The 144,179-nt window shown below is 40.6% G+C and overlaps 4 protein-coding genes and 2 long non-coding RNA genes across 9 annotated transcripts in view; 3 read left to right on the plus strand and 3 right to left on the minus strand.

The window, feature by feature from the left end:
• The first annotated feature begins 13,455 nt into the window (after positions 1–13,455).
• On the plus strand, positions 13,456–14,220 carry Taf13 (TATA-box binding protein associated factor 13). The gene is made up of 3 exons (XM_067765782.1): positions 13,456–13,611; positions 13,673–14,012; positions 14,077–14,220. Exons 1-3 carry the CDS (start codon positions 13,567–13,569, stop codon positions 14,097–14,099), a joined length of 408 nt encoding a protein of 135 aa, XP_067621883.1. The 5' UTR covers positions 13,456–13,566; the 3' UTR covers positions 14,100–14,220.
• Positions 14,120–15,686, minus strand: Pyroxd1 (pyridine nucleotide-disulfide oxidoreductase domain 1). The gene has a single exon (XM_067765775.1). It carries the CDS (start codon positions 15,684–15,686, stop codon positions 14,217–14,219), a length of 1,470 nt encoding a protein of 489 aa, XP_067621876.1. The 3' UTR covers positions 14,120–14,216.
• Positions 15,687–15,750: 64 nt separating this feature from the next.
• mRpS18B (mitochondrial ribosomal protein S18B) lies at positions 15,751–54,155 on the minus strand. 3 transcript variants are annotated; one of them, XM_067765780.1, is made up of 3 exons: positions 54,124–54,155; positions 16,143–16,325; positions 15,751–16,087 (listed from the first exon to the last, which is right to left on the minus strand). In XM_067765780.1, the coding sequence occupies exons 1-3, from the start codon at positions 54,138–54,140 to the stop codon at positions 15,751–15,753; spliced, it is 537 nt and encodes a 178-aa protein (XP_067621881.1). In that variant the 5' UTR covers positions 54,141–54,155. The 3 variants fall into 3 exon arrangements, with proteins under 3 accessions (XP_067621881.1, XP_067621882.1, XP_067621880.1); XM_067765781.1 differs by lacking the exon at positions 54,124–54,155 and adding an exon at positions 24,543–24,571; XM_067765779.1 differs by lacking the exon at positions 54,124–54,155 and having other exon boundaries at positions 16,143–16,495.
• A 1,711-nt stretch (positions 54,156–55,866) lies between these two features.
• LOC137242218 (uncharacterized) lies at positions 55,867–57,543 on the minus strand. Its single transcript, XR_010950133.1, has 4 exons — positions 57,343–57,543; positions 57,214–57,256; positions 56,885–57,068; positions 55,867–56,823 (listed from the first exon to the last, which is right to left on the minus strand). It is a non-coding gene; the product is annotated as an uncharacterized lncRNA (long non-coding RNA).
• A 44,033-nt stretch (positions 57,544–101,576) lies between these two features.
• The window catches only part of LOC137242220 (uncharacterized), an 88,816-nt gene continuing 46,213 nt past the window's right edge, over positions 101,577–144,179 (plus strand). Inside the window, exon 1 of the long non-coding RNA XR_010950134.1 lies at positions 101,577–101,764. This is a non-coding gene — a long non-coding RNA (uncharacterized lncRNA). The remainder of the gene's footprint in view (positions 101,765–144,179) is intronic.
• Positions 122,884–129,401, plus strand: ana3 (anastral spindle 3). 2 transcript variants are annotated; one of them, XM_067765773.1, is made up of 3 exons: positions 122,884–123,280; positions 123,338–128,132; positions 128,231–128,382. In XM_067765773.1, the coding sequence occupies exons 2-3, from the start codon at positions 123,354–123,356 to the stop codon at positions 128,240–128,242; spliced, it is 4,791 nt and encodes a 1,596-aa protein (XP_067621874.1). In that variant the 5' UTR covers positions 122,884–123,280; positions 123,338–123,353; the 3' UTR covers positions 128,243–128,382. The 2 variants fall into 2 exon arrangements, with proteins under 2 accessions (XP_067621874.1, XP_067621873.1); XM_067765772.1 differs by having other exon boundaries at positions 123,039–123,280; positions 123,338–129,401.

Here is a 144,179-nt window from a genome sequence, read left to right on the forward strand (position 1 = left end):
TACTTATCCCGATCGCGAAAATGTGTGTACGTATTTTTATTATTACAACCGGAACTGAAAGTTCCATGTGGTAATAGTATATTATAGTACAAAAGTACATGGAATAGGGTTTCTTTGCTCTTTATTTCTCTTTTCTTTCAGCTCCCGCTGCTACAGCCTTGCTACCTGGACTGCAGATGAGCGTGGGGAGATGAGTAAGTGAATGATTATATACATGTAATGAATGGTAATATTTATATATCATTATCGTAATCTCTCTTTTTTTATTGATTCTTTGCTTAACATGTTATCGTATGCACATATTTAGGTGAGCCTTTTAACTATTTCTTAATATAAGCAAGAAATAGAGATCTTAAGTAAAGGGTTTTCCTATCTGGGTTATTTTATTTTCTTGTTATCTATTTGATTTTTTTACTTTGAATGTTATATGCAGTAATTGCTGTATCCTTTTTTTGTTATTTTGATTGAGTTTAGATCAGGATAAGAAATAATAGAATTTAGAATTACCAATACAAATCACTAGATATAAGTAAACATAGAATTTGTGAAAATAAACTTGTATGAAGAGGAAATGAGTTACTTCGAATTTATTGGCTGAAATAGTGTCAGGAAAAATGCAGGCCCTCTAAGTTTTCTTTTGTGTTAGTGTGGGTGTTGCCCTTGTGGCAAACTAGGAATGAGTTAGGTGTTGCAACGATGATTTAGACCAGACCATTACAGACGGACGAACGTCAGGATAAGAGAACTCCACTCGGTTATCGGAGTCAAAGTGAAGTTCAAGGTTGTTCATGCCTCATGAACAAGGGGGGTGGGATGACTCCACCTGACACGGACGGTCTTCTATATAACGATTGTCCTTTTAAGTTTATTTTATTGTTTTCTACCTTTTTGCTAATGTAACTGCTTCGCCCGGGGCGAGAAGGGTGGCGGGTTGGCATGGTGGTAGCCCGGCTGAGGCTCGTCGGCGTTGAGGCGCGGTTCTTGCGACCTTACTCGACCCACAGTCACAAAAACAAAATTTTAGATATCATGCCTAGATGAGAAGAATATAGGGACCTGTGAAAGATAAAGAGAAAGAAAAGAAATAGTAAGCGGGAGAAGACCATCCGTGTCAGGTGGAGTCATCCCACCCCTCTTGTTCATGAGGCATGAACAACCTTGAACTCCACTTTGACTCCGATAACCGAGTGGAGTTCCCTTATCCTGACGTTCGTCCGTCTGTAATGGTCTGGTCTAAATCATCGTCCGTCAGTAAGTTGCAACACCTAACTCATTCCTAGTGTGCCACAAGGGCAACAGTCCGCTCTCTACTTTTGGGTCTTCTCACCACGGCCCTGCTGATGCAGCAATCCACACCAGCGACCGACTAAATATAACTCACCGCTAATTGTAGTTTGGATATGATATGATACAACGTGATGTGATGTGATATGTTGCGTGCTCTTGTTCGGAGTGGTGTGATGTGATGTGCAGTCCTCTCTTTGTGTGTTTTTAAGTTGTGTTTTGGAAAATAATCTTTCACCTGTTAATAGCGTGGGTTGTGTTTGTGCTTACCGTGTATTGCTTGTTGGATGTTGCTTTTACTATTTCCGTGTTTGTATGGTTTTGTATCGCCAAGTGCGTAGAAATATGTGGTCGTGGTGTTTTTAAGTGTTGCGTGGTTATTATTATTGTGGCACACTAGGAATGAGTTAGGTGTTTCAACTTACTGACGGACGATGATTTAGACCAGACCATTACAGACGGACGAACGTCAGGATAAGGGAACTCCACTCGGTTATCGGAGTCAAAGTGGAGTTCAAGGTTGTTCATGCCTCATGAACAAGAGGGGTGGATGACTCCACCTGACACGGAAGGTCTTCTCCCGCTTACTCTTTCTTTTCTTTCTCTGTATCTTTCACAGGTCCCTATATTCTTCTGATCTAGGCATGATATCTAAAATTTTGTTTTTGTGACTGAGGAGCCTCATCCGGGCTACCACCATGCCAACCCGCCACCCTTCTCGCCCCGGACCAAGCAATTGCATTACAGAGGTTAGTTAAAAGGGAAAAGGTTAGGATTCATCTTCACGCATGTCTGCCTGGGGTGGTTAAAACAAATTTTCGTTAATTTCGCGCGGGTGACATCGCCAAAGAATCCAATGGTGTGGGAAAATTCCCAATAACGGCAACCACCATGGCGTAACTATACAAGGTAACAACTGATTTGTAGTTTTTATACGATTTGACACATCAACTTTCAGCGCAGTACGATTTTGACATTAGTCCATCGGTTTAGAAAAACAAAGTATATGGAAATTTTATTGATGGCTGCAGGAATGTACCCGCGACTACTACCTTGTATGGTTCCAACATGGCAACCACAGTTAAATCATGCCATTTAACGGCGCTTTTCCATGGCGCAGTCGCAATAGGAGTGGACAATTTTCTTCCTAACGCCACGACGGCTTGGTGCTCCATTTGAAAAGATCAATATGTAAAGTGCGTTGAAAAGTGTCGGTTGTGTTCGCGTGGTGATCGTTCAATATTGATAAATTTAAAATTGTTTGCCATCGCGCATATAATCAGAATGAAATTAGTGTGTGCGGAATGTATTCATTTAAAATCTATTAAATTTGGAAAGTAATAGCAACGTTAAATATGTAAGTTGTGTTCTTATGTGTATTTAAGACTTATTGTCCATTTGTATAGCCTCAGTTTCTGTAGGAACATAGTTATATATATCGTCGGAGTTTGGTTTCCAATAAGCATACTAAAAGTGAATGTGAAGATTTCCGCGAATGTTGCATTAGAAAATGAGTTCGATAACTCTCGAAATGCGTAATTGGAGGGCTCTGCGCAGTTGTTTTAAATTGGTGTTAAAATTTACATATATTAGCAACAGAGATTACTGAGGTGCTGAAATACCACTTGAATTTAATAAAATATTTAGCAAGCAAATGAGAGACAGGGTTGCTTAATGGTTCCCTCCCCCCCTCACTTTCAGTCAAAAAAAAAAAAAATGGGAAAAAAATATCTCATAACCACGAAAATAATATTCCGAAATAAAATACAAAATCACAGAAACTATACCGTAAGAGAAACTCTAGTTCAAAACGGGTGCACTTCTATTGCATTCTGAACCGCTAACAGTTCGCCATCTATCTCTTTTACATTGCGATACCTTAGGATATGGAAGTTGTCCTCACCACTATACACAAACTTCCACTTTAGAACTAGTTCTTTATTTGCACTTTTGGATAGTTACGAACTAGTGTAGAATTTTATAGTTCCATTGAGGATAACTTACTATTATCATGTGCTTATATTCTTTGGTCATATCCCCCATATACTTCAGTTATGCGGTTAGTTATCTATTTTTCTAATTATCAATATTATACTTTTATTTATGAATCAATTTTAATTACCATTTTTTCAGTGCTATTTATTTTTGAATACATTTTAGCTGTCAAATTGTAAGTGTTAAATTTTTTTTAATCTTACACAAGTGCCTGAGCTTCATACGGGAGTGCTTTTCTTGGCACTGTCATAAGAAATTCGATCATTTTCATACGATTCAAAATTATATGTGAGGGCATATGCGAGCGCTAAGGAAATTTTTTTTATTAAAGTGCGAATTTGTATCTGTTCATATGATTCGGAGCAAATCAAAAGTGGTGCAAGTGTATAGGGGTTGAGCAGCCCTGTTCTTAACGAAAACGGATTATAGCCAAATTACCAAATAAAGCAATACATAATCCGTGTTATATGTTATACGTTTTTATCGCTTATAAAACATTAACAGCATTCTTTCTTATTTCATAGCTCCACCATCGCCAAACCGCGCGCCACCACCGCCGACAGCGCAACACCGCGCGCCAATACCACGTTCAAACGTACACCCCAACCCCGCATTACCATTATCAGCGCGCCGCACCGTGCAACAACAGAACAGTGACATCAAAAGGCAGAGGCCCGTCTAAACGGCCTCCTGCAGCACCAACAGTGTCAACAAAAAGGCAGAGGTCCATCTAAACGGCCTCCTGCACCACCAATAGTGACAACAAAAGGCAGAGGTCCGTCTAAACGGCCTCCTGCATCACCAATAGTGTCAACAAAAGGCAGATGCCCATCTAAACGGCCTCCTGCAGCACCAACAGTGTCAACAAAAAGGCAGAGGCCCATCTAAACGGCCTCCTGCACCACCAACAGTGTCAACAAAAAGGCAGAAGCCCATCTAAACGGCCTCCTGCACCACCAACAGTGTCAAAAAAAAGGCAGAGGTCCAGCTAAACGGCCTCCTGCAGCACCAACAGTGACAACAAAAAGGCAGAGTCCCTATAAACGGCCTCCTGCACCACCAACAGTGTCGACAAAAAGTCAAAGGCCCATTTAAACGGCCTCCTGCACTACCAACAGTGTCAACAAAAGGCAGAGGCCCATCTAAACGGCCTCATGCACCACCAACAGTGTCAACAAAAAGGCAGAGGCCCATCTAAACGGCCTCCTGCACCACCAAGAGTGTAAACGGCCTCCTGCACTACCAACAGTAACAACAAAAAGGCAGAGGCCCATCTAAACGGCCTCCTGCACTACCAACAGTGACAACAAAAAGGCAGGGGCCCACCTAAACGACCTCCTGCAGCACCGGCTACGAGAACGAGAACAACATCTAAAGCGGCAATTACCCACCGACGTGTGCCGTACGTACGGACGTTTGTCGTACGAAACACGTTTGACCGAACCCTCAAGCCCGTAGGAATCAATGTCTGCGTCTGTGTACATGTACATAACATATTTGTGTGTGTATTGTTTACAGATAAGCACTGTTGCCATTGACCAGTTTGCATGCATGCTTATGGAAACATCAACTTTTTCCAATTTAATTTTTGATGTTGTAAAAGGCTGGAATTAATATTAACTAAATATAAATAGATTACATATTTATAATCTGTACTTTTGCATAATTATTTCGAATTATTTTCACAATTTTTCAAACCTTAATTAGGTGTTTTTGCATAAAACTGCAAACGGTCAAAAATTAGCGCACAAAAGTTTACTAGGCAACCCTGTCTAGTGAGAGAGCGATCAGCTGACACGTTCTTATGGAAAAAATCAAAATTTTTTTGATTTCTACGTTCCGGGCTACGTACGTAAGGGCGTTGCACGTCGGTGAGTTTTCGTTTACATTGCACACTCATAAGATAGGTCGTGTCAGCTGACACGTTTTTGGTACGTACGTTCGTGAGTAACTGCCGCATAATGGGTGAGTTCGTTGCGTAATACGGACGGTTTAGGAATTTAAACTTTTTTTCTTTTTCTTTGAATTTAAATTTATAATTTAATTTAAATATATTTAAGCAAATAAGCTCCCTTAGGATGGCGCTGTAGAAGAAAAACGTTTTCATTAAGTTAACATCCAAATATTTAATAAGAATTACGCCTACTTTTATGTTACATTAGACGCAAAGCTTGAGGCGTACTTAATTGCTGCTCGCATTCAGCATAAGCGCTAATTTTTTACCTAAGGCTTAGGTTAAAATTTTTTTTTGCCAGCAAACAAACAAAATTTACTTCATTAATATTTCGGCTTCGATTGCATTTGTTTAATAAAATTCAATTTTATTATAATGTTGCTTTAGCATATTCTATCAGCCTATATATCTAATTATAGCTGCTTGTAGAATAAAACCACACATACAATTAGCATATCCATACCCAAATTTGCACGCAAGCCTGTCGTTGTTTACGACTCGCTGCGCTTATTTTGAATAGTAGCCGATATTGTTTTTTTTCCCCCCACATTCAAAAAAATAAAATAAAAAATATCCATATATATATATATATATACATACATATATGTGCATTTATGTGTACACACATGGGTAATTATAAAATGTTAGATATATACAAAATTTAAATAAAAAGAGAAAAAAATAATTTTTTTTAAATGATCCAAATCCCACTAAATTAGCTGAAAATCTAATTAAATTAAAATAACAATTAATTCAAAATAAATGCATCCTACTAATAGGAAGGAAGGAGAATGAACCCGATAAATAAATAAGAGGAATGAGTAAACTAAATACATAATAAAAAACGGGAAAAGGAAGAGTAGCTACAACAAATAAATTATAAAGCTTCATTCGGTAATTAGATATAACTCTACGTCCTACTATCACTTTAGCAACGAGGTTTAATGATAAAATAATATCAGTAAACTATCTGCTACTTGTGGTTGCGAAGATTAGGGTATGGCGTAGAATTTTTTTTTTAAAGGACACCGCCCTTATGCCTCATGTTATTTTGAAATATTGATCCACTTATGGGAACTTTTTCTTCCTTTTGGTTAGTTCTAAGCGGGTAGTTTAAGATAAATTTATTCTTCCATAGACAATCTACTTTATGTATAAAATAAGAGCATTAAAGGATAAACGTCCTAAATTCAGAGAAACTTTAAACCTTCCTTCAGTTATTCTCTTGTCAATCAACTTCCTTTTTGCTTTAAGTTGAGACTAATAGATAACGATTGCGCTTAATTATAAGGTACATTAGCCGTGTTTGTTTTTTACACGTGTATACGTTTCGTTTGCGCGTGAAAAAAAAAACGCCTATCCTCGCTTAGATAATGCTTAGGAGACCCATCTAGCGGCTGTGGTTAAACAACTAGCTACAGCAACAGGGTGTACCGAAAAGCGGAGATACAAGCCTCTGTTGTATTTCTGTGTATAGCATATAGTTGAATCAGTTGTGATAAATAGTGGATGCGCATAGAATGCATAGAATTAGTGCAGAGGGTCAAACATAGACACATATTTCAGTTACATCTGAGTATAATGCGTATTGGAATTTAGTAGTACTAATTTTGTACGTAGCATTTTCAGAGGTGTATTTAAAGTTTGTCGCTTAGCAGTCCATATAAAGTTTAAGCGTAAACGTATATAGATGAGAAAAAAAAACACAGCTATTAATAATGAATTGTGAATAAATTGTATTATAGAATGGGAATGCTGATGTCTCCGTTTATTTAGAAGGCACATAGGTAATGCAGGTAAGGGGCCACCAAAAATTAGGTGCGTCGGTGGGCATGGATTTTGAGGGTGGAATAATGCACCGGTCGTCGCAACAACACCCGCGGCGCCCCTATGTATATTCGACCCTTTTCACCTTTTTTTAACTTTCAGCTTTTTTCCATTTTGATTTTCCGCGTTTGGTAACCGGTCATCTCCGGTTCGGTTAATTTTTTTGCGTTAGATCTTTTTTTTTGAATTTCGTTTTGAATGTTTAACGGGGTATCCGTGGCATCCGGTTCAATCGGATGTCGTTCTCTTTTGAATTTTAAGCGTTTTGAATGAGTTCTGCGCTTTTTGACGATTTTTTTTTAAAGGCATGATATGACCTTTTTTCTGTTTATGGTGCAGGCCAGCAAGGTTGGCAAGAACACAGCCCAGCCGACATGACTAGCCACAGTCCACCACAATATCATGCCCACTGCCTTCCTTGCTGCTCCCATAGAAAATGCGTTTCCATAACACAGTCCATATAAAGTTTAAGCGCAAACGTCTATAGATGTAAAAAAACACAGCTAATCTATCATCAGCCTCGAATGAAAAAACATGTAAATTACAACTCTGATGTTTTTACCTGTTAATTGTACCATGGTAGAAATCAAATCGCAAGAGTAATTAATCTTAGTCTTAAACTCAATTGATTATCAATAGAATATTATTCTCCAACTAGGCCTCTGCTGATCCCTTCCATTGTACTGGTTTACAAATATGATATGTTTGAGAAAGAAACAATTCCTTTCTCTTTCTAACAAACTGTCCTTTGACACTTCGGTCAGTGTCAAACTAGCGTGGAACCCAGTGGAACCTGCGTGGAACATGAGTGACACTGAACGAATTGTCAAAATTACCGGGGTTGCTTCTTCCAAAGCGACACAGGGAAACGAAAAGAGGGCCGGAATATCAAATATGGGTTGCTGTGATGGTAAATTTTTTTGAACGAATTTAGTATGAAAATGTAAAGTGCACCTATATGGCTCCTACAGAAAATTATACAACAGTCTTCAATTGGGATATCTGAGGACGCGTAGTTATTCCAGCATTAAGAATACAAACGCGGGTGCTAAGTTTTTCTACCCGTTCAAAAGTTCTCCTGCAATAACCCGCGCAAAAATAGGGGAAGAGTTATGAAAAGACGCGTTTTGTCCTGGTATCAATAATCTAAAAGCGAAAAAGTCATCGAATTATTGGAAGCGAGGCAAAAGCGCGGCTAATAATACCCTCCCCTTCCTCCGGCGGTTTTGGTCGTGTTTTAGTAATCGTCCCTGGTAATAAAGTATAACAATTTTTTAACAAAAATGGTCCAAAACGTATGGGCGCATAGACATACTCAAAATAAAATACGTTTTAAATTTAGTTGCAGCTTTTTGACATAATTTTCTATGAGCTATCTGTCAGAAAAACTGAAACTAAATTTAAAACCTATTTTATTTTTACTTTGATTATGCGCCATGGATTTTAAAGAGATATGTAATTAAGTACTCGTTTGAAAATTAATAAGGGTGTTTCTTTGTAAACTTACAATTAAATTTCTACGAAGTTTTCGTTAGCGGCTACTACACTTTTTTTGTACCTATGAAGTACAACAGTGCCAAATCATGCCAAATAGCATTCACACAAAAAAGTAGAACAACAAGTATTTTTACCCTGCAAAAATTGTTGGATTACGTGTTCCATTTTCTTCATGTTGGAGTACTCTAACAATACTCATTTGCAATGCGTTTGCGGACCACCATCAGCCGATCATTGCTCGTTTTTTAACGACCGCGATCACGACACGATGACGATCGACCAGAGTTGCCAAAAGTAAAATATTGCATACAAATAACTGATAAAAAATGTTTACTATGGCAACTCTGATAAAATGCAACCGCGCACTGGTTTTATGTATACGTACTATAGCATTGTGAATGATAACTAAGTGTGATATATTATCTGTGAAATGCCGGACAGGATGCTCAATATGGCTACTTTTTAGCGTTTTGACAGGATGCTCAATATGGCGGCGCCTATCTTCAGCGGGTGATATAAAGAGATGCAGAATGAGACAGACGATAGTCAAATACAAATCAGGTGATCCAACCACTTTGGAATTTTGACGGCTATGCAGAAGATATCACACTTAGTTACCATTCACAATGTACCATAATATAGAGAAATATTAGTTTCTTTGTTCACGCAAATGCTAAATAACATAAGAATATTCGTAGTATAAAATATAAAAGTTGTATTGCCCCTCTTCATTTACTTTCATTTTAAATTAAATTCACTCCGGTAATTCTTTCCGACACAATTCTTCTATAGTAATTTGGCATATGATCCTCTGTGGGTGATCCATGAGGAAATACAGTGAAAGTACTTTGGAAAGTAGGTACTCTCACGTATATACTCTATGGAATACTCACAAACAAAGCGAGAGTGGGATCACCTACTCCTCTCCATCGCAATGTTAATTGGAGCACATTTTTTGTATGAATACAGTTTAGTTTTGGAACACTCCTATACTCCTAAAGGAGTATGCCTTACACTATTTATGGAGTACTCGCGTTTTTTGAAGGGTATCAGGTGAGCGTGGCTGTGTGTGTGCGTGCTGCTACATATCCTACTTGTAAACCACTACAATGATCCCTCCTGTCGTCTACTTCTTAGCGTGTCCTTCAACAAGCCAATTCCCTTGAAGCACAAAACCGTTCATCGGAACGCCTACATTATCTATTTTGAAATAATTGTCGATATGGGCATGTGGTAACCTGTAACTTTGGACTCAGGAACTGTCGAACAGAATTACACTTACGCCCCGATTCTGAGCGTTACCGGTAAAATAGCACCGAGAACCTTATGTAACCGAATATCGTTACCAGTTCTTTTATCCGCGATTCTGGCCCAAATGGGAACGCTGTCATCATCGAAAAACTCACCAGTGTCTGTGGAGAAATTTGAAAGGTACCCTGCAAAAATTGTTGGATTACGTGTTCATGTTGGAGTACTCTAACCATGCTCCTTTGCAATGCGTTTGACGATGACGATCGAACAGAGTTGCCAAAAGTACTACAGTGAAAGTACTTTGGAAAGTACTCTCACGTATGTACTATATGGAATACTCACAAACAAAGCGAGAGTGGGATCACCTACTCCTCTTTTAGGACATCGCAATTTTAATTGGAGCACATTTTTTGTATGAATACAGATTAGTTTTGGAATACTCCTATACTCCCAAAGGAGTATTCCTTACATTATTTATGGAGTACTCGCGTTTTTTGAAGGGTAGTTTTCTTCGCTTTCACGGTTGCCACTTCGGTCCAGTTGGACCAAAAATGGTCCTTCCAACCCCATTTGGTTCGCTGGTCCCTTTTCTTCAATTTTGGTCCTTTTTAGGCAGTAGCCACGATTGGTAATTTTCTTTCTTTTTCACTCAGGTAAAAATTCACAATATTGGCCACACTTTCGTTAGCCACCATATAATTTAGAATTTACTTCAATGGAACTCTCGCCATAAAAAAATTGCTCAGTCAATAAAATGTACCAGAACAATAACATTCACCTAGGATATAATTTATGCCAGGCATTAAAAATAAAAGTGTTGGCAAACACATTGTAGTTAATTGTTGATGAAATAACCGACTAATAAAAAAAAACTCTTGTTTTATAATAAAACTAATAACGGCAATTTTTGTTGTTGATGAAGGAATTTAGCAGTTCCCGAAATGGATCTATACAACGAGCTTTGGCAGTTGTCTAAATTTTTTCTTTCTTCTATTCTGATTTACAATTTTTTCAATTAAGAAAAAAAACAAAAATATATTATAACAATAATAATGATAAAATAATTATTGTTAGGCCTTGAGCTCGATATTAACTCGCGATATTACAAATCAGTAGGCCGATATAACAACAAAAATTGTTAATATATCCCAGAGCACGGGGAAAAAGTGTCAATAAAATATGACACTATGGCATCATCGCCATAAACAAAGTCCAATTTTCACAACAATTCTGTAACAGATGTCGCAGTGCTGTGAATATCTATTGGCAAGAACCAGAATTGAAGTAGGAATAATGAAGACAAACAAAAAACCGCTGTGATGGCTGAATGGTTATAGCAGCGGCGCCTAAACGTTGCCGATGAAGGAATTTAGCAGTTCCCGAAATGGATCTATACAACGAGCTTTGGCAGTTATCTAAATTATTTCTTTCTTCTATTCTGATTTAAAATTTTTTCAATTAAGAAAAAAAAAAATATATTATAACAATAATAATGATAAAATAATTATTGTTAGGCCTTGAGCTCGATATTAACTCGCGATATTACAAATCAGTAGGCCGATATAACAACAAAAATTGTTAATACATCCCAGAGCACGGGGAAAAAGTGTCAATAAAATATGAAATAAAATATGAAAATATGACACTAATTATTGTTAGGCCTTGAGCTCTATATTAACTCGCGATATTACAAATCAGTAGGCCGATCTAACAACAAAAATTGTTAATATATCCCAGAGCACGGGGAAAAAGTGTCAATAAAATATGACACTATGGCATCATCGCCATAAACAAAGTCCAATTTTCACAACAATTCTGTAACAGATGTCGCAGTGCTGTGAATATCTATTGGCAAGAACCAGAATTGAAGTAGGAATAATGAAGACAAACAAAAAACCGCTGTGATGGCTGAATGGTTATAGCAGCGGCGCCTAAACGTTGCCGATGAAGGAATTTAGCAGTTCCCGAAATGGATCTATACAACGAGCTTTGGCAGTTGTCTAAATTTTTTCTTTCTTCTATTCTGATTTACAATTTTTTCAATTAAGAAAAAATATATTATAACAATAATAATGATAAAATAATTATTGTTAGGCCTTGAGCTCGATATTAACTCGCGATATTACAAATCAGTAGGCCGATATAACAACAAAAATTGTTAATACATCCCAGAGCACAGGGAAAAAGTGTCAATAAAATATGACACTATGGCATCATCGCCATAAACAAAGTCCAATTTTCACAACAATTCTGTAACAGATGTCGCAGTGCTGTGAATATCTATTGGCAAGAACCAGAATTGAAGTAGGAATAATGAAGACAAACAAAAAACCGCTATGATGGCTGAATGGTTATAGCAGCGGCGCCTAAACGTTGCCGATGAAGGAATTTAGCAGTTCCCGAAATGGATCTATACAACGAGCTTTGGCAGTTGTCTAAATTTTTTCTTTCTTCTATTCTGATTTACAATTATTTCAATTAAGAAAAAATATATCATAACAATAATAATGATAAAATAATTATTGTTAGGCCTTGAGCTCGATATTAACTCGCGATATTAATAACGGCTAGATATTTCGATCGGTTATAAAACACTATGTAAAATATATGAAAATAAAAATTGCTTCTTGTCTAGCATAGCTTATAGCGAGCACTCTGCCGTGAGTCTAACACTTGCAAAACTTATACAAAGAAATTATATGCATCACTTCTCGTTTGGCACGATGATATTTAAATCTTTCTCACCCAGCTCAATGAGTTCAAGGAATTCCAGGACTATTGTGGTGTTACGCCACGCAATGTAATTGAAAACTAAGTATCTTGGCACAAGAAATATTTTAACTCGAAGACAGAGGGAAGCAAATGCAAAAGAGATTTGATTTCGGATGAAATGTTTTGTATAAAATTATTCCCGTAGGTGCTAGCAGAACCTGGGATCAAAACTCACACTTACTGAATCTAGGCTCTCATATGAAGTTTAAACGTTAAGGAAAAAAGTAAACATCTATAAAAATAGCACTAATAAAATTGCTTAGTTTCATTTATGATTTACTGTTTTACTGAGTTTTCCACATACATAGTTAGGCAACACCAGAACGCGAATTTTGAACCGTTTCATACTAAAACCTAACTGCACTATACATTTTATTTCATTACAATCAACAACATAATGCTAGAATTTTTCATAAAAAATTTGACAGTTCGTTTACGCACTAGATAAATTTATACGTTTACACACTTCATAAGGCAATTATAAGGTTACATAAGTCCCCCTATTGTAATTTATTCTGTAAAAGTACATAATGTAAACAAATATGTATAGCAAGAGGTAAAACTTTTTTACTATTATCTTTACTTATTTGCGCTTACAATTCTTTATTTTTCAGTTTTGCCTTTTTCTAAACAACAGCTGTTGTGTGGTTATTTCGGGGTAAAAAATTATCCGGCTACTTTCGCGGGTAGAATACAAAAGGTGTAAAAGTTGCCACATGATTTCGTAACCGTGGTGAAGAATGTTGTTACCACACTGGAATCTGGGCGCTAAAATCCCAACAAGTCGTGACGTCTTCGTGGTCTCACATTGCAAATTTAATTAAAGCACAGCCAGCGCCTAGGCGACGCTAAAGAGGATTGTGTTCTGGCCTTTATTCACAGCAGTTTTAATATAAATTATCGATATTCGTTGTGTCGATTCATTTGGTGCGTTAATAGCTGAAAAAGCTTGTAAATTGTTCGAAGTTGATAAACATTAAAAAAATATGACAACAACTACAAATATCGACGAAAATTTCGATGCTCCAGATGTATTTAAATAATAAACATATTTATTCTCTTGATTTACGTATATATTAATAACAATTGCAGTTTGATGAAGATGAATTAGGAGAAGACCAACTAGTTTCGACAACAGCAGGAAGGAAGAGACTATTTAGTAAAGAGCTTAGATGTATGATGTACGGTTTTGGGGACGATAAAAATCCATATACGGAGAGTGTAGATTTGTTGGAAGATCTGGTTATTGAATTCATAACAGAAATGACACATCGAGCAATGGAAATCGGCCGTACTGGCAGAGTTCAAGTAGAAGACATAATATTCCTGGTGCGTAAGGATGCTAGAAAGTATGCTCGTGTCAAGGATCTGTTGACTATGAACGAAGAGCTTAAGAAAGCTAGGAAAGCCTTTGATGAAATTAAATATGTGGGTGAGTATAGTAGAGGCAGCAAACTAACATTACAGTACAAATATGTAAATTTGTTTTCTTTCAGGAAACGAAGCAAAAATTAAATGACAAAAGGCCAAATAACCAACTTTGTTACATTTTATCTTTATGTAATTTATATTTTATGTATAAAATGTATTTAATAGGTTTTGAAGAGAATCAAAATATTTGATAACAATGACTTATCTAATCGAAGTAGTCGTCAATATCAATATCTGGATTAAGAATGTCATCTCCGTACGGTGTTAGGTCTATACCGTTTAAAATTAAATTTTCACATGTCTCTGCAAGTTCTGTATTTCCAATTAATACTGCACCTCGTAAACGCCCATTTTGTATGACAAACTTAATGTATTCCTTTTGTGGCGTTGTTCGTAGTAATATCTCGTAATTTGTACCTAATCCTTGACCATTGTATCTACCAAGCAACACGACTGAATAACCAAATAGCTGTGTTACATGACCGTAAAGTTCAAAACAGAAATCTTGATAAATTATTTCATTCATTAGTTTAGCACCCATACTACGACCAGCCATGCTGCCCATTTGACGCGCTTGTGTCCACAATCTCATCTGGAACCAGTTTTCACCAGGTTCCCAACTAGAGGTGCATACATCACCAGCAGCATAAATATCTTTTACGTTAGTTTCCATCATTTCATTTACAGCAAAACCACCGTCAGAGGCTATTGTTAACGAAAGCGAACAAGAATAGTCATGACGCGGCTCAACCCCAGTGGCAGATACAAGAAAATTGCATTTAATTTGTTCACCATTCGCAAGAGTCACAAGCAAACAACTATCTTTTTCTGTTAAATCTTGGACATATGTCTTGAAATGCATAACGGGAGACTCAAGGCTTGTAGAAGCATTTCCTTGAAGAGCAAATTTTATATGCCAATCTGGCCCCAAGGCAGCTCCATGCTTTATAGCTCCTTTAGATTGATCAACCAAAGATTCATCATATCTTAATCTTTTAAGGATTGATTTTGGTGAAGAACTTGTGCCTGATGTGCAGCCATCCTTTGACTTATGACGCCACGATTCTTGAAAGAAAAATGCAGCTCCAGGATCTACAAATGTAGAGGCTATATGACCGTCTTTCACAACCCAATGCACTTCAACTCCACGTAATTCGTAAGCAAGTTCACTCGCAATGCCACCATTGCCTAGTAATATAACAGTTGTTGCATCTTTCAACCGTTGCTGTAGATTTAGAACCGAATCTGTGTCCCGAATGCCAATAACTCTAGGGTTATCACCACGGATAAGTTGTGGCTTCGCTCCAGTGCACAGACAAATTGACTTATACAATATGATGCGGCCGTCTTTGGTAATAACGCGATTTTCTAGCGCTTCAATATGCTGAAGTTGGTCAACAATGGTTGTGATTGTAGGGGCGAGACCAATTGTTTCTGAATTTTTATCATTCAATGAATGCTCTTTTACGTCAAATTTATAAATGTAACGTGCCACTGGCTCCAAATTCGCTACAGTTTTTATAACATTTGATTCTGTTAGTAAAATAATCCGTTCTTCTTGGTGGTAAAGTGCGAGCGTTTCGGCACAACTTACTCCTGCAATGCCTCCACCGACGACTAAGAATGTTGTCGACTGCTCTTCGAGTTTTGTATTGTCATTGCTATTAAGATACATTACTTCGATTCGTTAAGAAAATATTATAGAAATTTACTAAATCAAATCTAACAGAAATCTTGGTTTATGACTTTGGTTCTTTCGTTGCACCTTTTTGGTAATATTCGTCAAGATCAAATTCACGGAAGGGGACATCAAAAGCTATTAAACCTAAATCCCATGCACGTTCCACAGCTACTACAAGCTCAAAATGTTTTTTCTGGCAAACGCCAGTTTTGGAATAACTAAGAATTTCGCCAGTATGTGGGGATATAAATTGTCGCAATAACTCAATATTACGGTGATCTAATACCAAATATTCATCCCTGCAAATAGGACATGGATTTCCTGTGGAAATTACACCCCCTCGTATGCAGGTCTTGCGAGTTTTTCTAGGAGCATACGCCCCTTTGTGGTTACGTCTGAAATTAGGATATTATTATACGAAATACAAATTGTAAGACATATTGTTCCCACCTATATTGCTCCCACACAAATGTATCACCATAAGTTTCTTTATAAGCGGAACTTTTAAGATAACGTATTGATGTATCAACCGGTATAACTTGTGTTCGATCCTTGTGTTGTTTCTTCAATAAATTCTCCGTGGTATGTTCTGTCTGGGGTTCCTCGATATTTTCCTCCGACTTGACGTCACACCTTAAAATAGCATTAGAATGAAAGCTTGTTATTCCTTTCGACCAAGAAACCTTATTAACACAAAATGCTGTATTGCTAAGTGTTCTGGATAGACCCCTCAATATGGTAATCATATTTCAAATGCAAATTAAATTCCGTTCGTCTCTAACCAATTAAAAAATTTGTTAAGAAAATACCTTAGAACACAGCGATATTAATCGAGGTAATACTAAAAATAGTAATAATCGAGCTCGTTGTAATCTTTCTCGATAAGAAATTCCAACCCTGAGAGTAATGGCCGTGCCACAATCCAATTTCTCAAGTTCATGAATTGGTACGTTCCAATGAAGCGTGATCCAGATACGGATACAAATTTAACAAACAAATGCAACAACAAATTGATCCATATGGGTCACATTGTTATTGCATGTTAAAGCTGCAGACATTGGTGTTTTATCGGTAACCGTATCGGTAACCTTATAACAGCTGATTCGACCACCTTATGGGAATCAATGCAATCGATTATTGGTGCCGCTAAAGTCGTAACCGTATCGTAGCCAACCAATTGGTTTTTTGTTTACCGTCGTAACGATAAACAGCTGATTACGTTAGTGATACGACTACAGCGATACGACATACGGCACCAATGACTCCCGCTTAAATCTCTATCCGTATCTAGATCACGTTTCATTAGAACACGAGGAATATTGATGCAAATGCGGACATTGTCACTAACATAAGATTTTTTTGATGCAGCATCTTGCGCTGACAGATGAGTAGATTACATGCACTTGCCACAAATAGCACATCACCAGCGCCACATGAAATGCAAAATTAGCCAACCTTGAACTTTTTTTTGCAAGCAACGTATAAGACGAATTTTACATATGTTTTGGCCATGAGAGCTATCAGAGAATGAAAGTGAAATCATTTTTCACACTCGTTGGTACTCTGTAGGTAGGTAGGTTGAACTGGCCGGTCCATGAGGACCTCACATAGACTGATTGAGTCCGTAGTGTTACCAGAAGTTTGTTTTAACGACCAAACTGAAAAACCCTATCAAAAACCGGGACCTATGTTATAAAATAACTCCGTCCTCTTGGCAAATACTAGAAGCTTCCTAGGACTTAAGCCACTTGCTGCTTCTAGATCTGACAGCTGTATCACTCCTAATAGCTGGAGTCTTAGCCTGGCAAGTGCAGGGCACGAGCACAGAACGTGCTCGATCGTTTCCTCCTCCAACCCGCACTTCCTACACCTGCTATCACTGACCAAGCCTAATTTAAAGGCATGTGACGCCAGAAGGCAGTGTCCAGTCAGAATACCCGTCATGAGTCTACAGTCCTCTCTTTTTAATGATAGAAGCAACTGTGTTAGTCTAAGGTTGTAAGACCTACACATAATCTTCGACACTTTACAGCCCCGCGCTTGAACCCACGCCTTTTCTGCTTGGTGGATCATGTGCACCTCTCGCCTTCGCTTAATCTCGCCAAATCTAATTGGGACGTCTACGGAGCAAGCTTCAAGGGATGCGCCCTTTTTAGCTAATTCGTCCGCTTTTTCATTCCCATCTATTCCCATATGCCCTGGGACCCAATATAGATGTATGCTTCTCCCTGTCCCGATTCTCTCCAGAGACTGCTTACACTCTAACACGCATTTAGATGCTGTGCTATGCGAGATTATTGCCTTAATTGCTGCTTGACTGTCAATATAAAAGTTAACACGGTTGCAGCTTAAGCTATTCTCTTCCAGGGTTTCTACTGCTTTGGTTACGGCTAATATTTCCGCTTGGAAAACGCTACAGTAATCCGGCAGCCTGTAGGATCTGCTTAATTCCGGATCAGCGCAGTATACCGCAGACCCTACTCCTTCCACTATTTTGGAACCATCGGTGTACACATGTATCGCCTCGTCCGCCATTTGCGCACCCTTGCGCCAACCGTCCACCTCTATTGTGGCCTTGAGATCTCCCTCAAAGTGCAGGTAGGGAATCATGTAGTCTGTTCGTCTTATGACTGAGGACGCTATACTACTATGGCCATATGGTCGGCGCTCAAGCTGCCCCGAAGCATCGAGCCTGGTTGCGGTCGTTAACGCTTTGTTCTTTGCTACCAGGTCTACAGGTGGAATGTGCAGAATGGCATACAGTGCAGCCGTCGGGGTTGTTTTCAGGGCTCCCGTAATGCAAAGCATCGATAGTCTGCATACCCCCTCTAATTTTTTGAGGTATGTTGTTTTTTGTGTGGCTTTCCACCAAACAAGAACTCCATAGTATAGAATAGGGCTTACAATCGCTGTAAAAACCCAATGAGAAAGAGAGGGCGATAGGCCCCACGAACACCCCAGCATTCTTTTACATGCATAGAGTGCCGTTGAGGCCTTCTTGACCCTCTCCTCCACGTTGAGCTTCCATGACAGCTTACTGTCTAGGATGATTCCTAGATATTTTGTGCAAGGTTTCTCCTGTAAGGACACCGCTCCTAACTTAGGCCTGGTCCAATTTGGGACCTTGTACCTCTTTGTAAACAAGACCATATCCGTCTTCTCCGCATTGACTTTCAGCCCGACATTACATGCCCAGGTATGAATATCCCGAAGCGCCCGATCCATCAAAGAACTAATCGTTGGAAGGCATTTTCCACTTATGACAATTGCAACGTCATCTGCGTAAGCCGTAAGTTTTACGGGTCCCTCATCGAATTGCCTGAGCAGTTGGTTGATGACCAGTGTCTACAGCAGAGGTGATAGCACCCCTCCCTGCGGCGTGCCCCTGTCCACTGATTTCGTGGCCTCGTACAATCCCCATTGTGATGTAATCTTTCTGCAATTTAACATGCAGCCGATCCATCTGATTAAGGCAGGATGTACTTTAATGTAATTAAGACCATCCATAATCGCCCATTTTGCAACATTATTTAAAGCCCCGGCAATGTCTAAGAAGACTCCTAGAGCATACTCCTTATATTCCAAGGATTTCTCTATGCTTATTACCACCCTATGCAATGCGGTGTCTACCGACTTGCCTTTGGTGTACGCATGCTGTGTTGTGGAGAGCAGCTTTTCATCCACGTTGGACTTTATGTACACAGTAGCCTCGCAAAGGTTTTGAGCAGAAATGATGTTAAGCTAATGGGTCTTTAGTCTTTGGGATACACGTGACCGATCTTCCCCGCCTTTGGTAGAAAAGCTACACGAGCAGTTCTCCAAGAGTGCGGTACATGATTCAGTCTTATGCACCCATCGAATATTATTTTAAGCCATTCCACGACCGCCCTACTTGAGACTTGTAGCATGGCCGGGAATATACCATCTGGGCCCGGCGATTTAAACTTAGAAAACGTCTTCACTGCCCACTCGATCTTGGTATCGGTCACCAAGCCCGGCACCACTAGCTCCGTGATCGAAGTGTGAGTGATGTCTGCTGGTTCTTCTAAACCGTCTCCCGATGGGAAATGTGTATCGAGAAGCACCTCAAGGGATTCCTCACTATCACGTGACCATTCCCCGTTCTCTTTCTTTATTAGTCCCTGGACTATGTTTCCCTTTGCTAGGACTTTTTTCAACCGTGCTGTTTCACTGGAGCATTCTATGTCCGTACAGAAACTTTTCCATGAGTTTCTCTTCGCCCTGGTAATTTCACGCTTGTAGATCCTCAGTAGATCCCTGTACTCGTCCCGACACGCTTCGCTTTCCGCGGTCTTTGCGAGTTTAAACATTTCTTTTACCTGTCTTCTTAGAAGACTCAGCTCATTGCCCCACCATGGCGGCTTTGCTTTTCCTCTGAATCTTCTTAGAGGGCAAGCTTTGTTATACGCAGTCATAAGCATCCTTGTTAGGAATTCATTCGACTCCTCCAGTTCCTCTACATTAGCAACCTCTTTGGGTTGTCCCAGTTTCGTTTCTACATGTTTCTGGAATTTAGTCCAATTCGTTGCCCTAGGGTTTCTAAAGGTTCCTCCCTTCTCTACCCTCTTTAGTGGGATGCTGAAGCTTATATACGCATGGTCGGAGAAGGATGGTCTATCGAGAACCATCCAATCATACCTTGATATATCACGCTCGGAGCTCAATGTAATATCCAGAACATTGCTGGATGTTGGACCAATGTATGTAGGAACATTTCCCCTGTTGGCTATCTGCAAATTGGTTTGCAGGATGTAACAAAATAGAGATTCGCCTCTCTCGTTCGTATCTGCTCCTCCCCACGCATTGTGGTGCGCATTTGCATCTGCGCCTATGACCAACCGCCCTTTGCGCCCTTCCTCCTGTACTAGCCTTTTGCACTCCATCGGTGGAACCTCCGCAGCATGGGCCATGTAGCAGGACGCCAGGATAAATGCCTGCTTATTCTTTTGCTCAACGGCCACCGCTACGAGATCCTCGGTGGTGTAATTAGGCAGCATATATGAATGCAGCTGTTTCCTTACCATTACTACAGCTCACACCCGTCCTTCCGTTTGTGCGTAGTAAACGCCAAACCCGCGCGCGCTAAGTCCAGAAACCTTTCCTCCCGATGAGAGCCACGGCTCCTGGATCAGCGCCACGTCAAACGAACCCTCCTCAAGGGTTAGGAGGAGTTCGCTCGACGCCACTTTACTGTGTTGGAGGTTTATCTGTAGGACTCGCAGCACCATTGGGCTGTTTGTCCCCCTCCAGCACCTTCGTCTTGACGTCGTCGTCCTCCTCTTTCCCTTTTGGTTTAGAGTATTCGAGGCACCCTTCATCCCCTCGTGAATGTTGTGCCGTGTGTTCCTCTGTGCGAGTCACAGCACCATTTAGCGGTTGGTCCTCTTCTAGCACGTTCGTGGTGACGTCGGGGACCTTCACCTGTCTTTTTTCCCTTAGGCTTCTGATGTCCTTTTCGACTTCGCCCACTTCCAGCGTGTTAGGATTTTTATCCTCGGGACTTCTTTTCCTGAGTCGCATGTAAATTTTGCCAGTGCCAAAGGACATTTTGCCAAGCTGCGTGTACAAAATATCCTCCGCCTGCTTGTTTATTTGGAAGATGTAGAACTGACCATCCTCGGTAGGCCGAGATACAGTAAGTACCTTCCAATCCTGTGTCGGTATGTTCGGATTCTGATTCTGCAGAAGTCGCAGTGTATCCTCCGACTTCATCACGCATGGTATCCATACCTTAACTTTTGGTACCGTGGGGATTTGCGCTTTATCCACCACCTCAAACCGCGCGTTCGTGCCTTGCCTTTGGAGGTTTGGAACGACTTCCTCCAGCCACCGCAAGCTCGCGATGTTGTCGCACGCTATCATCTTCACACCATTATACCATCCCCCCGAATCAAAGGTTGGAAGGGGCTTACTTGGTTGTTCCCGCATCATCTTAAGCATTAAGCTAATAAGCTCCCTTTCCACAGATCTCCACCTTTCAGTAGTCATTTGTCCGAACGGACTGCTACGATCAACCAGCGCCACAGTCAGTGACTGCTTTGCCACATCACTCATCTTCTCGGGAAAAGCAGGAGTCTTAGTGTTATCTCCCTTTGGAACCTCCGAGAACACCGGAGTCTTCGCGTTAACTCCCTTTAGCGCCTCCGAGAAAGCCGGAGTCTTAGCGTTATCTCCCTTTGGCTTATCTCCTACTTCCGTAGTTGGAACTTCCCTCTGACTGGCAGCTTTCGAGGTAGTTGCTACCTCGCTATTGGAACCCATCTGTCTTACAGCTTTGGGCCTACTTGTCTTGTCTATGCGACGGCCCTGCCTCGCGGCTCTAGGACTGGGTCCTTTCTGCCTCTTGAAAGCAGGCTTGTCTCCTTCTGCCGAACGTTGCCTCTTCATGCTGCCATTCGACGCTTCTTCCTTCTCGTACCGGTTGCAGAACCGAGGGTTTCTCGCAGCAAACCTTTTGAACTGTCTTCGACCTACTTCTACCGCTTCATGGGCCCATTCCAAGCGCTCGATCTCCATTTTTGTTGGGTCGACCACTGCTCCCAAGCGTTGTACAATTCTTAGTGCTGCACGGTACTGCGAGAGAGCTCTTTTACTTCCTCTGCTCCGTACCCTTCTCCACTCTTCTACTCCGTTTTCATTTGTGTGCTTCTCCAGCACGGAGTTCATTGAATCAGCACTACTCTCGCTCCCCGAGTCCGACGCATCACTTAATTCGTATTTGTCGTCCTTGGATTGCGACTCAGTCCTCCTCTTTACATCCTCCTTATTACATTCAGGTAATGAGTTGTTCATCTTGGTCGTACGACCACCTGCCCGACAAGGCGGGCTCAGCGGTCCAGTATTATATACGGGGAAATAACCGTCCGCCACAGCAGCGCCCCTTACTGCGGTAAGGCCCATAAATACTTCCCGAGATGGCCCGGTATCGGGAAGGCTCCGTTCGAATACAGCCGAATTTATCCCCTGGCTGCAAATCGTCCAATAGGCACGGTCCGCATAACACCCTGGATTAGGGGGTTGGCAGTTCTTGGTCACCGACATCCCGCCGCCCTCCTATGAGGCGAAACGGCGTAGATGTCAGTCCTAAACAGCTCCGCCTCATAGTCGGGCGCTATGGAGTTCGGCTAAGCCCTCACACCAACGACAAGGTGCCTACCCTAGTGAGGGTGGTACTCTGTACTTTTCTAAAATTTTTTATTATTTAAAATTGTCTTTTAGCAAATGGAGACAGAATCTGCTCACATATATTTTTTGAATTAATGAGTGAAATTTTAAAAATGTGACACAAAAGTCACAGGGTGAAAATTGCAACTCGTGCGTATGTTGGTTGTGTATTGTACGAGCAAACTCGCTTTGAGTGGGATGTATATATGTATTGAAACAAAAGCTACCAACGAAATAGAAATAGCGTCTGTATTTTTTGTATGTATGTATGTACATATATTCTAATGTTGTTGTTGTTGTAGCAGTGACATATATTCGAATCTTCGTGCACTAAGGAGATTTACGGCTGAATTCTGTATTTCAGTCTCATCTTAAGTTTCTAATTTGAGATCTTCCATTAGAGACAACTTTGTGACTTCAGATGATTTCGGTATTCAGTAAACGATATTTAGAAAAATAATTCCCCACATCAACAAAACTCACCGAAAGGAGAATTTACTCATACATTGTACAAACACTGTATTTTGGCAACTCAACATTTGGTTTTAGTGCTGAGCTCCAAAAGGCTCCGCTCTCATTTATGTATAGAAAATTCCAAAGTGTGTAGGTTCGAATCCCAGCGACGGCACATTGAACTCGATTTTTTAAAATATTATTTATTTATTAATTTTTTCTTTGCTGATTTTAAATTATAGAAATGAAACAAAAATTACACAAATTAGTGACTGCTTTTGTGAGACTGGAGACACCAGACAGTTTACAGAATAGCAAATTGTCTCTAAACTGATTTTCATCCCACATAGTCTCTAATAGTAACTGGAGACAGCTTACTGAATTCAGCTGGTAATCTATATTATATATATACATATATGTATTTCTTCTGCACGTGCGTTTGTCACCGAACTCCATCTAAACGACTGCACCGATTTTCAATAAATCTTATCAGTTAAAGCTCTAGGTGGAGATATGCTATTAGTTACATGTATTTGGTAATAGTCTAGTTGAGGCTGCTAATACTCTACCAAAAATATCGAGAGAGGTGTCAAACGAAGCGTCTTGACATCAGTATTAATATTGCGAAGGCGGACACCGGGGGTGGAATTCAGAGTACTTTTGCGCAGAACACCTTTCTGAATTGGCGGCCTTCTGCCGCGCTTATAAAAAATTACCCTGGGTGGGTCCAAGGCCGGTTTGGAGACCAAAACTATATCCGCGCAAAACACTATGTTCACAATTTTTTTTGTGGGTACAGAACATTACAACAGCCATATGAAAATCGCCAACTTCAAATGAAAATATCTCCGGACAGAGATACAATTTTCGGATTATTGTTGTCGATATTAATACGCGTCTTCTGGCATCTCTCTCCATATTTTGGTAGCGTATTAGCAGTCGACCCTCAACACGACTTTTACCATTTATAATTTATTTAATAATTTGGGAAAAATTCAACATAACATCAGGACGGACAAGGCGGCAGCTGTTTCGACTATACCTTGTAAATCTCTTCAAAGCATTTTCTCCCGCAAGAGTTTAATTTGAGTAATCTTTGATTTGAACCCGCACTTGTACGATGGTTGAAGTGTTACAAACGCATATAGATAACATAGGTTAATTCTTTCTAGTTCTATAAATAGAACAAAAGCAAAAATACAAGTTTCATACTTCCTCCATTCCATTCGCAAAACACAAATATGCAGATTTTAAAGATTGGCTAAAGAAATGTTTTTGATGTACAGTTGAGTCAACCTTACAGCTGAATCATCCTAGATGCATAGTGATATGCCGAAATTGCTCACAAATCACACAAGAAGATTGCGCATTGCGCATGTAAACATTAGATCAGCTGTTTCTTATGACGTATGAATTGACTCTTCCTTAGCTCTTTTTTTCTCGCTCTTTTTTTTAATCACTCAAGAGTGAACTATGACGTAGATGCGCAGAACGAAGCAATTTTGAACTCGTGAATGCGCAATCTGGGTAGGTGATTTGTGGAAATTGCTCACAAATCATACATAGAAGATTGCGCATTGAGCATGTAAACAAAAGATCAGTTTTTTCTCTCTTTCTTTCATTCGCTCAAGCAGTCAATGTGACGTAGGTGCGTCGCTTCCCAAGGCAAGTCGGCTCTATGTACCGGAGCGACTTGGGATTTTCCCCGATCAAGAAATGTCATTTCAGTGTAACCCCATTTAATTTGTTGCGTCCCTCCCACAAATTGCCATCCTCCCAGCAGCTCCTTGCAACGGGAATGCTCCATATTCACTTGCTCCGGGAAGGTATCGAACCCAATCCGGGTCCGTGCCCTGGCCCGGTCCTGAGAAATGGTTTTGCTGCATCTGCCGGAAAAGAATCTTCATATGGCGGTCATACTCTTGTCAGTGTGTCTCGTGTAAGGGATGGTTGAATCGGAAAGGTTGTTCTGGGCTAGATCCCAAAACCAGACGTTCACGTAGGCTAGGTTGAACTGGCCGGTCCATGAGGACCTCACATAGACTGTTTGAGTCCGTAGTTTGTTTTAACGACAAAACTGAAAAACCCTATCAAAAACCAGGACCTATGTTATAAAATAACTCCGCCCTCTTGAGAAATACTAGAAGCTTCCTAGGACTTAAGCCACTTGCTGCTTCTAGATCTGACAGCGTTATCACTCCTAATAGCTGGAGTCTTAGCCTGGAAAGTGCAGGGCACGAGCACAGAACGTGCTCGATCGTTTCCTCCTCCAACCCGCACTTCCTACATCTGCTATCACTGACCAAGCCTAATTTAAAGGCATGTGACGCCAGAAGGCAGTGTCCAGTCAGAATACCCGTCAGGGGTCTACAGTCCTCTCTTTTTAATGATAGAAGCAACTGTGCTAGTCTAAGGTTGTAAGACCTACACATAATCTTCGACACTTTACAGCCCCGCGCTTGAACCCACGCCATTCCCGCTTGGTCGATCATGTGCACCTCTCGCCTTCCCTTAATCTCGCCCAATCTAATTGGGACGTCTACGGAGCAAGCTTCAAGGGATGCACCCGTTTTAGCTATTTCGTCCGCTTTTTCATTCCTATCTATTCCCATATGCCCTGGGACCCAGTATAGATGTATGCTTCTCCCTGTCCCGATTCTCTCCAGAGACTGCTTACACTCTAACACGCATTTAGATGCTGTGCTATGCGAGATTATTGCCTTAATTGCTGCTTGAGTGTCAATATAAAAGTTAACACGGTTGCAGCTTAAGCTATTCTCTTCAAGGGTTTCTACTGCTTTGGTTACGGCTTATATTTCCGCTTGCAAAACGCTACAGTAATCCGGCAGCCTGTGGGATCTGCTAATTTCCGGACCAGCGCAGTATACCGCAGACCCTACTCCTTCCACTACTTTGGAACCATCGGTGTACACATGTATCGCCTCGTCCGCCATTTGCGCACCCTCGTTGGAAGGCATTTTCCACTTATGACAATTGCAACGTCATCTGCGTAAGCCGTAAGTTTTACGGGTCCCTCATCGAATTGCCTGAGCAGTTGGTTGATGACCAGTGTCCACAGCAGAGGTGATAGCACCCCTCCCTGCGGCGTGCCCCTGTCCACTGATTTCGTGGCCTCGTACAATCCCCATTGTGATGTAATCTTTCTGCAATTTAACATGCAGCCGATCCATCTGATTAAGGCAGGATGTACTTTAATGTAATTAAGACCATCCATAATCGCCCATTTTGCAACATTATTGAAAGCCCCGGCAATGTCCAAGAAGACTCCTAGAGCATACTCCTTATATTCCAAGGATTTCTCTATGCTTATTACCACCCTATGCAATGCGGTGTCTACCGACTTGCCTTTGGTGTACGCATGCTGTGTTGTGGAGAGCAGCTTTTCATCCACGTTGGACTTTATGTACACAGTAGCCTCTCAAAGGTTTTGAGCAGAAATGATGTTAAGCTAATGGGTCTATAGTCTTTGGGATACACGTGACCGATCTTCCCCGCCTTTGGTAGAAAAGCTACACGAGCAGTTCTCCAAGAGTGCGGTACATGATTCAGTCTTATGCACCCATCGAATATTATTTTAAGCCATTCCACGACCGCCCTACTTGAGACTTGTAGCATGGCCGGGAATATACCATCTGGGCCCGGCGATTTAAACTTAGAAAACGTCTTCACTGCCCACTCGATCTTGGTATCGGTCACCAAGCCCGGCACCACTAGCTCCGTGATCGAAGTGTGAGTGATGTCTGCTGGTTCTTCTAAACCGTCTCCCGATGGGAAATGTGTACCGAGAAGCACCTCAAGGGATTCCTCACTATCACGTGACCATTCCCCGTTCTCTTTCTTTATTAGTCCCTGGACTATGTTTCCCTTTGCTAGGACTTTTTTCAACCGTGCTGTTTCACTGGAGCATTCTATGTCCGTACAGAAACTTTTCCATGAGTTTCTCTTCGCCCTGGTAATTTCACGCTTGTAGATCCTCAGTAGATCCCTGTACTCGTCCCGACACGCTTTGCTTTCCGCGGTCTTTGCGAGTTTAAACATTTCTTTTACCTGTCTTCTTAGAAGACTCAGCTCATTGCTCCACCATGGCGGCTTTGCTTTTCCTCTGAATCTTCTTAGAGGGCAAGCTTTGTTATACGCAGTCATAAGCATCCTTGTTATGAATTCATTCGACTCCTCCAGTTCCTCTACATTAGCAACCTCTTTGGGTTGTCCCAGTTTCGTTTCTACATGTTTCTGGAATTTAGTCCAATTCGTTGCCCTAGGGTTTCTAAAGGTTCCTGCCTTCTCTACCCTCTTTAGTGGGATGCTGAAGCTTATATACGCATGGTCGGAGAAGGATGGTCTAACGAGAACCATCCAATCATACCTTGATATATCACGCTCGGAGCTCAATGTAATATCCAGAACATTGCTGGATGTTGGACCAATGTATGTAGGAACATTTCCCCTGTTGGCTATCTGCAAATTGGTTTGCAGGATGTAACAAAATAGAGATTCGCCTCTCTCGTTCGTATCTGCTCCTCCCAACGCATTGTGGTGCGCATTTGCATCTGCGCCTATGACCAACCGCCCTTTGCGCCCTTCCTCCTGTACTAGCCTTTTGCACTCCATCGGTGGAACCTCCGCAGCATGGGCCATGTAGCAGGACGCCAGGATAAATGCCTGCTTATTCTTTTGCTCAACGGCCACCGCTACGAGATCCTCAGTGGTGTAATTAGGTAGCATATATGAATGCAGCTGTTTCCTTACCATTACTACAGCTCGCACCCGTCCTTCCGTTTGTGCGTAGTAAACGCCAAACCCGCGCGCGCTAAGTCCAGAAACCTTTCCTCCCGATGAGAGCCACGGCTCCTGGATCAGCGCCACGTCAAACGAACCCTCCTCAAGGGTTAGGAGGAGTTCGCTCGACGCCACTTTACTGTGTTGGAGGTTTATCTGTAGGAATCGCAGCACCATTGGGCTGTTTGTCCCCCTCCAGCACCTTCGTCTTGACGTCGTCGTCCTCCTCTTGCCCTTTTGGTTTAGAGTATTCGAGGCACCCTTCATCCCCTCGTGAATGTTGTGCCGTGTGTTCCTCTGTGCGAGTCACAGCACCATTTAGCGGTTGGTCCTCTTCTAGCACGTTCGTGGTGACGTCGGGGACCTCCACCTGTCTTTTTTCCCTTAGGCTTCTGAGGTCCTTTTCGACTTCGCCCACTTCCAGCGTGTTAGGATTTTTATCCTCGGGACTTCTTTTCCTGAGTCGCATGTAAATTTTGCCAGTGCCAAAGGACATTTTGCCAAGCTGCGTGTACAAAATATCCTCCGCCTGCTTGTTTATTTGGAAGATGTAGAACTGACCATCCTCGGTAGGCCGAGATACAGTAAGTACCTTCCAATCCTGTGTCGGTATGTTCGGATTCTGATTCTGCAGAAGTCGCAGTGTATCCTCCGACTTCATCACGCATGGTATCCATACCTTAACTTTTGGTACCGTGGGGATTTGCGCTTTATCCACCACCTCAAACCGCGCGTTCGTGCCTTGCCTTTGGAGGTTTGGAACGACTTCCTCCAGCCACCGCAAGCTCGCGATGTTGTCGCACGCTATCATCTTCACACCATTATACCATCCCCCCGAATCAAAGGTTGGAAGGGGCTTACTTGGTTGTTCCCGCATCATCTTAAGCATTAAGCTAATAAGCTCCCTTTCCACAGATCTCCACCTTTCAGTAGTCATTTGTCCGAACGGACTGCTACGATCAACCAGCGCCACAGTCAGTGACTGCTTTGCCACATCACTCATCTTCTCGGGAAAAGCAGGAGTCTTAGTGTTATCTCCCTTTGGAACCTCCGAGAACACCGGAGTCTTCGCGTTAACTCCCTTTAGCGCCTCCGAGAAAGCCGGAGTCTTAGCGTTATCTCCCTTTGGCTTATCTCCTACTTCCGTAGTTGGAACTTCCCTCTGACTGGCAGCTTTCGAGGTAGTTGCTACCTCGCTATTGGAACCCATCTGTCTTACAGCTTTGGGCCTACTTGTCTTGTCTATGCGACTGCCCTGCCTCGCGGCTCTAGAACTGGGTCCTTTCTGCCTCTTGAAAGCAGGCTTGTCGCCTTCTGCCGAACGTTGCCTCTTCATTCTGCCATTCGACGCTTCTTCCTCCTCGTACCGGTTGCAGAACCGAGGGTTTCTCGCAGCAAACCTTTTGAACTGCCTTCGACCTACTTCTACCGCTTCATGGGCCCATTCCAAGCGCTCGATCTCCATTTCTGTTGGGTCGACCACTGCTCCCAAGCGTTGTACAATTCTTAGTGCTGCACGGTACTGCGAGAGAGCTCTTTTACTTCCTCTGCTTCGTACCCTTCTCCACTCTTCTACTCCGTTTTCATTTGTGTGCTTCTCCAGCACGGAGTTCATTGAATCAGCACTACTCTCGCTCCCCGAGTCCGACGCATCACTTAATTCGTATTTGTCGTCCTTGGATTGCGACTCAGTCCTCCTCTTTACATCCTCCTTATTACATTCAGGTAATGAGTTGTTCATCTTGGTCGTACGACCACCTGCCCGACAAGGCGGGCTCAGCGGTCCAGTATTATATACGGGGAAAGAACCGTCCGCCACAGCAGCGCCCCTTACTGCGGTAAGGCCCATAAATACTTCCCGAGATGGCCCGGTATCGGGAAGGCTCCGTTCGAATACAGCCGAATTTATCCCCTGGCTGCAAATCGTCCAATAGGCACGGTCCGCATAACACCCTGGATTAGGGGGTTGGCAGTTCTTGGTCACCGACATCCCGCCGCCCTCCTATGAGGCGAAACGGCGTAGATGTCAGTCCTAAACAGCTCCGCCTCATAGTCGGGCGCTATGGAGTTCGGCTAAGCCCTCACACCAACGACAAGGTGCCTACCCTAGTGAGGGTGGTACTCTGTACTTTTCTAAAATTTTTTATTATTTAAAATTGTCTTTTAGCAAATGGAGACAGAATCTGCTCACATATATTTTTTGAATTAATGAGTGAAATTTTAAAAATGTGACACAAAAGTCACAGGGTGAAAATTGCAACTCGTGCGTATGTTGGTTGTGTATTGTACGAGCAAACTCGCTTTGAGTGGGATGTATATATGTATTGAAACAAAAGCTACCAACGAAATAGAAATAGCGTCTGTATTTTTTGTATGTATGTATGTACATATATTCTAATGTTGTTGTTGTTGTAGCAGTGACATATATTCGAATCTTCGTGCACTAAGGAGATTTACGGCTGAATTCTGTATTTCAGTCTCATCTTAAGTTTCTAATTTGAGATCTTCCATTAGAGACAACTTTGTGACTTCAGATGATTTCGGTATTCAGTAAACGATATTTACAAAAATAATTCCCCACATCAACAAAACTCACCGAAAGGAGAATTTACTCATACATTGTACAAACACTGTATTTTGGCAACTCAACATTTGGTTTTAGTGCTGAGCTCCAAAAGGCTCCGCTCTCATTTATGTATAGAAAATTCCAAAGTGTGTAGGTTCGAATCCCAGTGACGGCACATTGAACTCGATTTTTTAAAATATTATTAATTTATTAATTTTTTCTTTGCTGATTTTAAATTATAGAAATGAAACACAATTTACACAAATTAGTGACTGCTTTTGTGAGACTGGAGACACCAGACAGCTTACAGAATAGCAAATTGTCTCTAAACTGATTTTCATCCCACATAGTCTCTAATAGTAACTGGAGACAGCTTACTGAATTCAGCTGGTAATCTATATTATATATATACATATATGTATTTCTTCTGCACGTGCGTTTGTCACCGAACTCCATCTAAACGACTGCACCGATTTTCAATAAATCTTATCAGTTAAAGCTCTAGGTGGAGATATACTATTAGTTACATGTATTTGGTAATAGTCTAGTTGAGGCTGCTAATACTCTACCAAAAATATCGAGAGAGGTGTCAAACGAAGCGTCTTGACATCAGTATTAATATTGCGAAGGCGGACACCGGGGGTGGAATTCAGAGTACTTTTGCGCAGAACACCTTTCTGAATTGGCGGCCTTCTGCCGCGCTTATAAAAAATTACCCTGGGTGGGTCCAAGGCCGGTTTGGAGACCAAAACTATATCCGCGCAAAACACTATGTTCACAATTTTTTTTGTGGGTACAGAACATTACAACAGCCATATGAAAATCGCCAACTTCAAATGAAAATATCTCCGGACAGAGATACAATTTTCGGATTATTGTTGTCGATATTAATACGCGTCTTCTGGCATCTCTCTCCATATTTTGGTAGCGTATTAGCAGTCGACCCTCAACTAGACTTTTACCATTTATAATTTATTTAATAATTTGGGAAAAATTCAACATAACATCAGGACGGACAAGGCGGCAGCTGTTTCGACTATACCTTGTAAATCTCTTCAAAGCATTTTCTCCCGCAAGAGTTTAATTTGAGTAATCTTTGATTTGAACCCGCACTTGTACGATGGTTGAAGTGTTACAAACGCATATAGATAACATAGGTTAATTCTTTCTAGTTCTATAAATAGAACAAAAGCAAAAATACAAGTTTCATACTTTCTCCATTCCATTCGCAAAACACAAATATGCAGATTTTAAAGATTGGCTAAAGAAATGTTTTTGATGTACAGTTGAGTCAACCTTACAGCTGAATCATCCTAGATGCATAGTGATATGCCGAAATTGCTCACAAATCACACAAGAAGATTGGGCATTGCGCATGTAAACATTAGATCAGCTGTTTCTTATGACGTATGAATTGACTCTTCCTTAGCTCTTTTTTTCTCGCTCTTTTTTTTAATCACTCAAGAGTGAACTATGACGTAGATGCGCAGAACGAAGCAATTTTGAACTCGTGAATGCGCAATCTGGGTAGGTGATTTGTGGAAATTGCTCACAAATCATACATAGAAGATTGCGCATTGAGCATGTAAACAAAAGATCAGTTTTTTCTCTCTTTCTTTCATTCGCTCAAGCAGTCAATGTGACGTAGGTGCGTCGCTTCCCAAGGCAAGTCGGCTCTATGTACCGGAGCGACTTGGGATTTTCCCCGATCAAGAAATGTCATTTCAGTGTAACCCCATTTAATTTGTTGCGTCCCTCCCACAAATTGCCATCCTCCCAGCAGCTCCTTGCAACGGGAATGCTCCATATTCACTTGCTCCGGGAAGGTATCGAACCCAATCCGGGTCCGTGCCCTGGCCCGATCCTGAGAAATGGTTTTGCTGCATCTGCCGGAAAAGAATCTTCTTATGGCGGTCATACTCTTGTCAGTGTGTCTCGTGTAAGGGATGGTTGAATCGGAAAGGTTGTTCTGGGCTAGATCCCAAAACCAGACGTTCAAGTAGGCTAGGTTGAACTGGCCGGTCCATGAGGACCTCACATAGACTGTTTGAGTCCGTAGTTTGTTTTAACGACAAAACTGAAAAACCCTATCAAAAACCAGGACCTATGTTATAAAATAACTCCGCCCTCTTGAGAAATACTAGAAGCTTCCTAGGACTTAAGCCACTTGCTGCTTCTAGATCTGACAGCGTTATCACTCCTAATAGCTGGAGTCTTAGCCTGGAAAGTGCAGGGCACGAGCACAGAACGTGCTCGATCGTTTCCTCCTCCAACCCGCACTTCCTACATCTGCTATCACTGACCAAGCCTAATTTAAAGGCATGTGACGCCAGAAGGCAGTGTCCAGTCAGAATACCCGTCATGGGTCTACAGTCCTCTCTTTTTAATGATAGAAGCAACTGTGCTAGTCTAAGGTTGTAAGACCTACACATAATCTTCGACACTTTACAGCCCCGCGCTTGAACCCACGCCATTCCCGCTTGGTCGATCATGTGCACCTCTCGCCTTCCCTTAATCTCGCCCAATCTAATTGGGACGTCTACGGAGCAAGCTTCAAGGGATGCACCCGTTTTAGCTATTTCGTCCGCTTTTTCATTCCTATCTATTCCCATATGCCCTGGGACCCAGTATAGATGTATGCTTCTCCCTGTCCCGATTCTCTCCAGAGACTGCTTACACTCTAACACGCATTTAGATGCTGTGCTATGCGAGATTATTGCCTTAATTGCTGCTTGAGTGTCAATATAAAAGTTAACACGGTTGCAGCTTAAGCTATTCTCTTCAAGGGTTTCTACTGCTTTGGTTACGGCTTATATTTCCGCTTGCAAAACGCTACAGTAATCCGGCAGCCTGTGGGATCTGCTAATTTCCGGACCAGCGCAGTATACCGCAGACCCTACTCCTTCCACTACTTTGGAACCATCGGTGTACACATGTATCGCCTCGTCCGCCATTTGCGCACCCTTGCGCCAACTGGCCACCTCTATTGTGGCCTTAAGATCTCCCTCGAAGCGCAGATAGGGAATCATGTAGTCTGTTCGTCTTGTGATTGATGACGCTATACTACTATGGCCATATGTTCGGCGCTCAAGCTGCCCCGAAGCACCGAGCCTGGTTGCGGTCATTAACGCTTTGTTCTTTGCTACCAGGTCTACAGATGGAATGTGTAGAATGGCATACAGCGGGGTTGTTTTCAGGGCTCCCGTAATGCTAAGCATCGATAGTCTGCATACCCCCTCTAATTTTTTGAGGTATGTTGTTTTTTGTGTGGCTTTCCACCAAACAAGAACTCCATAGTATAGAATAGGGCTTACAATCGCTGTAAAAACCCAATGAGAAGGAGAGGGCGATAGGCCGCACGTACACCCCAGCATTCTTTTACATGCATAGAGTGCCGTTGAGGCCTTCTTGACCTTCTCCTCCACGTTGAGCTTCCATGACAGCTTACTGTCTAGGATGATTCCTAGATATTTTGTGCAAGGTTTCTCCTGTAAGGTTATCCCTCCTAACTTAGGCCTGGTCCAATTTGGGACCTTGTACCTCTCTGTAAACAAGACCATATCCGTCTTCTCCGCATTGACTTTCAACCCGACATTAGATGTCCAGGTTGAATATCCCGAAGCGCCCAATCCATCAAAGAACTAATCGTTGGAAGGCACTTTCCACTTATGACAATTGCAACGTCATCTTCGTAAGCTGTAAGTTTTACGGGTCCCTCATCGAATTGCCTGAGCAGTTGGTTGATGACCAGCGTCCACAGCAGAGGTGATAGTACCCCTCCCTGCGGCGTGCCCCTGTCCACTGATTTCGTGGCCTCGTATAATCCCCATTGTGATGTAATCTTTCTGCAATTTAAAATGCAGCCGATCCATCTGATTAAGGCAGGATGTACTTTAATGTAATAAAGACCATCCATAATCGCCCATTTTGCAACATTATTGAAAGCCAAGGGACTTCTCTATGCTTATTACCACCCTATGCAATGCGGTGTCTACCGACTTGCCTTTGGTGTACGCATGCTGTGTTGTGGAGAGCAACTTTTCATCCACGTTGGACTTTACGTACACATCTATCAGCCTCTCAAAGGTTTTGAGCAGAAATGATGTTAAGCTAATGGGTCTATAGTCTTTGGGATACACGTGACCGATCTTCTCCGCCTTTGGTAGAAAAGCTACACGGGCAGTTCTACAAGAGTGCGGTACATGATTCAGTCTTATGCACCCATCGAATATTATTTTAAGCCATTCCACGACCGCCCTACTTGACACTTGTAGCATGGCCGGGAATATACCATCTGGGCCCGGCGATTTAAACTTAGAAAACGTCTTCACTGCCCACTCGATATTGGTATCGGCAACCAAGCCCGGCACTACTAGCTCCGTGATCGAAGCGTGAGTGAAGTCTGCTGGCTCTTCTAAACCGTCTCCCGATGGGAAACGTGTATCGAGAATCACCTCAAGGGATTCCTCACTATTACTTGACCATTCCCCGTTCTCTTTCTTTATTAGTCCCTGGACTATGTTTCCCTTTGCTAGGACTTTTTTCAACCGTGCTGTTTCGCTGGAGCACTCTATGTTCGTACAGAAACTTCTCCATGAGTTTCTCTCCGCCCTGGTAATTTCAGGCTTGTAGATCCTCAGTAGATCCCTGCGCTCGTCCCGACACGCTTCGCTTTCCGCGGTCTATGCGAGCTTAAACATTTCTTTTATCTGTCTTCTTAGAAGACTGAGCTCATTGCTCCACCATGGCGGCTTTGCTTTCCTCTGAATCTTCTTAGAGGGCAAGCTTTGTTATACGCAGTCATAAGCATCCTTGTTAGGAATTCATTCGACTCCTCCAGTTCCTCTACATTAGCAACCTCTTTGGGTTGTCCCAGTTTCGTTTCTACATGTTTCTGGAATTTAGTCCAATTCGTTGCCCTAGGGTTTCTAAAGGTTCCTCCCTTCTCTACCCTCTTTAGTGGGATGCTGAAGCTTATATACGCATGGTCGGAGAAGGATGGTCTATCGAGAACCATCCAATCATACCTTGATATATCACGCTCGGAGCTCAATGTAATATCCAGAACATTTCTGGATGTTGGACCAATGTATGTAGGGACATTTCCCCTGTTGGCTATCTGCAAATTGGTTTGCAGGATGTAAGAAAACAGAGATTCGCCTCTCTCGTTCTTATCTGCTCTTCCCCACGCATTGTGGTGCGCATTTGAATCTGCGCCTATGACCAACCGCCCTTTGCGCCCTTCTACCTGTACTAGCCTTTTGCACTCCATCGGTGGGACCTCCGCAGCATGGGCCATGTAGCAGGACGCCAGGATAAATGCCTGCTTATTCTTTTGCTCAACGGCCGCTACGAGATCCTCAGTGGTGTAATTAGGCAGCATATATGAATGGAGCTGTTTCCTTACCATTACTACAGCTCGTACCCGTCCTTCCGTCCACGGCTCCTGGATCAGTGCCACGTCAAACGAACCCTCCTCAAGGTTAGGAGGAGTTCGCTCGACGCCACTTTACTGTGTTAGAGGTTTATCTGTATGACTCGCAGCACCATTGGGCTGTTTGTCCCCCTCCAGCACCTTCGTCTTGACGTCGTCGTCCTCCCCTTGCCCTTTTGGTTTAGAGCATTCGAGGCCCCCTTCAGCCTATCGTGACTGTTGTGCCGTGTGTTCCTCTGTGCGAGTCACAGCACCATTTAGCGGTTGGTCCTCATCCAGCACGTTCGTGGTGACGTCGGGGACCTACACCTGTCTTTTTCCCCTTAGGCTTTTGAAGTCCTTTTCGACTTCGCCCACCTCTAGCATGTTAGGGTTTTTATCCTCGGAACTTCTTTTCCTGAGCCGCATGTAACTTTTTGCTAGTGACAAAGGACATTTTCCCAAGCTGCGTGTACAAAATATCCTCCGCCTGCTTGTTTATTTGGAAGATGTGGAACTGACCATCCTCGGTAGGCCGAGATACAGTAAGTACCTTCCAATCCTGTGTCGGTATGTTCGGGATTTACGCTTTATCCACCACCTCAAACCGCGCTCTCGTGCCTTGCCTTTGGAGGTTTGGAACCACCTCCTCCAGCCACCGCAAGCTCGCGGTGTTGTCGCACGCTATCATCTTCACACCATTATACCATCCCCCGAATCAAAGTTTGGAAGGGGCTTACTTGTTTGTTCCCGCATCATCTTAAGCATTAAGCTAATAAGCTCCCTTTCCACAGATCTCCACCTTTCAGTAGTCATTTGTCCGAAAGGACTGCTACGATCAACCAGCGCCACAGTCAGTGACTGCTTTGCCACATCACTCATCTTCTCGAGAAAAGCAGGATTCTTAGTGTTATCTACCTTTGGCACCTCCGAGAAAGCCGGAGTCTTAGCGTTATCTCCCTTTGGCTTATCTCCTACTTCCGTAGTTGGAACTTCCCTCTGACTCGCAGCTTTCGAGGTAGTTGCTACCTCGCTAATGGAGCCCATCTGTCTTACAGCTTTGGGCCTACTTGTCTTGTCTATGCGACTGCCCTGCCTCGCGCATCTAGGACTGGGTCCTTTCTGCCTCTTGAAAGCAGGCTTATCGCCTTCCGTCGAACGTTGCCTCTTCATTCTGCCATTCGACGCTTCTTCCTCCTCGTACCGGTTGCAAAACCGAGGGTTTCTCGCAGCAAACCTCTTGAACTGCCTTCGACCTACTTCTACCGCTTCATGGGCCCATTACAAGCGCTCGATCTCCACTTCTGTTGGGTCGACCACTGCTCCCAAGCGTTGTGCAATTCTTAGTGCTGCACGGTACTGCGAGAGAGCTCTTTTACTTCCTCTGCTCCGTACCCTTCTCCACTCTTCTACTCCGTTTTCATTTGTGTGCTTCTCCAACACGGAGTTCATTGAATGAGCACTACTCTCGCTCCCCGAGTCCGACGCATCGCTTAATTCCTATTTGTCGTCCTTGGATTGCGACTCAGTCCTCCTCTTTACATCGTCCTTATTACAATCAGGTAATGAGTCGTTCATCTTGGTCGTACGACCACCTGTCCGAAAAGGCAGACTCAGCGGTCCAGTATTATATACGGGGAAATAACGGTCCGCCACAGCAGCGCCCCTTACTGTGGTAAGGCCATCAATACTTCCCGAGGTGGCCCGGTATCGGGAAATCTCCGTTCGAATACAGCCGAATTTATCCCCTGGTTGCAAATCGTCCAATAGGCACGGTCCGTATAACACCCTGGATTAGGGGTTGGCAGTTCTTGGTCACCGACATCCCGCCGCCCTCCTATGAGGCGAAACGGCGTAGATGTCAGTCCTAAACAGCTCCGCCTCATAGTCGGGTGCTATGGAGTTCGGCTAAGCCCTCGCACCAACGACAAGGTGCCTACCCTAGTGAGGGAGACGTCCACGTAACTTCTATAAATCTTTTGTGGCTCCTTGCTGTTCACGCCGTAGGGCGTCACGTAGTCCACGCCTTAGCGGGGCGTGCTTTCTGCAAGGTCATTGAATCCGCCTCGGCGCGATTCATTCCCGCCGGGAAAATTCCCGAAATTCGGCCCCACTTCCCGGCAGAGGCCGCAAGTTTAGCGAGAGAACGTGACCTTATAAGACAGCTCGATCCCGGCGACCCCCAAATAAGGGATATAAACCAACGCATCAGATTGCTTGTGGATGAGCACAAGCGGGCGAAATGGGAGGAGCACTCAAGCGGTTGTAACCTTTCTGCCGGTGTAGGTAAACTTTGGCCTACCGAAAAGTCCCTATCGAATCCGTCTAAGCACAATGATAAAGTTTCCACCGCCTTTGGCGATAAAGTGCTGTCGGATCCGAAAAAAAGCGCGAGCGCTTTCTGCCGACAATATATAATGCATTCTACGGTCGACAAAGATAGACGGAGGGCCAACAGACACGCACATAAACATAAATACAGCGCTTCACCAATTACCATCACCGCCAAAAAGGTTGAAGATGCCATCGGTCTTGCTAAACCATCCAAAGCAGTGGGCCCAGACGGCATAGCCATGCTGATGCTTAAAAGCCTAGGGAAAGAGGGTTTCAAATATTTAGCACATGTCTTCAACCCGTCTCTTTCCACCTTTGTCATACCCGAAAAATGGAAAATGGCCAAGGTGGTCCCGCTACTAAAGCCTGGGAAACCAGCTAACATAGGATAGTCATATCGCCCGATATCTCTCCTATCGCCAGTAGCGAAGACGCTTGTGCCATTTTGCTCCCCTACTTCAAAGCAAATTTGCAGCTAGTCTGTCATCAGCATAGCAGATAAATTGCGGTTTAAATCAAAACCCCCACCATAGAACAGTACTCGTTGCGCCAGACCTATCAAAAGCTTTTGATACGGTCAACCATGGCACGTTACTGCAAGACCTGGAAGGGTCTACCCTTCCCCCATGTCTTAAAAGGTGGACCGCAAATTATCTGGGTGGTCGGCAGGTATCGGTGCAATTTAGAAACGAAATATCAAAACCAAGAAGAATTAATTAACGGGTGCCAAAGCGTGGTGTCCTATCCCCACTTTTGTTTAATTTCTACATATCTAAGATACCTTCGCCACCAGAAGGAGTTACTACCGTTTCCTACGCTGATGACTGCATAATAATGGCCACAGGCCCAGGCCCACAGATGGATGAGCTTTTCAACAGAATAAACGGCTACCTCCCTGATCTCTCCAGTTTTTTTGGCCTCGCGAAACCTAGCATTATCACCGACTAAATCCTCCACGACCTTATTTACAACATGGACGTCCCAAATGTCGACCATTTTGAACATCGACGTAGATGGCACTACGCTACCGACTGTCGTACACCCCAAAAGCTTGGGTGTGACGTTTGATCAGGATCTACATTTTGGTGAGCATGCAGCCGCAATTGTACCGAAAATCCAGAGCCGTAATAAAATCTTCTTGCTGGCAGTACTTGGGGAAAAGACAAAGAAACGCTCATTACAACATACAAAGCAATTGGCCAGCCGATTGCATGCTACGCGTCCCCTATATGGTCGACAAGCCTAAAAACTACTCACTGGAAAAAGCTACAGGCGTGCCAAAATACTGCTCTCAGAACCGCCACGGGCTGTCTTCTTATGTCCTCAGAACACCATCTACATAATGAGGCGAGAATACTTCCCATTAGGGAGAGAAATGAAGTGCTAATCAAACAGTTTATGTTGAATACCCAAAAACCTGGGCATCCCAACAGACATCTGATTGATGAGTCTATACCGCCCATGGGCTTATGGAGTAATCTCCGTAAGTATTATGAGGAAATGCGGCACCTGAGAACTCAGCCGTATGAAGCAAAAAAACACAAGCAGGTCCTTAGTGAACTCCACAAATAGGCGTCAGACCTTTATGCCAGGAATTGCCCGGTGAATCCAGTACTCAAAGAACAGTACCCAAAACTTGCGGAAGAGGAACGCATACTCCCCAGGGAAACGCAAGTCACTCGTAACAGGGACATAAAAAATGTATGCCCCGCTTGCAATGTGTCCGCACATGACACCAACCATCTCTTTAACTGTAATGTGGAACCAACGCCTCTAACACCCTTCTCATTGTGGTTGTTGTGGTAATTTTTTACGTTTTGTTACTCACGAGTGGACTGCATAAATTCAGAACTACGCCGGTTCAATGTTGGTTGAATACTTTTTTAAACTCGTCTTTTATTTCTTCTTTCTTACATTCTAAGAATACATTTTTACATATCTGTTGGCGTCTATTTTATGCAAGGTTGTATTGATGAGTATTATAACATAGTTAATTCATGTATACTTGATTAATTTCATATTAGATTAATTTGATGTACTATAAACAATGACGAATGCAAACATACCGGCCTCCTTGAAAGGGATCCACTTTCAAAGTTCCAAAAACAATGGACACAACTTTATTATAGGTCGCTTAAGTATACCCGTTGCCGTTTTTTACTGAAACAACTCTTACAAACCCTTCTTTTCCAGGATATGTTTCTACTACTTGCCCTATAGCCCATTTTGTTGGTGGAAGTGTTTCATCTTTTATAATGACCATATCACCTACTTTAATATTTTTAAGCTTTTGAGCCCATTTTGGCCTTTGTTGCGGTTGACTGATGTATTCTAAAGACCATTTTTTCCAAAATTGTTGTACTAATCGTTATATATACTGCCAGCGATTTAACATGTTTACCTTAGTTGAGGTAAAATCCGTATCCCCTTCAAATTTAAGGCAAATCCGTCGTGAGTTTAAATAACATTCTATCTGACATAATACAGTGTACATTTCTTCGAAAGTAACTGCACAATCTCCAAGAACTCGCCTTAAATGATGTTTAGTACTCTTCACTCCTGCTTCCCACATACCGCCGAAATGAGGACCACTAGGAGGTATAAAATGTCACTGGATTTGTTGTTCTGACATTGACTTATTAATTGCATTCCTAAAATACCCTTCTTGTAAAAAATTCCAAATCTCTTTTAATTGATGATTGCTACCTACAAAATTTGTCCCGGTATCTGAATATACATGTATGGGTTTTCCCCTTCTAGATAAAAATCTACGAAAAATTGCAAGAAATGTTGCAGTTGACAATTCGGAAACTAACTCTAAATGTATTGCCTTTGTCACAACACATACAAAAACTGCTATCCAACACCTATAGAGTTTACTACCTCTACCTCTCCAAGACTTCACCTGTACTGGACCTGCAAAATCCACGCCAGTATTAACAAATGCTGACGCTGGCTCAACCCGATATTTGGTAAACAACTCATCTGTTGCTGGAATGGTTTTGCTCTAAACCACATATATTGTACACATTGATAGATAGATACACTGCTTTATTATCTTTACGATACCTGGAATCCAATATTTCAAACCAAGTAAATATTGCATATGTCGACTACCTGCGTGTAAATACTTATTGTGATAATATCTAACCAAAAGTTTTGTAAAAAACACTTTCTTTACAAAGAATTAACGGATGTTTTTGATCATACGCTATATTCGCGTTTTGAACCCTACCACCTACGCGCAACAATTGATTTTGATCTACAAATGCTGTCAGAGCAAACAGCTTGTGTTTCACTGGAAGCGATTTACCCAGTGACAATGTTGAAATTTCTGCCGAAAATGTCTCCATTTGAGCCTTATTAACTAAAATATCATGCGCATTATTTAACTCAGCTACACCTAAATTCCCTGTTGTGCTCTTAGATGTAGATTGCTTGCAGTTTCCTACGAATCTTAGTATAGAAGCTGTAACAAACAGTAATTTACTAAAACTGGAATAACGCTCAAACAAATCGATATAATTTACTTCTGAAATATGACAGACTTCAACATATCTTTCTTCTAAATATGGTGTATTGATTGGGTTCATTACAGGTTGTTCAAGTTCGTCCCTCTTTCGTAATACATTGGGCCCTTGCCACCACAGATTGTTGTCAATCAATTGGGTTACATTAATACCTCGTGTTGCTAAATCAGCTGGGTTTTGCTGTGATGAAATATGATACCAAAATTGACCAGGTATGAGGTCAATAATATATGAAGTACGATTAGCTATAAAAGTTTTCCAACGCCGTGGAAAATCGCTTAGTCAAGCAAACAGAATAGTTGAATCTGTATAACCACACAGAGTAAGTTGGTCAACATCAAGAATTTATTTAATTTTGACAATGAGTTTTGTCATAAGTTGTGCAGCGCATAACTCAAGTCTAGGTAAAGAAATTTGCTTGATAGGTGCTACACGGTTGTTGGAAGCTATGAGATTCGTTGATATAGAGCCATCCGAATGATAAACCTTTAAATACACAGCTGTTAATATACTAACTCAGACGCATCAGCGAATCCGTGCAGCTCAATTAATGCGCCTTTATTATACTCCATCCATCTAGGAATGCGTATAATACAAATACCATGAATATTGAATCTTAACTCGCACCAATTTGTATATATGTCGTGAGGCAATTCATCATCCCATCCAATGGCTTTCAACCATAGCCTCTGCATAAAAAGTTTCAGCGAAATTACTACTGGAGACAACCATCCTAGCGGGTCAAATATCCTTGATATGTCTGACAATACTGTGCGTTTTGTTACGCGCGTTTGTAATTCATTTAAGGTAACACTATATCTAAAAGAATCACATTTTGTATCCCATAACAACCCTAATGTTTTTATTGTCTGAGTATCATCAATAATTGTCTCTTCTGATAATTCTCTATAAATTGGATTGCTGCTTGCCATAAATTGATCTGAGTTTGAACACCACTTGCGTAAATGAAAACCTGCTTGCATTAATAATCTGCAAATATCCTCCTTAATTGCAATAGCCGAATCTAGATCTTCTGCGCAAAACATGAAATCGTCTACATAAAAACAATTTATTATTGCTTGGCTCGCCCTTGGAAGCAAATCTGTATTTTCAATACCTATTTGCTTCAGAGTTCTAGTTGCTAGAAAAGATGCACAGGATGTACCATATTCAAATTGTATGCTTCTATTTCATTGTTAACATTATTCCTCCAAAATATGCGCTGATAACATCTATCATTTTCATGGACCAGTATTTGCCTATACATTTTTTCTATGTCACTAATAATTGAAATAAATCTTTTTGTAACGGATATCCTACCAGCAACTGATCATTAAGTGACTTGCCATTAGTTGATTTGCATGACGCATCAAACACTACTCTAATTTTGGTTGTTGTACTACTTGGTTTAAATACTGCATTATGTGGCAGATAATATTCATTTTGTATATCCGTTTCTGCAACTCTTTCCATATGATTCATCATAACATATTCATTCATGAATTGTTTGTAATCTTCCTCTATTTTACCATTCTTACGAAACCTTGATTCCATTAAACACAACCTCTTCAATGCTGCTGATTTCGAGTTACCAAACTCGATATTTGATTCTTTAAAAGGTAATCGAACTACGTACCTACCATTAGTTTCTCGTATAGTATTTTGTAAATAATAGGGGGACTCATGCAAGCATATAAACTTATAAGGTGTAAAATTATATCCATTTACACACGCTGTTATATGAACGCACCTAGTAATACTCTTGATAAACTTGATTGTTTATCAGCTGTATTATTGCCAAACAAAATTTTTTTGATTGTTATACAAATTAAAAAATGCCAAAATTAAGTGAAAAATCAAAACTAAAACGCCTTTACTTGCTGGTGTTGGAGATTTTTGATGAAAATGCCTGCTGTAATGTCTGCAAGGTTGCATTCCTTTGTGTTTACCGCGTTTACACAATAGGGGGACTCATGATAGCATATAAACTTATAAGGTGTAAAATTATATCCATTTACACACGCGGTTATATGAACGCACCTAGTAATACTCTTGATAAACTTGATTGTTTTTCAGCTGTATTATTGCCAAAAAAAATTTTTTGATTGTTATACAAATTAAAAAATACCAAGATTAAGTGAAAAATCAAAACTAAAACGCCTTTACTTGCTGATGTTGGAGATTTCTGATGAAAATGCCGGCTGTAATGTCTGCAAGGTTGCATACCTTTGAGTTTACCGCGTTTACACAATGAAATGTGCGCGTAAATTTATACAAATTGTGTAAATGATTTTTCATACAAAATTTGACAGCTCGTGCGTAAACTAGATAGATTTATACGTTTACACACTTTATAAGGCATTTATACGGTTACATGAGTCCCCCTAATGAAATTTGCGCGTACATTTATACAAATTGTGTAAATGATTTTTCATACAAAATTTGACAGTTCGTTTACGCACTAGATAAATTTATACGTTTACACACTTTATAAGGCATTTATACGGTTACATGAGTCCCCCTAATGATCTTCTGCCCGTTGTTCTTCACTTGTTAAAACCTGATTTGATGGCGGAGTTTCTTCAACTTCCCAGAATTTTTGCAATTCCTTGCCTAAATCAACAGATGCATGAGCAACAAATATTTTAAATGATTGACTTGATTCAACCGTTCCAAGCAAAACCTAACCAAATATTGTTTCGATTGCTGTAGGTGATCCGTTTGGATGAACTTCCTTACCCCTCAGAACACAATCTGCAAAAACATCTGAACCTAAAATAATGTCAACACTACCTAACCGGCGTTTGCTTAAATTTGTCACTTTGATATATGGCATGATTTTTTCCACATGGGATACATTGCCTAAATTGTGACGAATAAACTTTTGGCTGTGATTGCCGACGATAAATGAATCTTGTTTGCGTTTTATTTAAATTTGTTGTATGGCTACTTTCTAATTCAAAAATGCGCTGCTCTAAAAATTGCATTAGTTGCTTAAATGTTCCACCCTTTTCGGAACTCCTAAATCTGAACCAAAGAGTCAAAATGTCAGGGTCAAGTTTCTTTTCAAACAAATACAGCAGCATTGTATCCCATTGGTCAACTGCCTCTCCTAAAGCCTTCAACGCCATTGTACAGGTTTACAAGTATGATATGTATGAGAGGGAAACAATTTCTTTCCCTTTCTAACACACGGCAGTTTGACACTTCGGTCAGTGTCAAACTAGCGTGGAACCCAGTGGAACCTTCGTGGAACATGCGTTTTGACACTGAACGAAGTGTCAAAATTACCGGGGTTGCTTCGTCGAAAGCGACACAGGGAAGCAAAAAAGGGATCGGAATATTAGATATGGGTTGCTGTGATGGTAAATTTTTTGAACGAATTTAGTATGAAAATGTAGTGCGCCTATATGGGTCCTACAGAAAATTATACAAAAGTCTTGAATTGGGATATCTGAGGACGCGTAGTTATTCCAGTATTAAGAATACAAACACGGGTGCTAAGTTTTTCTACCCGTTTAAAAGTTCTCCGTGAAAAACAGTTTGAAACCGAGGTCGACTGCAATAACCCGTCCAAAAATGTGGAAAGAGAAATGAAAAGATGCGTTTTGTCCTGTTATCAATAGTCCAAAGGCAAAAAAGTATTCGAATTATTGGAAGCGAGGCAAAAACGCGTCTATTATAATATACTATATTATAATGTACTATAGTACCTCCCCCGACGGTTTTGGTCGTGTTTTAGCAATCGTCCCCGTAATAAAGTATCACAATTTGTTAATTAAAATTGTCCAAAACATATGGATTTTAAAGAGGGATGTAATTAAGTGCTCGTTTGAAAGCAAATAAGGGAATTTCTTTGTAATTTTACGATAAAAATTTTACGCAGTTTTCGTTAGCAGGTACTACACTTTTCTTGGACCTAAGAAGTACAACAGTGCCAAATAGCATCCACAAAAAAACGAACAAGAACAAGCATTTTATCAGGTGAGCGTGGCTGTGTATGTGCGTGCTGCTACATATCCTACTTGTAGACCTGTACTATGTTCAACGCATTGATGCCCTCTGTTTAGGCAGGACGCCTAACTTTTCCGCATCTGATTGCGGTCCCCCCAATGCAACTCTGCAAATCGATACTCGATTCTCGACTTAATTTATAACCACCCACACCATCGCCGCCACATGCATGTACATGCACGTGTATATGTGCTTTTTTGTCAGCACTCATGCATATGCATGTCGGGGTTGATGTGTGGGTGCCTTTCCCTTCCAAAACGGAGGATTTTGCGGGTCAACGGTTGTAGCTTTCTATACAACCGGCCTCTTAGATTTTAGCCGTCAACCAGCTCACATTTTCCGCCAACGATCTCTGCCGTTTTCCTGCCAATATATATTCAGGTAATATTGTAACCAGGTTATTCTTTATATTCAACCAATAAATCACATCCATTATAACGACACATCTCGTCTTCTCTTATTTATTTTCAAATACACCCATTCCCATTGAGATCGACCCCGGTGCGCCCACCACTCAGGAGCATACGCATCCCGGCCGAACATTTGGTCCTATCTCACCAGGAATTTGAAAATACAGCACCTAAATTACAGTCCACAAGAAAAGATCATAGCTGACCGCACAAATCGCAGGAATTGCCATACAAAGTTTTCCGGAGAATTTTGTCACAATCTTCAGTTGGACCACCAAAAATTGGAAGGTTATATATACTTATATCACAGCGTGCAAAACCACCGCCAAACAAAAGTAAGTGCAATATTTCTTGCCATAATTTTTTTTGGTTATAATAAAAATAAATTTATTATATTTATTTGCTGACCACTTTATGGATTTTTTTATAAATGTTAGTTTTTTATTAAGCTGATGCGGTCTGATGTGCGCACATCAGACCGCATCAGCTTAATAAAAAACTAACATTTATAAAAATAAACAAAATTGTGTAAAAGATCTTTATTCTAAGTGCCACACGCGTAATGATTGTTTCAAAAATAAAAAATAAGTACAAATGCGATACAACGTTTTTTTTTTGAGTCCTTGTGACAATCTGGTCTGTCCCCACACCAGCGGTAAGGCTCACCGGATACAGCACAAGGAAGAGGTGCACAAAACCTCACTTTCATATAAACTTTCAAGCCATTCTATTGCGGCATTGTTCCTTTTTTGCATCACGTTAATTTCACTAGCTTTTCTAATAAATTTTTGTTACACAGTTTTTTCGTTTTTGCACAAGATTTATCCCACGTTTTTACACTTTTCGTCGAGTTCATATCAGCGCGCGCACTTATTATACAATACAATCTAACTTTGAAGTGGCGAGTGGCCCCCCTTTATTTACACAAAAGACATTGGTGTTGCTCCCCTCTGTTTTACGGCACAAAATAATCTGCAAAGTCAGAAGATTAAACAAATTCAAAGCAATAAATACAAGTTTCTCGTATTTAATTGTTATTGGTTGGATGCGGCTCTGCACACAATAAACACTCTTGCAATACAGCAAAAAGAGTTGGAAGCTAAGTGGGAAAAAGCAGAGACCGCCCTCGATGAGTTACTTGACTCTGACACGCTTGAAACAAAAAAGATTTCAGCGGTCAAGATCAAGCATAAGGCGGCATATGCCGTATTCCTGAGATGCATGTCGAACATGGCTGAAATTCAAACTAAGTTGAAGGAGGAAAAAGATAGGGCAGTTCGACCTGAGGGAGAACGCGCGCGCGAACATAGTATCCGCCTGCCAGCTTGCGATACTGAGGTATTCAAGGGAGACTACCTATCTTGGCCAACGTTTCGTGACCTGTTCACGGTCATCTATAAAAATAACAGTCGCCTAATCCCGGTATAAAAGTTGTTCCACCTTAACCAAAAAACTCAAGGCGAGGCAAAGGACATTGTCAAGAAATGACCTTTGACAAATGAAGGCTTCGAAACAACCTGGAAAAACCTATGTGAGAGATATGAGAATAAACGGATTCTCGTAAACTCACAACTACAAATTTTGTTTAATCTAAAAAAGATAGATAGCGAGTACGGCAGCTCAACCAAAACCTTACAGCGCGACATAAATAATTATTTAGCATCCTTAAAACCCATCAGATTGATGTTTTAAATTGGGATGCGATTATTACTTATTTATGTTCGACAAAATTACCTGAAAATACGTTGGCTCTATGGGAGCAGAGCATTGACCACAAAACGAACATATCCAAGTGGGAGGATATGGACAAATTCTTGTCTAATCGTTTTCAGACACTTGAAACAGTGTCTGGTTTTACAGGGAATGCCACTTCTAAAGTGGAAAAATCAAATGCGTTGCGACAATCGACAGAAACCTCTACGAAAAGACTTGGTGCTTTTCAAACAAAAGTATCCAAGCAAACAACAAAATCAATGTGTAAAATGTGCAAATCTACGGAGCACAGATTACGCAACTGTTCACGCTTTTGCGATGTAACCCCGGTAGAAAGGATTAAATTCGTTAAATCTACAAATGGCTGTCTGAACTGTTTATCCCCAGGACACATAATGACGAGGTGCACCAGTTCGTACAACTGTTCCAATAACACTCTCGTCACCACACGCTCCTGCATGCGGACACACTTCAGCAACCGGCACTGCGCAATCCTTTCAAAAATGCGGATAATACCCCATCAACTTCGGCACAGGTACGGAAAAGACATGAGTCGGGACAACCACCTTCCTCTACGAACCAGAATGTCAAATCCTGCCATGCCAATTCCAGCACAGGTGTGCTATTAGGAACTGCTCGCGTACACATTCACCATAATGATACCGACTTCTCCGCGCGGGCATTAATTGATTCTGGGCCTGAATGTTCCTTTATAACTGAAAGACTGAAACGCAGAAACAATTTGCCAGCGAGGAAAATGCATGCCCAGGTTTCAGGCATCACAAATGCGGTGTCAGCTCAGGTGAAAGAAGCATCCAACATCGAATTACGTTCACCAGTGGATCCCTGCTTCAGCCTGACTACACCCGTACTAGTTCTATCGAAACTCACTGGGAATCTTCCATCCTGCCATATCAACGCAATGACTATGCAGGCATTCCCAGACTTGGTTTTGGCAGACAAGAGGTTCTACGTCAACGAAGACGTAGACCTCATACTTGGCGGAGACATATATCCCCAAATTATAATGAGCGGTATAAAAAAGAATGTGCTAAACACACTCTTAGCCCAAGAGACAGTGTTCGGTTGGATACTAACCGGTCGTATCGAATCAGCGAATCCAACGAAGAGAATTATGTCTTTCTACAACGAGGTTGCGTTAGACAACCAACTCAAAGCTTTCTGGGAGGTAGAAAATGTACCCAAAAACAAAATATTAAACGAAGAGGAGAGGTATTGCGAAAAATTATTTAAATAAACAACGAAACGTGATGAAGATGGAAGATACACCGTGTCACTACCATTCAGGCAGGATTACCCTAATAATATTAATTTAGGACCATCCCTGAAGCGAGCATGCTCTCAATTTTTCCGGAATGAGGGGCGGCTAATAAAAAAACACAGAATTAGGTAAAGAGTATGTTCGAGTGTTGTCGGAATATGAAACGCTCGGACATATGAGAAAAATAAAAAACAATATCCTATCCGACGATTCGGATAATTATTTCCTGCCCCACCACGCCGTTATTAAAGCAGAAAGTACCACGACAAAGGTACGCATAGTATTTAATGCCTCGAGCCCTACCGCCAACGGTAATAGCTTAAACGATGTTCTCCTCCCAGGCCCAGTTATAAAAGCCGATTTACCCATATTAATCTTACGATGGAGACTATACCGTTTCGTCTTCAATAGCGACATCGAAAAGATGTATTGTCAAATTTGGGTGAACGAAAATCACACCAAATTTCAACGCATTGTGTATCGCACTTCTCCGAATGACCCTATTAGTCTCTGCGAATTAAAGACGGTTACCTTCGAAGTGAACTGCGCTCCATATCTCGCGATAAGAACGCTTCTACAACTGGCAGACGACGTATCAAATTCACACCATACAGCGGCTAGCATACTGCGAGAATACATGTATGTAGATGACGTGCTAGCGGGTGGTCATACGATCACATCGACCATTAAAGCCAGAGATGCAATTCGTCAAGTCCTACACTCAGCGGGCTTTCCACTTCGCAAATGGACATCCAATTCAGAGAACATTCTAAGGGACATCCCCACAGCAGACCTCCTCAGTGAAAACTTCCTGGCATTCGAAGATACCAGTTCAGTGAAAGCATTAGGCATTCGATGGAATGCCCACTCAGATGTATTTTATTTTAAAGCAGGGACGCTGGACAATCCCGAAAACATTACGAAGCGAGCGATATTATCGGCAATCGCCAAACTTTCCGATCCATTAGGGTGGCTGGCACCAATGGTCATTGTGGCAAAAATACTCATGCAGAGTGTTTGGTTAGAAGGCACCACTTGGGACGAACCAGTATCGACCAGTACCTTGGAAAAATGGAAAACCTTCACCGGCCAATACCATGAGATCGATAAAATAAGGATACCTAGATGGGTCAACCATTTTCCAGTAACCGACATCGAGATCCATGGATTTTGTGACGCATCCGAGAAGGCTTATGCAGCAGCCGTTTACATGCGCGTCAAAACGGATGATGATGTCTGCATAAACCTGCTTCTAGCCAAAACCCGAGTAGCCCCAGTGAAAACTCTTTCTCTTCCACGATTGGAACTTTGCGGAGCCGTGATGTTAGCGGAAATAACCGAATCAATTTTCAGGAACCTTAAATTGGGACTAGCGAAAGTCCACTTTTGGACTGAATCAACTATCGTACTCCCATGGATACGAAAGCCGCCCTGTTCCTGGTCAACCTTCGTCGCACATCGGATCACCAAGATCATCGACATGGTCGAAAATAAGGACTGGTTGCATGTCAATTCAGAATCAAACCCAGCAGATTTAGGTAGCAGAGGATTACCTGCGTCTGACTTGGTCAACAATTCGTTGTAGTGGCAGGGACCTTCTTGGCTGCAAGAAGACAATTCCCACTGGCCAGCACAAGATACCGAATATAACACGTCTATTGAGGAAAATCGTGTAAAGGCTCATGCAACGTCAGTAAATAACAGCCCTAACATCCTTGATAGGTTCTCAGACTTTTCAAGGGCGTTTCGGGTCATATCATAAATTTTTCGCTTTTTCTGCAGAACACATCCAAAAACTAAAGTTTCCTTCAATAGGCAGTCTCACTCAATAGCACCTGATGAAATCGAAACTACAACACAAAGATTGATAGCTTATGCCAAACGAAATACTATCAAGCAGAGTATGCCAAATTGAAATCAGGAAAACCAATTCATGGGAAGAGTGAGATTTTACCCTTAAACCCATTCATCGATACTGAAGGTATAATCAGAACTGGTGGTAGGATTGACAACGAACGTCACCCCATTATCCTGCCGTACACTTGTAGGCTAACCAGACTCCTAGTTGAATTTATACATAAGATCTCCCTCCGTGGAGAAAACCAGCTGATGCTGCACTTTATTCGCACTCAGTACTGGATACCGCGTGTTAAAAACAAGATTAGATCTGTCATCCACAATTGTAAAGTCTGTACTATTTACAAGAAGCGGGCATAAACTCAACTCATGGGAATCCTTCCAAAGGAGCGCAACACCTTTGCTAGGGCCTTCACAAATACAGGGGTAGATTTTGCCGGACCATTTGACATAAAGTCTTACCGAGGTAGAGGGTGTAGGATTTCAAAGGGATATGTCTGTTTGTTCGTCTGCTTTTCGACGAAAGCTATTCATCTTGGAGCGACAAACGACCTTAGTACCGGGTCCTTCCTGGCTGCCTTCGCCAGATTTGTATCCAGACGAGGATGCCCAAAAAAAGTCTACTCCGACAATGGTACTAACATTGTCAGAGCTTCGCGATCCTTAAGATCGGAGTTCAAGGCATTTCTGCGGGAAGCAAGGAACGACACAATGAGTAAATAAAGCCATCAAACTCTCGCGTGGCATTTCATATCCCCAGGTGCTCCTCACATGGGAGGCTTGTGGGAAGCAGGGGTAAAGAGTTTTAAAACCCATTATAAGAAAATCGCGCCCGGCGACTCTCCTATGCCGAATAGAGGCATGACTTAACTCCAGACCACTGAGTCCCTTGTCCAATGAACCTTCCGACCTGGAGCCGCTTACTCCAGGCCACTTTCTCGTGGGTGGGCATCTGTTACCCGAACTCGACTGTGACGAGAATCCTGCCTCAATCATCAGCAAATGGCAGAAAATAAAGGCCCTGCACCACACTTTCTGCAAAAGATGGAAATCGGAATATCTCACCGAGATTCAGAAAGGATACAAGTGGAAACATCCACAATCTAATCTAAAACCCGGAGACCTAGTTGTTATCAAAGAGTGGAGAATCGTCAGCGCACACCCAGGCTCTGATAACCGTGTGCGTGTTGTTGACGTCCATACAACCAAGGGACAAATAACTAGACCAATTACGAAATTTGTACTCCTTCTGTCCCACGACAAGGAGGAGGAAATGTAAGGAGCCAAATTCCGCCCTACAAAACACAAAATTTTATTTCCCCAGATTACCTAAAACCAGAGGCCCACGGTTAGTGATAGCACTCAAAGCATCCTCAGGAACCCGCGTCTTCATGTCTCTCTATCCCTAAGCCTGTGTTTCTCCGGAGCCATATATTATAATCAACCCCCGGGTCTCATGAGGGTGCGAGTCTATCGGAGGGAAACCTTAAAACTTACTACGCTATGGCAATGGGGTAAGGGAGCGCGGGACATAAAGACACGTTCAACCACGCGCCGTGATGCCCCGCTATCCCTAAGCTTGTGTCTCTCCCGAGGCCCTAATTATAATCAACCCCCGGTCTCGTGATGGTGCGAGTCTACCGGAGGGCGATCCTACATCTTACTATAAGATGGCAATGGGGAAGAAGAGCGCGGGACATGAAGACGCATTTCAACTATGCGCCGCGATGCCCCGCTACTCCTGAATGTGTTTTCTCTCGAGCCATGTATATCGTTTTTTTTTTCTTTTTGTTCTCTACCCCCGGTCTCGTGTCGAGTCTACCGGGGGGAATCCTAAACCTTACTATTGGTGGGCAATGGGGAAAGGGAGCGAGATGCACGAAGACACGGGAGAGCTTACCAAAAGCTCGCAAACAAATCAAAAGAATTTTCTAGGTTTTTAATAATACTAACCGGGGGCCCCCTGAACAGAAAACCCCACAATTCACTCGCTCGCCCAGAGCGAGGGCACCAGAAAACCCCGCAATTCACTTGTTATCTCAGAACGAGGACACCAGAAAAGCCTACCGCATAAGGGCGAACCGATCTGCCACAGAATCTAAGGGCCTTCGGCCTTTTATATTTTCAAACTTCCAACAAATCAACCCAAATTCCTTCGCTCACCCCGAGCAAGGACCACAGAACACCTACGCACTCTGCCAAAGGCGCGAGGCCAGCAGAATTTACCAAAATTCATCCCCTTACCCGGAGCGCGGATCAGAGGACATCTACGGTTCGGAATTGTGACACATCATTTAGGTAAGACTCCAAGTACCAGTGTTCATACGAGGAACTGTAGTTAGAATCATCAACTGTGTTAAATGTTCCCGTAATTTAATTTAACTCGCCACTTTGAAAATGTCTTCTAGATACATATAATTACATTGACATTTAGATAGATTCCTGTTGAAAAGGGAAGCTCGAAGTTGCTTCAGCTCAGCTGTTTGGTCAGAACATTAACTGAAGTTTGAACTTTGAAAATATATTTAAATCACTTAGCCATAAGCGCAATGTAACCCTGCCTTTATGGAAACTCAAGCCATAAACAGTGCCGGTATGAAATTAAGTGTCACCATACTTGGTTTGAAAATGTGTCGACCCGAAAACTGTTATATTATTAGTTATTATTATTCTATTTTTTGGTTTTGGGTGAACCTTTCGGTTATGAATTCGTGATAAAACATTTCATCACTACTTAGCTGCCAATACAGGCATTAGTTTGTTAGGACTTCATCTCTTTTCCTGCAGTGAGTGTCCGTATGGATGCATATTTATGTATTTTACATTCATAACTTCTATCTCCGATAGCGCCCAAGATATTATTAAAAAACTCACCGATCGCTTATTACCATTCCTGATCTATGATTTCTTCTATTTCATTGGTTAGAGATGAGTATGTTAAAGCAAAACAAACAGCTTCAGCTTCATAGGGGTAAAAGTTGGCAAAGCAGAGCATCCATACGATAACGCCGAAAATTTGGATAATCGAAAAAACATGTTCAATTAAGGACTAAATAAAAGAAATAAGAGATATCTATTTCCTTAAAAGAATACTACAAAATATATACCATGAACCGCGATCATCCAATCGGCGCGCATCTCAGCAAAATAGGACAATATTTCCACGCGCACCCATTTCAGAGTGTTTGGCATTGGATAAATTATTGGACACATAATCCGTGATGTTAGCGATTGGTTGTCCTTCAGCAGGCGAATGTTAATTACGATAACCACTGATACCATTGCGATTAAAAATTATTTTTATTGTTTTATCCCTACAACGATTGGCGCTATTGAAACATGTCCCACCGCCATGAATCAATTGAATGCCACCTCATTGAAAAATTCATTATATTTAACATCAGAGAATTCACCCAATGTTACGGTACACAAGGCACTTTGTACAGTTTTAACAAGTTCCTTATTCCCATCGATGTGCATTAGTAGATCATATGCCACAGCCCCATCGGTCTGCATTAAGATGGAGTCATTGGTGCCGTATGTCGTATCGCTGTATCCGTATCCCTAACGTAATCAGCTGTTTATCGTTACGACGGTAAACCAAAACCCAATTGGTTGGCTACGATACGGTTACGACCTTAGCGGCACCAATAATCGATTGCATTGATTCTCATAAGGTTGGTCGAATCAGCTGTTAAAAGGTTACCGATACGGTTACCGATAAAGCAGCAATGTCTCCGGCTTAAGTAGATCATATGCCTCAGCCCAGTTATCACAATTATCTGTTGTTAATATACCAAATTCCACACCTTTTACACTTCCTGCTTTCATTACATTTTAAATTCTTTAGCTAATACTTCGGGATGTGAAGGAACGTCGTCATTATTATAGACATGTAATTTGTAAAATGATTATTATGCGGCACTGGAACATGCTTTGATTTTGGTTTGTATTCTATACTGTCCTCACCCTTCATCGGTATACGACATGTACCATATACACGACTAAATTGTGAATTATCCAATTCAAGTTTACCCACTTTAGAAATGGGAATCTCACCGGCATCAATGATTTGCTTATAACATGCCAAACCATGTACAACTTTACCGGCATAGTTTAAATATGAATTATCATTGTCGAAACGTTGTGGTGGAAAGGTCATGGCTGGACTAACATATACCGTAACTGGATCACGATATTGTAGGTAGGCAGTACGCAAACGTCTTCCAACTAACCAATTTTCTGCACATTTTTCTACCGTTTCAAGCAATGCTTGCAATTGAGCGCCTTCGCCAGTTTAAAATTTTTTGACGGCTTCTGTAGCTGCGTTTAGTGCGCTTCATTTAGAAGCGGTTCAACTGTTTTAAAAAAGAAGGTCTTCAAAGTATCTTTGAGTGGGAAGGCGGGATAACGTAAGAGTTTTTGATTCAAGGTTCGATTCGATCTCAAGGCCAGACCAATAATTTTTTTTCTAATGATAATTATTGTTATTTTTTAATTTTTCTAAATTTGAAAAATTTTATTTTGTTTTTGGAATATTAAGTAGACAATTTTTCGGACAACCTGCCATAGCTGCGCAGATAGATCCATTTCGAAGGGTGCTTCATCATCAGTACGCTTTAGGCATGCTGCGCTAACCATTTAGCTATATAGCGGTGGTTTGTTTGACTGGCAAATTTGCTACTTCTATCCCTTTTTACCAACTATATTTATTCGGTGTTGCGCCATCTGGTGCAAATCACTGATAATGCTGGATTTTTGTTTATTGTCAATTGCTTTGTTTGACATTCCCAAGTGCTCATGTTTTATTAACAATTGTTTTTGTTTTTATCGGCCTATTGATGAATGGTTCAAGGTTCGATTCGAGCTCAAGGCCAGAACAATATTTTTTTTTTTTTTTTTCTAATGATAATTATTGTTATTTTTTAATTTTTCTAAATTTGAAAAATTGTATTTTTTTTTTGGAATATTAAGTAGAAAATTTTTCAGACAACCTGCCATAGCTGCGCAGATAGATCCATTTCGAAGGGTGCTTCATCATCAGTACGCTTTAGGCATGCTGCGCTAACCATTTAGCTATACAGCGGTGGTTTGTTTGACTGGCAAATTTGCTACTTCTATTCCTTTTTACCAACTATATTTATTCAGTGTTGCGCCATCTGGTGCAAATCACTGATAACGCTGGATTTTTGTTTATTGTCAATTGCTTTGTTTGACATTCCCAAGTGCGAGTTTTTGTTTTGTTTGGACCTTCCGAAATTGAATAAACTGCTGCGGTAGTTGGCATTAGCTTCGACGATGTTTGTCAAGCGTTCTTGGTCATATTCATAGCGGCGTGACGCAAAGCAAGTTGCATTTCGTTAGATTTATTTTCGCCTTTATGTTGTGAATAGTCCCCGGTCGTAAGAAAGATATAACTGGTTGAGCTAAGACCTTGAGCCCCGTTTATTTATTTCGCACAGCAACAATAATAAACACAATCAGCTGTTCGTATGAATATTAGCCGTCTTTTGTGTATCGCACGACTCCGGCATATTTTTGCTTCAATAATCCCTCCACCCGATTCCTATACACCTTTTTCGCAATACATTAAATAAATTTTTGTTACATTCTTTTTATATTCGAATTAACCAACCTGCCCCAACTTTATGTTTCAATATACGGAGTTGGCTAAGACCGGTCACAGTCACAGCCCCCCCACTTGTATGCAAGTTATGAATTTTACGCACGGCGTTAGTCATTTGATTATTCATTGCTTTTATATGGCCAAGAAGAATATGCGTCGCAGTGGCACCAGCCACGATGTTCTGTACCAAAACCTGCAAAGAAGAAAAAATCCGTTAAGAAATGCATTAAGGGACATCGCAAAAGTGTGAAAACTGCCGGCGCGGCCGACGCCGCAGTTGGAGCACCCCTTTTGCGATGCCGGTACTTACAATAAACAACAAAAATACGATACAAAACCAAGTATTAGCTCCATCTCCTCCGGGATCTCCACGCCAGCAACCTAAAAATAAAAGGAAATTAATTATAAGTATGAAATAAATAATAATCTAATATATTCGAAATTACCGAGTCTTAAAATTTACTTACCATTTTCCTCAATTAGCCATGCGTCGTGCTCCAAGCGCCGTAATTAAAGAATTGAAAGAACGAAAAAAAATCATTAGATTTATTTACCGTTTCTTTCAATTCATTGGAATTTTACATTCTATACACGGGTGTGTATGAATGTTCATTTGTTTTGTCTTTTGCCGTTGGCATATTTGTAACCAACCATGGCACAACGATACAGGGTGGCAGCATGGAACAGCTGATTATAAACTTTTTTTATTTGATTTGATACATCAACTTCCGGTGCAGTACGTTTTTGACATTTGTCCATCGAATTTACAAAAACAAAGTACATGGAATTTTTATTTATGTTTGTAGGTATGTCACCATGCTGCCACCTTGTATCATTCCGCTATGTAACCAAGGTATGTACATATGTATGTATGCATACCTACTTGGCTCGGCATATCATATTAGTGTTGCATAAAAAGAGGCAACCCGGTACCGAAAACCCGCAAAACACAAAATCGGGATCGGCATTTTTTAATCCATATGGGCGCCCATCATCAAGCGTCCGAGTCTCAAAAGGAAAGAGTCCCGAAATGAAAGGTTCCCGACATGACAAAATCCCGAAATTGAAAAAAGTCAACTGTTTCTACTGGCTTAGTGTGCTACTGCCCCAGTGACCTAGTTTGTTTTTCAAGGGCAAGCAAATACATATATGTATATATATATTCGCACGCCACAAACTCACCATACCAGCTATCAGCTGACCAATAAATACAAGACAGGGTTGCATGTTACATTTAGCATAATGGTACGTACAGATAGAACGCGTCGCGGAGAACGCATCGCCAAGCTGCAAATTTATGCCAGGTGAACGTAAATAACGTATCTCTGCTTGGTAAAAATTGTATTTAATAATATGCTTCGCATATGCACTTAATTTATCTATCCTAACATACGTTTTGTAATAAAACACCTCCGCTTGACCCAACAAACCTCACGACCGCTCGCCCCGGTACATCCATAAAATGCCACAGTCGCCCTGAGAGCGATACGACACGTTAGACGCTGGAACGGAGACCTCGGCCTCTTCGTCCAGCCCAGAAAAACCTCAAAAACCCTCGAGTCTGGAACGGAGACATCTGCCTCTTCGTCCAACCAAAAAACTGCAAATCTGGAACGGAGACCTCGGCCTCTCCATCCGGAACAAAAAAAACAAAGGACAACAAAAAAAATGGTGCCATTCTGGAACGGAGACCTCGGCTTCTTAGTCCAGCCTTACTGGCCATCGACTATACATATATTACGTTATGAATTTCTATATTTAAGAGTTACGTATAAACCAATGGCAAGAAATATTCACTTCTATCTGTTCATAACCGCTAATTTTTTCATCTTAGCTCAGGTGGCATGCTAAGCAAGTCGGAAAGGATTCTCGGCCATTTGCGTTGCAGACGAACTCCTCATCTAGATTAAGGTTAGTGTGTAAGTATTATATTCATTTTTCTCGTTTCAGCGGAGGTCATTGGCGGAAAACATTGTTGCGTATCGCAAAGGGGCCCGGCATTTTTAGGCAGGATGCCTAACTTGTCCGCATCTGATTGCGATCCCCCCAATGCAACTCTGCAAATCTATACTCGATACTCGATTTTATTTATAACCACCCACACCATCACCGCCGCATGCATGTACATGCACGTGTATATGTGCTTTTTTGTCAGCACTAATGCATATGCACGTCGGGGTTGATGTATGAGTGCCTTTCCCCTCCAAAACGGAGGATTTTGCGGGTCAACGGTTGTAGTTTTCTATACAACCGGCCTCTTGGATTTTAGCCGTCAATCAACTCACATCTGCCGCCAACGATCTCTGCCGTTTTCCTGCCAATATATATTCAGGTAATATTGTAACCAGGTTATTCTTTATATTCAACCAATAAATGACATCCATTATAACGATAAATCTCGTCTTCTATTATTTATTTTCAAATACACCCATTCCCACTGAAATCGACCCCGGTGCGCCCACCGATTCAGGAGCATACGCACCCCGGCCGAACACCCTCATTAGTGTTGTTGTAAAGCCGTTTGGTATCGACCAAACTTGCTACCTGTATTGTCGGCTGAACAAGCAATAAACTCAAATATGCCTTTTTAACCTTATCACTTTCGTTATATTTCTTTTGTAAAAGCTCCCACGATATTTTGTAATTATCATTTGTTGGTTTCAAATGTTTCACTAATGACAATGCATCTCCCTTTTATTTCGTTAATAGATATTCAAACTTTTCTATGTCTGCTAAATTACTTTTAGAATTTACCATAACCTCAAACAAATCACGAAAATGCAACAAATTTATATATGTTCCATCAAATTCTGGAATTTGAATCCGAGGAAGTCTAATTTCTTGTCCGGACTCTTGACGATTGATTGGTGTGGAGCCAACGTTACCATGTGGTACCGCCAGTCGCTCAACCAAAAACCCAATGTGCCTTGATGCTCCAATAGTGCCTGCATGGCATTAGATACATTCACAATTTGATCATTTTGGTTTTGATTTTCAATTACTGTATTTTCACTTTGCTCCTCACGAACTTTTGCTGAATATATTGCTTTAATCGAAAAATATTTGTTTTCAATATCACTACGATAGCCCCCTTCCACATGTATGTCATCTGGGCTTGAAAGAGTGTCTATACCGTCTTGTATACTTTCATACTCTCGGTACAACAACTCCAACCTATCTACTTTAACTGTTATATCATCAACTGTAGCATTTGGACTTTGGCAATGAGTATAAATACGCGTTATTGAACCCTTGATGGTTTGGCGTCTTTGTTTTAACTCCTCCATTGTTTATAGTTTACAGTTGATCAAATGTATTGAATTCAAAACTTTGTTTAAAAAAAAATATTTTTTTAAATTAAGCTATACTCTATGTAACCAAATCTTGGATTCTATGCTTATTGCATGAATATACAGATTGATGCACTAAAACGATTATTGTGAAAAGTTCTGACAAGAAAAGCAACCATTTATATTTTACACATGAACTTGCTTATCATTTGAAATTTACAATATTAATACTATGTATTATGTTTAATTTTGTATTGCAATTACCGTGTAGGTACAGTTTGAAAACTAATGGAGTTTTATAAAGTGTCTTTAAAATTCATATTTTACATTTTAACTTCTATCTTCTATGCTGATCTCTAACTTGCATCACTGTTACATGTTAACATAAACATTTTTAACAGAGTACACAGTTTGACAACTATTGAAATATAATGCAAAAGCTTCCAACTGTTTTATCTTATGAAGTTTGAAATTGAACCACAACTGCACTGCATTGGCTTTCTTTTCTAGGACTCCGTTACTGCGTTACCTTCAATTTGGGGTGCTCCGTTAAACTGCGCACTGCGTTACCTTCAATTTGGGGTGCTCCGTTAAACTGCGCAATGTATAGGATCATGTATTTGGGGTATTCCATCCCATTTCGACCAATTTTGAACCCGACCCTTTAGAATTGGCTGAAAGTTTTTCTTCTTTTTCTAGCTTACGAAAGACGTTATTCAGAATTTTTTCAAATTTGTTCATCCAACTCAAAAAAAGTTATGAATTAAAAAAAAACACCGTTTTTGTTTTCAAAATGCTATAACTTTTTCAAAAATTGACCGTTTGGGATCTTTTTTTTTTAATTTGTTTTTAAATGTACTTTTCGGAAAAAATACAAAAAAATTTTAAGTTTTTTTTTTAATTTTTCAGTTTTTCGAGATTTTTCGAATTTCGCCATTTTTTTTTCATAAAAAACTTCAATCAATTCTGCAATCATCCCCACTAATCCCGGAGTGGCCCGATTTTTTTTTATATTTTTTTTAATTAATGAAAAAATTTAAGAAAATGATTTTTAAGTATTCTTTTCTTTATATATTATGGTAATCTACGATTAAAATAACCAGGATTATTGGCTGACACAGTAAATATGTAAGTTTTCTAAAAATAATGTGAATATGTATACTTAAAAAAAAAAACGTTGTTGTTGTTGTAGGTGGTGTTGCAGCAGGCCTATGCTTAGCGGCCCTGCGGTGTTTGTTGTTCAAGCTGATGGTGTTGCAGCGGGCCTATATTTGGCGGCCCTGCTGTTGTTGTTATATCTGGTGCAGTTGCAGCAGGCCTATGTTTAGCGGCCCTGCTGTTGTTGTTCAAGCTGATGCTGTTGCAGCAGGCATATGTTTGGCGGTACTGCTTTTGTTGTTCAAGCTGATGCTGTTGTAGCAGGCCTATGTTTGGCGGCCCTGCTGTTGTTCAAGCTGATGCTGTTGCAGCAGGTCTATGTTTGGCGGCCCTGCTGTTGTTGTTCAAGCAGATGCTGTTGCAACAGGCCTATGTTTGGCGGCCCTGCTGTTGTTGTTCAAGCTGATGCTGTTGCAGCAGGCCTATGTTTAGCGGCCCTGCTCTTGTTGTTGCGAAGGCCTATATTCAGTGGCCCTACTGTTGTTGTTGCCGAAGGCCTATATTCAGCGGCCCTGCTGTTGTTGTTGTAGCTGGGGTGGTTGTGCGTTCGGTAGGCGCTGCCGATGGTGGCGCTCTTGTTGGTGGGTGCGCTCGTGGTTGGTACGAAGAGGTGGTTGCGGTTGCGTCTAGTGATTATCGCGCGGTGTTGGCGCTGTTAATAGCGGCCGTGCGCGGATTTAGCGCGTAATGTTGGCGCTGATGGTTGTGGTTAGATATCGGTGGTGGCGGTGGTGTTATTGATAGCTGCTGAGCGAGGTGGTCGGCGCTGACGAGGTGGTAGAATTCGCTGTCCAATTAAAGAAATTCAGGCACGGTTTGTTTTTGTTGTTTCGCTGGTTTAATTTATTCCCCCCCCCCCCCCCCCCTCCCCCCCCGCCCCCGACATAATCTCAAGTATTTTGTATATATCCTGACTTGCAATTTACTTGGTACTTATAGGCGATCTTCTTCTTCGTAGGCAAGCAACGTGAATTGTGCGGGACGTTATATTGATCGCTCATTGAGTGGATTAATGCGATGGTTCGGGTTTATTCTACACAAAGCATACGGCTCCTGTCCAAGGTCCTACGAATCGCATATTGTGACACACTCGGAAGTTCTCATTTGCGCAAAATCCACAATACTATCACGAATTTATGGGATTTAACAAAATTATTTTGTTGTGTATTTATAACACTATTCTGGCTTGGCTGCTTATTATCAATATGCCACAACCCTTTGAGTTTCGCAAAATTTTTTTTATTTAGTCTCCAGCAGATGTATTCGCGTGTACGTACACTAAAAGTCCCCACGAGATTTTGTTCTTCAATACCTTAACGAAGTTTTGCAACACGTTTAAAAAAAATTACACTGCGTGAAGGCTCACCACTTCTTAGGAGAAGATCGCACAAAATTTCCGTACACGCTATTTTCATCCACAAATTCTCGACCACGACCCACCTGCGGATGCATGTACCACAATTGGTATCCCGTGCGGCCTCGTTAATTACCTATTTTGAATCTTTTTCCGGATCGTGCACATGCACCGCGAAATACTTTTCCTTTTGTTCCCGGCAATTTTAGCCCACTTGCTCGCCACAGCTTTTTATCAGCTTATTAGCTACAGATATATAAAAATTTTGGTTTTCGAAATCAAATGGTTTAAAACCATATACCTAATGTTAAAACCATTAAAACGTTGCACACAATTTTCACTAGAAATTTCGTCTGTAAAAACACGCTTGTGTTCTTTACGACCACCACCGACGATGACCTTTGCGATTCTTTTTTCTTTTCCGGGCCGTACACACGCACTGCGAAATACTTTTTTTTCTTTTTCAGGCAATTTTAGCCCACTTACACGTTCCGGATTTTTTATTGTTGTTGTTGTTGTCGTTGTAGCAATGCTTCGCCCCACCTAACAGCCGCGACCGATCACAAATTGTCATCAATATCCTCTAACGGGAGTCCAAGGAAACTTTCCGTTTCAACAGGGGTGGACCATAAGGAAAGGGGTGATAGAGGCGTTGGTTCCACATTACAATTAAAGAGATGGTTGGTTTCATGTGGGGACACATGATGCCTGCCGACCACCCAGATAATTTGCGGTCCACCTTTTAAGACATGGGGGAAGGGTAGACCCTTCCAGGTCTTGCAGTAACGAGCCATGGTTGACCGTATCAAAAGCTTTTGATAGGTCTAGCGCTACGAGTACTGTTCTATGGTGGGGGTTTTGATTTAAACCGCAATTTATCTGGGTGCTAATGGCTCAACTTCTTGCTCAACTTCGTTCTGGATACTGTAACAGGTTAAACTCTTACTTATCCAGAATCAACCCCGACATACAAAATGTATGCCCCGCTTGCAATGTGTCCCCACATGACACCAACCATCTCTTTAATTGCAATGTGGAACCGGCGCCTCTAACACCCCGTTCCTTATGGTCCACCCTGTTGAAACAGCAATTTTCCTTGGACTCCCGTTAGAGGATATTGATGACAATTTGTGATCGGTCGCAGCTGTTAGGTGGGGCAAAGCACTGCTACAACAACAACAAGTTGAGCAAGAGTGACACGCGTTTCCCTGGGGAGTATGCGTTCCTCTTCCGCGAGTTTTAGATACTTTTCTTTAAGTACTGGATTCACCGGGCAATTCCCGGCATAAAGGTCCGACGCCTGTTTATGGAGTTCACCAAGGACCTGCTTGTGTTTTTTCGCTTCATACGGCTGGGTTCTCAGGTGCCGTATTTCCTCAAAATGCTTACGGAGATGACTCCTTAAGCCCCTAGGCGGTGCTGGTTCATCAATCAGATGTCTGTTGGGATGCTCAGGTTTCTGGGTATTCAACAGGAACTGTTTGGTCAGCATCTCATTCCTCTCCCTGATGGGGAGTATTCTCGCCTCATTATGCAGATGGTGTTCTGGGGACATAAGAAGACAGCCCGTGGCGATTCTGAGAGCAGTATTTTGGCAGGACTGTAGTTTCTTCCAGTGGGTAATTTTTAGGCTTGGCGACCATATGGGTGAAGCGTAGCACGTAATCGGCAGGCTAATTGCTTTGTGGCTGCGTGCTCACCAAAATGTAGATCCTGATCAAACGTCACACCCAAGATTTTGGGGTGTAGGACAGTCGGTAGCGTAGTGTCATCGACGTGGATGTTCAAAATGGTCGACATTTGACCCCCGGATTTTTATTAGTGCTAAATCATTAAAACGTGACACCAAATTCGCCTCAAGAAAATTCGCGTGAGGAAAACAGCTACTGGTGATCTTTCTACCACCACCGACGATGATGCTTGGCAGCAAACTTCCTTCTTTTTCTTTTTGCAAGATGGCTCCCGTGCTGCCATGGCGTTAACACCAAAAAAAAAATTCCTTTCCAATCTTGCGACTGCGCAGTTGAACGGCGCCATTAAATCGCATGATTTAACTGTGCTTGTCATGGTGGATCCATACCAGGGGGTAGTCGCGGTGACATTCCCGCAGCCATCATTAAAATTTCGACATATTTCGTTTTTTTGAACTGATGGACTAATGTCAAAATCGTACTGCGCTGTAAGTTAATGTGTCAATTCGTATGTAACTACTAGTCAGCTGTCACCTTGTATAGTTACGCCATTGTGGTTGCCGTTATTGGGAATTTTCCACACCATTGGATTATTTCGCGATGCCACCTGCGCGAAATTAACAAAATTTTGTTTCAACCACCCCAGGCAGACATGAGTGAGGGTGATTTCTACCTTTTTCTCTATCACCAGCCAACTGGTACGTTCCAAGGGTGACCTTCCCAAGTGGACCATAACAAACCTGCTTCGCTTTGAAGACCTGACGATGAAAGGAAACCGGTTCAGCTGTAGGAAGCCACTTCCAGGAACCTCCGATGCCAAGCAGCGTGGGGCACGACTCACACCATGAGTCTCAAAGTTCTACCGCGAAGCTATCCGGGCAACAAGGTCCATCAAAAAAAAATCAAGTTAAGTCAAATAGTGAAGTAATTTTGTTTCTTAGTTTAAAGGGCTTTGCGGCAATCAGACATTTGTTACGGAGAACTCGTCAAAACTCCGTATAGGTTTAGTAGTTATCGCCCCCACAGAAAGGCCAAACAAAATAGATGTATGTGTAGACATTTTGATAAAGAAGAACTCGTCCAAACTCCGTAAGGCTAGTCTAACAAAAGCGTGGACTGCCAGGCTGTTCACGGTTCTCGGTGAGAACGCGTGTGAACACCCTATGAAATCGCTACTCGGGGAGAATACCGGGCGAGATGTCCCCGACCGCCAAAACGCCCAGACAGGTTAAAAAAAATTTAAAGTTTAGGTAAAAAAATCAATTTGTAAATTTGGCAAAAAACGTTCTGGTTGGTTTATTGTGGACGAATATCCGAAGCATGGAAGGGACCTATCAATTTCCCGTTTAGGTCCTCGAGATCATACAATGCGTTGCCTATTTTTCGGAGCACTCGACACTTAAGGTATTTTGGCAGGAATTTGGCATTAATACCCTGTTTAAAGTTGCTCAAAGGGGAGTTTTTTCGGAAAACTTCCTAACCTTCCTTGTAGTTGACTTGCCTCGAGCGCTTGTTATAGGTGTTTATTCCCCTATCTTTTGCCTCATCTAAATTTCTACGGATCTGCTCACGAATATTAATTAACTTGTCAGCTCTGCTCACTATCGTAACCTGGTCTTCCCGAAGGCTGCCGATTTTCTCTAAAATATTGTACTCTGAGGCATGTTGGACCATATTTTGGCCATATAATGCAAAGTATGGAGAGCACTGAATCGCCGTATGAAAATCACTTCTCAAAACTGATAAAATCTCGGGTATATGCTTATCCCAATCGGTATGGTCTGGTTTATCCTTCAGGAAAATACTAATTTTAGACACAATTTCTCTATTGACTCGTTCTGAGGCGTTCGCTTGAGGAGAATATAACCCCGTCCTCACGTGTGTCACCCCATAATTTTCTAAAAATTGGTTCATTTCCTTCGAGATAAACTGTTTACCATTGTCACTATGAATAAACTCAGGGACCTCTACAGCTGGAAAAATTTTTGTAACGTTAACAGTTGTGGCTCTCTGCATGGGCTTTAGCCAAACGTATTTTGAAAGATGGTCCAATATATAAAAATAAATTGATTTCGCCGCTTAGATCTCGGATAAGGCCCTAGAAAATCGCAATATAATCGCTGAAATGGCCTTTCGGATGCAAAGGCATTCTCTATAGGCGGTCTCGACTGCTTATTAGTGGGTTTTACTGCTTTGCAAGTGTCACAACTCTGGACGTAGTCCCTGACGTTCTTAGCCTGCTGTGGCCAGAAGTACTTTTGCCTGACACGTTCTAAGGTTTTCTGCCATCCGCCATGGTAACTCCGGTTAGCGTCATGAGCTAATCTCACTGCTTCCTCAGTCAACCCTTTCGGAAACCACAAACGTCTAGCGAGTCTTCTTCCCCTTCCACCCCCTTACGAAATTTAACTCTTTTGAAAATTACCCCATCCACCACTCGTAAGTCCGGAAGCGACTCCTCGTTTTCGGTGACGGTCCTAATCAAATCTAGATATTCGTTACTGCTAAAGTCGGGAGAGACTAAATCTATTTCCCCGCGTGTGGTAGTGAAAGTCAACTCATCGGCATCAAACCGCGAAAGCGCATCGGGTACTACATTCAGGGTGCCATTACGATGTTCCATTGTAAAGTCGTATCTTTGCAGCAGAAGCGACCACCTCGCCAACCTCCCGCTCAAGTCCTTTTGTGTTTTGAGACTGGAGTGGTCCGTGATAATCCGAAACGGTAATCCTTCAACATAGGGTCGGAAGCGCTTCACGTTGACTATGGCGGCGAGACATTCCAGCTCGGTTACTGTATAATTGCGTTGAGCATTATTCAGCTTTTTCGAAACGAACGCGATTGGATGCTCAGCGCCCTCATCATCGACCTGGAACAACACTCCGCCGACACCTATTTTGGAAGCGTCGCATTCGATTACAAACTCTTTGGAAAAATCAGGTTGGGCCAAGACAGGAGCGGAACTCAAAGCTACTTTAAGTTTTTCGAAGGCCTCTATAGCCTCAGAGGTAAGCTTGAAAGGGCCTGATGACTTACGGAGGCAGTCGGTCAAGGGACCTGCCAAGTCAGCAAAATTGGTAATAAATGCCCTGTACCAACTTGCCATGCCCACAAACCTACGCACCTGCCGAGGGGATTTAGGGATCGGAAAGTTTTGCATCGCTTCTATTTTCCCTGGATCCACTTTCAAGCACCCGCTGCCTATCAAGTACCCTAAGTATCGAATTTCTTTCTGACAAAATTTGCTATTCTTCACGTTTATCGTCAGACCTGCGTCTGTCAAACACTTTGCACTTCCGCCAGCAATTTCAGGTGGTCCTCAAAGTTCGTGCTGCATACCATCAGGTCGTCCAGGTAGACAAAGACATTCTCCTGCAGACGCGAAGGGATTGCCTTGTCCATCAACCTACTCAAAGGGCATTTGGTCTGTGCAAAGGACCGCAGACTATGAGTAGGTTGATGGACAAGGCAATCCCTTCGCGTCCCTTGAAGTGGTACAGAGGCCTCCCCGGAACCGCGAATGCTGTTTTTTCCTTGGAGGACTCCGTCAATTTGATCTGTAAGAACGCGTCCTTCAGATCAATGCCATTAATAAAGTGCGTATCTTCCCTGGAATCTATGCACAACCTAACTTTACCTGGGGTCCGGACCAGTACCACAGGACTACACTACGGAGAGTTCGATTCTTCTATAACTCCCAACTCGAGTAGCCTGTCTATTTCGCTAAAGGCTTCGGTTTGCCTCGGAGGCGAAAGAGGGAAATGTTTGCTTTTTATAGGAACAGCATCCCCGGTGTCAATGTGATGCTCCAATAACTTCGTTTGCCCCAGACCTAGCTTTTCGAATGAAGGAAACGCCTCTATGACCTTCTGAAAATCTCTTCTTTGGGTTGGTGACAAATCGTGGAGATTAAGTGCTTTGTCCTTTTCATTGCTAACCTCTATGCACTCTACACTTGGGAATATTTCGGGAGCTAACGCAAATGCTCTCCAAAAATCCACCCCAAAGTAAGCTTCTTGGAGAATTGAAGGAACAAGGTAAAAACGAATAACCTTGGTGGTATTTTTGAAGGTGACCGGTAAAGATGTCGAGCCTAAGATTTTTTGCTTGTTGCCACCCGTGGTATATATGAATGCATGTACAGGCTGATAGTCGAAACCGTTATCTTTTAAGAATTCTACACCATTCTTCCCCAAGATGGACACGTTGGCTTCCGAGTCCAACAACCCTACAATAAAACTATCTTTTATTTTTGCCTTTACGAGAGGCTTTTCATCCTCTTTAAGCATTAACCTGGTGGTTTGTAACAATTTACGCTCCTGTACTCCTGTAATATCTTTTCCTGCACCTCAAAATATTTTCTGATACCGTTTGATTTTCAAAAATCGCATGTCTAATTTTTTCATACCCATGTTTCCTTTCTTCTAGATTATGTGGAGAATGCGTCTGGCAAGCGACATCCTTATGCTGACGTTGCAGAATTCTGGTCGGTTCGCCCATCGCGGATGAGGACGTTTGGCTATCGCATTCAGAACTATTTGAATTATCCGTACTGTCGGGGAAAGTTACTATTACATTTGAGTATTCTTTCGCCAGGGTACTACTACTCCTCGGAAGCTCACCACCTCCATGGAACCCGGTACCTGCGAGAGACCCACCCTCTGGTTCAGCGCACTGGACAACGCATCCAGCACTGGCTGGTATGGGGGCTGTGACACCGAACGAGGTTCCCCCGCCTTCTCGCTCGGGTACTGGTTTTCCTGCCTGCGATGGTCCCTAGGGCATACTCCCCTATGCCCGCATTTAAAACACAACGAATTCCTAATGGGTTCCTCACAGTAAATATAGGAATGCCCCATTGCATGACAATTTAAACATTGGATTCCTGAATATTCCGGCTTCCTGTTATGTCGATGCCTCTATCTGTGGGTCAGCTTCGCAGTCCTCGCTTTCCATCCTTATGTCCGGGGTTATCGTGCGGGCCTCGTTCACGTGACGTCCTGGGTAAGTGGCTCCCAACAACTTGCTTTCTTTCAGCACTTGTTCTCCTCTGCGTGCTACATCGCGTAGATCACTTCCGCGTTGAAGAGCATCAGCTTAAGGCTACTTTTGACGTTCCTTCAATCAGTAAAACCTCCGACATTGGTTCTCTTAGGTGCGCGTTTAAGGAGACTATGTCCGTGTGGCACACGTCATAGCACTCACTCAGCTTCTGCTTACGCATGGAGATCTCCATCATGATCTCGTGGTCACTTTTTAGAGTACCGAACTCTCTCTTTAAGGAATAGCACAAAAAGGCATATGTCGCGTTTGGGTTTTGTTTCGTAAACAACTAGTACCACTTTTCGGCCCACCCAGAAAAGAATAGGTGGAAACTAGCCATTATTTGGTAATAAGAACATTGTGTACGCTCACACAGGGTGTTTAGCTTAAATAGGAAGTCCGCAACGCTCCCAGAACCGTCGAACGATAGTTTCCACTCCTGTGGTTTTTCTACTATGTTGCTCGGAGCAGGGTTCATTGGAATTACTGCCGTTGGAAATGGGTTACGTTCCGTTCTAATCGCGTTCCTGTACAAATTCATGGTTTGTTGGGCATACTCGAGAGCTGCGTTGAGTTGGTCCATGTTGTTTCGAATCGTCCCCATCTCCCTCCGCATTTCTTCTGGTGTGACACTTCCACCCACAAGTCTCCACGAGGAGCTTCGGTATGGATCCCTGGGGTATTCGCCCTATCGCTTGCAGCTTCTCCAAAATTTCCATGATTTAGTGGCAAGGCACTAGCTCCGTCCAGTGCATATGTCGACACATTGGTCATTAGCCCCGAGATATCATGCGCGTTTAACAGGGGCGCGTTCAGGTTACTGGTGCTTCCTGGTCTATCCATTTTTTTGTGCTGGTCTTTTAGGTCCGAGCCTGCATTCGTCCCCGCGGGATCTCCATATTGGCCGCCTACTGGGGTATGTACCACCAAGGGGTTCTTAGCCTTTGAAAATGCCCCCCTATTAATGCCACCCCGGTGCTGGTTCCCTCTAAAGTTTCCAGCACTCCCGAACGGAGTATTCCGACCCGTTTGCCCAAATGACTGGTCACGCGACATTATAATCAGGAAAAAATTTGTAAATTATTAAATCTTAGTATTGGTATTTCAAAAAAAAATTTTGTTTAAAGCAAAACGTAATGCAGCTAGGGGTTAAGGAAAAGGTCAGAATTCACCCTATATTATGGACGATGATTAGTTTAAATAATTAAAACTATCTATATATATATATATATATATATAAAATTTTGCGCGAGGGAACAAAAAAATTCGCGAGGATAAATACAATCAATATTTATTCGATAATCGTATCGAATAATAAAAAAAAGCTGGAAAGAAGTGATTATTTAAATATATTCGTTATATAATCAGGAAAGAACAATATAGGTGTCGATGGGAATGCTGACATCCCATCATTAGAAGGCAGAAGTATAAGGAAAACAAATTTTGCTACAAAAAAAAAAATTCAACACAAATCCATTCATACTTGTCCCTAGAGCTCCCAACCGCTATGCGAGGGGGTCTTAGGGGCGCACCTCAGAGACTGGTTGGGGCCACTAGGGTTAGCTCCAGGCACACACAGGTTGGTCCCAACACACCCAGCCGCAACCCAGGGGCGGTCTCCAGAAGCTCGCCCCTGGGACTGGTTGGGGGTGTTGAAGGCCTTCTGTCCATCCACCCTGGACACCCCTCCTGCCTCCGCCGCTATGGGTGGAGCGCTTCAATGCCCGCTCCCAAGACTGGTCGGGCAGGAAAGGGTGCCGCTTTCAACCCGCCACAATCCAGGTGGAATTCGGTGCTATCACCTGAGACGTGGGCTGAGATTGGGTCCTACTATACACACACACGCATTCTCACACTAGACAACACAAGACACTACAAATATTCGGCAAAAAAAAGAGAGAATAAAAAAAAATGTACTAAATTTTAAACAAAAAACCGCAATTAGCGGACATATATATACCAAAGCCGACTAATGGACAACATCCGGAAAAACAAAAACCCCGCTTCTACAAAAAACTAAGTGCGTTCAGCACTGCCTCACCGGGTGAAATTCAAAATCCGGCGGACTTGACGTTCAGTCACATGGCTCCGTCAGTTACTGCCCCCGATGACCACTCCGGACAACTTGATCCGTTCAACCATCCCACCGCAACGCAGTTAGCGGCTCCTGCGGCTGCTCACCTTGGACTGGTGGGATGGTCAACTTCACAAGCTGACCGGAATGACCCTGGCAACCAGCGCCTCAGGAACCACGTTGGGCGCCATCTGTTATGGTTTCGCATCTTTAATGGATCAGCAAGGAAGGCAGTCGGCATGATCTGGTGGTGCACAGTGGCTAGTCATGTCGGCTGGGCTTGGTTCTTGCCAACCTTGCTGTCCTGCGCCATAAACAGAAAAAAGGTCATATCATGTCTTTAAAAAAAAACCGACAAAAAGCGCAGAACTAATTCAAAACGCTCAAATGGACTAAAACAACATCCGGCCGAACCGGATATCACGGACAGACCGTTAAAATATTCAAAATTTAAAATTCAAAAAAAAATAAATCTAACGCAAAAAAAATTTACAAAATTAATCGAACCGGAAATGACCGGTAACCAAACGCTGAAAATCCCAAAAAAATGCTGAAAATTAAAATACTTATATTTAAGAATTCATGAGCTTAACACCGGCTTATAATAATTGAATTTCAATTATTATGTTTTCTAAGAGAAACTGAAAAGAAAAAAGAAACATTTACTGGCATATTGCGATGGACCCATTTCGAAAACCGCCAACGTAATCATCATCAGGCAATTTTGTAATGTTATCAAGGGTTTCACCGGGATTCGAGCCGTGAATCACATGGTGAAAAATGCAGTAGCCTTTAACCACTAGGCCATCCTGCTGGTATTTGTTTTCATGCTTAATTCAGTTTTTCTCATTTCTACACTAACAACACAATTGAGACATTTTGTCTCTATATTAATTTTTGTGCCATGTAGATTTGTTTTTGTAAAGTTCTTCTTCGTTGCGAATGAGAAGCTTTGTCAACTCGGGCTCAGTTGTACATATTTATGTATGTTTGTTTAATGGTGTGTTCAGTTTATACTTATATTTAAGAATTCATGAGCTTAACACCGGCTTATAATAATTGAATTTCAATTATTATGTTTTCTAAGAGAAACTGAAAAGAAAGAAAAATTTACTGGCATATTGCGATGAACCCATTTCGAAAACCGCCAACGTAATCATCATCAGGCAATTATGTAATGTTATCAAAGGTTTCACCGGAATTCGAACCGTGAATCACATGGTGAAAAATGCAGTAGCCTTTAACCACTAGGCCATCCTGCTGGTATTTGTTTTCATGCTTAATTCAGTTTTTCTCATTTCTACACTAACAACACAATTGAGACATTTTGTATCTATATTAATTTGTGTGCCATGTAGATTTGTTTTTGTAAAGTTCTTCTTCGTTGCGAATGAGAAGCTTTGTCAACTCGGGCTCAGTTGTACATATTTATGTATGTTTGTTTAATGGTGTGTTCAGTTTATACTTGTATTTAAGAATTCATGAGCTTAACACCGGCTTATAATAATTGAATTTCAATTATTATGTTTTCTAAGAGAAACTGAAAAGAAAGAAACATTTACTGGCATATTGCGATGGACCATTTCGAAAACCGCCAACGTAATCATCATCAGGCAATTTTGTAATGTTATCAAAGGTTTCATCGGGATTCGAACCGTGAATCACATGGTGAAAAATGCAGTAGCCTTAAACCACTAGGCCATCCTGCTGGTATTTGTTTTCATGCTTAATTCAGTTTTTCTCATTTCTACAAATAACAGCAGGATGGCCTAGTGGTTAAAGGCTACTGCATTTTTCACTATGTGATTCACGGTTCGAATCCCGGTGAAACCTTTGATAACATTTGTTGCAGCAGGCATATGTTTGGCGGTACTGCTTTTGTTGTTCAAGCTGATGCTGTTGTAGCAGGCCTATGTTTGGCGGCCCTGCTGTTGTTCAAGCTGATGCTGTTGCAGCAGGTCTATGTTTGGCGGCCCTGCTGTTGTTGTTCAAGCAGATGCTGTTGCAACAGGCCTATGTTTGGCGGCCCTGCTGTTGTTGTTCAAGCTGATGCTGTTGCAGCAGGCCTATGTTTAGCGGCCCTGCTCTTGTTGTTGCGAAGGCCTATATTCAGTGGCCCTACTGTTGTTGTTGCCGAAGGCCTATATTCAGCGGCCCTGCTGTTGTTGTTGTAGCTGGGGTGGTTGTGCGTTCGGTAGGCGCTGCCGATGGTGGCGCTCTTGTTGGTGGGTGCGCTCGTGGTTGGTACGAAGAGGTGGTTGCGGTTGCGTCTAGTGATTATCGCGCGGTGTTGGCGCTGTTAATAGCGGCCGTGCGCGGATTTAGCGCGTAATGTTGGCGCTGATGGTTGTGGTTAGATATCGGTGGTGGCGGTGGTGTTATTGATAGCTGCTGAGCGAGGTGGTCGGCGCTGACGAGGTGGTAGAATTCGCTGTCCAATTAAAGAAATTCAGGCACGGTTTGTTTTTGTTGTTTCGCTGGTTTAATTTATTCCCCCCCCCCCCCTCCCCCCCCGCCCCCGACATAATCTCAAGTATTTTGTATATATCCTGACTTGCAATTTACTTGGTACTTATAGGCGATCTTCTTCTTCGTAGGCAAGCAACGTGAATTGTGCGGGACGTTATATTGATCGCTCATTGAGTGGATTAATGCGATGGTTCGGGTTTATTCTACACAAAGCATACGGCTCCTGTCCAAGGTCCTACGAATCGCATATTGTGACACACTCGGAAGTTCTCATTTGCGCAAAATCCACAATACTATCACGAATTTATGGGATTTAACAAAATTATTTTGTTGTGTATTTATAACACTATTCTGGCTTGGCTGCTTATTATCAATATGCCACAACCCTTTGAGTTTCGCAAAATTTTTTTTATTTAGTCTCCAGCAGATGTATTCGCGTGTACGTACACTAAAAGTCCCCACGAGATTTTGTTCTTCAATACCTTAACGAAGTTTTGCAACACGTTTAAAAAAAATTACACTGCGTGAAGGCTCACCACTTCTTAGGAGAAGATCGCACAAAATTTCCGTACACGCTATTTTCATCCACAAATTCTCGACCACGACCCACCTGCGGATGCATGTACCACAATTGGTATCCCGTGCGGCCTCGTTAATTACCTATTTTGAATCTTTTTCCGGATCGTGCACATGCACCGCGAAATACTTTTCCTTTTGTTCCCGGCAATTTTAGCCCACTTGCTCGCCACAGCTTTTTATCAGCTTATTAGCTACAGATATATAAAAATTTTGGTTTTCGAAATCAAATGGTTTAAAACCATATACCTAATGTTAAAACCATTAAAACGTTGCACACAATTTTCACTAGAAATTTCGTCTGTAAAAACACGCTTGTGTTCTTTACGACCACCACCGACGATGACCTTTGCGATTCTTTTTTCTTTTCCGGGCCGTACACACGCACTGCGAAATACTTTTTTTCTTTTTCAGGCAATTTTAGCCCACTTACACGTTCCGGATTTTTTATTGTTGTTGTTGTTGTCGTTGTAGCAATGCTTCGCCCCACCTAACAGCCGCGACCGATCACAAATTGTCATCAATATCCTCTAACGGGAGTCCAAGGAAACTTTCCGTTTCAACAGGGGTGGACCATAAGGAAAGGGGTGATAGAGGCGTTGGTTCCACATTACAATTAAAGAGATGGTTGGTTTCATGTGGGGACACATGATGCCTGCCGACCACCCAGATAATTTGCGGTCCACCTTTTAAGACATGGGGGAAGGGTAGACCCTTCCAGGTCTTGCAGTAACGAGCCATGGTTGACCGTATCAAAAGCTTTTGATAGGTCTAGCGCTACGAGTACTGTTCTATGGTGGGGGTTTTGATTTAAACCGCAATTTATCTGGGTGCTAATGGCTCAACTTCTTGCTCAACTTCGTTCTGGATACTGTAACAGGTTAAACTCTTACTTATCCAGAATCAACCCCGACATACAAAATGTATGCCCCGCTTGCAATGTGTCCCCACATGACACCAACCATCTCTTTAATTGCAATGTGGAACCGGCGCCTCTAACACCCCGTTCCTTATGGTCCACCCTGTTGAAACAGCAATTTTCCTTGGACTCCCGTTAGAGGATATGATGACAATTTGTGATCGGTCGCAGCTGTTAGGTGGGGCAAAGCACTGCTACAACAACAACAAGTTGGAGCAAGAGTGACACGCGTTTCCCTGGGGAGTATGCGTTCCTCTTCCGCGAGTTTTAGATACTTTTCTTTAAGTACTGGATTCACCGGGCAATTCCCGGCATAAAGGTCCGACGCCTGTTTATGGAGTTCACCAAGGACCTGCTTGTGTTTTTTCGCTTCATACGGCTGGGTTCTCAGGTGCCGTATTTCCTCAAAATGCTTACGGAGATGACTCCTTAAGCCCCTAGGCGGTGCTGGTTCATCAATCAGATGTCTGTTGGGATGCTCAGGTTTCTGGGTATTCAACAGGAACTGTTTGGTCAGCATCTCATTCCTCTCCCTGATGGGGAGTATTCTCGCCTCATTATGCAGATGGTGTTCTGGGGACATAAGAAGACAGCCCGTGGCGATTCTGAGAGCAGTATTTTGGCAGGACTGTAGTTTCTTCCAGTGGGTAATTTTTAGGCTTGGCGACCATATGGGTGAAGCGTAGCACGTAATCGGCAGGCTAATTGCTTTGTGGCTGCGTGCTCACCAAAATGTAGATCCTGATCAAACGTCACACCCAAGATTTTGGGGTGTAGGACAGTCGGTAGCGTAGTGTCATCGACGTGGATGTTCAAAATGGTCGACATTTGACCCCCGGATTTTTATTAGTGCTAAATCATTAAAACGTGACACCAAATTCGCCTCAAGAAAATTCGCGTGAGGAAAACAGCTACTGGTGATCTTTCTACCACCACCGACGATGATGCTTGGCAGCAAACTTCCTTCTTTTTCTTTTTGCAAGATGGCTCCCGTGCTGCCATGGCGTTAACACCAAAAAAAAAATTCCTTTCCAATCTTGCGACTGCGCAGTTGAACGGCGCCATTAAATCGCATGATTTAACTGTGCTTGTCATGGTGGATCCATACCAGGGGGTAGTCGCGGTGACATTCCCGCAGCCATCATTAAAATTTCGACATATTTCGTTTTTTTGAACTGATGGACTAATGTCAAAATCGTACTGCGCTGTAAGTTAATGTGTCAATTCGTATGTAACTACTAGTCAGCTGTCACCTTGTATAGTTACGCCATTGTGGTTGCCGTTATTGGGAATTTTCCACACCATTGGATTATTTCGCGATGCCACCTGCGCGAAATTAACAAAATTTTGTTTCAACCACCCCAGGCAGACATGAGTGAGGGTGATTTCTACCTTTTTCTCTATCACCAGCCAACTGGTACGTTCCAAGGGTGACCTTCCCAAGTGGACCATAACACACCTGCTTCGCTTTGAAGACCTGACGATGAAAGGAAACCGGTTCAGCTGTAGGAAGCCACTTCCAGGAACCTCCGATGCCAAGCAGCGTGGGGCACGACTCACACCATGAGTCTCAAAGTTCTACCGCGAAGCTATCCGGGCAACAAGGTCCATCAAAAAAAAATCAAGTTAAGTCAAATAGTGAAGTAATTTTGTTTCTTAGTTTAAAGGGCTTTGCGGCAATCAGACATTTGTTACGGAGAACTCGTCAAAACTCCGTATAGGTTTAGTGGTTATCGCCCCCACAGAAAGGCCAAACAAAATAGATGTATGTGTAGACATTTTGATAAAGAAGAACTCGTCCAAACTCCGTAAGGCTAGTCTAACCCAAGCGTGGACTGCCAGGCTGTTCACGGTTCTCGGTGAGAACGCGTGTGAACACCCTATGAAATCGCTACTCGGGGAGAATACCGGGCGAGATGTCCCCGACCGCCAAAACGCCCAGACAGGTTAAAAAAAATTTAAAGTTTAGGTAAAAAAATCAATTTGTAAATTTGGCAAAAAACGTTCTGGTTGGTTTATTGTGGACGAATATCCGAAGCATGGAAGGGACCTATCAATTTCCCGTTTAGGTCCTCGAGATCATACAATGCGTTGCCTATTTTTCGGAGCACTCGACACTTAAGGTATTTTGGCAGGAATTTGGCATTAATACCCTGTTTAAAGTTGCTCAAAGGGGAGTTTTTTCGGAAAACTTCCTAACCTTCCTTGTAGTTGACTTGCCTCGAGCGCTTGTTATAGGTGTTTATTCCCCTATCCTTTGCCTCATCTAAATTTCTACGGATCTGCTCACGAATATTAATTAACTTGTCAGCTCTGCTCACTATCGTAACCTGGTCTTCCCGAAGGCTGCCGATTTTCTCTAAAATATTGTACTCTGAGGCATGTTGGACCATATTTTGGCCATATAATGCAAAGTATGGAGAGCACTGAATCGCCGTATGAAAATCACTTCTCAAAACTGATAAAATCTCGGGTATATGCTTATCCCAATCGGTATGGTCTGGTTTATCCTTCAGGAAAATACTAATTTTAGACACAATTTCTCTATTGACTCGTTCTGAGGCGTTCGCTTGAGGAGAATATAACCCCGTCCTCACGTGTGTCACCCCATAATTTTCTAAAAATTGGTTCATTTCCTTCGAGATAAACTGTTTACCATTGTCACTATGAATAAACTCAGGGACCTCTACAGCTGGAAAAATTTTTGTAACGTTAACAGTTGTGGCTCTCTGCATGGGCTTTAGCCAAACGTATTTTGAAAGATGGTCCAATATATAAAAATAAATTGATTTCGCCGCTTAGATCTCGGATAAGGCCCTAGAAAATCGCAATATAATCGCTGAAATGGCCTTTCGGATGCAAAGGCATTCTCTATAGGCGGTCTCGACTGCTTATTAGTGGGTTTTACTGCTTTGCAAGTGTCACAACTCTGGACGTAGTCCCTGACGTTCTTAGCCTGCTGTGGCCAGAAGTACTTTTGCCTGACACGTTCTAAGGTTTTCTGCCATCCGCCATGGTAACTCCGGTTAGCGTCATGAGCTAATCTCACTGCTTCCTCAGTCAACCCTTTCGGAAACCACAAACGTCTAGCGAGTCTTCTTCCCCTTCCACCCCCTTACGAAATTTAACTCTTTTGAAAATTACCCCATCCACCACTCGTAAGTCCGGAAGCGACTCCTCGTTTTCGGTGACGGTCCTAATCAAATCTAGATATTCGTTACTGCTAAAGTCGGGAGAGACTAAATCTATTTCCCCGCGTGTGGTAGTGAAAGTCAACTCATCGGCATCAAACCGCGAAAGCGCATCGGGTACTACATTCAGGGTGCCATTACGATGTTCCATTGTAAAGTCGTATCTTTGCAGCAGAAGCGACCACCTCGCCAACCTCCCGCTCAAGTCCTTTTGTGTTTTGAGACTGGAGTGGTCCGTGATAATCCGAAACGGTAATCCTTCAACATAGGGTCGGAAGCGCTTCACGTTGACTATGGCGGCGAGACATTCCAGCTCGGTTACTGTATAATTGCGTTGAGCATTATTCAGCTTTTTCGAAACGAACGCGATTGGATGCTCAGCGCCCTCATCATCGACCTGGAACAACACTCCGCCGACACCTATTTTGGAAGCGTCGCATTCGATTACAAACTCTTTGGAAAAATCAGGTTGGGCCAAGACAGGAGCGGAACTCAAAGCTACTTTAAGTTTTTCGAAGGCCTCTATAGCCTCAGAGGTAAGCTTGAAAGGGCCTGATGACTTACGGAGGCAGTCGGTCAAGGGACCTGCCAAGTCAGCAAAATTGGTAATAAATGCCCTGTACCAACTTGCCATGCCCACAAACCTACGCACCTGCCGAGGGGATTTAGGGATCGGAAAGTTTTGCATCGCTTCTATTTTCCCTGGATCCACTTTCAAGCACCCGCTGCCTATCAAGTACCCTAAGTATCGAATTTCTTTCTGACAAAATTTGCTATTCTTCACGTTTATCGTCAGACCTGCGTCTGTCAAACACTTTGCACTTCCGCCAGCAATTTCAGGTGGTCCTCAAAGTTCGTGCTGCATACCATCAGGCCGTCCAGGTAGACAAAGACATTCTCCTGCAGACGCGAAGGGATTGCCTTGTCCATCAACCTACTCAAAGGGCATTTGGTCTGTGCAAAGGACCGCAGACTATGAGTAGGTTGATGGACAAGGCAATCCCTTCGCGTCCCTTGAAGTGGTACAGAGGCCTCCCCGGAACCGCGAATGCTGTTTTTTCCTTGGAGGACTCCGTCAATTTGATCTGTAAGAACGCGTCCTTCAGATCAATGCCATTAATAAAGTGCGTATCTTCCCTGGAATCTATGCACAACCTAACTTTACCTGGGGTCCGGACCAGTACCACAGGACTACACTACGGAGAGTTCGATTCTTCTATAACTCCCAACTCGAGTAGCCTGTCTATTTCGCTAAAGGCTTCGGTTTGCCTCGGAGGCGAAAGAGGGAAATGTTTGCTTTTTATAGGAACAGCATCCCCGGTGTCAATGTGATGCTCCAATAACTTCGTTTGCCCCAGACCTAGCTTTTCGAATGAAGGAAACGCCTCTATGACCTTCTGAAAATCTCTTCTTTGGGTTGGTGACAAATCGTGGAGATTAAGTGCTTTGTCCTTTTCATTGCTAACCTCTATGCACTCTACACTTGGGAATATTTCGGGAGCTAACGCAAATGCTCTCCAAAAATCCACCCCAAAGTAAGCTTCTTGGAGAATTGAAGGAACAAGGTAAAAACGAATAACCTTGGTGGTATTCTTGAAGGTGACCGGTAAAGATGTCGAGCCTAAGATTTTTTGCTTGTTGCCACCCGTGGTATATATGAATGCATGTACAGGCTGATAGTCGAAACCGTTATCTTTTAAGAATTCTACACCATTCTTCCCCAAGATGGACACGTTGGCTTCCGAGTCCAACAACCCTACAATAAAACTATCTTTTATTTTTGCCTTTACGAGAGGCTTTTCATCCTCTTTAAGCATTAACCTGGTGGTTTGTAACAATTTACGCTCCTGTACTCCTGTAATATCTTTTCCTGCACCTCAAAATATTTTCTGATACCGTTTGATTTTCAAAAATCGCATGTCTAATTTTTTCATACCCATGTTTCCTTTCTTCTAGATTATGTGGAGAATGCGTCTGGCAAGCGACATCCTTATGCTGACGTTGCAGAATTCTGGTCGGTTCGCCCATCGCGGATGAGGACGTTTGGCTATCGCATTCAGAACTATTTGAATTATCCGTACTGTCGGGGAAAGTTACTATTACATTTGAGTATTCTTTCGCCAGGGTACTACTACTCCTCGGAAGCTCACCACCTCCATGGAACCCGGTACCTGCGAGAGACCCACCCTCTGGTTCAGCGCACTGGACAACGCATCCAGCACTGGCTGGTATGGGGGCTGTGACACCGAACGAGGTTCCCCCGCCTTCTCGCTCGGGTACTGGTTTTCCTGCCTGCGATGGTCCCTAGGGCATACTCCCCTATGCCCGCATTTAAAACACAACGAATTCCTAATGGGTTCCTCACAGTAAATATAGGAATGCCCCATTGCATGACAATTTAAACATTGGATTCCTGAATATTCCGGCTTCCTGTTATGTCGATGCCTCTATCTGTGGGTCAGCTTCGCAGTCCTCGCTTTCCATCCTTATGTCCGGGGTTATCGTGCGGGCCTCGTTCACGTGACGTCCTGGGTAAGTGGCTCCCAACAACTTGCTTTCTTTCAGCACTTGTTCTCCTCTGCGTGCTACATCGCGTAGATCACTTCCGCGTTGAAGAGCATCAGCTTAAGGCTACTTTTGACGTTCCTTCAATCAGTAAAACCTCCGACATTGGTTCTCTTAGGTGCGCGTTTAAGGAGACTATGTCCGTGTGGCACACGTCATAGCACTCACTCAGCTTCTGCTTACGCATGGAGATCTCCATCATGATCTCGTGGTCACTTTTTAGAGTACCGAACTCTCTCTTTAAGGAATAGCACAAAAAGGCATATGTCGCGTTTGGGTTTTGTTTCGTAAACAACTAGTACCACTTTTCGGCCCACCCAGAAAAGAATAGGTGGAAACTAGCCATTATTTGGTAATAAGAACATTGTGTACGCTCACACAGGGTGTTTAGCTTAAATAGGAAGTCCGCAACGCTCCCAGAACCGTCGAACGATAGTTTCCACTCCTGTGGTTTTTCTACTATGTTGCTCGGAGCAGGGTTCATTGGAATTACTGCCGTTGGAAATGGGTTACGTTCCGTTCTAATCGCGTTCCTGTACAAATTCATGGTTTGTTGGGCATACTCGAGAGCTGCGTTGAGTTGGTCCATGTTGTTTCGAATCGTCCCCATCTCCCTCCGCATTTCTTCTGGTGTGACACTTCCACCCACAAGTCTCCACGAGGAGCTTCGGTATGGATCCCTGGGGTATTCGCCCTATCGCTTGCAGCTTCTCCAAAATTTCCATGATTTAGTGGCAAGGCACTAGCTCCGTCCAGTGCATATGTCGACACATTGGTCATTAGCCCCGAGATATCATGCGCGTTTAACAGGGGCGCGTTCAGGTTACTGGTGCTTCCTGGTCTATCCATTTTTTTGTGCTGGTCTTTTAGGTCCGAGCCTGCATTCGTCCCCGCGGGATCTCCATATTGGCCGCCTACTGGGGTATGTACCACCAAGGGGTTCTTAGCCTTTGAAAATGCCCCCCTATTAATGCCACCCCGGTGCTGGTTCCCTCTAAAGTTTCCAGCACTCCCGAACGGAGTATTCCGACCCGTTTGCCCAAATGACTGGTCACGCGACATTATAATCAGGAAAAAATTTGTAAATTATTAAATCTTAGTATTGGTATTTCAAAAAAAAATTTTGTTTAAAGCAAAACGTAATGCAGCTAGGGGTTAAGGAAAAGGTCAGAATTCACCCTATATTATGGACGATGATTAGTTTAAATAATTAAAACTATCTATATATATATATATATATATATAAAATTTTGCGCGAGGGAACAAAAAAATTCGCGAGGATAAATACAATCAATATTTATTCGATAATCGTATCGAATAATAAAAAAAAGCTGGAAAGAAGTGATTATTTAAATATATTCGTTATATAATCAGGAAAGAACAATATAGGTGTCGATGGGAATGCTGACATCCCATCATTAGAAGGCAGAAGTATAAGGAAAACAAATTTTGCTACAAAAAAAAAAATTCAACACAAATCCATTCATACTTGTCCCTAGAGCTCCCAACCGCTATGCGAGGGGGTCTTAGGGGCGCACCTCAGAGACTGGTTGGGGCCACTAGGGGTAGCTCCAGGCACACACAGGTTGGTCCCAACACACCCAGCCGCAACCCAGGGGCGGTCTCCAGAAGCTCGCCCCTGGGACTGGTTGGGGGTGTTGAAGGCCTTCTGTCCATCCACCCTGGACACCCCTCCTGCCTCCGCCGCTATGGGTGGAGCGCTTCAATGCCCGCTCCCAAGACTGGTCGGGCAGGAAAGGGTGCCGCTTTCAACCCGCCACAATCCAGGTGGAATTCGGTGCTATCACCTGAGACGTGGGCTGAGATTGGGTCCTACTATACACACACACGCATTCTCACACTAGACAACACAAGACACTACAAATATTCGGCAAAAAAAAGAGAGAATAAAAAAAAATGTACTAAATTTTAAACAAAAAACCGCAATTAGCGGACATATATATACCAAAGCCGACTAATGGACAACATCCGGAAAAACAAAAACCCCGCTTCTACAAAAAACTAAGTGCGTTCAGCACTGCCTCACCGGGTGAAATTCAAAATCCGGCGGACTTGACGTTCAGTCACATGGCTCCGTCAGTTACTGCCCCCGATGACCACTCCGGACAACTTGATCCGTTCAACCATCCCACCGCAACGCAGTTAGCGGCTCCTGCGGCTGCTCACCTTGGACTGGTGGGATGGTCAACTTCACAAGCTGACCGGAATGACCCTGGCAACCAGCGCCTCAGGAACCACGTTGGGCGCCATCTGTTATGGTTTCGCATCTTTAATGGATCAGCAAGGAAGGCAGTCGGCATGATCTGGTGGTGCACAGTGGCTAGTCATGTCGGCTGGGCTTGGTTCTTGCCAACCTTGCTGTCCTGCGCCATAAACAGAAAAAAGGTCATATCATGTCTTTAAAAAAAAAACCGACAAAAAGCGCAGAACTAATTCAAAACGCTCAAATGGACTAAAACAACATCCGGCCGAACCGGATATCACGGACAGACCGTTAAAATATTCAAAATTTAAAATTCAAAAAAAAATAAATCTAACGCAAAAAAAATTTACAAAATTAATCGAACCGGAAATGACCGGTAACCAAACGCTGAAAATCCGAAAAAAAATACTGAAAATTAAAATACTTATATTTAAGAATTCATGAGCTTAACACCGGCTTATAATAATTGAATTTCAATTATTATGTTTTCTAAGAGAAACTGAAAAGAAAAAAGAAACATTTACTGGCATATTGCGATGGACCCATTTCGAAAACCGCCAACGTAATCATCATCAGGCAATTTTGTAATGTTATCAAGGGTTTCACCGGGATTCGAGCCGTGAATCACATGGTGAAAAATGCAGTAGCCTTTAACCACTAGGCTATCCTGCTGGTATTTGTTTTCATGCTTAATTCAGTTTTTCTCATTTCTACACTAACAACACAATTGAGACATTTTGTCTCTATATTAATTTTTGTGGCATGTAGATTTGTTTTTGTAAAGTTCTTCTTCGTTGCGAATGAGAAGCTTTGTCAACTCGGGCTCAGTTGTACATATTTATGTATGTTTGTTTAATGGTGTGTTCAGTTTATACTTATATTTAAGAATTCATGAGCTTAACACCGGCTTATAATAATTGAATTTCAATTATTATGTTTTCTAAGAGAAACTGAAAAGAAAGAAAAATTTACTGGCATATTGCGATGAACCCATTTCGAAAACCGCCAACGTAATCATCATCAGGCAATTATGTAATGTTATCAAAGGTTTCACCGGAATTCGAACCGTGAATCACATGGTGAAAAATGCAGTAGCCTTTAACCACTAGGCCATCCTGCTGGTATTTGTTTTCATGCTTAATTCAGTTTTTCTCATTTCTACACTAACAACACAATTGAGACATTTTGTATCTATATTAATTTGTGTGCCATGTAGATTTGTTTTTGTAAAGTTCTTCTTCGTTGCGAATGAGAAGCTTTGTCAACTCGGGCTCAGTTGTACATATTTATGTATGTTTGTTTAATGGTGTGTTCAGTTTATACTTGTATTTAAGAATTCATGAGCTTAACACCGGCTTATAATAATTGAATTTCAATTATTATGTTTTCTAAGAGAAACTGAAAAGAAAGAAACATTTACTGGCATATTGCGATGGACCATTTCGAAAACCGCCAACGTAATCATCATCAGGCAATTTTGTAATGTTATCAAAGGTTTCATCGGGATTCGAACCGTGAATCACATGGTGAAAAATGCAGTAGCCTTAAACCACTAGGCCATCCTGCTGGTATTTGTTTTCATGCTTAATTCAGTTTTTCTCATTTCTACAAATAACAGCAGGATGGCCTAGTGGTTAAAGGCTACTGCATTTTTCACTATGTGATTCACGGTTCGAATCCCGGTGAAACCTTTGATAACATTACAAAACTGCCTGATGATGATTACGTTGGCGGTTTTCGAAATGGGTCCATCGCAATATGCCAGTAAATGATTCTTTCTTTTCAGTTTCTCTTAGAAAACATAATAATTGAAATTCAATTATTATAAGCCGGTGCTAAGCTCATGAATTCTTAAATATAAGTATAAACTGAACACACCATTAAACAAACGATGGCCCCTTACCTGTAATACCTAAATGCTTTCTAATTAATTGAGGAAGTCAGCATTCCCATCTTATTATACAAATTTTTATTTAAAATTCATCTTAAACTTGCTGTAATAGTATAATTCCTTCCTCTTCTTAAGGCTTATTGCCGCATTATGTAACATATAACAAAGTAAGTACAAAAGTTATAGTATTCTTAAAGGTTCCTATCTTTGTTGCAACAAATATAGCTAAATTATACATGTAGATAAATATATGTATTTCTAGTAATTTTGTTTTTCTTGGTTTATGTAATTAAGTTAACAAAAAGAAATATATATTAATTTTATCTTCCTTAGTTTTTGTTTAATCTTCATTTGAATGAATGCAATAAAGTATTTATTAGTTATATCATATTTTTAGAATCCTATCGAGAGCTTCTAACGATTACATGTAGATTGCATACAAATATTCGGATTCGACGCCTCACATATTTTACAGCATAATGGTTTCATAAATTTTGTCTGTTATGTTTTTAATGTAATACATACTTTTTTAATTACAAGTACAATTACATTAAATTCATTTTTATTTGTTTCATTTCGATTTTATGGAAATTAGATAGCAGCACCAAAAAGAAATGGTCGAGCAAAAACTTTCGTAACAACTTAATACGCTTTTACAGTTTTAGTTTTCGTTAGTACATGCCAACTTGTGCCGTGTGATCGTACAGAGATCATTAAATGATAATGCAACTTATTATTTTTATGTAAAGTTTCAATCGCGACAATATAGTGGATCAGTTAAACGGTATTTGGAAATATTTCAAAAAAAAATTATAAAACGCGATTTTGTTTTGTGTTCAAAACAAAAAACATACATCCTCTACTTTTTGTTGTGACTAGATTCCAATTTCTCGCGGAAAGGCATATGTCGATAATGTTAATACATTACCCATTTACATGGCTTTCACATTTATATATATATAAAAATGTTTCAGTGTGTTACATTCAAGTATGTAAAGTACCATATATATACCAGTGACACTATTCTGTAACTTTGATTGGAATAAAATAATTCGCAGAAACTCGAACTTTTACAATTTTGGTTTTCTACTTCCTGACATTATTGACTTTTCAAATGCTTTACAGAACAATGTTTCTTACTCGCAAGATTACGGTACTTGATTTTACATTCGCAAATACCAGATGAGTCAATAGAGTTAAGAACACCAAAATGTCCGAATTCATATACACGTATTTTCGAATCGAGTTACAGGAAAGGGTCTGTATGTTCATTAAATGTGTTTGAAATGAATTACAAAATTTGAAAAGATAATATGAAAGCGACGAATTGTATAACTTCATATAATTACATAGTATATTTTCTTGAGTTGGAACGGGCTCACCCGGTTTCAAATGTTGTTATTGTTGTAGGTGGTGTTGCAGCAGCCCTATGCTTAGCGGCCCTGCGGTGGTTGTTGTTCAAGCTGATGGTGTTGCAGGAGGCCTATGTTTGGCGGCCCTGCTGTTGTTTTTATATCTGGTGCAGTTGCAGCAGGCCTATGTTTAGCGGCCCTGCTGTTGTTGTTCAAGCTGATGCTGTTGCAGCAGGCCTATGTTTGGCGGCCCTGCTGTTATTGTTCAAGCTAATGCTGTTGCAGCAGGCCTATGTTTGGCGGCCTTGCTGTTGTTGTTCAAGCTGATGCTGTTGCAGCAGCCCTATGTTTAGCGGTCCTGCTGTTGTTGTTATTCAAGCTGGTGTTGCAGCAGGCCTATGTTTAGCGGCCCTGCTGTTGTTGTTGCCGAAGGCCTATATTCAGCGGCCCTGCTATTTTTGTTGTAGCTGGGGTGGTTGTGCGTTCGGTAGGCGCTGCCGATGGTGGCGCGCGGTTTAGTTGGCGCTCTCGGTGGTGGTTGCGCTCGTGGTTGGTGCGACGAAGTGGTTGTGGTTGCGTCTGGTGATTAGCGCGTGGTTTTGGCGCTGATGGTGGTGGTTAGATATCGGTGGTGGTGGTGCTGCTATTGATAGTTGCTGAGCGAGGTGGCTGGCGCTGACGAGGTGGTGGAATTCGCTGTCCAATTAAAGAAATGCAGGCACGGTTTTTATTTGTTGTTTGGCTGGTTTAATTTATCCCCCCCCCCCCCCCCCCCCACATAATCTCATGTATTATATATATCCTGGCTTGCAATTTACTTGGTACTTATAGGCGATCTTCTTCTTCGTGGGCGAGCAACGTGAATTGTGCGGGGTGTTGTATTGGTCGCTCATTGAGTGGATTAATGCCATGGATCGGGTTTATTCTACACAAAGCATACGGCTCCTGTCCAAGGTCCTACGAATCGCGTATTGTGACACACTCGGAAGTTCTCATTTGCGCAAAATCCACAATGCTATCACGAATTTATGGGATTTAACAAAATTATTTTGTTGTGTATTTATAACAATGCAGAAATTATTCCGTGCATGCAACAAACAAGAACTTTACTTTCAACAAAGCGGAAAAATAATCAAAAGTAATAAAAAAAATAAAAAAAAACTTTTAAATTATCGAAAAAATCTAAAATAATCAAAAGTAATCAAATTATGAAGCAATTCACATCTAGCGGCAGCAGCACTTTGCGGCGCGGCCATGCTGATCAAATAGGCAAAAAAGTGAAGCGCATTGTAGCGCTGCTGCCGCTAGATGTGAATTGTTTCATAAGAATATATGCGATGAATATTTTTCAGCGCAGTGTAGTGCAGCGGAATGTGGCCTTAGCTTAATACGTATAACACTTTGGCGGCGGAAAGTAACTTTGGGTGAAGCATATATGACACTACTTTATTTTTATTTGGATTCCAAGCTAAAAAAACTGACGAAACTTTATCGGAACTTCAAAACACAACAACAATTTCTATCATGAAAAAGCGAGACCACTATTCCCCAAAGATTTGTGAGTTTGACATGTTTTTGTTTATGTTTTACATTTTATTTTTACATTAACACTTTTAACAATAAAAACAATGCAAATAACACGCGAAAATTATTTCGGTCTATAATGGTTCACTTTTTTCACAAGAAAGTTGATTTTAATTGTGTTTTTATGCACTAAATTTTCAAACTAAACACAAAATTTTCATGTGTCAGAAAAAATAATGAAAAAGCGGCCGAATGTCAAAAAAACCTATCGAAATACAATCTGGCTCGTTTGTTTTTAATGAACTAGATTGTATTTTCCTTGTATTTCGTTAATTTTTTGAAATATAGTTTACACACTTACACCAGTACTGAAGGCGTATTAGGAGGGAGTGCGACAAAAAATTGAAGATAAAATACAAGAAAAAATACACGAAAATAAAGTAGTGTCATATAGGTATAACCAATAGCAGTAAATGGAACAACACGTATCTTGCTGTGATGGGGCCCTATTCAATAACTATGGCGCATAATCGTAGTCAAAATAAAATAGATTTTAAATTTAGTTGCAGCTTTTTGACATATTTTGTATGAGCTATCTGTCAAAAAAGCCGAAAGTAAATTTAAAACCTATTTTATTTTGACTATAATTATGCGCCTATGAGTTTTGAAATGTACATTTTTCTTTCATACAAATTATATGAAGAAAAAGTGTATATTTTAAAACTCACAGTTACTGAATAGGGCCCCTGATTAGGCCATTGTGGTTATGTACTGTACACAATGATGTTCAGGTGCACTGCACTACACTGCGCTGCAAAATATTCATCGCATGTATTCTTATGAAGCAATTCACATCTAGCGGCAGCAGCACTTCGCGACCATGCTGATCAAATAGGCAAAAAAGTGAAGCGCAGTGTAGTGCTGCTGCCGCTAGATGTGAATTGCTCCATAAGAATACGTGCGAAGCATATTTTTCAGCGCAGTGTAGTGCAGCGGAGTGTGGCCTTAGCTTAATACGTATAACACTTTGGCGGCGGAAAGTAACTTTGGGTGACCAATAGCAGTCAATGGAAAACCAAGTATCTTGCTGCGCTGATTAGGCGGCATGAAATTAATTTAAAAATACTTCATCGGTATGGTCATAGCGCAACTAACAGCTGATCGCTCAAAATTTGCACACACACACAAACATCACTAATGGCCATATTCCGGAAATCTTAGGGAAATTGAAGTTAAATTTTTAAACAGACATAAAACGTTATAATTTTGGAATATATAGCATCTGGGACACCTTAATTGCAGTAATTAAAAAAAAAAAGGTTTGCTTACACTCAAGTATTTAATTATTTTTTCTAAAAATAAAAAATAAATAAATAATAATAAATAATAATAATAAATAATTTGTTGATTAGTACTTTTTAGTTTGGCAACGCTGCCTTTAATAAACCTACTTTTTCAAAAATAGACGTCGCTGCTTAGCCTTTCGTCGTATGAGTTAAATGAAAAACAGCGGCGGCATCTGCCTATCACATTTCACGTGTGCGAAAATTTCACGACATCTGCTTCTCAGGTCTCTCAATAATTCAGAGCATTCCCATGAGGATTGAGCGTGAGCCTGAGCTGTAAAACTCACTGGAAGACGGCATAAGTGTGATATTTTCTGCATAGACGTCAAAATTCCAAAGTGATTGGATCACCTGATTTGTAATTGAATATCGCTGTCTCATTCTGTATATCTTTCTATCACCCGCTGAAGATAGGCGCCGTCATCTTTAACACCCGGTCAAAACGCTAAAAAGTTGCCATGTTGTACATCCTGTCAGGCAGTTGACAGATAAGATATCACACTTAGTTTCATTCACAATGGTTCTTCATTCCCATTGTGAATTCATACAAGTGAAAAATCTTTCTATTCCTCCATTGCCATACCTACCTGTCAAATGATAGCTAACAGTGAGAATGGCTGTCGCGAACGGCCAGAGAATGGAAGAGAGGTTTGTTTTTTGCTAACGATTATTAATTTGGAGTGCCATGAATTGCCCATTTGTGTTTCAAATCAGCTTTTCTTTTAAAGTTAAGGCCACATTAGGCTGCACTACGCAGCACTGCACTGCACTACAAAATATTCTTTGCATGTATTCTTATGAGGCAATTCACACCTAGCGTCAGCAGCACTGCGCGACCCGGCACAGCGCGGCAAATTTGATCAACTAGGAAAAAAAGCCGCATTGGGAAGTGTCGCGCAGTGCTGCTGCCGCTAGGTGTGAATTGCCTCTTAAGAATACATGCAAAGAATTTTGCACCATCTTTTTTCAATCTGGGCAAAAGAGTGTGGAACTCTCCTTCCTCATATCTTGAGGATGAAATGTCTTGGACCTATAGCCCCGACCTTTTTCTTTTCCATTCGGCTCGATTGCCGCTTAATGTGAATTGCCAAAATATGTCGCTCTGTGAGGCGCCGCTGTCGCTACGTGTCGCGCAGCGTAATGTGCGCGTACCTTAAATGTCTATACAGAAAATCAGACTAAATATTAATATTAATTTCTAAAATCTAGTTAATAGATTAAATGTGAGCAGCCAGTTAAGCAAGGATTTTAAATTAAGTAAATATTGCAATATACCAGTCGTTTACAAAAATGTTTGAAAAACACTTTGAACAAATAATTTAAGTAATTGAACAGCGATTGAACAGGTGACTGAGGCTGTTTACTATTGTGAACGTTTTTATCAACCATTCGCTACTTGCATTGTGAAATCATACAAGTGAAAAATCTTTCTATTCCTCCATTGCCATACCTACCTGTCAAATAATAGCTGACAGGGAGAACGGATGTCGCGAAAGACCAGAGAATGGACGAAAGGTTTGTTTTTTGCTCGAGACTACATGCCATGAATTTCAATTTGTGAATTCATACAAGTGGCGAACATTGTGAATTCATACAAGTGAAAAATCTTTTTATTCCTCCATTACCCATGGTTCAACTATATACAGGTTGGCTCATCTGTAAAGCAACAAAATATGTTTGTTCAAATTGTCAAAATCTGTGTATTGGCGTTGGTGCGAATGGTATGGAATGGAAACATAAAAATTAGCAGTTTTTGTATGTGTAAGTAAAATGTTGCCAATGTGTTGGTTTCGACCATGCAATGACATAAATAAAATCAGCTGATGAGATGAGCCAACCTGTACATAATTGAACCATGTCCATTACCATAGCTATCTGTCAAATAATAGCTGACAGGGAGAACGGCTGTCGCGAAAGACCAGAGAATGGAAGAAAGGTTTGTTTTTTGCTCGCGGTTAATAAATCAACTTTTCTTTTAAATGTGTATACAGAAAATCAGACTACATATTAATATTAATTTCTAAAATCTAGTTAATAGATTAAATGTGAGCAGCCAGTTAAGCGAACATTTTAAAATATTGCAACGAATTTACTTGCAAATCCTCTTATTTTCCCTTTTCTAGGCACTTCCATTTCCAGAATCTACTAGTTGCCATCAGCTCTCAAACTTCTCAGATGTAACTACAATTGCACGATTTTATAGCTTCTCTCGTTGCATACTTTCAGGAGTATCTAAGATATATGCATGTGTTTGTGCATTGATTCTCCGCTGCTCGTATACGTACATGGTACATATGTGTAGATGCAATTATTGTTTCGTTTATGTAGATACATAACGATTGATCTATGGATGTGCATGATATCACTGTTTAGCATCGGCTTAAAGATAGCAGCACCCCTTAGTTTTGCTAATAATCGTAACACTGCCCTCTACCTAAGTCTGATCGTACCGATTAGACAAATCTCCCGATCTAAACGCCGCTAGCTGGTTTCCCAGTGGTTTGTATGCGGTAGATGGTATCACTGATCTTCTTCACAACTTTGTACGGGCCTTCCCAACTGCACCGAAATTTGGCTGGAACATCTTTCCGCCGGTGAGAATTGTTTAACAGTACCAAATCTCCCTCCAAGAAACCTTCCGAATTTTTGTTCTCATTGGACCTGCGTTTCATCTTACTACTCATTATTCTTGATCGTTCCCTCGCACTCTGTTGTTTGGCCAATGAACTTCTTCGCAGAGCTTGCACTTGACGGATTGACTTTGTATCGTGATTATCGTCTGGACGTTTCACAACAGTAGTGCACGCTGGCTTGAAACCACCCTTGCATTCTTTCTGAAAAATTCTTTCAGTCGTTTTAGTGCGTCCATTAGGGTTTGCCGATGCCGGTCTTTTTCTCGCAGGTACTTTTAATTTCGCTTTATTTGGCCCATTCGATCTTGGCTTACACAGAAGCGACGCTGTTTCCTGAATCAGAGCTTGTGACACCGTTTCTGCGAAGGTTGGCTTTGGGTTTGCGTATGTAGTTCGCTTTGTTTCGACGTCCCGTATGCCACTTATAAAGCTCTGAATCTTTACCCTTTTAGTGTATTCCACGTGTGCTTCCGCATTCGCTAAATGTGCTAGCCTTTCAATATCCGACGCAAACTCTTGCAATGTTTCACCAGGCCTATGGAAGCGGTTCAGCAACTCCATTTGTTATATCTGTCTCCTATGCTCAGTTCCGTATCGTCTCTCTAGAGCGCCCATCAATGCTTCATAACAGTTCCGTTCGCCCTCTGGAATGGTTTGTAAAATCTCAGCTGCAGGCCCTTTCAACGCCATGAACAGTGCAGCAACTTTATCTTGACATATGGTAACCTTGCCGTGCGCGGACCTCTTTTTGATCGCTTAAATCCTTACACAGTGCAATATACATAGTGGCTTTTTGTGCAATTTAAACATTCAGTCTGTGTGTTCATATATCATAGATTTTCACAAAAATTTGTGATAACTGCATACCTTTTTGTTGGTAGCTGCTATTAGCAAGTCATTGTGTGCCCTTTTTGCTTTCTGTTGTGTTCGCTGCTAGCTATACGCTGTCTTGCGATTTGCATCCAGTGCTCCAAAATAACTCTCGCCCATATTTTTTGAACAGCTGTTCAATTTATCCTATACTTATAGTTTCTTTTGCCTATTTTTCTTTTGGGTTTGTTTAACTTTGCAATTATGTTGGATTGCTGCGTCAAGAAGTCCACCAATCAAAAGAAAATTTCCCGTGGTGATACTTATGTTTGTTGTTGGCTCTGTGATAATATGGCTCATGTTATCTGTGCCGATTTCTCTCACAGGAATCTCCACAAGAATCCCCACAAGGCTGTGTCGAGACTTCCAAAGAGACGATCTCTGGCAAATTAAACGATAAACGAACTAATAGTGGTACCTTTGCGGCTGTTTGTTCTACGTCACCAATGTTGATTTCGCTGGACTTCCCAATTCATCCTACACCTCCACCGGTATGTTTAGCTCCAACAATAACAGTTACCGATACTGGGGTTGTTGCTAGCGATACAAGTGTACCTGAAAAAAATATTACTTCTTTGACGGGCTCGATAACCAACGCTAGGTCAAGCAATGCATTTTCTGTCAACTGTTCTATAACGGTTGCACCTTCCCAGCTCTCTGGTGCGCTATCCGCTACTCCTTTGCAGGTGACTGCCGTGCCACCTCGTAGGGCTGTATTTGTGTCCCGATTACACGCCTCGCTTACTGAAAATGACATTGCTCATTACGTTGGCTCTAAACTTGGTGTTGCACCCACTAGTAACATCAATGTGTATAAATTTAACTTTAAATAAATAATAACTCCTCATTTAAAATATCCCTTTCAGATGAATATTTCGATAAGGTACTTGATTCCTCTTTTTGGCCTAAGCATACTGTGGTTCACTTGTTCACAAGAAAGGCGAGGGCCGAACCTGTTTTATTACAGCCAAAAAACGGTATGACGAACACAGTAATAACAACACAAAGGTAATTGCTGATCTGTCCCGTCTTCTCATTAATTACCAAAATGTTCGTGGTTTACGATCAAAACTTGTTCCATTCTTCCTTAATTCTTTCAACTTTTTTGCACAAGTTGTAGCTTTTACGGAGACCTGGCTAAAGCCTGATAATTACAATTCTAAGGGTTTTTCAAATAAATATGCTGTTTATCGGCGTGATCGCATCTATAGAGCGGGAGGTGTCCTTATTGCTGTTGAATCTAACCTATCATCTGAGTTGATTTCGCTGGACAATATCTCTCATATCGAATTCATAGCAGTTAGGCTTTCATTCGGTAGCTATAGCGTAATTGTTTGCTGTTCGTATATACCACCTCGTTCGGATATGGATGTTTATGCTAGTCATAGCTTGGCCATCTGCGATTTGCATTCGCAGTTGGGAGATAACGATCGAATTGTTGTTGTTGGTGACTTTAACTTGCCAACAGTTAGTTGGGTTAATATAAGTGATTCAAACTTTTTAACTCCCACTGCTCAACATGAGTTTCTCAATTGCTTGTTAGACTCATCTCTTTTACAGGTTAACAATGTTCCAAATAGTGGAAATAAAATGCTGGATTTAGTATTTGTGGATGGCTCGGTGGGTACTGCCCTTACGCAAATACCACCTTTATCCCTTCCAGAAGACCCTCTTCACCCTACGCTAGAGATATCACTTGATATCAGCCTACCCCGTAGGATTCAAGTACAGTCTCGTCCCCGATCTAGATGCTTCTACAAAGCGAATTTCATTATGCTCAATGATCTGTTGGCTTCCCATGATTGGTCGGATCTCTATGCTTGCACTGGTGTCGATTCGGCTATCTCTATATTTTACAGTACGCTTGATGGCTTCTTTGATACCTGCATTCCTACTCGCTATACCCTATGTTCGAATAAGCCCCCTTGGTTTTCAAGGCAACTTATCAGACTTAATAACATTAAATCTAGGCTTTATAAGAGATTCAAGAAATCTGGAGCATCTGCAGACCTCTCTAAATATCTAATAGCTCGTTCTAAATTTCATCGTCTTAATCAGCTTTGTTATAAAAATTACTTGAGTTGTTGTAAAACCCAATTTTTTAGAAATCCAAAAAAGTTTTACAGTTTCGTAAATTCAAAGCGGAAAACTTCTGGGTATCCTTCTTCATAACCTTTGGAGGTAAAAAAGCTTGCACTGATGACGACGTTGCTGAACTATTTTCTGAGTTCTTTAAGTCCACGTATTCATCCAGTGGTTTTCATTCCGGTCAATATCCCTATCGCTTAGATAGCTCGAATTACATTAGGAATCCTGCTATTGAAGGTAATATTGTTCTTCAGAGTCCTCAATCTTTGAAACCCACCTTTTTTCCGGGACCGGACGGTGTTCCTAGTTGCGTGCTTAGGTACTGCGCCGAAAACATATATGAGCCTATTTTAAAATTATTTGAGCTATCTCTGGAATCTGCGTCATTCCCGGCACTTTGGAAACAGTCTTTTATTATACCCCTGCATAAAAAAGGTAGTAGGTCAAAAGTTGAAAACTACAGGGGTATTGCTAAACTTTTAGTCATTCCTAAAGTCTTTGAACAGATTGTTACTAGTCAACTCCAATATCAGTGTTCTAGTCTTTTATCTCCATGCCAACATGGTTTTATTCGTCAAAGGTCAACCACTACAAATTTGCTTGTATTCACCTCTATAGTTATGGAAGGATTTTTAGCGAACAAGCAAACGGATGTCATCTACACGGACTTCAGCAAAGCATTTGATACCGTCAACCATGAGTTGCTTATTCATAAGCTTGATTTACTGGGCTTTTCGTTTCACCTATTAATGTGGCTGAAAAGATATCTTTCTAACCGGACCCAAAAAGTCCTGTTCAAGTGCAATCTGTCGGAATCGTTCGGAGTTTCCTCCGGCGTACCCCAGGGAAGTCATCCAGGCCCTTTGCTCTTTGCCCTTTTCATTAATGACTTGCCACGGACAATATTATATTCCCATACTATAATGTATGCGGATGATGTAAAACTTTGCTACACTTACTGTCCTACCGATTTGAGTTCCTTGGATCTTCTTCAGGCCGACTTGGACTCGTTCCAATGTTGGTGCACAACAAATTTACTAGCTTTAAATTGTTCTAAATGTAAGCATATGACATTTCACCGAGTGAAGCCAGCATTGAAATCTTATGTAATAGATGGTACGCCTTTGGAGCGTATATCTATTGCAAATGATCTAAGTGTCCTTTTTGATCCGAAATTGAATTTTAACATGCATACTTCATCTATAGCCAACAAAGCGTTGGGTTTACTTTGATTTGTTAAAAGATGGGCTAAAGAGTTCGATGATCCGTACCTCACTAAGGTTCTTTACACATCGCTGGTTCGTCCAATACTCGAGTATTGCTCATGCGTTTGGTCCCCTGTTTCTCAAAAGCATATAAAGCGTCTTGAGTCAGTTCAAAAGCAATTTTTGATATTTGCATTGCGCGGCCTTAATTGGGACTCAAGTCTCCACCTTCCTCCATTCCATACAGAAGTAGACTTCTTTTTATTAACTTACCCACTCTGGAAAATCGGAGAATATTACTGGGGGTATTGTTAATCCATAAGCTCATTATTGGAGAAATTGATTCTGCGGACCTCCTCAGCCGCTTGTTTTTTCGGTTTCCCCTAGAGTATCCAGACACTACGTTCCTTTCTGTTTACCCCTTTGTCGACGAAACTTTGCTAAAAATAATCCTCTTCTTATCTGGTGCGCGCACTACAATGACTTGTATAGCTGTATCAGTCTTGAATGTACTTTTGCCACTATACGTAATGCAATACTTGCCTATCTAATTTAAGAGATACAAGCTAAATTAATTTGCTGGCATTTTATTCCTTCCATAAAAGACAGGAACTATCTCGCTTAAGGATGGAGGAACATTTATCAACATGTATCATTAAGAAGGAACAAGACAGTACTGTGTTGATTGGAATCTGATGCATTCCAACAACGTAAAAAACATGCTTTTTCATGAGTCACTGACCGGAATCGTATGCATTCCGGCAGTATAATCTTATGGGCCAGGCATCGAGCTGATTGGAATCCGGTGCATTCCAACAACACAGGTCATGTTACTTTTTTATGCCTTGTGATGGCGTATCCTCATTACACTACTCTTAGCACTGCCGGATTCCCATGACATGCTGATTGGAATCTTGTTGCATTCCAACAGGAAGATTGGAATCCACTGCATTCCGAAATCATGCTGAGAGGAATCTGATGCATTCCGCCAGTATAAGATTTCGGCATAAGTTCTTATTTCTGCTCATATTCCTTATTATTATTATATTCTGAAATTAAAGAGTAATGTTCATTAATATTTCTTTGTTTGTAATATAACATTGTTGAAATCTCGCTATATCTTAAATTTTATCTTTTGAGTTGTATATTTATATATCTTTTATATTATGCAGTCGACCATAGTTTGTCGTCGACTTTAAATAATAAATACATAAATAAATACCAGTTGTTCACTGCTGCGGTCTTTTCAAACTGTAGCTTAAAGACTTGGAAAGGAATAGAACCGTCAAAGGATGGTGTTTTTACCTTTGGATTACTCGTTGAAACTGCTGGACGATGTAATTGCAAATTCTGTATACGACCTCTCAAAGCATCCACCTCGGCTTCGATTTTTTCCTCAAACTGCGTTATTTTCTCGTCCATACGCGCTTCGAGTTTTGATGATATACGCGCCTCCTGCGCTTCGAGTTGTACTGTTATGCATGCCTCTTCTTCTTTCAGTTGTGTTTCGATCTTTGATGTAATCTGTGTCGACATTTCTGAAATACGAGTTTCTTGTGCTTCAACCTTCGATGTTATTCGTGTCTCTTGGGATTCCATCTGTGATGACATATACGTTTTCTGTTCTTCCAGTTGCGATGTTATACGGGTTTCCTGCGATTCTAGTTGTTTTTCCATCTTGGATTTTACTGTCGACGTTTGTGCAGATATTGCAGCTAATATTGTGTTCAAATCTGTGTTCGCCATTGTCTGCGGTGTTTCGTTTTTCTCCTCAATTTTTGTTGTTGTCTCGTCGCCATCAAGATGAAAGACATACTCGTCCACATCAATTCCTTCTGCTTCCATTGCCTCTCGTAGCCGTGCCTGAAGTTCAAGTTTAACGCCGCTTGTATTCAATCCACGGCTCTCCAACTCCTTCTTCAGTTGCTGGATCTTCAATTCACTGAACTTTGCCATGTCCTTGTTGTCCTCTGGAATATATTCAACAGTTCCTCTTCTGACACCAATTGTAACGAATTTACTTGCAAATCCTCTTTTTGCCCTTTTGCTAAGTTCGTATCACTAAACTGTTGAATATATAACTCCAATATTGAAGAATGGAAAAATGGCCTTTATTAAAGTACTTCACAATAACACTTATACTTTGCAACTAGCTGGCTTAATAACCAAACTGATAGCTTAAATGAAACTGGCTTTCAAAATAATACTGCTATGGCTCGCTAGATAGCGTCTTAATCGAAACTGTTTGATAGCTCAAATCAAACTGAATTTCAGCGCCTCTACATTTGCTGCCTTTTATACTCTCTGATTTCAACGTTCGCATCTTCTAGGCGCTTCCATTTCCCGAATCTACTAGTTGCCATCAGCTCTCAAACTTCTCAGCTGTAACTACAATTGCACGATTTTATAGCTTTTCTCATTGCATACTTTCAGGAGTATCTCAGATATATGCATGTGTTTGAGCATTGTTTCTCCGCTGCTCGTACCCAATATGCACAGGTACAACCTTTTTCCAACCTTTGAGAAATATATAGTTCTCAAATGGAAATCCAATTTTTACAACAATTGGAGATCAAGTCATTTTTCCAAAGTTTGTTTTCAAATTGAGTGCTCTTGGAGGTCAATTTGAGGTATTACGTATTACTTAAAATTTTTTCAGATGGTAACGCGTTTATTCATTTATGTGTGTGGCAGCAATGCTGTCCAATCATTTGTCAAAAGATTGGGTAGCAGTGATAGCAGTGAAACTGAAAAAGTGAATTAATTGATATATTTCGGGAAAGTATCCAATTTTAATATTGTAAGTATTTAATTAATTAAATATACCTATGTGCAACTATTAAAATGCATAGAAGCAAGAAAATTAGAAGTGAGGTAAGGCAGGTGGTGGTTTTGCTGTCGGAGCCCTCACCAACAATTGAAAGTTTGCCAATGGAGCCTGCACGAAAAAAAATATCTCAGCTTTGGTGCAAAGAATTTTAAAAATTTTGTAAGAATCTAATTAATGAATTACAATTACTTACAATTTTTAAATACATTTAATTAATTTTTAAATATGTAAAATGGATTACTATTTATTTTAATTTATGTTTATTCTATTAAACTGAAACCAAATTTATATACAATGCTGTTATTTTTATTCAATTGGGTTGGGAAATTTAATTCTAGAAGAGTTTTCTTTTTCACTTGAATCCAATTGGATATTGATGTTGGAGTTCAAATTTATATCAAATAATTTCTCAAGTGGAGAATTGAAATTATTTACGTATAAAAAATGTGCCGTTTTGTTTGAGAATGGATTGGTTCTCCAATGGAGGTACAATGGATAATAAACATTGGAATTTGGAAAACGAGTTGGATTTCCATTTGACCTCAAACCAATTTCCAACAAAAATGTTTATTGGGTATACGTACATGGTACATCCCTACAAGACGGAGGTAACTAGTTCACCCACACATTCAAAGCGCGTCTTTTGATTCCTCGTTTGATAATTTTTGATAAAAATTAGGTGGTGCATCGTCTTTTAAATCGTTACCATATAAAGTTGTATAGAATCGACGGGATGGCCTACAAGGTTTCATGTCATACTAAATCGCTCCCGATATGGTCGGATTAGTACCTTAATTGTTCCCGGAACGTACCCGATCTGCATCCGGCAAAGGACCAACAAAGTCGATAACGGGGAGTGTCCTTATCGCTACAACAACAACAACATTATTTACTTTGGTAATAGTGCAGTTTACGGTACCCACCGAAATTTGGGACAAAATTTTCGAGTGAGGTATCAAAAGACGCGTATTCATGTCTAGATCAAGAATCCGAAAGCGGAAGTTAACTTGTTTTACCCGTTCAAAAGATATTAACGAAAAACCGAAAAAAGATCCGCGGGTCCCTCCGAAACCTGGGTTGGGATCCATAGTATTGTAACGAATGTTAGCAGCACTGAGCGATGCTATCGTCTCTAAGCCGATGCTAACCAGCGACGTGAATGCACATCAATAATTCAATCATTATGTATGTACATAAACGAATAAATAATTGCGTCTACACATATGTACGTATACGAACATCTGAGCGGCAATGCACAAATACATGCATATATCTTATCTGAGTTGTCACAAGAGAGAGCAATAATTTGTGCACGTAGTTGTGGCTGGCGATTTTGTAGCCGAAACAACTAGTAAGTTCTGGAAATCGAAGAGCCTAGAAGTATGCAGCGTAAACTATAACAGCGGGGCAAGCGAGTAAGAAGTAATTCAGTTTGATTTGAGTTGTCAAGCAGTTGCGATTAAGATGATATCTAGCGAGCAATAGCAGTATTATTTTGAATAGTAGAGTTTCATTGAGCTATCAATCAGTGTGGTTATTAAGCAAGCTATTCGCTGCACAGTTTGAGTGTATTGTGAAGTACTTTAATAAAGGCCATTTTGCATTATTACAAATTGGAGTTATTTATTCAACAGTTTAGTGATTCGAACTTAGCAGAGGATTGCAAATAAGAGGATTTGCAAGCAAATTCGTTACAGTATTTTTGCGCAGAACAGCTTTCTGCGTTGGCGGCCTTCGGTCGCGCTTATAAAAAATAACCCTGGGCTACGCCATGCCAAGTCCAGTGTGTGGTATAACCGTGGCTACCGCCACGGTGATGCACACTTTTTTTTGTGGGTACGAACACAACAACAACCACAAAAATTCAACTGCAAATATCTCCGGGCAGAGATAAAATTTTTCTTTTCCGCCTTCGGAATTGTTCTCGAGATTAATACGCGTCTTTTCATACCTCACTCGAAAATCTTGGCCCAACTTTAGGGTGGGTACCGTAAACTGCACTACTACTTTTACCTTTACTTTCTGATTTTCATTCATACGTATGTGCATTTTTAAATAATAAAAAAAATATTATATTATTTTAATAGATAGCATCTCCGCCGGGTTGCGATGCAGCTCAGAATATGCCAAAATCAGAGGAAATCTACAATTAAATGCAGATTCACGTGTCATTTGCCAAGGATACAAGGTACTTTACAACCAACATGCTTTGGAATACCGTACCAAACTGATTGGATGTATTTCCCTAAAAAAGGGGGGACCTACGCATCTTGGTTTGCCAGTATTTGCTTCGGTAATTTATATTAATTTGTATTGATTAAAAATTGCAATAGTAGATAATGTAATGTGAATTAAAATTGAATAGGTAGCCAGAGCAAAAAAGGCAACTGATGGGCATGCAACTGTTATTCATGTGGCGCCACCGGGAGCTGCTGCTGCTATCCTAGAAGCATTAGAAGCAGAAATGTCTGATTTTTTGCATCACCAAAGGTGTGCCATAACATGATATGGTTCGCGTTAAGCACGCTCTCTTAAGGCAAAAAAAAAATCGCGTCTAGTCAGGCCCGATTGTCCAGGAATCATCGCACCAGAAAGGGTAAGTAAATTGGCTACCATATTAAATAATTTGTCATGCTTTTGTTGATAATAAACTGAAGAATACAAATACGACAGAGTTCGAAGTTCATGTGAAAACCAATTAATTTTTTTAATTAGCGTTTGGAGAGAAAAATACATATGTATGTATGCATAGAACTGCATTGAAGGGGAGGAATTAATTAATTATTATCAGTAGATTTACAAGATTTTTGTCATTTTCCCTGCGTCGCAGTTGTCATTATATTGCGTTAACAGAGGACATCAACACCTTACTACCCACAGCCAGTTAAAATTTTAGTAAATTTTGCTCTTCTCATCACTGTTTCAAAACGTGGAAAGTTATATATCGAGCATTCCATGGAGAATTGTACATTCTAGCAGGGTTTCGCATTGCGGTCATTATTAATATTCAATCCCTAGAAGGTTTAATGTAGTCATGTCAATAGTTCCCGAGATGGTGGGGCTAGTACCACAATGGTGCTTGTTACCGGAACGTGGATAGATAGATAATTTAATATATTTTTATATTCGTTTTGCTGGCTCGAGGTCAATTAAAAAATAATAAACACAAGTTTTCTTTAAAAATCCGATATATTTCGGTTACTCCGCGGTAACCGTCCTCAGGGATATAAACTGCAAAATCTATACAAACAAATAACATTTATATAAACAAAATATTGATGAAACAGTAACAACGAATGACATACATTAATTTACACGTCCTTTTGCTTAGGCCAAAGAGGATAAATACAATAAGAGCCGTCACTCGTTATTTTTTTGGCATTTACTTGATGTATACTGAGAGGTAGTCGCTACTTTTTTTTTGGGCGAGATGTTTATAAATGTCTTCTATACATTTTCGTGGGGTATTTGTGTTTTTTTGACTGTATTTATTTAATTTATTTAATTCTCTTTCCAAAAATCACAGTTGTACAAGGGGCCTACACGGCATGGATAAATGCGAGACAAATAAAAATGTCCCTCTCAGAAAACATTCGGCATCAATTTTTTCAATTTCCAGCGAGATACTCGCCACAAAATAATGAGTGACGGCTCTTATTGTATTTATCCTCTTTGCTTAGGCGTGGAGTTTGTTACTACTTTATTTGTAATTAAATGTCTGTAAATATGCGCGACGTTGTCCGTATCAGTCTTGTATATTTGGCGGAGTGTTTATAATGTGTAACATTTCAAGTGAGAAACGCTTGGAATAATTTGCTTCTTGCTGTAAGATGGATGCTTTAGCGAAATTGGGAGAGTGTCCGCTCGATGCACAGTGTGCCATTAGCGCAGTTTTATGTGTAAAAGAATTTTGGCATTGTTTGGTGTCTGATTTGTGCTGTGCCAATCGCGTTTTTAATTTTGATTTGGTTGTACCAACGTATACCTTGTTGCACAGCTCTTTCTGGTTTCCATTACATGGGATTTTATAAATGACATTACTTTTGTCCATTTCCTGTATTTTTGACTTAGTTCTATTAAATATGTTTTTAAGGGTACTTGTAGTATTTGTATCTGACTCAGACACACATTCAAATATATACAGACTCTTGGACAAACACACATACTGTTTTCACACAAAACTATCAAATTTACTCATTAAACATAAGCACAACAAATTGAAGAGACAAAACATAGAAATTGAGGAAGTCACAACAAAGCTAAGGAAACAGCTGGACGCGAAAGTATTCATGGAAAGTGAGAAGAATATTACCAATAAGTTAAGAGTGACACTGAAGAAACGACAAGAAATGAAACATGAGAAACTGCGATGCCAACGCAACAGTGCATTAACCACGAATAACAACAACGACTGGTTTGTTAATATTACGAAAACTGAGTTTCCACAAGATATAAAAGCATTGTTAGCTAAAGGGCCGAAGTTCGCGTTACCCATAGAAAAACAACGATTCCCCCTCTTCCAATACATCGCCGATGGAGAGGATCTCATACAAACTCTCAGCGTGAAAGAGGAACAAGAGCAAGCGCGCACAAAGTTCTCATTACTTGTGAAACATCACACGACAACTAATAAAGAAAGTGCAATAGACCGTGCAATATTAGACACATTATCTCGGACGCGGGACTTTCTAAGAAAAAATTTAAATATTAGTATTTTAACTTCGGACAAGGGAAACAAAACCATCGCAATGGAGATAGATGACTATAATAACAGAATGAGTGATATTTTAAATGACTTGACTACATATAGAATTTTGAGACTTGACCCAACCTCCAAATTACAAAACAAAAATAATACTATAGTCGATAAACTATTTAAAATGGGATAAATTTCGAAGTCTGAAAAACACAAACTCACCACAACCACCGACCTTCCCCCTAGACTATATGGACTTCCAAAAATACACAAAGAAGGAGTACCACTCAGACCAATTTGCTCAGCGATTAATTCCCCATCTTACGGTCTGTGTAAGTTCATAATTAATATAAAAAATAAATAAATAAAGAACATAACAGCCAACTCTCCATATAACATAAAGAACGCACTTGAATTTAAAGAGAGGATTAATAATACCTTGATTTGTGATGATGAAAAACTTATCTCCTTCGACGTGGTTTCTTTGTTTCCTAGCATACCTACACAATTAGCACTTGACATTATACAAGATAAATGGACGATTATAAAAGAACACACCAGGATACCAAAGAAAACATTTATGGATATACTTAAATTTTGCATCGAAGAAAATAGGTACTTCAAATTTAACGACACAATCTACATACAGTCATTGCTGACATAATCATGGAAGAACTTTTGGAAAAAATAATGACAAAACTAAAACAGAAACCAAGAGTAATTACAAAATTTGTTGATGACCTTTTTGCAATCTTACAAGAAAAAGAAATTCAAAATACGCTGAATACGCTTAATTCCTTTCACAATAATATCAAGTTTACTGTTGATTTAGAAGACGGGGGAAAATTACCTTATCTGAACTCCATTATAAAATTACGGTGGTATGAGAAACAAACAGCGTCTGAACGAATCATCAATTTTAAGTCTAAATATCCTAAAACGATGATCATGAATACAGCAATGGGCTGTATACGACGCATGTTAAATATATATGACAAAACTTACCACAAGGAGATTACGGACGAAATAAAATATTTATTAAAACGAAATTACTTCCCAGACAACATTATAAACTCCCAAATTAAAAGATCAAAATACAATATTCAGCATCAAATTCAAGACAAACCCAAAATATTCAAATCGGTAACTTACGTACCCCATTTATCTGAACGCTTAATGATGTCAGATTGCTACGACAAAGAGAAAATAAAAATATCTCACAAGCCTACAAGTACCCTTAAAAACATATTTAATAGAACTAAGTCAAAAATACCGGAAATGGACAAAAGTAATGTCATTTATAAAATCTCATGTAATGGAAACCAGAAAGAGCTGTGCAACAAGGTATACGTTGGTACAACCAAATCAAAATTAAAAACGCGATTGGCACAACACAAATCAGACACCAAACAATGCCAAAATTCTCTTACACATAAACCTGCGCTAATGGCACACTGTGCATCGAGCGGACACTCTCCCAATTTCGCTAAAGCATCCATCTTACAGCAAGATGCAAATTATTCCAAGCGTTTCTCACTTGAAATGTTACACATTATAAACACTCCGCCAAATATACGACTGAACTACAAGACTGATACGGACAACGTCGCGCATATTTACAGACATTTAATTACAAATAAAGTAGTAACAAACTCCACGCCTAAGCAAGAAGACGTGTAAATTAATGTATGTCATTCATTGTTACTGTTTCATCAATATTTTGTTTATATAATGTTATTGGTTTGTATAGATTTTGCAGTTTATATCCCTGAGGATGGTTACCGCGGAGTAACCGAAATATATCGGATTTTTAAAGAAAACTTGTGTTTATTATTTTTTAATTGACCTCGAGCCGGCAAAACGAATATAAAAATATATTAAATATGAAAGGTCGCCAAACGATAGATAATTTATTGAGGATTGCACAGTGACTTGCACATCTCCTTCACAGCACCTCATTCTAGCCGACTTCCTTGATGAACCCCAGCAGTGTTCTTGGCTTGAGGGATTAAATGTGGGAATGCTCTGGCCATGGTGAGCCCATAAACTTAGCCCTACGTCTTGAAATTGCGCCGCAATCTAGAAGGATATGGTCCGCCGTCTGCTAATCCATCACAAAATCGGTATGTGCTGTTCGACATTATACCCAGCTTTTGCATGTGACTGTTCAGTCTACAGTGTCTTGTAAGAATAGCCGTTAGGATTCTTAGGTTATCTTTTTGAGAAGCCTATTAATGCCCTATATCGAGTTGTGCTGTAACCCCATAACAGTAACTTAGATTGACTCAGGCCTGGCATATTGCGCCAGTGTTCTTTTTTTTCCCTCCCTTCTACTATTAGGGGCATTTATTGAGAGAGCCAACTGCCAGGAACGGCTCGGGATCGATGGGTCATGCAGTTGCTGCCTCTCTTTCCGGGTTGTCCGCCTGCTGTTGTTGCTATAGCAGTGCTTCGTCCCATCCAATAGGTGCGACAAATCACAAATTGTCATCAATGTCTTCTAACGGGAGTCCAAGGAAACTTTCTGTTTCAACAGGGGTGGACCATAATGAGAGGAGTGTTAGAGGCGTTGGTTCCACAATACAGTTAAAGAGATGGATGGTGTCATGTGGGGACACATTACAAGCAGGACAATGTTTTGTATGTCGGGGTTGATTCTGGATAGGTAAGAGTTTAACCTGTTACGTTATCCAGCTCGAAGTTGAGCTAGAGTGACTACTCTCGTTTCCCTAGGGAGAGCGCATTCCTTCTCTGCTAGTTTTGTTCTTTGAGTACAGGAATCACCGGCATAGAGGTCCGACGCCTGTTTGTGGAGTTCACTGAAGACATGCTTGTGTTTTTTAGCTTCATACGGCTGTGTTCTCAGGTGCCGTATTTCCTCATAATGTAATGAAGCCGTGAACAACAAGAGCCACAAAAGATATATAAAAGTTACGAGGGCGCTGGATTTTGGAATCTAGCCCAGAGCAACCTATCCGATGCAACCATCCCTTGCACGTGAAACACTGACAAGAGTATTTATTTTTTTAATTTAATTTATTTATTATTACGGCTGTTTAGGCCTAAAACTTAAACTACTAAGTACAATTCATTGTTATAATCACTTATTTCTATTGAATATGCTGTCTATTGAATGCCATGTGATTCCGATCAGCATATTTACTAGCGTGACAAAGGGACGAGTCTGGGAGCCACTCATTTAAGGAAGGTTGGATAGGACGCGTTTCCAATCCTCCATTGCTCCCAGCTTAAGGCAACAAAATTTGGAACTTATATTTTTCAATTATATGTGTATTTTAAGCTGTCGGAATGTATTAGTCTCCGATCAACACAGCTAAACATGTATTTGGATGTTGGAAATTGAAAATAACGTGAATCCAATCACCCCTCAACTTTGTTTAGTAAAGACGCTGTCGGAATGCATGAAGATTCCGATTAGCACAGCTCAACATATAATGGGAGGTTGAAAAGGACGTGTTTCCAATCCCCCCTGCTCCAACTTTTGTTTGGCCTTATTTTCGTTATTTTTGTTACACATTATATAATTTTATTGTTATATTAATGCTGTCGGAATGCGAGTGATTCCGATCAGCAACAGTAAATATCAACTGGAAGTACCGAATTCCAGCGAAACTAGTTGTTGGAACTGTCTGGAGTTACAGGTGGCGACCGATTTTCTTTTCATTAGGGCCGGATGCATTGTATTTTGCTGCTTCCAATATTACCATTCCCTTTTCGCGCTCCATTATCGGATATATCATGTAAAAAATAAGAGGAGAAAAACTTTATCTTATTGGAAGGGTTTTACAATGCTCCAATAAACTTTTTTTAAAAGTATTGAAGTTATTACTACTTTTTATGTGATTAGGAAGTTCATTGCAATATTTTAGTCCCTTATATATATGACCGTCCTAAAAAAATTCTTTTCCGGCAAACGCAGCAAACTCATTTCTCAGGACCGGGGTCAGGAGAAGGACCCGGATTGAGGTCGATACCTTCCCGGAAGAGGAGAGTATGGCGCAGACCCGCTGCAAGGATCTGCTGGGAGGATGACAATTTGTGGGAGGGACGCAATAAATTAAACACTGAGTCCGCCTGCTCATTACCCTCTACTCCCCTGTGGCCTAGGACCCAGGGCAACAGTACTACGTTGTGTGCTCCTAATTGATTTAGCTTTTCTACGCACTGAAGGACCAGTGCTGACTTTATTTCGAACGCCGCAAATACCTTTAGTGGGGCCTGACTGCCTGACTGAGTATGGCAATTGGTTTCATTGGGGTATCCGCGCTGAAGGTTCAGCTTAGCGCACTAACTTATGGCGAATACTTTCGCTTGAAAATGCTCGGATGTGCTTTTAGAGTTACTGATATTTTGGCTCTGGCCTGCACAAATACCAAGCTATGTTTATGTGAATAATGTTACTGCTTATGTCCATTTGTACGGTTGAGCACATACAGTACCTACGTTTATATAAGGTGGAACACCACACTATCTACATGGCGATGTAGCCACCGATCACGTTGTTGTAAGAGATTAATTAAAATATGTTATTCATAAACACTGATTCTTATATTTTCATTATCATTAAACTGTAGACTGTAGACTCATGACGGGTATTCTTACTGGACACTGCCTTCTGGCGTCACATGCCTTTAAATTAGGCTTGGTCAGTGATAGCAGATGTAGGAAGTGCGGGTTGGAGGAGGAAACGCTCGATTACGTTCTGTGCTCGTGCCCTGCGCTTGCCAGGCTAAGACTCCAGCTGACAGCTGTCAGATCTAGAAGCTGCAAGTGGCTTAAGTTCTAGGAAGCTTCTGGTGTTTGTCAAAAGGACGGAGTTATTTTATAACATGTCCTGGTTGTTGATAGGGTTTTTAGCTTGGTCGTTAAAACAAACTTCTGGTAACACTACGGACTCATTCAGTCTATGTGAGGTCGTCATGAACCCGCCAGTTCAACCTAGCCTATATTTTATTTTGGTTTTTACTTTAGAATCAACCGTTTAAGTAAGCGATGTCAGCTAACTGAGCGCCTTCAAATGTAGATCCATAAGGAACATGGGGTCGCCAGAGCCTCGGCTGTTAAAGAAACAGGATTCGCCACGGGTAGGTGAGGTTCACAATTGGGTTGGAGAAGCTATATATTGCGCTGGCAACCCATTGAACGGGTTGCGCTACACAACCCCCTGAACCAATTTGGTATTTTAATCGCCTCTTACGCAGGCATGCCTACCGCGGGTATACTCTAAGCCCCCTAACCCGCTGGAGCCATGAGAAGCGTTAGTGACCTTGGGTGTCCCAAGGAAAGTTCCGTCGTGTCTTGTGTTGTTGGGTGAGCGGCCAGGCAGCAGCGTGCAACAAATGCACCATTCAGGTCGGATGCAGCAAACGAGTATATTCTATAATAGCATATGATCAACTTGGAGATAACCAAACGTTTATTTTCCTGTCCAACAGGGAACTGGTTCTAGACCCTGCTGCTAAAGAAGGATAGGTGTAGTCACATCAATTCGTTCCCGGGTTACTCGGAGAAATCAGTTTTAGCAGTACTTTGCACTTTTCATACTGCACGTCCATACAAGAACTCCGGATAATGAATTAAACAGTTGTTTATTTATTTATTTATTTATTATCTACTGGACATAGTCCTCACAGATATGTAACAACTTAAACAAAAATTATCGAAATAGAAAAATATATGGTAACAATTGTTGTTGTTGTTGTTGAATTAAACAGTCATCCGCATTTGTTTGTTTTTGTAGCACGTCTAATTTCCTTCGTAACATCAATCAATTATCCCTTGTTATAATGTTGTGTTCTCTATGAATGCAACAGCGAAGTATCTTCGGGTACCCCTGATTCTAGTTATCTGAAATTTCCTTGAGTCCCTTGTGCCTTTGGCCTCTCAGAAAAGAGCTAATTGTGGAGCCCTATTTATAGAACACTTTTCGGGTTAAATATATTAAAAACGGTAAGTCTAGTTGAGGGGTCGACTGCTAATACGCTACCAAAAATATCGAGAGAGGTGTCAAAGGACGCGTCTTGACATCAGTATTAATAATCCGAAGGCGGAAAATAAAAATTTTAACTCGTTCAAAAGATATTAACGAAAAACCGAAAAAAGACCAACGGGTACCTCCGAAACCGGGGGTGGGATCCATAGTATTTTTGCGCAGAACACCTTTCTGAGTTGGAGGCCTTCGGCCGCGCTTATAAAAAATAACCCTGGGCTACGCCATGCCAAGTCCGGGTGTGTGGTATAACCGTGGCTACCGCCACGGTGATGCACAAATTTTTTTGTGGGTACCAACACAACAACAACCACATGCAAATCGCCAACTTCAACTGCAAATATCTCCGGACATGGATAAAATTTTTCTTTTCCGCCATCGGATTATTGTTCTCGAGATTAATACGCGTCTTTTGACACCTCTCTCAATATTTTTGGTAGCGTATTAGCAGTCGACCCCTCAACTAGACTATTACCAGAATCCGCAAGCAGAAACAACATTTTTTATATCGTTTAAAAGTTATTCGCGAAAAACCCGTCGGTACTATTGTCGCTTTTTTCGTTGTTGCAGTTAAACAAATGACGGTGGTGAACAGTGTTGCCAGCTCCGCAACAATATCTTTTTATCTTGGTAGAAAATTATAAGGTGGTGGCACGTCGACATTAATGCAAACAAACATACACTATTAATGTATTTTGTTTTTGTAAAACACTTTTAATAATTGTAGTCTAATATTATTTGGGGTGCTGCGCAGAAGGGTGTACTGCGCAGAAGGACATCACCGTGGCTCCATAGCACTACCTCCGCGCTAAATGTCATTAGCACCCAGATAAATTGCGGTTTGAATCAATACCCCCACCATAGAACAGTACTCGTAGCGCTAGACCTATCAAAAGCTTTTGATACGGTCAACCATGGCTCGTTACTGCAAGACCTGGAAGGGTCTACCCTTCCCCCATGTCTTAAAAGGTGGACCGCAAACTATCTGGGTGGTCGGCAGGCATCGGTGCAATTCAGAAACGAAACATCAAAACAAAGGAGAATTAAACAAGGGGTGCCACAGGGTGGTATCCTATCCCCGCTTTTGTTTAATTTCTACATATCTAAGCTACCTTCACCACCGGAAGGAGTCACAACCGTTTCCTACGCCGATGACTGCATAATAATGGCCACAGGCCCAGGCCCAGAGATCGATGAGCTATGCAATAAAATAAACGGCTATCTCCCTAATCTCTCCAGTTTTTTCGCCTCGCGAAACCTGGCATTGTCACCGACTAAATCTTCCGCGACCTTATTTACAACATGGACGCCCCAAATGTCGACCATATTGAACATCCACGTCGATGGCACTACGCTAACGACTGTCCAACACACCAAAATCTTGGGTGTGGCGTTTGATCAGGATCTACATTTTGGTGCGCACGCAACCGCAATTGTTCCAAGAATTCAGAGCCGTAATAAAATCCTCAAATCCCTTGCTGGCAGTACCTGGGGAAAAGATAAAGAAACGCTCTTGACCACATACAAAGCAATTAGCCAGCCGATTACGTGCTACCATATGGTCGCCAAGCCTAAAAACCACCCACTGGAAGAAACTACAGGCCTGCCAAAATACTGCTCTCAGAATCGCCACGGGCTGTCTTCTTATGTCCCCAGAACACCATCTGCATAATGAGGCGAGAATACTCCCCATCAGGGAGAGAAATGAGATGCTGACCAAACAGTTTCTGTTGAATACCCAGAAACCTGGGCATCCCAACAGACATCTGATTGACGAACCAGCACCGCCTAGGGGCCTAAGGAGTCATCTCCGTAAACATTTTGAGGAAATACGGCACCTGAGAACCCAGCCGTATGAAGCGAAAAAACACAAGCAGGTCCTTGGTGAACTCCATAGACAGGCGTCGGACCTTTATGTCGGGAATTGCCCGGTGAATCCAGTACTTGAAGAAAAATATCCAGAACTCGCAGAAGAGGAACGCATACTCCCCAGGGAAACGCGTGTCACTCTTGCTCAACTTCGTTCTGGATACTGTAACAGGTTAAACTCTTACCTATCCAGAATCAACCCCGACATACAAAATGTATGCCCCGCTTGCAATGTGTCCCCACATGACACCAACCATCTCTTTAATTGTAATGTGGAACCAACGCCTCTAACACCCCTTTCCTTATGGTCCACCCCTGTTGAAACGGCAAGTTTCCTTGAACTCCCGTTAGAGGATATTGATGACAATTTGTGATCGGTCGCGGCTATTAGGTGGGGCGAGCATTGCTACAACAACAACAACAACATCACCGTGGCGGTAGCCACGGTTATACCACACACCCGGACTTGGCATGGCGTAGCCCAGGGTTATTTGTTATAAGCGCGGCCGAAGGCCGCCTATGCAGAAAGGTGTTCTACGCAGAATTACTGTTGGAATCAGCATAAAAATCTCTATAAAGTCCAATTTTTTTATTTTTTGACAAATGTATGTATTCTGCACTTGTTCCAATTAAATACATTAATTTCATATTATTCAAAGAATTACAAAACAAAATACATTGATAGTGTATGTTTGTTTGCATTTATGTCGATGTGTCACCACCTTATAATCTTCTACCAAGTTAAAAAGATATTGTTGCGGAGCTGGCAACACTATTCACCACCTTCATTTGTTTTCGTTTAATTGCAACAACGAAAAAAGCGACAATAGTACCGACGGGTTTTCCGCGAATAACTTTTAAACGAGATAAAAAATGTAGTTTCTGCTTTCGGATTCTGAATCTTGACGCAAATACGCATCTTTTGATATCGCTATCGACATGTGCGACCCGAATTTTAAGTGCAGGACTTAAGTTGAAATTTTACTAAATTTGGAAATTAAAAGGCTTATATTTCGTAAACTGAGTTTCCTAGAGTTGCGGATGATAATTTTGTGATTTTTAGGACCCCCTCTACCCCTACAAATCAGCAAAAGTTCGAGAATCGTGGTACCTTATTCTAAATATTCCCCATTACAAGATAAAACCGGTGAGAGGATAATGACATTTAAAAAGATTTTAAAATTCTCACTGCGCTCTCAAAATTTTTATTTTATTTTGATTTTTTCATAAAAAAAATGGTGTCCACAGGGGCACTTACTATCCTCTTGAGCAGAGAATATGACTTTGAAAAATTCGCTTCCCAAGGCAGTCGGTTCTATGTACCGGAGCGACTCGGGATTTTTCCCGACCAAGGACTGTCATTTCAGTGTGACCCCATTTAATTTGTTTCGTCCCTCCCACAAATTGTCATCCTCCCAGCAGCTCCTTGCAGCAGGACTGCTACATATTCTCTTACTCCGGGAAGGTATCGAACCCAATCCGGGTCCGTCTCCTGACCCCGGTCATGAAAAATGGTTTTGCTGCATTTGCCAGAAAAGAATCTTTTTAGGACGGTCATACTCTGTTCAGTGTGTCTAGTGCAAGGGATGGTTGCATCGGACAGGTTGTTCTGGGCTTGATCCCAAAACCCGACGTCCACGTAACTTTTATAAATCTTTTGTGGCTCCTTGCTGCTCACGCCCAAGGGCGTCCCGTAGTCTACGCCTAAGCGTATCCCCACTACCTTCCAGCAGCTTCGCTGCTCAGCAAGCCACAACAAGTACCCGCTGCTGCTCGCGCCCCACGGCGCCAACAACTCAAACAGCTGATACCACTCATAACTACTACCTTCGTAGTAGAGCTGGTTGCAATGCTGAGCATCAGCCCCTGCCCCCGTCTTCCTCTCCCCCCCTCTTTTCTGGCAGCAATCGTGCAGGTCAGGGAAACAGACTCTTAGTCCCTGCCTCCGTTTGCACCGTCTGCCAGCACAGAATATATAGGTTTGCGACATCCGCTCAATGCAGCTCCTGCCTTGGGTGGTGCCACTTTCTTAGATGTTCTGGTCTCCGCGACGGCAACCCCCCGACGGGTTTCATCGCGCCATGTTGCCAGGTCGCAAACCCAAATCATCCGGGTACCCCAATGCTTGCCCAAGGGCGCCCAGTCCCAAGGCCACAACAGCAATTGCGTCCTGGCCTTCCACAACCTAGGCGTAGTCACCCCTCACTTACCCCTAGAGTGGCGGCGTCACCCCCCATGCACTTCAGAATTCTGCAGTTCAACTGTAATGGACTAACTGGGAAGATTACGGAGATAGTCGATTTCATGAAGCGGCACAACATCCGCATTGCTGCGATTCAAGAGACTAAACTCACAGCAAGATCTGCATTGCAGACCTGCTCTGGTTATAATGTCCACAGGAAAGACCGCGAGAGTGGAAATGGAGGCGGCCTCGCGTTTATTATACACCACTCTGTGCAATATCATATATTTGATCCTGGCATCGACCGCAGTGACAATGTCTTAGAACGTCAAGGCCTATCTGTCCGGTCAGGCGATGCAAATCTAGAAATCATCAACATCTACATCCCTCCTGTCACCTGTTGCCCCAGTGGATACCGCCCTAATATTGAGGCCTTACTCACTGGCAACAATCGCATTATCTTAGGCGATTTCAATGCCCATCACGACCTATGGTATTCAAACTTGCGGGCGGACAGTAGGGGTGAGATGTTGGCGGATCAAATAGACGAAACGACGTTCTGCACAATAAACGGAGACGCCCGCACACGTATGGTAGGAAGCTGTCATAGCTCGCCAGATATCTCAATCGTGAGCGCAGAACTCGTAAACTGCGTCAACTGGCAGCCGATAGTAACATTGGCATCCGACCACCTGCCCATACTTATTTCGTTCGAGCGTACCGCCGACTTCATCGTCACCGAAAAACGCACTTTCATAAACTTCAAAAAAGGAAAGTGGGAAGAATATAAATCTGCAACAGACAGCAGCTTTGCTGCCCTCCCTATCCCGACTGATGTCCGCCAAGGGGAGCGTTCCTTCCGTAAGGTCATTGAATCCGCCTCGGCACATTTCATTCCCGCCGGGAGAATACCCGAAATCCGGCCCCACTTCCCGGCGGAGGCCGCGAGCTTAGCGAGGGAACGCGACCTTATAAGACAGCTTGATCCAGGCGACCCCCAAATAAGGGATATAAACCAACGCATCAGATTGCTTGTGGACGAACACAAGCGGGCGAAATGGGAAGAGCACCTAAGAGGTTGTAACCTCTCTACCGGTGTAGGTAAACTTTGGTCCACCGTAAAGTCCCTATCGAATCCGACTAAGCACAAAGACAAAGTTTCCATCGCCTTCGGCGATAGGGTGCTGTCGGATGCGAAAAAATGCGCGAGCGCTTTCTGCCGACAATATATAATGCATCCTACGGTCGACAAAGATAGACGGAGAGCCAATAGACACGCACATAAACACAAACTCAGCGCGTCACTAATTACCATCACCGCTAGAGAGGTTGAGGACGCCATTGGTCGCGCTAAACCATCCAAAGCAGTGGGCCCAGACGGCATAGCCATGCCGATGCTTAAAAACCTAGGGAAAGAGGGTTTCAAATATTTAGCGCATGTCTTCAACCTGTCTCTTTCCACCTTTGTCATACCCGAGAAATGGAAAATGGCCAAGGTGGTCCCGCTACTAAAGCCTGGGAAACCAGCTAACGTAGGTGAGTCATATCGTCCGATATCTCTCCTATCGCCAGTGGCAAAGACGCTTGAAGCCATTTTGCTCCCTTATTTCCAAGCACATTTGCAGCTAGCCCCTCATCAGCATGGCTTCAGAAAACTCCATAGCACTACCTCCGCGCTAAATGTCATTAGCACCCAGATAAATTACGGTTTGAATCAATATCCCCACCATAGAACAGTACTCGTAGCGTTAGACCTATCAAAAGCTTTTGATACGGTCAACCATGGCTCGTTACTGCAAGACCTGGAAGGGTCCACCCTTCCCCCATGTCTTAAAAGGTGGACCGCAAATTATCTGGGTGGTCGGCAGGCATCGGTGCAATTCAGAAACGAAACATCAAAACAAAGGAGAATTAAACAAGGGGTACCACAGGGTGGTGTCCTATCCCCGCTTTTGTTTAATTTCTACATATATAAGCTACCTTCACCACCGGAAGGAGTCACAATCGTTTCCTACGCCGATGACTGCACAATAATGGCCACAGGCCCAGGCCCAAAGATCGATGAGCTATGCAATAAAATAAACGGTTATCTCCCTGATCTCTCCAGTTTTTTCGCCTCGCGAAACCTGGCATTGTCACCGACTAAATCTTCCGCGACCTTATTTACAACATGGACGCCCCAAATGTCGACCATATTGAACATCCACGTCGATGGCACTACGCTACCGACTGTCCTACACCCCAAAATCTTGGGTGTGACGTGTGATCAGGATCTACATTTTGGTGCGCACGCAACCGCAATTGTTCCAAGAATTCAGAGCCGTAATAAAATCCTCAAATCCCTTGCTGGCAGTACCTGGGGAAAAGATAAAGAAACGCTCTTGACCACATACAAAGCAATTAGCCAACCGATTACGTGCTACGCGTCACCCATATGGTCGCCAAGCCTAAAAACCACCCACTGGAAGAAACTACAGGCTTGCCAAAATACTGCTCTCAGAATCGCCACGGGCTGTCTTCTTATGTCCCCAGAACACCATCTGCATAATGAGGCGAGAATACTCCCCATCAGGGAGAGAAATGAGATGCTGACCAAACAGTTTCTGTTGAATACCCAGAAACCTGGGCATCCCAACAGACATCTGATTGACGAACCAGCACCGCCTAGGGGCCTAAGGAGTCATCTCCGTAAGCATTTTGAGGAAATACGGCACCTGAGAACCCAGCCGTATGAAGCGGAAAAACACAAGCAGGTCCTTGGTGAACTCCATAGACAGGCGTCGGACCTTTATGTCGGGAATTGCCCGGTGAATCCAGTACTTGAAGAAAAATATCCAGAACTCGCAGAAGAGGAACGCATACTCCCCAGGGAAACGCGTGTCACTCTTGCTCAACTTCGTTCTGGATACTGTAACAGGTTAAACTCTTACCTATCCAGAATCAACCCCGACATACAAAATGTATGCCCTGCTTGCAATGTGTCCTCACATGACACCAACCATCTCTTTAATTGTAATGTGGAACCAACGCCTCTAACACCCCTTTCCTTATGGTCCACCCCTGTTGAAACGGCAAGTTTCCTTGGACTCCCGTTAGAGGATATTGATGACAATTTGTGATCGGTCGCGGCTTTTAGGTGGGGCGAGCATTGCTACAACAACAACAACAACAACACTTTGAAAAATTGGAGTATGAAAGAAGATAAATGTTGCCATGATTTACTCTTCTAAATGGCGTCAAACGTGGCGTTAGAGGTAAGTAACACAGTACTGTGCTCTGATATTGTGCCTACACTCATATCGACTTTCGATAATCAGTTATAACACAATTGTGTCAACACAATGTGTTAACACTGCAAAGTGTGCCTGTGCTACTGTGTTAACGCTCAAAAAATAGTGTCATTACCCACCACTATTGTGGATAAGTACAAGTGTGTTGACTTCTTTCTGACAGGCACTCGCTTCAGTTAGCATAACGGGAAAATCTGGGTTCCCATTGTTGTTTCGGTTGAAAACGGACAATAAGCCCTGCAAAAACGCTCTCGTCATTCCACGTCATTTGAATAGTCATTTTAGGGTCATAGGTTATATTCATAGTCACATTTTCATGGGCGTGATTAGGTTTTGTGACCAAATTTTTTGTAGGGCGGGTTCTGTGCAAGGACGTAAAAGATTGAAACAGGGTTTTTGTAGTCACAAAAGTGTTGCTCCTGTTACACAGCATTTTAATTTTTGCCATGTCGAACATTGTTCAATTCAGAGTTATTGATTTTCATTGAAAATTTTATTTATTATATAAGGTTACTCCTCTAAATGTAAAAAGCGTAGAAAACGTAAAGTTTTTCAAATTATTGTGAGAAACTTTTTAAACACAACAACAAAGTATATCGGCAAAATATTTTCTATGATTTCTGAATTCCTGTACCCAAGTTCATTATATTTGTGTAATACAATAATCTGGTAACAGCATTTCTAAATGAAAAAACAAGAATGTTACACGTGTGGCGCTTTATATTTTGTAAAGTTTTTCTAGACTTTTTTTACTCTAATTTAAATAAATTTTGCTATGTCCGTATGTTTCCGCATTGTTGGAGGCTAAAAGTCTTCTATTATTTATATTTCCGTGGTAACTGTAAATACTACAACGTTTTATTAACTATCAAATGCATCTCAGCTTAAAGTACTCGGACCTACCAAAAATGCAACTCTAGACCTGAGATTTGCATCAACCCTTCAAAAACGCTAGTACTCATTAATAATGTAAGGAATACTCCTTTGGGAGTATAGGCGTATTCCAAAACTAATCTGTATTCATACAAAAAATGTGCTCCAATTAACATTGCGATGTCCTAGGAGAGGAGTAGGTGATTCCACTCTCGCTTTGTTTGTGAGTATTCCATAGAGTACATACGTGAGAGTACTTTCCAAAGTACTTTCACTGTAGTACTCCATGGAGTACCCACAGAGGATCATATGCCAAAGTACTAAAGAGGAATTGTGTCGGAAAGAATTATCGGAGTGAATTTAATTTAAAATGAGGGTAAATGAAGAGGGCAATACAACTTTTATATTTTTTACTACGAATATTCTTACTTTATTTAGCATTTGCGTGAATAAAGAAACTAATATTTCTCTATACTATAGTATGTATACAATAAAACCAGTGCGCGGTTGCATTTTATCAGAGTTGCCACAGTGAAATTTTATTATCAGTTATTTGTATGCAATATTTTACTCTTGGCAACTCTGTTCGATCGTCATCGTGTCGTGATCACGGTCGTTAAAAAACGAGCAATGATCGGCTGATGGTGGTCCGCAAACGCATTGCAAAGGAGTATTGTTAGAGTAGTACAACATGAAGAAAATGGAACACGTAATCCAAAAATTTTTGCAGGGAAGTGACAGCGCCGAAAAATAAGCAATTTTTCATATATATGAGTTTAACACAAGCTTAACCATTAATAGTAGATTGCACGTATTTTTATGGAGAACGGTAGAATGAGCGACACTGGCGTCATCTGATATTGAAAAGTGGCCAACTCCCCAATTTTGTTCCAAGAAAATCATAAGAAGAAGAGTTTGACATTTGCTTTGGCTAAGGGTGTTGGCACACTTTGCAAGTGAAATTATTTTTCCCACTGGTTGGTAAAATTTCTAACATTTTTCGCAATCGAAAACTGCAATATAACAATCGAATACGACACACAATATGTTAGCAAGTATTTTTGTTGTATAGGGAGAATGTTTACAACAGTGCTTCGCGAAATTTTGTATGTGAATGGGCAAGGCGTAATAAACTACAATTTCGAAGTCTGAAGTTCCTTCATATTTACAAACGCAACATCTTGGTTGATTGTGGCGATGTTATTGGAATGCATAAGCTTGTGCTAAACGCATCTATATGAAAAATGTCATTGTGCCGCCGCCTTGAGCGAGGCTGTTTGTAATTTTGACGTTTATCGCTTTGTTGTACACTATATCAGTAGAATTCAGTGAAAGAGCATTGTGAATTCATACAAGTGAAGAATCTTTCTATTTCTCCATTGCCATACCTACCTTCAAATAATTGCTGACAGGGAGAACGGCTGTCGCGAATGGCCAGAGAATGGAAGAAAGGTTTGTTTTTTGCTCGCGACTACATGCCATGAATCCAGTTAATAGATTAAATTTGAGCAGCCCGTTAAGGAAACGGGTTGGATTTTATATAAGGTGCCACGATTTTCAAACTTTTGTTGATTAGTAGGGGTAGAGGGGTCCTAAAAATCAGCAAAATGGAATCCGCAGCTCTTGGAAACTCTTAAGGCTCCATTACTGATACTTAGCATAGACTTGACTTGGCTTGCGAACTGCCACTTACAGTTCTGTTAAATGAATATTGCATGTTACTGATTACTCAAAACTTAGCAACACTTAACTTGACTTAGAAGTCTGTTGAATTTTGATTTTCTATGTAAGTTCTAAGTGACGTTTACATTTTGAGATGCCATTTGTTTGTTTCCATTTCATTTTGACATTTTGTCATACAAATTGACATTTATTTAAAAGTAAATTTCAACGCTGATTATGATGCCAGGTTGCATGCGCCAAGTGGAGTATAATCGTGGCCGCATTACCCACCGACGTGTGCCGTACGTACGGAAGTTTGTCGTACGAAGCACGTTTGACCGAACTCTCAAGCCCGTAGGAATCAATGGGTGCGTCTGTGTACATATACATAACATATTTGTGTATGTATTGTTTACAGATAAGCACTGTTGCCATTGACCATTTTGCATGTATGCTTATGGAAACATCAACTTTTTCCAATTTAATTTTTGATATTGTAAAAGGCCGGAATACATATTAAATAAGTATAAATAGATTAAATATTTATAATCAGCACTTTTACATAATTATTTCGAATTATTTCCACAATTTTTCAATCTTGAATTAGGCGTTTTTGCATAAAATTGCAAACGGTCAAAAATTAGCGCACAAAAGTTTACTAGGCAACTCTGTCTAGTGAGAGGGCGATCAGCTGACACGTTCTTACGGAAAAAATCAAAATTGTTTTGATTTCTACGTTCCGGGCTACGTACGTACGGGCGTTGCACGTCGGTGAGTTTTCGTTTACATTGCACACTCATAAGATAGGTCGTGTCAGCTGACACGTTTTTTCTACGTACGTTCGTGGGTAACTGCCGCATTACTCACGAACGTACGTACCAAAAACGTCTCAGCTGACACGACCTATCTTATGAGTGTGCAATGTAAACGAAAACTCACCGACGTGCCACGCCCGTACGTACGTAGCCCGGAACGTAGAAATCAAAACAATTTTGATTTTTTCCGTAAGAACGTGTCAGCTGATCGCGCTCTCACTAGACAGAGTAGCCTAGTCAACTTTTGTGGGCTAATTTTTGACCGTTTGCAATTTAATGCAAAAACACCTAATTAAAGTTTGAAAAATTGTGAAAATAATTCGAAATAATTATGTAAAAGTGCTGATTATAAATATGTAATCTATTTATACTTATTTGTCGTACGGAGCACGTTTGACCGAACTCTCAAGCCCGTAGGAATCAATGTGTGCGTCTGTGTACATGTACATAACATATTTGTGTGTGTATTGTTTACAGATAAACACTGTTGCCATTGACCATTTTGCATGTATGCTTATGGAAACATCAACTTTTTCCAATTTAATTTTTGATATTGTAAAAGGCCGGAATACTATTAAATAAGTATAAATAGATTAAATATTTATAATCAGCACTTTTACATAATTATTTCGAATTATTTTCACAATTTTTCAAACTTTAATTAGGCGTTTTTGCATAAAATTGCAAACGGTCAAAAATTAGCGCACAAAAGTTTACTAGGCAACTCTGTCTAGTGTGAGAGCGATCAGCTGACACGTTCTTACGGAAAAAATCAAAATTGTTTTGATTTCTACGTTCCGGGCTACGTACGTACGGGCGTTGCACGTCGGTGAGTTTTCGTTTACATTGCACACTCATAAGATAGGTCGTGTCAGCTGACACGTTTTTTCTACGTACGTTCGTGAGTAAAGCGGCAGTTACCCACCGACGTGTGCCGTACGTACGGACGTTCGTCGTACGAAGCACGTTTGACCGAACTCTCAAGCCCGTAGGAATCAATGTGTGCGTCTGTGTACATGTACATAACATATTTGTGTGTGTATTGTTTACAGACAAGCACTGTTGCCATTGACCATTTTGCATGCATGCTTATGGAAACATCAACTTTTTCCAATTTAATTTTTGATGTTGTAAAAGGCTGGAATTAATATTAAATAAATATAAATATTAAATAAATATAAATCTGCACTTTTACATAATTATTTCGAATTATTTTCACAATTTTTCAAACTTAATTAGGTGTTTTTGCATAAAACTGCAAACGGTCAAAAATTAGCGCACAAAAGTTTACTAGGCAGCTCTGTCTAGTGAGAGAGCGATCAGCTGACACGTTCTTACGGAAAAAATCAAAATTGTTTTGATTTCTACGTTCCGGGCTACGTACGTACGGGCGTTGCACGTCGGTGAGTTTTCGTTTACATTGCACACTCATAAGATAGGTCGTGTCAGCTGACACGTTTTTTCTACGTACGTTCGTGGGTAACTGCCGCATAACTACCGCATAAGACTTTCCTAGAGTTGCGGATGATAATTTTATGATTTTTAGGACCCCCTCTTCCCCTACAAATCAGCAAAAGTTTGAAAATCGTGGCACCTTATATAAAATCCAACCCCTCAGCCTTATGCGGCAATTACCCACCGACGTGTGCCGTACGTAAGGACGTTTGTCGTACGAAGCACGTTTGACCGAACTCTCAAGCCCGTAGGAATCAATGTGTGCGTCTGTGTACATGTACATAAGATATTTGTGTGTGTATTGTTTACAGATAAGCACTGTTGCCATTGACCATTTCGCATGCATGCTTATGGAAACATCAACTTTTTCCAATTTAATTTTTGATGTTGCAAAAGGCTGGAATTAATATTAAATAATAATAAATAGATTACATATATATAATCTGCACATTTACATAATTATTTCGAATTATTTTCACAATTTTTCAAACTTTAAATAGGTGTTTTTGCATAAAACTGCAAACGGTCAAAAATTAGCGCACAAAAGTTGACTAGGCAACTCTGTCTAGTGAGAGAGCGATCAGCTGACACGTTCATACGGAAAAAATCAAAATTGTTTTGATTTCTACGTTCCGGGCTACGTACGTAGGGGGGTTGCACGTCGGTGAGTTTTCGTTTACATTGCACACTCATAAGATAGGTCGTGTCAGCTGACACGTTTTTTCTACGTACGTTCGTGAGTAACCACGGCTTTAATCCACAATGATTGTAGTTGTTTATAACATAGTGTACAAGTACAAGTGTGTTGACTTATCTGTCAAGCATTCTGACAGGCACTCGCTGGATTCGGAATGACAGCGAATTCAAAATGGATACCATTACCGAGTGCGCCGAATGATTGAAAAATTGAAAAAGTCGATACGATTGGTAATCAAAAATGTTGTCGTTGAGACCAAAAATGCGACTCTAGACCTGAGATTTCCATCAGGTGAGCGAGGCTGTTTGTAGTTTTGACGTTTATCGCTTAGTGAACACACTTGGTATAGGTACACTATGGTTTATAAAATTGTTCATGTTTACAGTGGTTAATTTAACAAACAAACAAAATTGTATAGATGTTTTCTAACTAGCAAAATTTCAGTATGAAGTCACTTCAAGTATGATAAGCAGAAAATAGAAATGCTAAGTTAAATCTAAGCCAAAAATAACATATCGTTATAAGACATATCTACGAAGTCAATAATCGTGATGTTTTCGTTGGTAAGTTCTAAATTGGATATGTTGTATTTTTAATAAAATCTGGTGATTCTCCTTTAGCTCCAAAGAATTAAACATGACACTAGAACTGGATAATGAAACTATTAAAAAGCTTTCTCACGAATCGTCAGAAATTAGGCTGCGTAGCTTGGACCAAATATTTAACAAATTGAGTCGCGCATTGGAACATAAGGAACAACTAAACTTTAAAGCAGGAGAGCTATGCAAACAGCTGATACGCTGGTTTGCGTTCGAGCCACTAAATTCATCAAAATGTGTCTTACAATTATTAAAACTAATTTTGAGCTCAAGTTATGGCGATCAAGCCATACGGCGAATTGGCATCGAACGTTTCAAAAAAGAAATGGAAAAAGTAAAATTGCGAGTCAAAAACCAAACAAGCGAATCAAAAGTTGTTGAAGAAATAATCCGGATTTTAAATGAATATCAATTTCAACACCAGCAAATTGAACCCGATATTATAGAAGTGCTCGACACGCTATCTCTAAATACATCTGACGAAGTCGATAATTCTAAAAGTGATATGCTGTTAAATTGCTGCGACCCATCAGACTATGAACCAGCATGGTCCAGACCGGTAGTCGCCGATTTTACTGCACTACAATTCTTATCAGATATATTATCCAACGACAATAAAGTGGAAATGACCAACGCTTTGCTGCATTTTGAAGTAACGATGCAAGATTATCCGGCTGAATTTATGCTGCAAGCACCACATGTATTTTTAAAACTTTTGAACTTATACCGTTTTCATGACAACATAGAAAGCAGCAGCCATACACTACAAGATATAGCTCGACAAATCAATGTTTATTTACATGTTCTTTTAAAACGATTAAAAGTACGTTACAATATTTATGCCTATTCTGCGGATGCAACTATATCTGAAAGTCAGGGAAATACACAACTAAAAGTTGCAAAAGTATTAGAACTTATTTTTGATAAAAGCGTACATCTTTTGGAGACATTAGTACTTGAGTTTCATAAAGTAACTCAACAAATTTTGGAAGTGATGGCTAACTGTATGGAGATATATCGCTATCATGAACTTGCTATTGATATGAATGTTATTACTAAGTTACATAGAACCCTAGTTAGACTGCAAAAATGTTTTGAGAAAGACGAGCATTTTACCTTAGAGCGCATCAAATACTTATTGCTTGTATGCTTACTAGACGATATTCTAATACATAACAGCAAAGTGCAATCTAACAGTTTCAACAGTGAAGTTTTAGAGTGTGTATTGCAAGACTTTACTTTTAAAGCAAACTTTCCACAAAGATACAAAAATATTGAAAGACGCGTTTGCGAAGGAGTTGCAGCTGCTTCTGAGCGGTATCGTAAGCTTAAGCTATTTGATAATAGCATACGTTTCGCGATATCATTATTTAAAAATCCTCAAGATATTGAAAGTAGAGATATTATAATGAATGGTATAGATATTGGCGTTGCTTTAGATAACCTTAAGAGTGTACAGCTTGCTGAACGAATTTTTAATGCGATCATCGATTGTAATACACAATATTTATCAAAACCAGCTCTTCGTGCTAAAGCCAATCAAGTTTTACTTAATCTGCTACGCCTTAAATACGAACCATTGAAAGAATATATATACAAAATGATCGTCATGTCTGTAAAACGACATTTTGCTTGCCTAATGGAATGTGAACGTTACTGTATTGGCTTAACTCATGGACAATTACTTGAATCCCAAGTGTTTGGTATACCGTTAAGTAGCGAACTACTACTCCAACTTGTTTATGAATGTGGAGAAAGTAGTGAAGAAAAAATACGAAAATTTTGTGAAGAAACAATAACACTCATTTTAAAATCTCAGAACCTCTTGGGTGAACATTGGACAAAATTGTTGCAACTAGTGATCCCAATATTGCCCTTATTGCAATGCTGCACGCAATCGCAAGAAATGATTGAACTTCTTCAAAATCTATATCATCCAGATGCTAAACAAATACCCTTTTTGGCATCACTGCAAGGTAATTTAGCATATATGTTTTATGATGCTAGCGTCGTACGCAGCGAAGCGTTAACACGTCTTATATACATGCTGAATTCTGTACAAGACGCAGACAAATATGTTCCAAATCTGCTTTATATAAGTGATGTTATACCCAATGATTTATGTATTTTGAAAACTCCACGTGAGTATAAACGGATATTTGCCGATGTTGACACATTCTATGAAAGCTCCACGATGCAGAATTTATTAAATATGCTTGAAATGTCCGATGTTGAACCTATAATACGTAAAACAACCTTGATGCAATTAAATGTTATGTGCCAGCAATGGCATACCTTAGCGGCGTTTTGTGAGGAAAATGCGCTTTATTTAATATTAAGAGCGCTTGAAAATTCATTACTTGTAGCAACGTATGAGGATTATACTGGCGCAGCAATACCTGCAATTGGAATACTATCTAAGGTTTTGCTGTATGATGCCTCATTGCGCCGTGAACTTGCCGATACGCCAAATATATATTTCTTATTATTCCGTGCACTTTGTCTATATCAAAACGATATACAATTGCGTCAAGATGCTTGCATTTGTCTCTTTTTATTGTTATATTCTAGTTTTCTTATAGTACTGGGCAATCAACGTATCGAAGCGCCAAAACTGTTAGGCAATCTTAAACTGCCATTAAATTGCGACTTAAAATCGTTTGAACAAAGCAATGAGTCTAATACAGATTATGAAAATTTGTTTAAAAGTAAAACTGATGCCACTTTGTATATGCGATACTTATTAGCTGATAGTTTTAATGCTGACAAACAAATTTGGGTAACCAAACAATACTTGGAACAACCAAAAGATTACGACTTCGATCCGAATTTACGATTAACATTAAGAGATTGGCGTCTTATGAAAGCAACTAATTCGAAATATACTATTCAACGTTTTTTATGTGCCATTCTAAATGCTACAGATCACAGGACTTTAATAAATGCAAGTATTTCATTGCAACTACAATTTCTTGTGCGAGATGAATCGTCAGATACTATTATGTGCGATAAACTCACCGATGAGCTATATAATCTCATTTGTAAATACCTACAGCTACCACCTGGTAATGAGTCAGATTATGCGCTTTTTGAAGAATTGCTTGATCTGTGTGATTTGTGTGTACGTTTGCCCTTGCCACATATATGTAGGCGTCTGGCAATGGATCTTGTTACGGATTTTCATCACGCTATGATTGTTTTACTAAAAAATGATGATGCATCACTTCGTTTATACAACAAGCTATGTTTGCTGCTGGAAGGCGTAGTGGTAGCAGTGAAATCTTTAAATGGTATTGGTGATGGTTTATGTATTTTATATACAAACCTTTTTGAATTAAACTTTGAACTGATAACGAATTTCTTTCTGAAACGTGATTTACTGCGTATACGCTGCCTATTACGTTTACAGAAAGTGCTCAGCGCTAATGCTATGACAATATCAGATGAAAAATTAATCGCATATAGCAAACGTTTAATTAAATTATCACTGGCTGTGAAATCATTCACGCAAACGGGTGCACAATGGCAGATTGCCTGTTTAACTATTGTATGCCAGTTGCATTCACAATTTAAAGAACCATCACACAATTTTAAGCTTAAGAATTCGACAGTTAAATATTTGAGCGGCTTATGCGGACATTGTGATCGGCAAGTGCGTGCTCTAGCATGGTGTGTATTGACATATGCGTCCTGTTACGTTGATCAGGACAATCCATTAGTAACAGGTGTCGATTTACTGATGAATGAGTTATCTTATCTTCCTGGCGGCTTTATGGCATGTTGTTTGAGCACTTTGTTAGATGTTGGCGAAACGATTGTGGTCCGTCAGTTAGCAGCCAATTTATTTATTTCGTTTTTAAACGATGTGGAAAAATGCGGGGAGGCCTATCAGTTACTTACACGCCATAGATTTCTTGAATTTGCAGACGCTTCTGTACGTGAAAATTGCCTGTTTGAGCAACAATATCCTATTCACAATCACAACGAATGCAAAACGACCATGACGCATGTAACCAGTTGTGATTTAGTAAGTTGTTTTTGTCGTATTTGTTTACGAATGACACAAATCAGAGGCGACTTCATCAATGAGCTGTGTGAATGTGATTTTATGCAGCGTTTATATGAGATATTTAAAAATCCACCAGCGTACACTAATCCTGCTTACTATATCATGTGTGGCGATGTGTGTCACTTATATGGAGTATGTTATCCGGAAAAATTTTATTTTTTACAACGTACTTTATGTCGTGATCATGTTTGGTTAATGAGCTTCTACCAATTGCTCGATCAACCACTTGCTTCAGATGCTGTTTTAGTTAACATACTGCAACTTTTAATGGTGTTATGTAAGGACGATTTGGCGTACGAGAAGTTATGTCAAAAATTTGCTAAAGCACCTGAATTTTTAATTAAACATTTTCTACGTGCTTTTACCATTGACAAACTAAACACACCTTTACAACGATCTTCTTTGGCTGCGCTTAGTTTGTTATTAATTAAAGCAAAAAGTAATAATCAAATAAAAAGCTTTGTAGCGCAGCTGGAGGAGAATGTGGAAAGAACAAAAACTACTAAAACATATAGCGATAAACTAACACTTCACCGAACATATAAAAATGACATACCTACAGGCAAGCAGTGCGATGAAATAAATGAACGATTAAGCGGCTCCAAACTCGCTCCAATATATGATGATAAACCTGAATACAAATCGGCGGCAGCCATTATTTTCGTGGAACTGTTCCGACTTTTTCAACACATATACTCGATAACGGCACGTAAATTCGATACCGCGCCCAACAAAGCACAAGTACAAGTATGTGAAACAATGGGTGTCCTATTGGGTCTTTCTTCGGAAGCTCGATTGGCAGCAAAAAATTTAAAACTTTTTGATAAAACCGCACATATTTTCAGTACATTTTTTGAAGAGTTCAAGTGCTCAGCCACCACGTATGTACGCCGTTACGGTGAAAAAAAGAAATCGGCATTGGTCAAAAATTTTCAATTGCTACTCAATGTCCAGTTATATTGGTTCACAGCGCCTGATGCAGCTTTAACTGATAACTTACAAAGTATTACTCTATCTAAAATCACAATGCAGTTGTGGCCATGGCTAACGCATGCGGGCGAATTAAAAGAGTTGGTATTGCGAGTTTGTAGTTACCATAGTGAACATTCATTTATTGTGTGTCGACAGTTTTCGGCGCTGTTTTCTGGTTACGCCCATTCTTTATTACAGCTTATCATTAAAATGGTTGTGGCTGAGACAACAAAGGTGAAAGCTACAAAAGCTGAACAGTTTCCAGTCATCAGCACCGCATTACGTATTATTATGAACTGTTGCTCTTGCGCTGAGGGCCGTGTAACAATTATAAAAGCACATATGTTGGATATGTTTGATAGCTTACATCCGTTTCATTTAAAATCACCTAAAATAAAAGCGGAAATACTACTTTCGTGGTTGCAATTTTGGGAGTTATTCTCACGATATCCAGAAGGGGCAAATGCCCGTAATCTGCATGCTTTATGTGATGTGATTTTGCTTTTTCCCTCAGGCAGCCCTACACGTCTACTTACGCTGCGTATATTACGCAATATGTGCTTTTTACCTAGCAATCGTACAATTTTGATGGCGTCGACGGGTTTCATCTGTACTGTCGATGCAATTATCCGCATTCCATTACAGCTAAAATCAAAAACCAACGACGTATTCGAAGGCGCATCTTATGAAGAACAGTTGATTGTGTGCATTGGAATTTGGAAATTATCTTCAGCTGGTGCGAAGTATGTAGCTATGTTCCGTAGCACAAATTTGGCCAAACATTTACGACGTTTGCGTGATCATTTGGCGACACTGGATGAGGCGGACTCTAAGCAGTTTTCTCAGCTGCCTTTTGCTTCAGACTTGTCCTATGTACTTGATGTTATTTTACATATTTTTAGTAATTAAGTGAGCACGATGTTAAATGATATAGTTGTATGACCCTACTTAATTTATTTTCGAGCTAGTTTAAAGTATGTAATATGTAAATATTTATAAGACTAGTAGAATAAATAAATACATAAAATTTTAACATTGCGTAAATATGTATTTTCATTACTTGTTGTTGTTGTTGTAGCAGTGCTTCATTACTTCCTTTATATTAGTTTCGTTCAATGTTTTCCGCCAATTTCCAAACAAAATTGTAGAATCTTTCAATCCATTTTTGAATAACTTCCCGAAAAGCTAGAGTATTAAAACTTGGAACACACATCGGAACGCGATGACAATTTAACAATAGGGATTCAAGGGGTTGATAAGCGCAATATAAAGCTTTGTAGCCTCAGAGCTTCCGCAACCGAATTGCCAACCTCACCTCCGCGGGGCGAATCCTGTTACAAATATTAACGTATCATATACATACTTAGCAGGCGAGGCTCTGGCGACCAAAAGTTCCTCATGGAAATAGGTGGTGGGGGCGGAATGGCCTAGAAGGTTTAATGTGGTCATATTAATCGTTCCCGAGATGGTCGGGCTAGTAACTTAATATTGTTGTTGTATTAACAGTGCTTCGCCCCATTCAATGAGCACGATCACTTACAAATTGCCATCAAAGTCCTGTAGGTAAGTAGGTGCCACATTACAATAAAAAGATGGTTAGTGTCACATCACATGCAGGATATATTGTGGCGAATATTAGCATCACTATGCTGTTAGTAAATAATCACAACAACAAATACAGAAAGCAGCCACACTTATGTACATGCAGCTCGAAGTGAAGAGATATCTCACGCATAGTTCCCAAGAAAATTGAGCAACAAAAAAAAAAGGTAAAAAGAAGGCTCATAAAAATTACGTTTCGAAAATTCATCAAATTGAGACATGAATGGCCCAATAATCATCAAATCATCATAAACTCATATATGTACATACATCTAAAATTAAAAATCTTCTAACGAGAGATACCAATAAAATGAAATTTATGAAAAACAAAAGATCTACAGCTGAATTCAGTAAGCCGTATCTAGAGACTAGACTATTATAGACTATTTGGAAGCTGTCACAGTTCGCCAGATCTATCCATCGTGAGCGCAGGACTAGTAAACTGCGTGAACTGGCAGCCGATGGTAACATTGGCATCTGGCCACCTGCCTATACTCCTTTTGCTCGAGCGATCCGCCGACCTCATCATTACTGAGAACCGCACTTTCATCAACTTTAATAAAGGAAAGTAGGATGACTACAAATCCTATACAGACAATCGCTTTGCTGGCCTCCCTATCCCGACTGATACCCGCCAAGAGGAACGTGCTTTCCCCAAGGTCATTGAATTCGCCTCTGCTCGTTTTATTCCCTCCGGAAGAATTCTGGAAATCCGGTCTCATTTTCCGGCGGAGGCCGCAAATTTAGCGAGAGGACGAGACCTTATAAAAAAGCACGACCCGGCGAACCCCCCTGGCGACCCAGCGGGTTAGGGGGTCAGAATATTCCCGCGGCAGGTATGCCTGTCGTAAGAGGCGACTAAATTACCAAATGAGAGAGTTCCCCATGGAACTTGGGGGTGGGGAGGGAAGGGATGGCCTGAAGGTTTAATGTGGCCACATAAATCGTTCCCGAGATGGTCGGGCTAGCACCTTAATGGTGCTGTGGTACCGGAGCGTACCGGATCTGTATCCGGCAAAGGACCATTACATCGATAACACTCACCAAAGCCTTCGGGGAGCACCCTTATCGTTACAACAACAACAACAACAACAACCCGGCGACACCAAAATAAGGGATATAAACCAACGCATCAGATTGCTTGTGGATGACTACTGTAGGGTTCTTATTATTTTTATTTAACTTTGTATTTTAGTTACTTTGCACTTTGTAATTTTAAAATGTTTTATCAATATTTTAATTTTCAATATTGATTTTTCAATTTTCAAAAATTTTCATTATGGCGAAAAATAAAAGATATTGACGCATACATTTAGGCGTTTTAAAAAATATAATATAAAGTTTTGTTATAAAATAAAAACGTGGTTTTAACCACTACATTGGCGATCTCTGCCTATTTTAAAAAATTGTGTGGTGTGTATTTTTATTTATTTTTTTGAACAACGTGAAAGGCGAAAGAAAAAGCAAGTCAACTAACTTTGGAGAAAGGAGCACAGCAGCGTGGACGTTAAAAGAAAAAGCATTGAAAAAGAATTTTCTAATACATACCGATCCAACGGTAATAATCAAATAAAAGCAGCGGAAACGCTCTCGTGAGTTGAATTACTGAAGACAAAACGCATGCATATTTGATTGTAACTGCTCGCCGAGCAAAATATATTAAAAAAAAGAGCTTAAAAAACTAACGGGAGAGCAAATTGTATTTGTATTATTGCAAATTCTCTCCTCCAGAAGTGAAAGAAAAATACCAAAAATATAAATTTTAAAAACATCAACAACAGTTCGATCAGCTATACAATCATTAACATATACCTACATACATAGAACGCGTATTTAATTGAATTCGGAGGAGTGACAACAACAACTAAAACTAAAAAATACCAATAACAGTGACAACTGAGGTTAGTTTTGTATGAATTTAATGGAGCACCAATGACCAAGCATTGTATAACGAAAATTGGAAAATTTCAATAAAGGGAGAAGGACTACTGCACAACTAAACTTTTGAAAGCAGCGGAGTGCATTTTCACAAACTACTGTCATACGTGATTTGCATTGCACAATATATTGTCCAATTTCATCAATCAATTTTAAAGCCATAACACAATACAATGTCCAATTTCATCAATCAATTTTAAAGCCATTGCACAATATTAAAACCATCGTCAAATTTCATCAATCAATTTTAAAGCAATTACACAATTTAAAAGGGAACAAAATTTTGGAAGAAGAATTTTGAGGTTGGTTTGTTTTAAGTTAAATATATATATATTGTTTATTTAAATAGTTATTATAAAATATAAATATTTTTAATATTGATATTTAATATTTTACTAAATTTGTAAACTCCTTCTTCAATTTAGTTAAAATGTTTCATTCTTCACGACACAATACACAAACTTCTACACTCACACAAAATTTAAATGATTCGCTTATTGATTTACAGAATAATTATTCTCAAGAAGAATTAGTAAATCCATATGCAAATCAAAATAATTCTGAAATTTGTGCTACATCTGTCAAACTTCCACAATTTTTGACTAGTTGTCCAGAAGCGTGTTTTATACACGCTGAAACACAATTTAGCACCAAAAATATAACTCAAGATAATACCAATTACGAACACATTATAACAGCACTTCCACAAGACGTAATAGTAACAATTTTAGATTTAATCCAAAACCCTCACTCACTAACAAGTTTAATGAACTCAAAAAAGTTTTAATAGAAAGACATTCTCTTAGTGAAAATTCAAAACTTGATAAAATCTTAAATGATTCTGAAATGGGTGAACGCAAGCCCTCTGAATTTTATCGGTCATTAATTTTGTTAGCCGGTTCAAATTTGAGTGAAAATATTTTAAAGAGAATTTGGTTGAGAAAACTTCCCAAAAATTTAAATGCAATTTTGGCTGGCTCAAGTTCTAATAATATTAATGAATTAGTAAAATTAGCGGATAACATTTTTGAAGTTATGAATAAAAAAGAAGTTTTCTCAGTAAATACAATATCAGATACAAAAGCTCAAAATTCAGTTATTGAAAATCTAGTTAAAACCACTTCTTTAATGTGTGAAAGTTTTCAGAAACTTTCTTTGGAGTTAGCAGAAATTAAAACAGAAGTGTATGAATAATTTTAGAAATTCTTTTAGGCATCGTTCCAACCCGCGTAATAATCCAAATTGGTTGTGTAGATTTCACTACAAATATAGAAATAATGCTAGAAGTTGTGAACAACCTTGTTCTTATAACAAAAACAAAGATTCAACAAACTAAATTCTTCCGTTGTTGCAGCGACGAACAACGGAAATTTAGAATTTTCGACGCGTCGCTTATTTATTTTTGATAGTGAAAACAAACAAAATTTTTTAATTGATAGTGGAGCAGAAATTTCGGTATTACCCGCGTCTAAATTTCCTCATACGAAACATTCAGACATAATTCTCACTGCAGCTAATGGCTCAACAATTTCCACTTACCGGAAAAGGCTTTTAAACGTAAATTTGGGTTTAAGCCGTGAATTTCCATTTACATTTTTGATTGCGGATATAGCCAAGTCAATAATTGGCGCTGATTTTCTTTGTAAATATGGTCTTCTTATAGATATTAAACATAAACGTTTAGTAGATCCATTAACCAATCTCTTAGTTAATACAGTATCTTACTTTCGTGATATTCCATTACCCAAATTACTTGTGGTTGACAATAAATTTACAAAATTATTAAAGAGTTTCCGTCACTTATTTTAGAGCAAGATTATACTAAACCTGTTAAACATACAACAGTACATCGACTTGTAACAGGCGCTTAGATCCGGTAAAATACAAAGTCGCGAAAACGGAATTTGATTTCTTAGTTGAAACAGGCATTCGTCGGCCTTCAAATTCTTCAGTAGCATCACCACTTCACCTTGTACCTAAAAAAGAGTTGAATGATTGGCGTCCATGTGGTGATTTTAGAAGATTGAATATTGTAACTATTCCCGATCGTTATCCCTTACCTCACATTCAGGATTTTAATATGAACCTTCATAATAAAAATACATTTTCACAATTAGATTTAGTTAGGGCATATCACCAAATTCCTATGGCTGAAGAAGATATTTATAAAACTACTATTACAACTCCTTTCGGTATGTTTGCATTCATGAGAATGCCTTTCGGACTTAGAAATTCTGCACAAACCTTTCAAAGATTCATAAATGAGGTAGTAGGTGTATATGCTTACATCGACGACTTACTTATTGCAAGTAAAGACGAAGAACAACATTTAAAAGATTTACGTATCCTTTTTCAACGCCTTACAGAGAACGGTTGAAACATTAAACCAAGTAAATGTACTTTTGGTGTAACAACTACAGATTTTTTTAGGATATAACATTTCTGGAACAGGTATTCGATCTTCCGATGAAAAGGTATCAGCTATTCGCAATTTCGAACGTCCAAAATCAATTAAGCAGGCAGAAATTTATTGGTATGGTAAATTATTATCATAGATACATTCCAAAACTAGCAGAATTTACAAACAAAATTTATGATCTAATTAACAAAGTAAGTAAGAAACGTGACAAAACTTTGGTATGGGACGAGAATTCGAATGAAGCTTTTGAATGCATTAAAGATAAATTTGCATCTATGATATTGTTAAATCGTTTTAACAAAGATGCTAAGTTATCTTTAACAGTAGATGCATCTAACACAGCGATTGGGGGCGTTATACAACAAAATTACAATAATAAAATTGAGCCCATTGCATTATTTTAATATAGTGCTTTTGATAGGGAGTTATTGGCGACTTACTTAAATATAAAACATTTTAGATATCTTTTGGAAGGACGACAATTTACAGTTTATACGGACCATAAACCTTTGACTACTGCTTTAAATTCAAAAACAGAACGAAGTCCTAGACAAACGAGACACTTGGAATTTATAGCACAATTTACTGATGACATACAATACATTAAAGGAGAATCCAATGTTGTAGCAGATACGCTATTTAGAGCTTTTGAGGTTAATGCAATATATAATACAGAACTGAATTTTAAAATTTTACAATCTGAACAACAAAAAGATGATGACTTAAATCAACTTGTATCTGATTCTCAATATCTAAATTTAAAACTAATTAGTATTTCCTTTTTAAATTTTAATATTTGGTGTGAAATTTCAGGAGAAACTCCTAGGCCATTTGTACCGAGTAATTTGCTAAAAACAGTATTTGATATTTTACATGGAATAGCACATCCGGGTACAAGAGTTACACGACGGACTCATAGTTAAAAAATATTATTGGCCTAATATGAACAAGGATATTAATATTTGGTCAAAGGAGTGTCTTAATTGTCAAAAATCTAAGGTTTATCGTCATACAAAATCCGCTGTTGTCAAAATTCAAATTCCTAAGAATAGATTTGAACACATCCATTTAGATATAGTTGGACCATTACCTGGTTCAAAAGGACATCGCTATATTTTAACGATTAATAAAAGATTTACCCGTTGGCATGGGGCATATGCATTAAAAGATATTTCAGCAATTACAATTGCAAATAAGTTTTTTAGAGAATATATTTCTCGGTTTGGAGTTCCGTTAAAGATAACAACTGATCAAGGTAGCCAATTTACATCGAAATTGTTTTCAGAGTTAACCAAATTACTTGGTAGTCACCAAATTACAACATCCGCATATCACCCTCAAGGAAATGGTATGGTTGAAAAGTTTCATAGACAACTAAATACTACTATAATAGCTAGAGAGGACACAAATAATTGGTATGACGAGTTACCGGTTATATTACTTGGTTTTCGATCCATTTACAAAGAAGATATTTCGGCTACACCAGCGGAAATGGTTTTCGGTCAGAATTTACGTTTGCCAGGGGAACTGGTTGTGCCATCAGCTAAAAATTTCTCAACAACTGAAATTTTAACTAATTTACGTGAACATTTTCGAAATGTTAGATCAAATTTAAGTCATCATAAAGATGCTGATACTGGAATTTACGTTCCAAAAAATCTTCAAAATTGTAAATTTGCATTTGCTAGTCATTAATAAACATTCATTACAACAACCATATGAAGGACCTTACAAAATTGTGGAAAAAGACCAAAAATATGTTAACCAAATTACTTGGTAGTCACCAAATTACAACATCCGCATATCACCCTCAAGGAAATGGTATGGTTGAAAGGTTTCATAGACAACTAAAGACTACCCTGCAAAAATTGTTGGATTACGTGTTCCATTTTTTTCATGTTGGAGTACTCTAACAATACTCCTTTGCAATGCGATTGCGGACCACCATCAGCCGATCATTGCTCGTTTTTAACGACCGTGATCACAACACGATGACGATCGAACAGAGTTGCCAAAAGTAAAATATTGCATACAAATACTGATGATAAAATTTTACTATGGCAACTGTTATAAAATGCAACAGCGCACTGGTTTTATGTATACATACTATAGTATAGAGAAATATTAGTTTCTTTATTTACGCAAATGCTAAATAACATAAAAATATTCGTAGTATAAAATATAAAAGTTGTATTGCCCCTCTTCATTTACTTTCATTTTAAATAAAATTCACTCGGATAATTCTTTCCGACAACACAATTCCTCTTTAGTACTTTGGCATATGATCCTCTGTGGGTGCTCCATGGAGTACTACAGTGAAAGTACTTTGGAAAGTACTCTCATGTATGTACTCTATGGAATACTCACAAACAAAGCGAGAGTGGGATCACCTACTCCTCTCCTAGGACATCGCAATGTTAATTGGAGCACATTTTTTGTATGAATACAGATTAGATTTGGAGCAGTCCTATACTCCCAAAGGAGTATTCCTTACATTATTTATAGAGTACTCGCGTTTTTTGAAGGGTACTATAATAGCTAGAGAGGACACAAATAATTGGTATGACGAGTTACCGGTTATATTATTTGGTTTGCGATCTATTTACAAAGAAGATATTTCGGCTACACCAGCGGAAGTGGTTTTCGGTTAGAATTTACGTTTGCCAGGGGAACTTGTTGTGCCATCAGCTAAAAATTTCTCATCAACTGAAATTTTAAGTAATTTACGTGAACATTTTCGAAATGTTAGATCAAATTTAAGCCATCATAAAGATTCTGATACTGGAATTTACGTTCCAAAAGATCTTCAAAATTGTAAATTTGCATTTGTTAGAGTCACTAATAAACATTCATTACAACAACCATATGAAGGACCTTACAAAATTGTGGAAAAAGACCAAAAATGTTTGAAACTTGAAATAGATAATAATATTAAAACTATTCGTATTGATAGATTAGGAACTGGAATAATTGAAACGACAGACAAAAACAACACTAAGAATTTACATAAAAAGAGAGTTACGTTCAATTTGTTTAATGATAAATTTTCTTGAAGGGGGAGTAATGTAGGGTTCTTATTATTTTTATTTGACTTTGTATTTTAGTTACTTAGCACTTTGCAATTTTAAAATGTTTTATCAATATTTTAATTTTCAATTTTCAAAAATTTTCATTGTGGTGAAAAATAAAAGATATTGACGCATACATTTAGGCGTTTTAAAAAATATAATTTAAAGTTTTGTTATAAAATAAAAACGTGGTTTCAACCACTACAACCACAAGCGGGCGAAATGCGAGGAGCATTTAAAGAACTGTCACCTCTCTGCCGGTGTGGGTAAGCTTTGGTCCACCGTAAAGTCCTTTCGAATCCGTCTAAGCACAATGACAAAATCTCCATCGCCTTTGGCGATAAAATGCTGTCGGATGGGAAAAAATGCGGGAGCGCTTTTTGCCGGATATATGTAATGCATTTAACGGTTGACAAAGTTAGACGGCGCACCAACAGACACGCACACAAGACCCCAGCGGGTTAGGGGATCAGAATATACCCGCGGGAGGTATGCCTGTCGTAAGAGGTGACTAAAATACCAGATTCAAGGGGCTGGATAGCGCAACCCTTCAGGTTGCCAGCCCAATATATAGCTTCTCCAAACCCAATTGTCAACCTCACCTATCCGCGGCGAATCCTGTTTCCCGAGATGGTCGGGCTAGCACCTCAATGGTGCTGCGGTACCGGAGCGTACCGGATCTGTATCCGGCAAAGGACCATCACATCGATAACACTCCCCAAAGCCTTCGGGGAGCAACCTTATCGCTACAACAACAAAACGCACACAAGCATAAATACAGCGCGTCCCCAATTACAATCACCGCAAAAGAGGTTGAAGATGCCATCGTTAATGCTAAAGCAAACAAAGTAGTGGGCCCAGACGGCATAGCCATGCCGATGCTTAAAAATTTAGGCAAAGACGGACTTAATTATCTAGCGCATGTCTTCAACTTTTCTCTTTCCACCTTCGTCATCGCCGAAAAATGGAAAATGGCCAAGGTGGTTTCGCTACTAAACCAGCTAAAATAGGGGATTCTTATCGTCCGATATCTCTCCTATCGCCAGTAGCCAAGACACTTGAAGCCATTCTGCTTCCCTACTTTAATGCAAATAATAATATGAATAGGACAGTACTCGTTGCTGTAGACCTGTCAAAAGCTTTTGATACGGTCAACCATGGCACGTTGCTGCAAGCCCTGGAAGGGTCTCCCCTTCCCCCAAGTCGCAAAAGGTGGACCGCAAATTATCTGTCTGATCGGCAAGCATCGGTGCAATTCAGGAACGTAACATCCAAACCAAGAAGAATTAAACAAGGGGTGCCACAGAGTGGTGTCCTATCCCTACTTTTGTTTAACTTCTACATATCAAAGCTACCTTCACCACCGGAAGGAGTCACTATCGTTTCCTACGCCGATGACTGACCATAATGACCACAGGCCCATGCTCACAGATCGATGAGCTTTGTAACAAAATAAACAGCTATCTCCCTGATCTCTCCAGTTTTTTCGCCTCTCGAAACCTGACATTGTCACCGACCACATCATCGGCAACATGGACGTGCCAAATGTCGACTATATTGAAGATCCACATCAATGGCACCACACTACCGACTGTCTTACACCCTAAAATCTTGGGTGTGGCGTTCGATCAGGATCTACATTTTGCAGAGCATGCAGCCGCAATTGTACCGAAAATCCAGAGCTGTAATAAAATCCTCAAATCTCTTGCCGGCTGCACTTGCGGTAAAGATAAAGAAGCGCTCATTACCACTTACAAAGCAATTGGCCGGCCGATTGCATGCTACGTGTTCCCGAGATGTTCGCCAAGCCCAAAAACTACTCACTGGAAGAAGCTACAGGCCTGCCAAAATACTGCTCTCAGAACCGCTACGGGCTGTCTTATGTCCCCAGAACACCATCTACATAATGAGGCGAGAATACTCCCCATTAGGGATAGAAATGAAATGCTAACCAAACAGTTTCTGGTCCTCAGTGATATCCACAGGCAAGCGTCGGACCTATATCAACATATAAAATGTATGTCCTGCTTGCAATGTGTTCCCACACGACACCAACCAACTCTTCAATTGTATTGTGGAACCTCTGTTGAACTAGCAAGTTTCCTTGGACTCCCGTTAGAGGCCATTGATATCAATTTGTGATTGGCCGCACCTATTGGATGGGGCGAAGCACTGCTACAACAACAACAACAACAACAGCGAAATAAGAGAAAGGAAAGAAAAGGAAAGCGAAGAAAAAGAAAGCAAAGAAAAGTATGGGATGGAAAAGAAAGGAAATGAAAGGCTAAGAAAGGAAAGGAATGGAAAAAAAATAAGAGCTAGATTCTTAAAACTAGAAAAGTAATTCTGAATCTTGAACTTTTGAAAGAAACTTTAGGCTCTGTCTCCTTAAAGTTTCTATGAGAAACAATAATATGAAAATGGAGCGCACATTGCAAGACTTAAAAAAAATAAATGTAAGGCGAGATAAGCTCCGAAGAGATTTTAAGCCGAGCTTTTCGTCCAATTTGTGACCTACTCGTTTTATGCCGAATCCGAACGGCATCTGCACGGCAGATGAGTTTTCACTGCGAGTTTTCATGGCAGAAATACACTCGGAGTACTTGCCAAACACCGACGAGTGGCGACCCCGCTTAGTAAAATTTTCTTCTAATTGAAAAATCTTGTTTCTCAAATTTTGATGTTGCTTTGCCCGGGACGTGAACCCAGGTTCTTCGGTGTGGTAGGCGAAGCACGCTACCATCACACCAAGGGGTCCGCCAGACTTAGGTACAGATTGTATCGAAACTCTATTTATTGCACTCCACCTTTATATATTTGTTCCTCATACAAATTTTTACAGTGGTTCTGTTAAAATTTGAATTTCAAAGCTGAAGATTATGTCTTTGTTTATATAAAGGAAGTACTTTAAAATCTCCAATCTTTTTTTTTCTCTAAAACATAATCTTAGTATTATAAGCTTGCACACTTGTTACAAATGTAGACTTCCAGCAACGCCTTCTACGACTTTTACTTTTAAAAAAGCTTTGCATCGACTTTGAGTACGCTGAAGGTATAGTTATGAAATTGGATGTATATTGGAACGATTTTCCGTCATCCCTTGTCAAATTTGGTTTTGAGACAAACCGGTTTCGGCGTTGTGCCATCATCAGTGTCGATTTTCGTTCTGATCTGTTGTTGTCGTTTGTCCTGTATTTATAGTTCGTAGGTACATGAGCAGGTATTGTCAAAATTAATGCTTGTGTATATTTAGTTATGTGTATGTGCTGTGTGTTCATTCAGAACCGAGGGTGGTTTACTAATCGATTTGTGTGGCTGACTGGGGTAGGTAAAAATCCGTAATTTTAGTCGTTTGACCTTCTTTGTGGGTTTTTTGTTTTGGTGTGTTAATTGTTTTGTGTTTATTTGTTGTTGTGTGTTTGCCTGTTGTACCTGTGTGATTACTTTGTTTCTTGTAAACAAGTTTTAAGGGCTCGAATATTGTGTCAGAAATTGTGTTTATCTGTTCGTTTATTATTCTACCGTCGAATGTTTTCTGTTTGTAGATTACCATGTTTTCGAGTACGTTGAGACGTCGGCCTTTTGCTTGTATGTGAAGAACCCTAACTGTTTTATTGAGGTTTGCTGGGGAACATTCATTCTCGACCATGTGAATCGCGAAGTTAGATTCGGCTATAATGTTGTAAGTTTTTGTAATCTCTAATATGTTCTCTGAGCCTCGTTCTTATTTGCCGTCCTGTTTTTCCTATGTAACTATGCTGGCATCCGCAGGTAAACTTGTATACGCCGTGGCTGCTAAACGGATCCTCTGAGTTAATGTTAGTTCTTAGCTTTCGCTCTAGATTGTTTGATGTTTTGAATGCTGTGTTAGTGTTGTATTTTTTAAAGAAGTTTGCCAATTCATATGTAGCTTTTCCAGTATATGTCATAGTCGTCCATTAAATTTTTTGCCTTTTCATTATTTCTTTTTGGTGCTTTTTTATATCCGTTGTTTGCAGCGATATTATACATATATGACCTCAAGTTCTCTCTTATATGCCTCTTGTGTAAGAGGTGTTCTTTCAAGTCTATGTACCAAGTGCCTTAATGCTGCATTTTTATGATGTTGGGGTGATTTGAGGTATTATATATTATTGTGTCGGTGGCCGTTGGCTTTCTATATATTTCATAGTTAAAACTTTTGGCTTCTTTATCAATATTTATCGTGAGGTCTAGATAGTTGATTCCTCCGTCTTTTTCGGTTTCCATTGTAAATTTTATATCTCCGTGCTGCTTGTTGAGGTACTCCAGTACAAGCTCTTCGTTATTAGTAGTTAAAACGCTTATTATGTCGTCCTCGTATCTAGCATAAAATGACACTCCTAATTTGATCTTCAGCTCCTGTATGTACTTTTCTTCCAGATTTTGCATGAACACTTCCATAAGAATTGCTGATGTGGGGCTTCCCATTCCAAGACCGTTTATTTGTCTATATATTTTATTGTTGAATTGAAAATGGTTTTGACGTAAAGTGGTTCTTAGCGTATTTGTGATTTGCATACTTTTCACTTTGTTTTTTTGTATTATGAACTTTTGTTGAGCTAACTATGTCCAAAGTCTCCGATAGTGGTATTGATGGGTATAAATCTTTTATGTCAAAAGATACCAATTTGCTGTTCTTTGTTAGCTCTACGGTCTCAAGTCTCTCTATTAGTTCTGTTGTGTTAGCTATTGCATATTCGTTCCTTAGCTCCAGCGTATCTTTCAATAGCGTTTTTAAATATTGGGACAGTTTGTAACATGGTGCCGATTTAAAATTAATGATGGGCCTCATTGGCGTGTTCGGCTTATGGCTTTTTGGTAGCGCAATCAGTGGAGGAGCCGAAGGGTTCATTTGGACCAATCTATGTGCCAGTTAGAATCAATTATATTTGTTGCATTTTTTATAGCAACTTTGATTTGTTTTTGGTATTTATCTGTGGGATCCTCTCTCATTCTACGACATTTCATTTCCTCTATGAGATCTTCGGTTTTGAATATATATTTCTCTTTTTCGGTTAGCACAGTAGTGCTTCCTTTGTCCGATTTCGTTGTGATAATATTGTTCTTCCTTAGTTTATCCCGTAGATTCTTTATTATTTTCTCCTCTGTATTAAATTTTTGTCCTTCCTGTGCTTTCACCTTCTTTTTTATGATTTCCCTGCACATGTGTCTTGCGTGCTCCTGTTCTTCCGGTGGTATCAATGATATTGCGATCTCCGCATCTACAATCGCTTGTTCCGTTTTTCTTACTGTATTTTGGTCCATGATATTGTGCTTCAGGCCCTTTTCGGGAAGTTGTGCCTCTTCCTTGGTAATGGCCACTGTTGTGAGGTTAATGAACTTGTCATGAAACTGGTGAGTTTTGGTTACTCTCTCGTCGTCCTGCTAGCTTGCCCAATTTTCGGTTCAGCGACCTGTATTTTTGTTGCCACTTAAATTGAGTTATCACCAAGATAACGATACAAAACATACTTTTCGGTTGGTATCTCAGTGATTCAGAAATGGAATTGTCACATGTATGCAATGGCCAAGTCAATCCCCTGACCTCAATCCGATTGAAAGCTTGTAAAAAGGCCTTAGGAGAAGATTGTCGTCCTTTTAATTTCAAAACAATGACTAATTTTGGCAGAAGGCGAAGGATTGGGATGGGATAGCACTCCATTGGAAATCTGCCAAAAAATTTATTAAAGCCGTGCCTAATAGAATAGGGAAAGGTATACAATATATGGAGGAGATACAGGTGAACTAGTAAACAGCTCAGTAAGGAATTATAATTGAATAGTGTACTTTGAATTCTAAAAAAAGTTTCCTACACCTATTACAATGACAAACGAAATTTTTTATTAGCAAATAGTTTTCTTTAAAATGAATGAATTATAATGACTTACATATGTTTATATATGTAAATAGAGTTATTAATATTATTACACAAAATTGGTTTTCATTCAAAATCTTGTAATGATAAAGAACCAAAGGTGTGTAAAACTCTTATTTTGCCCATGAGTGTATGTATATGTATGTGCTCTCAACTAATTTAAACAGGCTAAAACTAAAAGTGAACTACTTATGCATTTTTTAAAATGTGTGCTTAAAATGTGCAGAACCGGTCACAATGGTTTTGGATGGGTGTCCTTTATTTTTGATTAATCTGAAAAATGGTCACGAATAAAATTAAAATTTATGTTTTACAATTAATTGTCTTACCTCAAACTAAGCAATCGAATTCACAACAATTAAATTGCAGTAGCGGATATTTTCTAACGCTTAACACCTGCAAAATCAAGAATAGTTCCTGTATATTGCTTCATTATTAAATTTTTGTCTAAACTTATCAATTTACATGTGATGAAAACAATTTTTTTTAGAAATAAATAAAAATTACACGTCGAATAGAAAGATAGAAATAAGTGTTGCTGAAATATATTTTTATTCTAAGATTTTGCCTTTAGCTCCTTTTTTTAAACAAACTTGCCAAGAAGCAACACAGTCAGGGGATGTCAATTCAACTTGGGAGCAAGATGGCCGCAATTTTCAAAAAATTTGGCTGTCGAGCAAACCTCTTGTGATTGAATCATGAGATCAACCTTAATTCTACAGAGCATTGAATGTTACCCGAATTTCGCCGGAAGACGCACTGTTTCAAGCACCGGTCCCATTTCTGTCAGAACGAAAATAGCGATCGGGTAGCATTCTTGGCCGCCAATGTGCAAAATATGAAATAAACACGCACAAAAACTTCCTCAGAACGTAAAAGTTTGATGGATTTTTCGCAAT

The sequence above is a fragment of the Eurosta solidaginis genome, chromosome 2 (assembly GCF_040869045.1).
Source record: "Eurosta solidaginis isolate ZX-2024a chromosome 2, ASM4086904v1, whole genome shotgun sequence".
Taxonomy (NCBI): Eukaryota; Metazoa; Arthropoda; class Insecta; order Diptera; family Tephritidae; genus Eurosta; species Eurosta solidaginis.

Bases quoted from the DNA above. Each gene is read 5' to 3' on its own strand.
- Taf13 (XM_067765782.1), top strand. From the start codon at position 13,567: ATGACAACAACTACAAATATCGACGAAAATTTCGATGCTCCAGAT. The intron at 13,612-13,672 runs GTATTTAAATAA...TAACAATTGCAG, and splicing joins AAAATTTCGATGCTCCAGAT to TTTGATGAAGATGAATTAGG. The intron at 14,013-14,076 runs GTGAGTATAGTA...GTTTTCTTTCAG, and splicing joins TGATGAAATTAAATATGTGG to GAAACGAAGCAAAAATTAAA.
- Pyroxd1 (XM_067765775.1), bottom strand. From the start codon at position 15,686: ATGTATCTTAATAGCAATGACAATACAAAACTCGAAGAGCAGTCGACA.
- mRpS18B (XM_067765779.1), bottom strand. From the start codon at position 16,438: ATGATTACCATATTGAGGGGTCTATCCAGAACACTTAGCAATACAGCA. The intron at 16,088-16,142 runs GTGGGAACAATA...TCCTAATTTCAG, and splicing joins TTTGTGTGGGAGCAATATAG to ACGTAACCACAAAGGGGCGT.
- ana3 (XM_067765772.1), top strand. From the start codon at position 123,354: ATGACACTAGAACTGGATAATGAAACTATTAAAAAGCTTTCTCACGAA.